Source organism: Chiloscyllium plagiosum, chromosome 11 (assembly GCF_004010195.1).
Source record: "Chiloscyllium plagiosum isolate BGI_BamShark_2017 chromosome 11, ASM401019v2, whole genome shotgun sequence".
NCBI lineage: Eukaryota > Metazoa > Chordata > Chondrichthyes > Orectolobiformes > Hemiscylliidae > Chiloscyllium > Chiloscyllium plagiosum.
In genome coordinates, this window is record NC_057720.1 from 33,353,852 (window position 1) to 33,475,676 (window position 121,825).

A 121,825-nucleotide genomic window follows, 5' to 3' on the forward strand; every position below is an offset into this window, starting at 1 on the left:
AGACTTGGGTCTGTTCTCATTGGAGAGAAGAAGGCTAAGAGGGAATTTGATAGAGACATACAAGATGATCAGAGGATTAGATAGGGTAGACAGTGATAGTCTTTTTCCTAGATGATGATGTAAGCTTGTATGAGAGGGCATAACCATAAATTGAGGGGTGATAGATTTAAGACAGATGTCAGAGGCAGGTTCTTTATGCAGAGAGTGGTAAGGGCGTGGAATGCCCTCCCTGCTAATGCCATTAACTCAGCCACATTAGGGAGATTTAAACAATCCTTGGATAAGCACATGGATTATTTTGGGATAGTGTAGGGGGACGAGCTGAGAATAGTTCACAGGTCGGCGCAACATCGAGGGCCAAAGGGCCTGTTCTGCGCTGTATTGTTCTATGTTCTATGATTTCATAAACCTCTATAAGGTCACTCCTCAGCCTCTGATGCTCCAGGGAAAACAACCCCAGCCTATTCAGCCTCTCCCTTTAGTTCAAATCCTCCAATCCTGGCAACATCCTTGTAAATCTTTTCTGAACCTTTTCAAGTTTCACAACATCCTTCTGATAATAAAGGCAAGCATACTAAATGCCTTCTACTCTATCCTGTCTAGCTGCCATCTGGAAGACACCAGATTTGAGGCCAGAAGTAAGTAGTGTAGCTCCTAGGAGGAGTTCAGGGTAGCTTTTCTTTATTAAAAAAAAATCATTAATTGGATGAGGTTGTCACTGGCTATGTCAGCAGATACTGTTGATCCCCAGGTACCCTTGAGAAAGTGGTGGTGAGCTGTCTTCCTGAACTGCTGCAGTCCACATGCTATCGGTAGATGCATAATGCCATAGGGAGGGAACATCAGGACTTTGACCCAGCAACACTGAAGAAACAACGATTTATTTCTAGCTGTCAGTTCTGCTACAGCATACATTTCTTCAATATGAATTGGCTGTGATGCAACTGAAGAACTTAAACTATTATTTGTAAAGTGTGAACTTTCCTTACCTGTATTGGCTATAGCACATTTCCGGTCCCATTGGTTTAAATGGTGCTGCTATTACATGATTTTCTTATAATGCAGGATCACACACAAACAGAACTATTGCGTTATATCAGAATAGCCTGCATGTGATAAATTCAATACATGGTTCAGTCAACCTGTTCCCTGAGCAGAAGTTTGTGAAACTTCCAAACAGAAATGTGCTGGTTATTTAAGCTGAGAAAGTTTAGGCTGTCAGATTTGTGAAAAGCTCATGTCAGCAGACTTAGAAAGGAAGCATCAAATTGACACCACAAACCATGTGAAAGAAGCTGTCAGGAGCCAGTTAAGTAGCAACTCTAAAAAGTTGAGACAGGGATATAATTTCTCTGGATTTGAGTCTCTATAATAGATAGCATCAGGAAACAAATTAGAACCTTGTTTTACTGTATGTTTTGCAATTTTTAATTGTCTTCTGTATTTGGATTGTGTTTTATTTCATTTTTTGTGGAATAAATTCCTGTTCTGTTGGTGAAGAAAACCTGCAACCTCATGAATATGTCTATGACAAACCATTATGTTGACTAACTCACAAAAAGAAGATGTTCTATCAAATCAGGTTTCTCTCTGGAGTCTGACTTGTCCACTGGTGCCATCAGCTGGGACATATTATCTAATGAACCTGTTCAGCTATGTTATTACACTGTGGTAAAACCAATGACTGCAGATGCTTGAAACCAGATTCTGGATTAGTGGTGCTGGAAGAGCACAGCAGTTCAGGCAGCATCCAAGGAGCTTCGAAATCGACGTTTCGGGCAAAAGCCCTTCATCAGGAATAAAGGCAGTGAGCCTGGAGCGTGGAGAGATAAGCTAGAAGAGGATGGGGGGTGGGAGAAAGTAGCATAGAGTACAATGGGTGAGTGGGGGAGGGAATGAAACTCCTTGGATGCTGCCTGAACCGCTGTGCTCTTCCAGCACCACTAATCCAGAATATGTTATTACACAGCTCTGCAGCAGGTTGGACTTGAACCCAGGCCTCCATGACTCAGGGGTAGGGACACTATCACTGCATCACAAGAGCCCCCCAAATATCAGCTGGCATCATAACACAAGTAATAGCCAGTAACTGTTTCCCCTAAACTTACATAAATCCATTCACCACATTGACAATGTGACGAACCAGACGCATGGGCGGCACGGTGGCACAGTGGTTAGCACTGCTGCCTCACAGCACCAGAGACCTGGGTTCAATTCCCGCCTCAGGCAACTATCTGTGTGGAGTGTGCACATTCTCCCCATGTCTGCACGGGTTTCCTCCTGTTTCCTCCACAGTCCAAAAATGTGTAGGTTAGGTGAATTGGCCATGCTAAATTGCCCGTAATATTAGGTGCAGGGGAATGGGTCTGGGTAGGTTGCTCTTTGGAGCGTTGTTGGGCTGAAGGGCCTGTTTCCACACTGTAAGTAATCTAAAAAAAACCAGTAATCAGTTTGGAGGCTCCTATGCCCTTGTTGGATTGATACTGCGAAATCTGGAATCAATACCAATGACTCCTGAGGCCTTTTGACAGTGAACCACTCACACTGCCCATGGTGGGTTCTGTCCTGCTGGTGAGACAGGATATGCCTCGGCATGGTGATGATGATATCTGGATCCTACTCATATCAAAGAATCAGATAGTACAAACAATGACAGGCTGTTGTTTAACTAGTTTGTGGCACAGCCAATTTTGGCATGGGGAGAGTCAACAGGGCTGGGTTTGACATTGTTTTGTTTCTGGAGCTTAGATTAATGCAGGGTAGTCAATCCAGTTTCACTTTTTGCCCAAAACGTAGATTCTCCAGCTCTGCAGATGCTGCCTGACCTCTGTGCTTTTCCAGCACCACACTCTCGTCTGATCTCCAGCATCTGCAGTCCTCACTTTCTCCTACATCTGGAATATTGCGTGCAGTTCTGATTGCCACACTACCAGAAGGATGTGGATGCTTTGGAGAGGGTGCAGAGCAAGTTTACCACAACGTTGCCTGGTCTGAAGGGTTTTAGTTATGAGATGAGATTGGATAAATTCAGATTGTTTTCACTGGAAAGATGGAGGCCGAGGGGCAGCCTGATAGAGGTCTACAAAATTATGAGAGGCATAGATAGGGTGGATAATCAGAGACTTAATCCCAGAGTGGAAGGGTCAACTACAAGACGGCATCGGTTCAAGGTGAGTGGGGGAATATTTAGGGGAGAGGTGCAGAGAAAACTCACCCAGAGGGTAGTGGCTGCCTGGAATGCACTTTCAGTGGAGGTGGTAGAAGCAGGCACTTTAGCAATGTTTAAAGTGTATCTTGATAGACACATGAACATGAGGCGAACAGAAGCATGGATACCACATATGGTTAATAACTCGTGGTTCTAAATAAGGAGTAGGAATCAACGCAGGCTTGGTGGGCCAAAGGCCCTGATCCTATGCTGTATTGTGTTGTATATAGCAAACAAAGTAAAGCCATTGTGTTACCACAAATTTTGTTCTTTTGTAACTGTCTATTTTATTCCTGAACCACTTTCTTAGGTTGATTTTGGTAAAGTAAATAAGAAGGATAGGGAACAAGAGGAGACTTCAGTTTAAGATATTTCACACAGAATGGAAGAGTAAGATATCTTTTCATGGAAACATTTGCAGTCTCAGTGTTGAAGGAATCTGATTAAAGTCACAATGAAATTCTAAGGGGTGAGACTTGTGGTTTTTTTTGGTTGTGTCAGGTTCCTTGTATTTCACAGAAGGTTTCTCCCTGTGAGGCCTACAAATACTCTCACATCTTGCAAAACTCACTCATCTTTTAGCATTCCTTTTGTCTGATTCTAGAATCATTCTACCACCCAGGACACCCAGAACAATTCTCCATCGCTGGGACACCCCTGAACAGAGTGGCATCCTGACATCGGAGCCATCCTTAATGGCAATTGTTCGTGAGCACTGTTAGTGTGGCCCTGTCCTGCATGGCTCCTGACATGGCAGAGAAGGGAAAACTGGCATCTCATTTTGCAGGCAGGTCCTGGTGAATGGGGTGAAACAAAGTAGGATGATCACTTGCCCTGAACCACAGAGAAGGCCATGTCTCCAGCTCATGCCAACTTAGTCCAAGGTTGGCACCTGGGTCAGTGTAGTCTCAGCTGTCTAGAGGAATACACAGCAATGTCAATGACCTTCTCCATTCCGCCAATATCAGTGGCACTATCTTCTCTCCAATACTTTACCCTCACTCGCTTTCTACTCCTGCAAACAACTTTAAAGGCCCAAACCAACTCCTGACACCACTAACACTGCATGCACCTCTCTGCTGTCTACTCACATGCTCAGGACACTTACTCATTTGTACCCCAAGCTGTGCCATCGTCTTTCATCTCCCTTAATATCTCCCTCTCTTTTTCCAGGATGAAAACAGACCCCTATAGGGCAGAAAGAGTCAAGATGGGTGATGGGTTGCCTGACAATTGCCTCCTCATCCTGAGTGGAGAAAATCTTGACTCAGACTGCCTTGAGTGATTGACTGACCGTGTTCAATCTCCTGGACTGGTATCAGAGGCTGTCGTTGACTTACTGTGCTGGGGCTCTCTGACTGAAGGTTATTTTCCTTTACTTGACTGAGGGCTAATGACCACTATGACCAGCTTTCTGACTAAATGGCAAAGGTATCCAACAGTACTGTGAACCCGGTATCTTTGGCTGAGGGGAAAGGCACAAAAAAGGGAGGACAAAGTAATGCAAGGCAGGGATGCTGTGACCATCCAGGTAGGCTCAAAGTGAGTGAGTGCTCAGAAAATAAGCAAACAGCCCAGAGGTGGAGTCTGATCCAGTGCAGAAGCTTGATGAGAGTTTCTGAGGACAAAGTTTCCTTTCTGCAGCATTATAATTGTCATTACCGGTGCACCCTGAGGTGTATCATTGAGGTGCAGAAGCATCCTGTCGGTAGACCAGTGATGTGCTATGAGGGTTCTCAGAGACTGGCACATGAGATGCCAGTATCAAGCTCAGTGTCCTTGGAACATGCTCTGAGATGCTGTTGCTTGCTCACCAATAAGAAGGCTCCTCATAGCCGGCAGTGAACTGAAATTGCCAGGTGCCCACTCTGATTTCCATGTGAAGAATTCTTAGCATTGAATGTGCTCACTGCGGGTGGTAAGACAGAAAGCTGTATATTATTGAAGTGAGATCTACACTCAATAATGTCATAAACAAGCAAGAATTCCCCTTAATATGCAACTCACTGCTACTTCATGAGAATTTTATTTTGATACCCAGAACTGCCATTTGTGACTAATACAAATTTCAAACTGTATATCCTCGAACTGTCCATAACCATTAACAACATTGACGAAATTTCTGTCCTCCGATATTTGTTGTCCAGTTGGTTGCAACTGCGTTGATTTAGTTCCATTGCTTTATAATATCCATTCATTACCAGAAAACCACCTGCAATACCTTTTCTTCCAGTTCCCACAGGACTACCTCTGGTGTACCCAAAGAACCTTCCTGAAGAAGGGCTTATGCCCGAAACGTCGATTCTCCTGTTCCCTGGATGCTGCCTGACCTGCTGCGCTTTTCCAGCAACACATTTTTAGCTCTGATCTCCAGCATCTGCAGACCTCACTTTCTCCCCAAAGAACCTTGGCTCTATCCTTTTTCTCATTTACATGGTATCCTTCGCCAATATTATCACTAAACATTTCAGGATCCATATATCTGAAGCTGACTCCCAGCTCTATTACACCTCTTATCTCAACTCAAGCCCTGCCTTGAACTTGTCCCATTTTCTCTGGCATTTAATACTGGACGAGAAAAAAGTCCCTTCACCAAATATTGGAATGTTCAAGGTCATTGGACTGGATTTTTACTGAAGGCTAATGGTGAAATTAACAGTGCTCACTGTTCTGATAGTGTAAATCAGGTAGCAATATCCAGCAGATGCAAATGAGCAGCTAATAGCAGAAATCTGGAAACTGTTGCCAGTGATAATGTGCTCCACCAAAAGTATGGAAAAATTAATAAATAAGTATGTATAAGGGCATAAACTGACTCATCAACACTCCTATTAAAATTAACCGACAGAAACATATGTCAAAGGGACCCATCAAAACTGTGAAAAGAATCTTACAGAATCGACTGTCAAGATACCAATGTATTTAGAAGTCCTGCCTTTAAATCTTCGAAAAAATCTGGAGTATCTAAAATAATTTTCTTTCATATCTGCCTGCTTGTCAACATATTCTTCAGGTTTTTTTGTTAGTCGTGATTGTATTCAAGGATAGTACAATCAGGGGAATAGAGACTGTTCTCTGTGGCTAGGATCGAGAGTCCTGAAGGCTGTGTTGCCTGCCTGGAGCCCAGGTTCAGGATCTTTCATCTGGGCTGCAGAGGAACTTAGAGTGGGAGTTGTAGGGGAAAGATCCTGTTTTCATTGTCATCATTTTTCACACAACAAACCACTGCTTCCCACCCACCCACCATCCACTAGCCTTCCACCCCTTCCCATCCACAGCCCTAGGTATGTGATCCACCAGACAATGTTGTCATGATCCAAATAGATACCAGTGATATAGACAGAAAGAGGAAAGGGGTGCTGCTGAGGGAATATGAACAGCTCGGGGCTAAATTAGAAAGCAGAACCAAAAAGGGAGTAATCTCCACAATACAACTTGAGCCATGAGCTAATTTGCATAGGGTCAACAAGACTAAAGAGAAAAATGCAGGTTCACAGAGGGAGAAATGGGTTCAAATTGACACCAGTACTGGGGAAGTAAGGAGCTGTTCCAATGGGACAGGCTCCACCTGAATCAGGCTGGGGCTAGGTGAATCTAGGACTGTGGATGGGAAGGGGTGGGAGGCTGGTGGGTGGGAAGCAGTGGTCAGTTGTGTGAAAAATTATGGCAAAGGTTAAAGGGGTGGAGGGCTACTCAGGAGAGGTTATTAGAGTTTCCAGAACAAGTAATATGACAGAGAGTATGGAAAGGGACAAGAATCTAAATTCGGACCCAGCAGATAAGGGGACAGTCAATGCAGGACTTAGGGTGTTGTATTTAAATGCACTCAGTATTTGAAACAAAGTAAGTGAGTTTGTAATGCAGACTGAAATTGGCTGGTATGATGTTGTGGGTATCACAAAGACATTCCTGCAAAAGGATCACGGCTGGGAACTAAATATCCAAAGGTACACGTCCTTACCGAAAGGACATGTAGATGGGCAGAGGGGCATTGTTACCTTGTTAGTAAGAAATAAAAATACAAATAGCAAGAAGTGATATAGAGTCAAGAGGCATAGAATCTGTGTGGATAATGTTAAGGAAACAATAAGGAACAAAAGCCTTGATGTACAGGCCTCCTAGCAGCAGTCAGGATGTGGGACAGAAAAATAAATCAGGAAATTGAAAAGGTATGTAAGAAAGGCACTATTATAATAATCATGTGGGACTTAATATGCAGGTGGACTGAAAAAAAAAAATCAGACTGGTTGCGGATCTCAAAACAAGGAATTTGTGGATGTTTACGCGATGGTTTTTATGGAGCAGTTTGGAGCAGAGCAAACTAGGGAACAGGCATTTCTGGATTGGATAGTCTGCAATAAGGCAGAATTGATTAGGGCGAAGGAACTCTTAGGGGGGAGTGACTATAATATAATAAAATTCACCCTGCAGTTTGAGAGACAGAAGTTAGAATTAGATGCAACGGTGATAGAATTGAGTAAAGGAGATTACAAAGACATGAGGGAGCACCTCATGTCTTTGTGGGCGGCACGGTGGCACAGTGGTTAGCACTGCTGCCTCGCAGCGCCAGAGACCCGGGTTCAATTCCCGACTCAGGCGACTGACTGTGTGGAGTTTGCACGTTCTCCCCGTGTCTGCGTGGGTTTCCTCCGGGTGCTCCGGTTTCCTCCCACAGTCCAAAGATGTGCAGGTTAGGTGAATTGGCCATACTAAATTGCCCGTAGTGTTAGGTAAGGGGTAAATGTAGGGGTATGGGTGGGTTTCGCTTCGGCGGGTCGGTGTGGACTTGTTGGGCCGAAGGGCCTGTTTCCACACTGTAATCTAATCTAATCTAAACCTAGCCAGAGATGATTAAAGGGGAGCCCAGCAGTGAAGATGGTGGAGCAGCAATGGCAGGACTTTCAGGGAGTAATTCAGGAGGCACAGCAGAAATTCATCTTCAAGAAGAAACATATTAAGGGAGGGACAAGGCAACCATAGCTGACAAGGGAGGTGGGGGGGAAGCTGCAGAATGACCTGGACAGGCTGAGAGTGGGCAAAGAAGTGGCAGATAGAATACAATGTGGAAATAAGTGTGAGGCATAGACTGTTTTCTAAGTGGGGAAAGGTTTTGGAAATCTGAAGCATAAGGCACTTGGGAGTCCTAGTTCAAGATTCTCTTTTGAGTTACATGCAAGCTCAGTTGATAGTCAGGAAGGAGTTCCAGAGGAGGTTTACAAGAGTGATTGCAGGGATGAAAGGTTTGTCATATGAGGAGCAGATGAGGACTCTGCATCTGTACTTGATGGAGTTTAGAGGATGATGGGGGATCTGATTGAAACTTACAGAATACTGAAAGGCCCAGATAGAGTTGTCGTGAGGAAAATGTTTCCACTCGTAAGAGAGACTAGGACCCGAGGGCGCAGCATCAAGGTGAAGGGACTGCCCTTTAGAAATGAAATGAGGAGGAATTTCTTCAGCCAGATGGTGGTGAGTCTGTTGAACTCATTGCTGTGGAGGCTAAGTCATTGAGTGCATTTAGACAGAGATAAATAGTTTCTTGATTAGTAAAAGGAGTAATTGTTACAGGGAAAAGGCAGGGGAATGGGGTTAAGAATCATATCATCCATGATTGAATGATGGAACACACTGAATGGGCCGAATGGTCTAATTCTGCTTCTCTGTCCTTTTTGCTCACGTTTTTATTTTTGTTCAATCCTATTTCCCATTTCTCTGCTGATAGTTTTCAAACGTTTTAGCCAATGCTGGTTGTGAGCTACAATAAAAGGTGATGTATTGGAATAATCTGTGCAGGGCTGAAAATGTGTTGCTGGAAAAGCGCAGCAGGTCAGGCAGCATCCAGGGAACAGGAGAATCGACGTTTCGGGCATAAGCCCTTCTTCAAGAATAATCTGTGCAGGAACTCATATTATTATCCCTTCCTTCACTGTAAGGTGGTGTAGGGCAGGGTGCAAGTTCAATTAAACAGAAATGTATTTGTCTGGATCAGCAAGGTCAGAGTACGATATAATACAATTGTGATTAAATAAAGAGATGAAGCCTCATAGAAAGGGAGATGCTGACATCTAGTGTCAAATAAAAATATTACAGTGTGGCACAGACATTTCTCTTTAATTGTTTGGAAATTCAAATTTAGCAGATGCCAATGTTAAGTACTCTGTGAAAAGCAACTGCAATTGCCAGAGGCTTCTTGAGTTACACCCTCCAGCACTGCTCCTACAGCTGCTAATTGGATGATGAATTCTAGTTATATTAATTGTTTGAGAACATACAGTTGCTTGATTTGAGAATGTTTATGGGGCATATTGTGGAACCAGTGTTTAAGTGAGACAGAATTTATGCTTTACTCCATTGGTCAGGTAACCATTTCAGATCTGTGCTAATAATACAATGTGTTATTATCTCAGCTGATATCATTACTGGCAAGATTAGAGTGGTGCTGGAAAAGCACAGCAGGTCAGGCAGCAGCGAGGAGCAGGAAAATCGAAAAGCCCTTCATCAGGAATGTTGATTTGCCTGCTCCTCAGATGCTGCCTGACCTGCTGTGCTTTTCCAGCACCACTCTAATCTTAATTCTGATCTCCAGCCTCTGCAGTCCTCACTTTCACCTGCCTGAACATGTCAAATCCCAGATTGAAACCTGGCATGATAGATCAAATTTTGTTTTTGTTTTAACAAGGCGACCTTTCACTGAAACATAAACATGCTAGGCAATAGATTTGGTTTTAAAAAAACTCAAGATTTTATTATACACAAGCACTGAAGGTAAAATAGAATAAACCAAACCATTGACTTACAGCAAAAGTTTAAAGTTTTTGAAACATAAAGTAAAATACAATCCAAAGAAAATCCCAAAAGCATTCCGTTGCGGTGCTTACACCAGTGAGAATTCCTTTCTCTATCACACATCGGGTTTGATTTAGATGCTTCAATTCCCAGTCCTCAGAAATTGAAAGCATCTTCCTTGAACTTTCATAAAACTGCACATAAACTTTCCCAGCTTCAAATAACTCCTTCATGGTTTTACATCTGACCTAGATCTTTAAAACTAAACTCCTTACACTTAAGTAATCTATTTTTAAACAATTTCACACTATCTCCCAGTAGTTAGGAACAACTGCCTTAGAGCACCCAACTTCAGACAAGGCTTCTATGTAAAGACAAACTGAAACCCTAAAGCATTCTGCAAACTCTGGGCATTTTCCCTAATCAAAAAGAAAAAATAAAATTCTTTGACTATCTACACTGAAAACCTAATTCACAGTTGCTTACTTTGCTCGTTCATAAAAACTTTTCCAAGTGTAAACAGATTCCCATTGCCCTCTGAGAACTCTATTAGTCAACCTGTCTTCAAAAAGGAAATCACCATGGTTACAGAAATACTTACGAGTTAATCATTAAACCCCTTCAGGCCAGCAGACAAAACTACATGCCATCAGCTCAAATTCAAACTCTAAAGTAAATAATATTAAGAGATAAATCAAACATCTTATATTACAACTGTAGAATTTGGAAATCTGAAATTACAAATTAAAATCAGATACAGATGAAAACATTTAGCTGGTTAGGGAGCTTCTCTGGAGAGACAGAGTCAATATTTCAGGTCAATTACTCTCCATCAGAATTGGGAAACATTAGAAACATAATAAACCTTTCAGTGAGCAAAAGGAGGAAGGGGTGGAGGTTTGGTTGGGGGAAGAGAACAAATGGGAAGCTTTGTGATAGGAAGAGCAAGAGATTAAATGACAAAGGAATTGGTAGGACAAGGCTAAAAGGATATTATGGGGTAAGGAAAGAAACAAGTCTGTAGGAGGTGTGAATGGCAAAACAATACACAAGAGCTATAAGAAAGCAAAAACAGAGGCAACACCAAAATAGGGATATGTGCCAAATGTAGGCAAATGACCTAGATTAGTTTGGGAAATCTAATTGGCATGGATGAGTTGGACTAAGGGGTACGCTTCCATGTTTTATGACTCTATATGCAAAACAAAAGGAAAAGGATTGGGCATAGAGGCCATGGTCTGCAATTGTTGAACGTAATGTTGAAGTACAAGGTTATGTTTTCAGATGGTAAACAGATAATAATGATATTCTTGCTCTGGGCCCAATTTATGACATTAGTTATTTGTGCACGAATCCTACTCAGCATTGCAGTCACACAATAGACTTGCACTTTTGTAGCAACCTTCATGACTACTGGACCATACAAGAGCTTTAATTGCAATGAAGTACAGGCATCACAAACCTCATTGAGTTTTTTGAGAAGGTGACCAAACATGTAGATGAGGCTAGGGCCGTTGACTGGGTGTACGTGGATTTCAGTAAGGTCTTTGATAAGCCACAGGGTAGGCTGATGGAGAAAATGCAGAGGCATGGAATTTAGCAGTTTGGATTAGAAACTGGTTTTCTGTAAGAAGGCAGTGAGTGGTGGTTGATGGAAAATATTCAGCCTGGAATCCGGTTACGAGTGGTGTGCCACAAGGATCTGTTTAGGGACCACTGCTGTTTGTCATTTTTTATAAATGACTTGGACGCAGGCATAGGTGGATGGGTTAGTAAATTTGCAGGTGATACTGAAGTCGATGGAGTTGTGGACAATGTGGAAGAATGTTGCAGGTTGCAGGGGGACTTGGATAAACTGCAGAATTGGGCTGAGAGGTGGCAAATGGAGTTCAATGCAGCTAAATGTGAGGTGATGCACTTTGGGAAGAATAACAGGAAGGCAGAATACTGGGTCAATGGAAAGATTCTTGGTAGTGTGGATGTGCAGAAGGATCTTGAAGTCCATGTACATAGATCCCTGAAAGTTGCCATCCAGGTTGATAGTGCTGTTAAGAAAGCATATGATGTGTTAGGTTTTATTGGTAGAGGGACTGAGTTCCAGAGCCATAATATCATACTGCAACTATACAAAGCACTAGTGCGGCCGCACTTGCAATATTGTGTACTGTTCTGGTCGCCCCATTACAGGAAGGATGTGGAAGCAATGGAAAATGTGCAGAGGAGATTTACCAGGATGCTGCCTGGTCTGGAGGGAAGGTCTTATGAGGTCTTACACACAGCTGCTACTGAGCATCGGTAATGGAGCAGGTGAATGCTTGTGGATGTACTGCCAATTGAGTGAGCTGCTTTGTCCTGGATGGTGTGAAGCCTCTTGAGTGTTGCTGGACCTGCACCCATTCAGACACGTAGGGAGTATTCCATCACTCTCATGACTTGTGCTTTGTAGATGATGGAGAGGCTTTGGGGAGTCACATGGTGAGTTACTCACCGCAGTATTCCTTGCCTATGACCTGCTCTTGTAGCAACTGTGTTTATGTAGCAAGTCCAGTTGAGCTTCTGGTCCAGGGTAACACCAAGGATGTTGATAGTGGGGGATTCAGTGATGCTAACACCATTGAATGTCAGGGGGCAGTGGTTAGATTGTCTCTTAATGGAGATGAGAGCATTGTATGGGCAGCACAATGGCTCAGTGGTTAGCACTACTGCCTCACAGCACCAGGGACATGGATTTGATTCCAGCCTCGGGCGACAATCTGTGCAGAATTTGCACGTTCTTCCCACGTCGGCATGGGTTTCTCCCCGGGTGCTCTAGTTTCCTCCTACTGTCCAGAGATGTGCAGTTTAGGTGGATTAGCTGTGGGAAAAGTAGCGGGGGGTGGGAGGATGCTCATTGGAGAGTCGGTGTGGACTTGATGGGTCAAATGACCTGTTTCTGCACTGTAGTGAGTCTATTGCCTGGAATTTGTGTAGTGTGAATGTTATTTGCTCCTTGTCAGTTCAAGCCTGGATATCGTCCAGATCCTATGGCATTTGAACATGATCTATTTCAGTATCTGAGGGGTAGTGAATGGTACTGAATATGATGTAATCATCGACGAACATCCCCACTTCTGATCTTATGATGGTGGGAAGATCACGATTAAGCAGATGGTTGGGTCTGAGACACTATCCTGAGGAACTCCTGTCGAGATATCCTGGCGCTGAGATGACGGACTTCCAACAATCACAACCATCTTCCTATGTATCAGGTATGACTCCAGCCAGCAGAGTTTGCCCCAATACCCATTGATTCCAATTTTTCTAAGACTCCTTGATGCTACATTGGTCAATGCAGTCTTAATGTCAAGGGCTGTCATGCTCATCTCACTTCTGGAATTTAGCTCTTTTGCCCATGTTCGAACTAAGGCTGGAATGAGATCAGGAGCTGAATGGCGCTGGCAGAATCCAAACTGTGCTCCACAGAACAGAGTTAAAAATCACACAACACCAGGTTGTAGTTCAACAGGTTTACTTGGAAGTATTAGCTCTCAGAACGATGCTCATTCATCAGGTAATTAGTGGGACAGGCCCCACTATGATCCTGCCCCACTAGTTACCTGATGAAGGAGCAATGCTCTAAAAGCTAGTACTTCCAAATAAACTGGTTGGACTATAACCTGGTGTTGTGTGATTTTTAACTTTGTCCATCCCAGTCCAACACCAGCACCTCTACATCATGTTCACAGAACAGTTATTGCTTGATAGCACTGATAATGACACCTTCCATCACTTTACTGATGATCAACAGTAGATTAATGGGGTGATAATTGGCGGGGTTGAATTTGCCCTGCCTTTTGTGTACAGGACATAGCTGAGCAATTTTCCACGGTGTTGGGTAGATATACTGGAAGAGTTTGACTAGGGGAGTGGCAAAATCTGGAGCACTAGTCTTCAGTACTATTGCGAGAATACTGTTAGGGCCCAAAGCCTTTTCAGTGTCAACTACCTCCAACTATTTCTTGTCATGACATGGACTGAATCGAATTGGCTAAAGACTGGTATCTGTAATGTTGGGAACTGCTGGAGGAGACTGAGATGTATAATCTGTTTGACACTGCTGGTTGAAGATTGTCATGAATGCAAGTTTGAATTTGACATTTCCATTTAATCCCAAATTTCTTTCATGCCTTTGCCTAACAAAATGATCTGTCCACTCCAGCCTTAAAAATACTAAATTGCCCCCATCTCCAATGGCAGGAAGTTCTAAAGTTAGGTGATTCTCAGAAAAAAAATCTTATTTCTGTTCTAAAGGACTTATCTCCAATATTTTAACAGTGGCCTCTATTTCTGGACTCACCCACATCCTTTCCATACCTACATTGATAGGATCATTTAGGATTGAATAAGCTTTAACCTAGACTCCTCTCATTCTTCTAAACTGCAGCGTAAACACACCTAGACAGCCCAACCTTTCCTCATGAGGCAACCCGCTCACTCAAATTGTCAACCTAATAAACCTCCTGAACCATCTCCAAAGCATTTACTTAAATAAGGAGCATAATAATGCACCTGTACTTAAGGTGTAGTCTCACATAAATTATGCAGTTACAAATCACATAACACAAGGTTACAGTCAACAGGTTTATTTGGGAGTGCAAGCTCCAGTACATGAAGGGTTGCTACCTGATGAAGGAGCAGTGCTCTGAAAGCTTGTACTTCCAAATAAAGCTGGTGGACTATAACCTGGTGTTGTGTGATTTTTAACTTTGTCCAACCCAGTCGAACTCCAGCTCTTCCACAGCATAAATGAAGCAGAACATCCTTAGTTTACGTTTAATTTCTGTCATATCAAAGGATGTCATTCCATTAGCCTTTTTAATAAAAAGTAATTAATTATCATTCATGATTTAATTCAATCATGAATCACATTAGTGTGGAAAGAGGCCATTTGGCTTATCGACCCTTTATTGGTCTTTCCTTTATTGGTCAGAGTATTGAGTACAGGAATTGGGAGGTCATATTGCAGCTGTACAGGACATTGGTTAGGCCACTTTTGGAATATTGTGTGCAATTCTGGTCTCCTTCCTATCAGAAGGATGTTGTGAAACTTGAAAAGGTTCAGTAAAGATTTACAGGGATGTTGCCCATTAGTAAGTTTGCAGATGATACCAAAATTGGAGGTGTAGTGGACAACGAAGAAGGCTACCTCAGATTATAACAAGGTCTTGATCAGATGGGCCAATGGGCTGAGAAATGGCAGATGCAGTTTAATTCAGAATAATGCAAGGTGCTGCATTTTGGGAAAGCAAATCTTCACAGGACTTATACACTTAATGGTAAGGTCCTCAGGAGTGTTACTGAACAAAGAGACCTTGGAGTGCAGATTCATAGCTTCATGAAAGTGGAGTCGCAGGTAGATAGGATAGTGAAGGCGGCATTTGGTTTGCTTTCCTGTATTGGTCAAAGTACAGGAGTTGGGAGTTCATGTTGCGGCTGCACAGGACATTGGTCAGGCCGCTGTTGGAATATTGTGTGCAATTCTGGTCTCCTTCCTATTGGAAAGATGTTTTAGATTAGATTAGATTACAGTGTGGAAACAGGCCCTTCGGCCCAACAAGTCCACACCGACCCGCCGAAGCGCAACCCACCCATACCCCTACATTGACCTCTTACCTAACACTACGGGCAATTTAGTATGGCCAATTCACCTGGCCCTGCACATCTTTGTGACTGTGGGAGGAAACCGGAGCACCCGGAGGAAACCCACGCAGACACGGGGAGAACGTGCAAACTCCACACAGTCAGTCGCCTGAGGCGGGAATTGAACCCGGGTCTCAGGCGCTGTGAGGCAGCAGTGCTAACCACTGTGCCACCGTGCCGCCCACTGAAACTCGAAAGGGTTCAGAAAAGATTTACAAGGATGTTGCCAGGGTTGGAGGATTTGAGCTATAGGGAGAGGCTGAACAGGCTGGGACTGTTTTCCCTGGAGCGTCGGAGGCTGAGGGGTGACCTTATAGAGGTTTACAAAATCCTGAGGGGCATGGATAGGATAAATAGACAAAGTCTTTTCGCTGGAGTGGGGAAGTCCAGAACTAGAGGGTATAGGTTTAGGGTAAGAGGTGAAAGATATAAAAGAGACCTACGGTGCAACTTTTTCACATAGAGGGTGGTATGTGTATGGAATGAGCTGCCAGAGGAAGTGGTGGAGGCTGGTACAATTGCAACATTTAAGAGGCATTTGGATGGGTATATGAATAGGAAGTTTTTGAATATGAATATGAATATGAATAGGTACTGGCACGTGGGACTAAATTGAGTTGAGATATCTGGTTGGCATGGATGGGTCATACCGAAGGGTCTGTTTCCATGTTGCACATCTCTATGACTCTATGAGTAAGAGTACCAAAATCTATTTTACATTTGGGGCACATTGGGATGCCCCTGACTTAAAATTCGCAAGCCACTCCAGTGGCAAATAAATTCTGTGGAGTACCTTCAATTGCATCCTATTACAAATCGAAATCTTGCTTACGTTCTCCCAAATATCCTCCCACTCCTCTGGTGAGGTCTCCACCCCCAATTCCTGAGCACAAATTCCACACTGCCGCTCAATGTCCTTCAAGACATTTCCTCCTAGTAAATGATTGAGGGTGCTGACCGAGAGAGCACGGTGGGTGGCACGGTGGCACAGTGGTTAGCACTGCTGCCTCACAGCACCAGAGACCCGGGTTCAATTGCCGACTCAGGTGACTGACTGTGTGGAGTTTGCACATTCTCCCCGTGTCTGCGTGGGTTTCCTCCGGGTGCTCCGGTTTCCTCCCACAGTCCAAAGATGTGCACATCAGGTGAATTGGCCATGCTAAATTGCCCGTAGTGTTAGGTAAAGGGGTAAATGTACGGGAATGGGTGGGTTACGCTTCGGCGGGTCAGTGTGGACTTGTTGGGCTGAAGGGCCTGTTTCCACACTGTAACTAATCTAATCAGAGCGCCTGTGACCGAAGCACTCTCCTCTCCATATCCAACTTATAGGGACTAATCATTAATGTAAGTCTTTTTCTGTGTGAAGTCCCTAATCTGAAAATAATGAAAGAGATCCTTCCTAGATAGCTCATACTCCTGGCTCAGCTGCTCAAAATACATCATAACCCCCTCATCAAATAAGTCTCCCAAACAGAGCCTAAAGCTGGAATCCATCAATCCCGATGGAAGTAAAAGAGGAAATTTTTTTGTAAATTGCCCTCACTTGGTCACATCATTCTCCATGCTTTAACCGTGTTAAGGACAATCAGATTTCTGTAATGGTCCACAGCAGTCGTCATTTTGTCCATGAACAACAAATTAATGATGGGGCATTTTGCCTGGGAGGCCTCGATGTCCAGCCAAATTGACCACTGGTCCTGGTAAGCCCAATAATCCACATTGGTTAGTAGGGAACTTAGTTGGTATTTCTTAAAGTCTGGAAATTCCACACTCCCCCATTCCCTGCGGAAGCTGCGATTTGGCAAGCTTAATAAGAGGCCGCCTTTGACACCAGATAAAAGAGCCAAGCCACCTGGTAAGCTTCCATAGATCCTGCCAGGGCAGCATCAAAGGGAATATTTGCATGGGATATAATCAACGAGGAAGAACAATCATTTTAACCAAAACTATTCTACCCAATCAGGATATTGGAAGATCCTCCCAGCGCTGAAGGTCCTGTCTTATCTTCTCTAGCAACTGTACAAAGTTAGCTTTATATAATTGATCGAAGGCTGGGGTGATAAAAAATGCCTAAATACAGGAAACCTCCGAATGACCATCCGAAAAGGAATTGGATTCCACCCTATGATCAGGTACTCTAATAAGACCACTGATAGGCATGACTTCTAATTTCATAAGATTGATTTTTTAGCCTGAGAAACAGCCAAATAAATTAATCACGTATCAAATGGGGCACAGATATTGCCAGGTAGCTAGAAAGAGAAGAACATCATATGTGTAGAGGGTGATCTTATGCCCTCTTGATCCTACCTCTGGGGCAGTTATACTGGGGTCCTTCCGGATGGCCTCTGCCAATGGCTCAATCACCAATGTAAATAGTAACAGTGAAAGGGGGCACACTTGTCGGCTGCTTCTGTCAATGCTAAAATTGTCAGACCTTATACCATTTAGTAAGAACGCTGCTTTAGGGTCACTATATAATACTGCCACCACTTGGCAAAGACTTCTCCGACGTCAAACCGTTCCAGGACATTAAAGTGGTACGGCCACTCCACCCAATCAAACGCTACATCCAGGGAGACTACCAAGCCTAGAATCGACCCATGCTGGCACACCTGAACCGTATTTAGCACTCCCCTAATATTATTAGAGGATCTACAATCCCTCATAAAATCTGTCTGGTCCTCTTTCATAATGAAGGGCAAGACCTTCTCCAGCCTAAATGGCAGCATTTTCAACATAATTTCGAAGTTCACATGTAATAACTATATGGGCCTATATGAAGTGGAATCCTCTGGGGCTTTCCTTTTCTTAAGAATGAGAGAAATATTTGTTTCTCTCAGAGAGGATGGGAGGTAGTCCTGACTGTACAAATAATTGTACATAACCAACGTTGTGCTGGCTAGTATGTCTATGAACTCCTTATAAAGCTCACTCAGAAATCCATTTGGGCCGGGCGCTTTACTGCTCAGGAGCTGCCTCACTGCCTCCTGTATCTCTTGGATTGTCAGAGAGGCATTCAGAAGAGACGCCTGCTCTGAAGTTATATCTGGGAGGTCCAAGGTCTTAATAAAGGACTCCATCTTTGCCAATCTGTCTTCACAGCCCTCCAACCGGTACAACCAAGAATAGAACTTCTTGCATACTGCATTAATCTTTTTGGGATCACAGGTGATAGTACCAGCACCTTCTCTAATGGATGTGATAGATTGGGGGGCACTCTTCTTTCTGGCCAAGTACGTCAAATACCTACCCGGTCAATACAAACAGGAGATTTAGAGTCTCCTCAGAAAGAAAAGAATATATAACCAGGAGAAAGGGACGGGTGGGGGGAGTTGCTGGGACTCTGTATAAGAAATAAAAACCTAACCGGTTTATCAACCATACTTGAATAACCACTGTTTCGCAAATGAGATCTCCCTCTTTGCTGTCTGGGTGAGCACGGTATTCAAAGCAGTCCAGAGGGCTGTAATCTACTGAAACTTAGTTACAGACGGTCTGTCAAAATATGACGTTCTGGCTGCCTTTAGCCGAGCCTCAAGCATATGCCACTTCTGCCTTCTGCCACTTCCAAGTCGCCGAGTCAGAAATAATCAAACCCCTTGCATTGGGCTTGGCAGTCTCCCAGAGCACAGACAGATTACGGGCCATACTGAATTAATGCCCCAGAAAATTTTAAATTCCCACAAAAAATACTCAGTGAACTTGCTATCCTTCAGAAGGAAAGGATCCATGCGCCAGCGCCACAGGTCTGTCCCATCACCACCGGCCTTAACCTCCACATACACTGCCACATGATTAGAAATGGCTACATTCCCAATTCTGCAGGACAGCACCGAATTCAAAAAGGCAGATGGGGCAAAAAACTTGTCAATTCTAGTATAGCATTTATGTGGGTTAGAGAAAAAGGTGAAGTCCCTACCCTCAGGATAGGGACATTTCCACACATCCACCAACGCCAGCTCTGTTCAGGTCCATCAGCTGCTGGATTGCAGGGAAATACCCACAAGACCCCTCGGCATCCAATCCACCTCGGTATCAGTCAGTTAAAGTCTCCCCCTATAAATGTATGATGCGCCCCAAGGGCCATCAACCTGGAGAGTGCATCCATTAAAAATTTGAGGGACTGTGCTGGGAGGGGCAATATACACTCAAGATCCCATATTCCTCTCCATGTATTAAAGCTTTAAGGATCAGAAACTGCCCACATTCGACCTTAATTTGGTCTAACGAAATGGTAGATTCTTCTGAATTAGTATAGCCACGCTTCTACTTTTCAAATTAAAGGATGAGAAAAGCACTTGGCCAAACCCTCCCTGCTGTAACTTTAAGTGCTCCTTATTGGTTAGATGTGTTTCTTGCAGCAAGGCTACATCGACTCTTTCCTTTCTAAGGCTTGAAAGTGTCTTTTTTCTCTTAATTGGTGAATGACTCTCCTTAACATTCCAGGTGCACCATTTAAACGAGCAATTAGCCATAGCCGTCCACAACAGCCCGTGAACCCCCACCTTGGGAGGAAGAACCCCATTTATAGCACGCCGAGTGAAAGCAGTAAATAGTTAATCTAAACTTGAAAATACAACGACAAAAACTACCAAATCAAAACTTCTATCAACTACTTCTACAATGAACCAACATAGAACACAACTAAGCGGAGACTTTCCCCCTTGCCCACAGGGAGCACTCATACTACCCACTAACCCCTCCATGGCTCCTTCCAGCCCCAAACTGAGACAAAATAGAGTATTAAAAAGTTACACACATCTTACAAGAAAATTAAAAGTGGGCATTCAACCCATCCCATCCATATTTTGACCCTAAGCAATCCTGGTTAATAAAAGTAATATTGTCGGATATCTTATGAGTACTGAATATTCAAGTCCCTCAGCCTCCTTTTTACCTCATCAATGGTCTTCCTCGTGCAGATCACGGCCGCAGAGATGTCTTGGAAAAGCATAATTAGTGATCCTTTGTATATCAGAGCTTGTGGATCCTTCCACAGCACTCTAGACGCTTCCAGCATCATTTGTTTATCTCTATAATGCTGGAGTCACACCAGGACTGGGTGGGGGCACTGGTCTGATCTGGGCCTGCGCACTGTGATCCTGTGGGCCTGCTTCACCTGCTCTAAGGCATGTACCTGCCATTCTAAGCCCTGGACTCGGCCCGCCAAGGATCGTGCTGCAGTTTCAGAAGTTGCAGTCTGCTGCTCCACCTCCACAATCGCTGCCTGAGACACTGGATTTCCTGGTCATGCTTCTGCAGGATGGCAGAGATCGGTTCCTGTCTGGGTCTCATCCATCACTGAACCGATCTTCTCTTGGAGTTTCACAATCTCCGAGACCAGGCTCTACTCCACAGCTAAGTCCGCGGGGCGTTCATGGAGGCGGATGCCGCAGGGGTATCCGTTGCTGCTGGGGGGTGTGCCTTGCTGGTTGCGGCCCTCGTGGTCATTTTCCCTTAGTCATACAAGGAGAACTGGCCATTTGGATACAGAACTAGCTTAAAGGTAGGAGACAGAGTTTGATGGTGCAGGGTTGTTTGTCAGATTGGAGGCATGTGACCAGTAGTGTGCCACAAGTATCTATGCTGGGTCCACTGATTTTTGTCAATTGCATAAATGGTTTGGATGTGAATATAGAAGGCATGTTTAGTAAGTTTGCAGATGACACCAGAGTTGATGGGATAATAGACAGCCAAGATGTTTACCTTGGAGTACACAATGGGACCTTTATCAGATGTGTCAATGGACCAAGGAGTGGCAGATGGAGTTTAATTTAATCAAATGTGAGATACTGCATTTTGGAAAAGCAAATCAGGGCAGGACTTATACACTTAATGGTAGGGTCCGGGAGAGTGTTGCTAACAAAGAGATCTTGGAGTGTAGGTTCATAGTTCCTTGAAAGTAGAGCTGCAGGCAGAGAGGACAGTAAAGACAGCAGTTGGTATGCTTGCCTTTATTGGTCTATAGTAGAGGAGTTGGGAGGTCATACTGTGGCTCTACAGGACATTGGTTAGGCCACTATTGGAATACTGCATGTAATTCTGGTTTCCCTACTATAGGAAGGATGTTGTGAAACTTGAAAAGGGTCAGAAAAGATTTACAGGGATAGTGCCAGGGTTGGAGAGTTTGAGCTATAGCGAGAGGCTGAATAGGCTGGGGCTATTTTCCCTGGAATGTCCGAGACCAAGGGGTAACCTTGTAGAGAGTTATAAAATCATGAGGGGCATGGATGGGGTGAATAGACAAAATGTTTTCACAAGGGTGGGAAGTCCAAAACTAGAGGACATAAGTTTAAGGTAGGAGGGAAAGGATTTAAAGGGGACCTAAGGGGCAACTTTTTCACACAGAAGTGGTGCATGTATGGAATGAGCTGCCAGAGGAAGTGGAGAAGGCTGGTACTATTACAACATTTAAAAGGCAGCTAGATGGGTATATGAATAGGAAGGGTTCAGAGGGATATGGGTCAAATGCTGGTGAATGAGACTAGATTTATTTAGGATATCTGGTCAGCGTGGACTTTGGTGATGCTTCATGCTCCCACCAGGACCTTGAAAAAATTTGTTCCTTTTGTTTTCAATTTCCATCCCTCTGTAACTTTCAGTCTTGCATTTCCGACACCTCCCTTCCTTTACTTGACCTTTCTGTTTCCGTTTCAAGGAATCAACTGTCCACTGCCAACCACTACAAAACCATGGACCCCGGATATTACCTTCACTTCAGCCCTCCACACCCCAAGTCCTGCAAGGATTCCATCCCACTCTCAGAGTTCCTTTGTCTGCAGCACATTTGTTCAGATGATGCCACTTTCCAAAACAGCACTACAGATATGGCTTGTTTCTTCCATAAGCATGGTTTCCAGGTTGACAAGGCCCTCAACTGGATCTGGCCTATCACCCATGCTTCCACCTTTGCCCATGACTATCACACACAACAGTGTGATCAGGTTCCCCTTCTCCTCACTTTTCATCTCACCCACCATTTCAGACGAGTAGAATGACATCATCAAACACATCTTCCCACCCCCCCGTCTGCATTTCACAGGAATCATTCCCTCCAGAAAACGTAAGTCCATTCCACTACCAACACCAACCCGCTCCCCAGCATCTTCCCACGTGGCCGCAGAAGGTGCAACACCTGCCCTTCACCTCGTCCCTGCTCACCATCCAAGGGTCAAACACACTTTCCAGATGAAGCAGTCTTTCACCTGGACCTTGAAGATAGTGAGAACTACAAATGCTGAAAAGCCAGAGCCAATAAAATGTGGAGCTGGACAAAGCACAGCAGGTCAACCAGCAGAGGAGGGGAGTTGATGTTTCAGTCAGGACACTTCATCAGGACTGGGGAAAGGGAAGGAGGTAACAAATAAATGGGGGAGGTGAATGGGGCTGGGGGAAATGTTGGTAGGACAGCAATATGTGGATGCAGGTACATAATTGCAATTGGTCAGTGGGAAGGGTGGAGAGGATAGGTGGGAAGAAAGATGGAAGATGTTGGGCCTCAACACAGAAGTCACCAATAACCCTTTTTCTCTACCCTGCCCTTTGACCTCACCTAACCTATTCATCTTCCTTCCACTTATCTGCTCCACCCTTCCCACTGACCAATCACAATCACCTTCTTCCTACATCCACCTACCATTTCCCCAGCCCAACCCCGTGCCTCCATTTATTTCTCAGCCCCTTCCCCCAACCAGTCCTGATGAAGGGAACTGCCCAAAACATCAACTCTCCTGCTCCTCTGATGCTGTTTGACTGGCTGTGCTTTTCCCAGCTTCACATTTAATTGACTTTTACCTGTACCTCCTCCAACTTTGTGTACTGCATTCACTGCACCCAATGAAGCTTACTCTACATTGGAGAAACCAAATGCAGAATCTGTGACCCTTTTGCAGAACACCTCCGGTCTGTACACAAGCAAGAATCTGACCTTCCCATAGCCAGTCATTTTAACATAGCATCCTGCTTACATGCCCACGTGTCTGTCCTCGGCATCCTGCAGTGCTCCAGTACTGGAGGAGTAACATCTCATCTTCAGACTATAATGTGGAGGAACTGGTGTTGGACTGGAGTGGACAAAGTTAAAAATCACAACGTCAGGTTATAATCCAACATGTTTATTTGGAAATATTAGCATTCAGAGCGCTGCTCCTTCATCAGATAGTTGTGGAGAATCAGGTCTTTACAACCACCTGATGAAGGAGCAGCGCTCCGAAAGCTAGTGCTTCCAAATAAACCTGTTGGATTGTAACCTGGTATTGTGTGATTTTTATCTTCAGACTCGGCACTTTACAGCCTTCTGGACTTAATATTGAGCTCAACACCTTTTATTGTGAACCAACTTCGATTCCTTCCCTTTCTTTTCGCTTTACTTGTTACATTCTCTTCATGCCCTCTCTCCCCACCCACCAGCCCAGTGGGATGGTCTGATCTTTCAAGTTAGACACACCATTGTTTTACCATTCTCATATTCTGATCATTTAATCTGAACTATCAACATCCTTTCTCCCCAGCACTCTATACCGCACAACTCCCATCTTCCAACAACAGCATAAATGCTACCCCCTCCACACTTTACTTCAGCTCTGATTAAGAGCCATCCAGTCTCAAAATGTTAGCTTGCTCTCTCTCCATGGATGCTGTCTGACCCACTGTGATCTCCATCATTTGTTGTTTTTGGGTCTGTGACTCTGACTAAATGGATCAAGCTCATCAATATTGATCGACTGGAAGGTTGATTGTATCCACTATTATGAAAATCTCTCAAACTTCCCATCCTTACTCTCTAGAGAATCAACACTCATTTTACTTACTCTTTTGGTTTTTGAATACCTTGGAAGTCAGAAATGCCATAAATAAGGTCACAAGTGAGAAATATTACAGCTAACGTACATTCCATTTTCTTGGCAACTTACACCACAATATCACTTGTGCTTTTGGATTACAGGCTTATAATCATTCCATGTAACTATTATAAACCAATTAAAAGTAGCCCACGTTTCAGATACTTATGCAGGTTCCAGCGAATTATACTGAATCAGTCTGAGGCCGAAGGTTCTTGTCTTGGCAAATAAAGCACATGTTAAGACATCAACATGCAAAATACTTCCCTTAATTTATATCAAAACAGTGGATGAAAGTTCTGTCAACAAAATCATGACAGGAACTACTGCATTTAACTGTATAAATACTTGGCCTCTTATCCACTGGGAAACACTTTGCTGCTACTTGCACAGAAAGTGAATGCAAGCTTGTGCCCTACCATGACCTCCGTAAAACTAGCATACTTTAAGTTGAATTTAAAAGCTAATAAGAAATTACAGTGTCCTAATTAACACAGGTAAATTAAATGCTACAAACGGTATTTCAAGTAGGATGTGCATGCTTAGACAGCTGGTACTCAACAAGATGAATGAATGACATTAATTTACTATATTAAGGCACATATACAAGTATCACAGGACCAAAATGGAATGAATGATCAGCTTTTATTCAGGAACTTGGAAATGTAACAGGCCATTAAACAAACAACTCCAGTTAAATGCAAAATATTAGCATGCAACATAATGTAACAAAACACAAAACTCAACTTAAACCTTTTGGAAAGATTAGCATTAGCCTCAGCAAACATTAGCCACTCTAAACAAGGGCTGCAATCAAAAGAACAGGAGAAAATAATAACTATTGGCTGGAATTCCACTTTGGTTCATACCAGGACAGGTAGTTCAAGTAACAGTGGAGGAACTCACAAAAGGCATCTGCTGTCTCTTGCAATCATCTCTAGCAGAGATTAATGTATATTGATCAAGAAAATGAAAAGTCAAGAGAAAGGAGGACAAAAGCCTTTTTCCATACAAACCTAGACTGAGGATAGCTATCAGCATTTATTATACAAGTCCTGCAGCTTTAATATTACATTTGTAACATTTTGTTAATTTTCAAGTGCAATTATCAGTACAAACTCTTTTTAAAAAAAAAATCACAAATATTTACAATCATTCAAATTTAACAAATCACAAAATACTATTACACTTTGATAAAATTGTTAAAGGCAATTGTGGTTTTGGTACTAGCCTTTCCCTAAAATTTGCTTAGGGGATTGCTATGGTAAGCAGCATTGTTGAGACTCCTGGGACATAAAAGGCTTAATTCTGTTAACACACCGCAGACTCTGAGCACACCTGAACTACCTGTATCATATAAATTGTATACACAGTATGATGACAACTTTGATTCTCAGTTTACAATTTCAGGACGTATCATGAATTAATGCAGGGCTCAGCAATGCCTTAGCCTGCCAGTTTTACCAGCAGCATTCCTTGCATGAACTAAGCCAGCATTCAAGCACCCAGTCTCTCAATAGCTTAAGATGATGCTGCTGCACAATGTCTTTTGATTTTGGGGGCCATAATGTATTGTTCTTAGACCATGAAAGGCCAAAATTCTGATATGATCATCCACAGGAGCAGCCTTCAGAACGTCATAGGGTGCTGAAATGTCTCAGTGTCAAGTTTCACATGTCCACGGGGTACTAGTGGAGTGAATTAATTGAGGTCTTCTTACTTGTATTAAGTCAGGAGCACTAGCAATTCAGATCTCAAGAGCATGCAAGGACAACAATGTTCTGCCTGGCATTTTTGAGGGAGGGAAAAAGGAAAGCAAAAAAGATCCAGTGAAAATAGCTTTGGTTACAGTGGACATATTCACAAAGAAAATCACCAGCTTCATTTTTTTTTGGAGATCACTACCGGGTTGATTTTCTCAAAAGAAAGTGCGTTCAGCACCAGCTAAAAACCATTCAGCAGGGCATTGTGCATCATTGCTATAAGTGCAAAGTTAGCTGGACAGCATCTGGCAGGACATTTCCACCATATTATTTTCTAGTCAAACACTTCATCTTTCACTATTCGGTAGAGAAGGTAATTTACATTTTCTTCTACTTTGCAGTAGAGTAAAAATTAAAAATGAAATTGCTGTAAATTGAAATAAGGAAACAGTGCAAATGGAATTTAGATCAGTCAATTTTTTTTAAGTTAGGTTAAATAGGCTTCTGTGGGACACGTTTGGTTCCCTCCAGATTGTCTGCTGATATCTGTTTGCAAATCAATAAATGGTTAATGTTTTCTTCGTAGCAGTAGTTAGTATTTCTGAAGTAGTCACCTGAGCATGCAAATGCTCAACAACCAAGACTTATAAAGAACATAGAAGATGCCCACCTCAGGTACAAACAATAAAAACACAAAAAGGTCATGCTTAAAATTAGTTCTCGATTAGTATCAATTGCAAATCAAGTAACACTAATGCTTTAGAGGTCCTTTTCTTAATAAATTTCATTATGTACTGTAATCAAATTAAAGGATAGTGTTTACTCCCCCCCTAAACAACCCACCCACAATATATATATTTTCATTTGAATTTAGAGGTTTTTTATACTTCTCACCTATATCTCATAAATATGCAAGTCGCATGTTAAGTCAGCTCTCTAACTTCTTGTTTGGTTATTAGTACTAGTCTTCAGACAAAGGAGTGTAGAAGCCCAATGAGAGAAAATAGTTGGACTACAATCTTCCCAACAATTTTCATCTCATACAGCAATGACAATTTAGTTAGGTATAAATGAAACAACATTGCGGAAGCTGGAAGTTTAAAACCAAAACAGAAATTGCTGGAGAAGTTCAGCAGGCTTGGCAGCATCTGCGGACAGAAAGCAGAATTAACATTTGGAGTTCAGTGACCTTTCTTAGCTCATTGGACTTGAAACATTAACTGCTTTCTCTCCACAGATGCTGCAAGACCACCTACTTATTTAGCGTTTGATTCCACTGTCGTCGGTTGTCCTCTAGCAACTCACCATTCTGCCATTTGACCATCAAATTTAAGTTTTAGCAGGCTTTCTGATAAGTAATGGAGAACTACAAGCATTAGAGAAAAGGTCAATTCTGCTTTCAGCTAATGTTTAAACAAGGCACTCCATTGTTCATTGTTAGAATTTGATCAAATACTTCAGTAAGTCACAGTATTCCCTTTTTTTTAAAGCAACTTCAGTGTCGCAAATTGTCACAAAAGGGGAAAGGATGTTGACACCAATGAATGAATGAGAAATACTGGTGAAGGGACCAAAGCACAAATGAAAGTAATATACTCAGGAAACTACAATAGATCAGAGTAGATAACAAAAGGAATGGCAGACCACGAGTCAAAGACTTGAGAATGTGACACAAGAGAAAGGATGAGAAAGTGGCCCACTCTTCCAACCTGCCCAAGTCCTTCTGCAGCCTTCTCATCTCCTTAACACTTCCTGTCCCTCCACTTATCTTTGTGGCATCTGCAAACTTAGCAAAATGCCCTCAGTTTCTTGGCCCAGATTGTTAGTGTATAACATGAATAGTTGTGGTCCCATCACTGATCTTTGTGGAACTCCACTAATAACTGCTGCCCTCCTGAAAAGCCCCCTTTATTTCCATTCCCCAAGTTCTGCCAGTCAGTCAATCCTCTATTCATGTCAGTACCTTGCTCCTAACACTATGGACTTTTACATTATTTGGCAGTATCCCGTGCAACACTTTGTCAAAGACCTTCTGGAAATCCAAATAGATCACATCCACTGTCGACTTGCTCATTACCTCCTCAATGAATTCTAAAAGATTTAATCAGGCATGACTTCCCCTTGATGAAGCCATACTGACTCAGCCCTATTTTATCATGCACTTCCAAGTACTCTGCAATCTTAGCCTTAATGACGGACACAAAATTCTTACCAACGACCGAGATAGGCTAATTGGCCTATGATTTCCCATCTTCTGCCTCCCTCCCTTCTTAAACAGGAGTGTTACAATAGCCATTTTCCAGTCTTTGGGATCCTCCCTGACTCCAATGAGTCCTGAAAGATCACCATTAAAGCCTTCACCATCTCCTCAGTGATCTCTTCAGAACCCTGCAGTCTGGCCCATACAGTCCGGGTAATTTAAATAACTTCAGACCTTTCAGCTTCCCCAGCACCTTCTCCACATTGATGACCACTACACTCATTTCTGCCCTCTGACTCTCAAAAGTTCTGGTATGTTTACAATGACTGATGTAAACCATATACAGTTCCTCTGCCATTTCTCTGTTATCTATTACTCCTTCTCCAGCCTCATTTTCCAGCAGTCCAATGTCCACTCCTGCCTCTCATTTACCTTTAATATATCTAAAACTCTTGCAAACTTCTTTTATATTACCAGCTAACTTATCCTCACATTTAATCTTTTCCTCCCATTATTGTTATTTATTTGTTCTCTACTTGTTTTTAAAAGGCTTCCAAATCTTCTGGCTTCCCACTAATCTTCACTACATCGTATGCTTGGTTTTGTTTTTCTGCTGTCCCTGACTTCCTGGTCACTAGCTCAGGATCATGGAGACAAACTGCAAGTACTTTTAACACCAAAACTGAAAATAACCAGCACAGGAGAGACTGGGGATTAAACCTAATCATTAATAAAACATCTACATTTATAAGTCTAGTAGAAAAATAGGGATCCAATTAGAATGATGTTTCACTAAGATTTTAGGGTTTATCTTTTAAATCAGCAATTAAGGAGTTAAAGTATGTTTACATTATTTAGTATAAAAATATCTTTTGCTCGTGCAAGAGAATGATTGAGCTTTCTGTTTACTGAGGGATCAAATACAATGCAGTCCTTTTTGAAGAAGTGCCATTTTCCAGTCAAGTCAACCACAAGTGAAACGAAGAACAAGGTTATCGCAACTCAAGAAGAATAACATATATTCTGATTGGCAACACTCACATGGTGTCAGTATATCCCTCAGCATTAAGCCTGATTAGATACAAAAAAATAACTGTACACTGAGGATGGAATGATGATCACTGTTAATGTTATCCCCTCATGTCATCCCTTCACAAATGGGAGAGGTGCAAGATAGAAAAGAATCTTATGCAATAAAAATATTCTTAAATGCCTCATAAAGCTAACAGTGCAAATAGGTCACTTGTGTCTCAGCTCAATAGAAAACAGCTCATAATCATGTAAATTAGAAAACACTACACTAGAGGTCTACTAAACAAAGGTTGGCACTTGAGTACTTGTATGAATAGGTACAAATGATCAAAATCTATGTGTTGCTTCCTTAAGATACCAGTTATTCCCCTTTTACAAAACAAATTTTCCTGTAATGTGAGCTGTTTTGAGAGGTTGGAAAAGGGAACCTCGAACAGTGGCAGCCTTTTTGGTGAAATGCCCGTACATTGAAGAAGCACATACAAAATGCAGCTTAAAACAAAAACAGTTGCAGAGTTTCTCACTATGACTTCTAATCATCTTTCAACATGCTCTAAAATGTTAAATGTCCAACCCAAACCCAGAGAAGAAAAATATTTGTGGCAGCAGCATTAATTTGATAGCTTTGTATTTTGCTTCACAAAGATGTACCAGGAGGGAAGAGAGGGCTCTGCGCAAGTCAACTGAATATGAACAAAATTGAGTTGTGAAAGGGAACAATCCACTGAAATCTAATTAAATATAGTAAAACGCGCAGTTAAAAAGGTACAGTGAAGACTTTATGAGTGACATGTGGTCACAGATGAATGGATGGTAAATGGGCATAACTGAAATTTCGCTGGAAAAATGAATTACCCAAGAGCACCTTTGCACCATGGTTCAAGAAAGTTACAAGAATCACAATCATGAATTAAGAAAATAATGCATGACGATCCCCTGGCAACAGTAGCAAAGTCCAAATTGCTCTGCAGCAGTCAAATGAAACAACTCATTTTTATCTTACAGTGCTGCCTCTCAACTGTTCCAGCTTCAATTGCAGCACTGTGAAGTAAATGAGGTGTCACTACCACTACCACCCCATGCCACCACTTCTCATCAGGACAGCCATCTGTACCAAGAGAGCAAAGCAAACTTTCATGCCCAAGCTATTACAGAACAGTGCCTGACATGGAGGAAAATCAGTAGCAAAAGGTGAAATCCACAACAGAACACAACCAGATAGATCCTATGGAACTGGAGATCTGTTTATTACAGAGTGTCAAATAAACTTGGCCAAAGCACTTGCTTTAAATTTTAAATAATTAAATGGTGACCTATTACAAGGTGATTATTATGAGCTATAAGAGGGAACTTCAAAGTAGAGACACAAATAACAATGACGGCAGCAATATTTAACACAGCAGGTTTTCTACAATGACAAAGAATGCATTTTAACCTTTCTTGTGATATGAAACAAACGCGCGCTTATCGTGAGAACTTTGACACAGATATTCCCAAGTCATTAAACAAACTAAAGACAGTCTTTTCAAAATTTATGCTTTTTTGATCTTTTTCTGTATATACGTTTTATAGTAGAAGTTGCTGAAGAGGATAATGATGGTGATGATGTAGATGAATACAAAAAGGTTAAATCCATCTGGGAAGTCACAGTCCGTGAAAAGATTATAGGAGGTGTGCACAGCGATTCCAATAAACTGAAGCTAGAATTCAAAAACAAAAGGGAATGTCAGCATATTTGTTACTTGTCTTGTAAGGCTTACTCTGTACTCCAGAGCTTTCCTGGGCCCACTCAAAGTATGAATCCATCTTTGAGATACTAAACCTACTAGATATTACCAGTTATTTCTATTTTTCCATTTATTTCAATGTTTTCTTTAAATGCTTATTGCAAGAGGGCCTACTTCACTTCATACACAAACACGCATCTCCCAACGGCAATACATTACAGCCAATGTACCCTGTCATTTTCCTATAGTGTATGGGTGATTTGTTTAAGTACACAGGTATTTTACCATTTTTGGTGCAGTTATGTATTGAGATAATGCTAAGCAGCTCATACAAGAACTTTCAATTCCATGGCTTAGAGGGAGCATTGCTGACAGGTTGTCAACTTGCACAGAATTGACAGTGCTGGAAACTGTTACTTCTATTCAGCATTCAAGCATACAGTGCACATTTTGAGATCACTGTAAGAGGACCATAGTTGTCAGTACTATCTTTGCAAAACGGAAAAGGCAATGACACATTAACACCGCAGAGAAGTCTTAACACACACAAGACTGAGTCAGGATTACCAGGTCTTTTCCAAACTGGAAAGTGGTGGACTGCCACAATGATCAGGCCCAGGGCCTCAATTATTTACTATGGATATTAGTGACTTGAGGAGACACAGAGCATAACATAATCAGAAACTGCTGGTGAAACTCAGTAAGTTGAGCAGCATCTCAGAGTGAAAACAAAGTTAACTGATCAGGACGTTGCAAGTTCTGAAGAAGGGTCACTGGTCCTGAAACGTTAACTCTGCTTTCTCTCCACAGATGCTGCCAGACCTGCTGAGTTTCTCCAGCAATGACTGTTTGTTAAACAGGCTTTTCAATTTATATTTCTTGCGTATCGTGTGGCTTGATTAAAAGTTTAATTTGTTAATTGAATAAGACCAAGAGAAGTACCAGAAATTATTTAATACATAAATTGTTAAAGTTAATTAAATAAAGAGTTATGGATGGGCAGGAGATGTGCTGCAGCTGTACGATGTGGGAGCTGGCTGATCCCATTGTGAACGGCAGTGACCACATCTGCAGCAAGTGTCAGTTGCTGAAAGAACTCCAGATCAGAATTGATGATCCGGAATCTGAGCTTCAAACACTCCGGCACATCTGGGAGGGGGAGTGTTACTTGGACATTTTGTTTCAGGAGGCAGTCACACCTGGTAGATTAAGTAATTCAAATTCAGTCGGTGATCAGGAACAACAGGGTGTGACTGTAAGTGAGGCAGGTAGGGGGATTCTGAGTTCAGGAGTGGAGAAGCCTCAGCCCTTGACCTTGTCCAACAGGTATGAGATTTTTGCTCCCTGTATGGATGAGGAAAAGAGCTGTGGACAGGATGAGCCAGCTGACCACAGCACCATAGTGCAGAAGGTCATTCAAGAAGGGGAAGCAAAAAAGACAAGCAGTTGTTATAGGGGATTGTATAATTAGTAGGACGGATAGTATCCTTTGTGAGCCAGATCAGGAGTCCTGCATGGTGTTTTGCCTGCCAGGCGCCTGGGTGCAGGACATCTCTGACCAGCTTGAAAGGATATTGGAGCAGGAGGGGGGAGGATCCAGTTGTTGTGGTCCACATTGGGACTAACAACATAGGCAAGGCTAGGAAGGAGGACCTGTTTGGAGATTATCAAGCACTAGGAAGAGAAGTGAAGTGCAGGTCCTCAAGGGCCATAATCTCTGGATTACTGCCCAAGCCATGTGCTAATTGGCATAGGCATACGAAAATTAGGGAAGTAAACACATGGCGAAGGGATTGGTGTGGGAAAGAGGGATTCCATTTCATTGGACATTGGCATCAGTTTTGAAACCGATGGTCACGGTGGTCTGTACCGATGGGACGATCTCCACCTGAACCGATCTGGATCCAGTGTTCGAGCAAAAAGGATAAATAGGCTGGTCACGGGGACTTTAAACTTATGAGTCAAGGGGGAGGGAAAGCAAAAGCAACAGGGAGTATGGAGTTAAATGGAAAGATAAACAGCAGGATAACACATGTGCAGGTGGGTTTAAGCTCGAAGCAGACTAGGAATGCAGCAAAAAGGAAGGATAACTTTATAATGATAAGAAACTTAGCATTAAGGCACTTTACCTGAATGCCCGTAGTATTCGTAACAAAGTAGATGAATTAACGGCACAAATCATCGTGAATGATTATGATGTGGTAGGCATCACAGACACTTGGTTGCAGGGGGTTCAGGACTGGCAGTTAAACATCCAAGGATTCACAACTTATCGAAAAGATAGGGAGGTGGGCAGAGGGGGCAGGGTTGCCTTGTTAGTTAAGAATGAAATTAAATCTATGGCACAGAATGCCATAGCGTCAGATGATGTGGAGTCTGTGTGGGTGGAGTTGAGGAACCACAAAGATGAAAAACCATAATAGGAGTTATGTACAGACCTCCTAACGGTGGTTAGGACCAGGGGCGCAAGATGTACTGGGAAATAGATAGGACATGTCAGAAAGGCAAGGTCACGGTGATCATGGGGGACTTCAATATTCAGGTGGACTGCGTCAATAATGTTGCCATTGGATCCAAAGAAAGGGAATTCATGAATTCCCTACAGGATGGCTTTTTGGAACAGCTTGTGATGGAGGCCACAAGGGAGCAGGCTATTCTGGACTTAGTGCTATGTAATGAGCCAGACTTTATAAAAGATCTTAAAGTAAGGGAACACTTAGGAGGCAGCGATCATAATATGGTAGAGTTCAGTCTGCAGTTCGAAAGAGGGAAGGGAAAATCGGATGGAATGGTGTTGCAGTTAAATAAAAGAAATTACAGGGGCATGAGAGAGGAACTGATGAAAATCATCTGGAAGCAGAACCTAATGGGGAAGACAGTGGAGCAACAATGGCAGGAGTTTCTGGGTGTAATTGAGGATAGAGTACAGAGGTTCAACCCAAAGAAAAGAAAGATTATCCAGGGAGGTGGGGAGGGTGAAATTAGACAGCCATGGCTGACAAAGGAAGTCAGGAAATGTATCAAAGAAAAGGAAAGAGCCTATAAAGTGGCCAAGAGCACTGGGAAATCAGAAGATTGGGAAGACTACAAAAACAGAGGATAACAAAGAGAGAAATAAGGAAGGAGAGGATCAAATATGAAGGTAGGCTAGCAAGTAATACTTGAAATGATGGTAAAAATTTCTTTCAATACATAAGAAACAAACGAGAGGCAAAAGTAGACATTGGGCTGCTCCAAATTGATGCTGAAAGGCTAGTGATGGGAGATAAGGAAATGGCTGAAGAACCTAAGTACTTTGCGTCAGTCTTCACAGTGGAAGACATGGGTAATATCCCAACAATTAAGGAGCGTTAGGGGGCAGAGTTGAGTATGGTAGCCATTACGAAAGAGACAGTGCCAGAAAAGCTAAAAGGTCTAAAAGTTGATACATCTCCTGGCCCTGATGGGCTACATCCTAGAGTTCTGAGGGAGGTGGCTGAAGAAATAGTGGAGACATTGGTTGTGATCTTTCAAAAGTCACGGAAGTCAGGGAAAGTCCGAGATGATTGGAAAATTGCTGTTGTAACCCCCTTGTTCAAGAAAGGATCAAGACAAAAGATGAAAAATTATAGGCCGATTAGCCTAACCTCGTTTGTTGGTAAAATTCTAGAATCCATCGTTAAGGATGAGATTTCAAAATTCTTGGAAGTTCAGGGTTGGATTAGAACAAGTCAGCATGGATTTAGTAAGGGGAGGTCATGCCTGACAAACCTGTTAGAATCCTTTGAAGACTTAAGTAGGTTACGCCAGGTAAACCCAGTAGATGTTATCTATCCAAACTTCCAAAAGACCTTTGATAACATGCCTCATGGGAGGCTGCTGAGTAAGGTGAGCTACTGGCATGGATTGAGGATTGGCTGTCTGGCAGATGGCAAAAAGTTGGGATAAATGGTTCTTTTTCAGAGTGGCAGCTGATGACAAGTGGTGTCCCACAGGGTTCAGCGTTGGGGCCGCAGTTGCTCACTTTATGTATTAATGATCTAGATGAAGGGACTGGGGCCATTCTGGCGAAGTTTGCTGATGATACAAAGTTAGGTGGACAGGCAGGTAGTACTGAGGAGGTGGGGAGGCTGCAGAAAGATTTAGACAGTTCAGGAAAATGGTCCAGGAAATGGCTGATGAAATTCAACGTGAGCAAATGCGAGGTCTTGCAATTTGGAAAGAAGAATACAGACATTGACTATTTTCTAAACGATGAAAACATCAATAAAACAGAAGTACAAAGGGACCTGGGAGTGCTAGTCTAGCATTCTCTAAAGGTTAACTTGCAGGTTGAGTCCGTGATTAAGAAAGCAAATGTAATGTTGCCATTTATCTTGAGGGTTAGAATATAAAAGCAGGAACGTGCTTCTGAGACTTTATAAAGCTCTAGTTAGGCTCCATTTAGAATACTGTGTCCAATTTTGGAAGGACATACTGGCACAGGACCACGTCCAGCAGAGATTCGGACGGATGATCCCTGCAATGGTAGGCCTAACATATGATGAACGGCCGAGGATCCTGGGGATTGTATTCATTAGAGTTTAGAAAGTTGAGGGAAGATCTAATGGAAACTTACTAGATAATGCATGGCTTAGAAACGGTGGACACTGGGAAGTTGTTTCTGTTAGGCAGGGAGACAAGGACCCGTGGGCACAGCCTTAGAATTAAATGAGGAGAGATTTCTTCAGCCAGAGAGTGGTGGGCCTGTGGAATTCATTACCATGGAGTGCAGTGGAAGCCGGGTCATTAAATGTCTTCAAGGCAGAGATTGATAAATTCTTGATCTCGCAAGGAATTAAGGGCTACGGGGCGAGTGCGGGTAAGTGGAGTTGAAATATCCATCAGCCATGATTAAATGGCGGAGTGGACTCGATGAGCCGAATGGCCTTACTTCCACTCCTATGTCTTATGGTTATAAGAATGAGTTGGATGAGAATATAGGAAGCACGGTCAGTAAGTTTACAGATGATACCAAAACTGGTGGTATAGTGGACAGTGAAGGTTATCTAAAGATTTAGGGCGGCACGGTGGCTCAGTGGTTAGCACTGCTGCCTCACAGCACCAGGGTCCCAGGTTCGATTCCAGCCTTGGGTGACTGTCTGTGTGGAGTTTGCACATTCTCCCCGTTACTGTGTGGGTTTCTTCCGGGTGCTCCGGTTTCCTCCCACAGTCCAAAGATGTGCAGATTAGGTGAACTGGTCATGCTAAATTGCCCATAGTATTAGGTGCATTAGTCAGAGGGAAATGGGTCTGGGTGGGTTACTCTTTGGAGGGTCGGTGTGGACTGGTTGGGCCGAAGGGCCTGTTTCCACACTGTAAGGAATGTAATCTAATGTAAGGAATCTAATCTAATTACAAAGGGATCTTGAGCAATTGAGTCAATGGGCCGAGCAGTGGCAGAAGATGTTTAAATTTGGATAAACGGGAGGTACTGTATTTTGGTAAAACAAACAAGGATAGGACTTATACAATTAATGGTAGGCCCTGGGTAATGTTGTAGAACAGAGAGAGATAGAGTGGTTCAGGTACATAATTCTTTGAAATTTGCATCACAGGTACAGTGTGTGGTAAGGAAGGTATTTAGCTTGCTTGCCTTCATTGTTCAGACCTTTGAGTACAGGAGTTTGGGCGTCATGTTGAGGTTGTAGAGGATGCTGACGAGTCCTCTTGATGAGTACTCGTGTGCTGTTCTGGTCACCCTGCTATAGGACGGAAATTACTAAACTGGAGAGGATTCAGAAATATTTATCAGGTTGTTGCTAGGAATGGAGGTTTGAGATATAAACATAGTCTGGAAAGACGGGCACTTTTTCACTGGAGCATGGGAGGTTAAGGGAGGACCTTATTGAGGTTTATAAGATCATGAGGGGCATAGATAAGGTGAATAGCAATAGTCTTTTCCCTCGGGTGGGGGAATCCAAAACTAGGGAGAATATTGCTAAGTTGAGAGGAGAAAGTTTTAAGAAAAGGACATGGGGACAAATCTTTTAACACAGTGAGTGGTTTATGTGTGAAATGAACTTCCAGAGAAACTGTTGTACGTAGGTACACTTACAATGTTTGAGAGAGATTTGAATAAGTTTGTGAATAGGAAAGGTTTGGAGGGATATGTACATGAAATCCAAAACATTAGCATGCAGATACAGCAAGTAATTAAAAAAGGCAAATAGAATTATGGCCTTTAATGCTAGAGAGTTGAAGTTAAAAACACAAGGAAGTCTTGTTACAACCTTTGCTATAAATTCTGTGCCTTACGAACTTATCCTCCACAACCACCTGGTGAAGGAGCAGCACTCCGAAAGCTAGTGTTTCCAAGTAAACCTGTTGGCTTATAACCTGGTGTTGAGAGATTTTTAACCCTGTTACAACAAGACAGGGTGTTGGTGAGGCTGTGCTTGATGCATTACGCAGAGCTTTGACCCCTGTATTGAAAAATGGATGCACTGGCTTTGGAGGCTGTTTTAAAATAGATTACTCGGTTGATTCCAGGATGAAAGAGGTTGACATATGAGGAATAGCTAGACAGGTTAGGTCTTTATTCATTACAGGGCAAAAGTGAGGACTGCAGATGCTGGGGACAGTATGGTGCTGGAAAAGCACAGCAGGTCAGGATTAACTGAGGAGCAGGAATGCCGATGTTTCAGGCAAAAGCCCTTCTTCACGAATGAGGCCTCAATCCTGATGAAGGACTTTTGCCCGAAACGTCGACTCTCATGCTCCTCAGATGCTGCCTGACCTACTGTGCTTTTCTGACACCACACTCTCAACTTTATTCATTACAGTTTAAATCTTGAGGGGCAATCTTACTGAAAGATGCAAGACTCAGGGTGGATGTTGAGAAGATGTTTCACCTACTGGGGGAATCTCAAACAAGGGGACATAATTGTAGAAGGGGATGCTCATTTAAAACTGAGATGCAAAGGAATTTTTTCTCCCAAAGGGCAGTCAATATTTGGAATTCTCTAACCCAATGAGCCTCATCGAGGCTAGATCATAGAGTATTTAATCAGGAGTTAAGTAGATCTTTGAAATACCAGGTAGTTGACAGCTCTGTGGAGATGGCATCAAAAGGAGCCAAGGCCTCGGCCAAATCAGCCACAAATCTTGTTAACAGTGGGGCAGACTTGAGGATCGAATGGCCTACTCCCGCTTCTATGTTCTTAATGCCAATTTCTTTTGCTGTAATAAAGTGCAAAAGCCTGACCCGCAGCAAATTTTCACAACTGAAATACACATTTGTAGCGTCGCTTAAGTATTGTTTAAGGATAAGATGTCTTTTCAGGTATGAAGATTCTTGTGGTGCACAACATAATATCTGAAATGTTTTAGACACTATCAGATTTTTAAAAATATTTGCAGATTGTCTTTGGCTCACTTGTAGAATGAAAGCCCCACAGAGAATCACACCATATGAATATGAAGCAAACTTACCAGCTGAAGCATAGTGAGATAACGCTTCCACCACAAGTACTTCTGCATGTGTGGTCCCATTGCAGCAATTCCATAGTATAGATACATCACAATATGAACAAAGGAATTTAACAAGCCGATGAAGAAGGCTGAAGAAAAGAAAGAACATTTGCTTGCAGCTATACAAGAGATCAAGTTTGTCAATAGCTGGACAATTCCATTCTTCATGACAAAGGTTCATGGTCATGTTATCAGCCAATCTGTTCAAACAAAGAACCAGCAGCAACCAATGGTCTTTCCTGTGCTGCAATGTTCTGTTTATTTGGAAATGAAAAGTTAGGAGATAATTTAGAAAAACAGAGAAAGAAGTTTCACATCAGCTGACATAATGAGTACAATGTGCAGGAAAATATGGAGAAGACAGAAGAAATGGCAGTAAGTGAAATGCTATTTCAAAAATCTGGTGCAGACAATGCGTGGAATGGCTTCTTTCTGTGCTGTAACAATTTTGGGCTGAATATTTTCATTCTCAGGTAAAGCATTGTGTCATTGCGTCTAGTCTGCCACAGTTCACAACTACTTGTCTCACACAAGCTTGAGCTTTTCAACTCATTAATTATACTATGGAGCTCTTTGATAGCCTTCTTACGTAACTGCATAGCAGCAGAAGCAGATCACTCACCACTACTGTGAACTTCTGCATTCATCCCACAGGCACTTTATTTAAAGCCTGACTGCACACCACTTCCAAACGGCAAACCAGGAACTGCCCCTCACACTGTTGGACTTCACCATTATCACCTACCGGGGTGAGGTGAAGAGGAGAGAAATGATTTGGAGAGGAGGGCAGACCTGGCCAAACCCAGGAAACCTAGACCCAGTTAGCATCCAGAGACAGTGCAATAACCTAAATTAAAAGAAACACCTACCAGTTCAGGAATAAGATTACTGTGTATCACAAGGCTAAGTACCACCATCTTCTCTCTGCCATCCCACGTTCCTAGAGCCATCACTCACATGAGGGCTCTACAACTGCACACTCACACCAAGGCTCATTGACTGCACCTCTCACTATTCCATGTATCACACCAAGTCAACAGCCCTCACTCACCTCATAATAACTAACCTATTCCGTCCTCTATGCTTTCTATTGACTCACCGGGGGCCATCCATCACCTCTCCTGCATTACCATTCATTACTCTTCTATCCATGTCGAACAAATTCAAACTCTCCCTTTGTCACATTGCAGGAAGAAATGTGGCTAAACCCCCTAGACTGATGTGTCCACACCACCCTGACTGACCTACCTACCTGAATTCTGTGACGAGGTGAACTTCACTGACAGGGGTGACAGTGGCCCAATTCCTGGATTTCAAGGTCACAGGTCATTACATTCTGATAGCACCAAGTACTTGACAGACAGTGGCCAACCACCCAGACTAGAATTGAGTATGCCCCTGATCTGAACTTATGATGCAGCAGTACCCCTTGACTAATGCCCTTTAACACATTACCGTCCAGTCCCCTTTGAATTTCACACATGGCTATTTACTTGAAGCACGTGCAGCGTGTTTGCCATGCAAGCTGTTGATTCTTGCTGTAGGGGGTCACTGATGTAGTCCTGTGCTTTACAGCAACATATCCACCCTCTTTCTGTGTAGCACTCCCCACTGTGATAAGCTGCCTGCCTCTCCCTCTGCACTGAAACACAAGAGACTGGCAGCCTCCAAGTAAAGACAGAGTGAATAAGTGCTTAGAAATCAAGCCCTATGGAGAGGGCAAAGGAAATTTCTCAGAAATGAGTAAGTTTAAATATATAGTTAAATGGAGAAACTGAGGCTGTTCCTCATTAGAACCTAAACAGAAGAATTCAAATTTATGAGAAGTTTTGATCATATTAGTAGGAAGAGACTGTTTCCTCTGGCCGGTCATGGGCAGAAATCATGGCATTAATTTGGACAATGCTTTCAAAGGGCCAACATGGTTAAAAAGGCACTGAACAGTATACCTCTAACATTACAGATATTTTGCTCAAGTTGTTTCTGCTCTACAACAGCACTGAGAGACCCGAATACGTTGATTATAAAACACCAGGATATTTGCCAACAATTCTGCTGATAACGCGCTCCAGTTTAAAAATGATGCAATGGAAGATGTTACTTGCAAATAATTTTAATTTTAAAGTATTCTCGTAAAATTTGATTTGAAAAGTCAATAACTGAGCACTTCATGTAAAAGGTTTTTCATAAAGCTGTATTTGTCCTGTTGGCCACAAGTTGAATACTTACACTGACCCCCTGGTACATACTTCACTCCAGCCCACCAGTTGAAAATCATTGTACCATGGTGATAAACATGAAGAAATGTGATCTGATTATACTTTTTCCTCAGAATGAAAAATATCTGTCCAAAAGAAAACAAGACAAAAAAAAGGAGTCAAAAGGGCTGCGGAAATGATGAAAAAAAGGATGGAAACTTGTAGGATCCACAATGCAGGTTCAAGGGAGATAAAATAGTTAATCCATTCTGCTTCGCCCCTTGTCACCTCTTGGCAATGAACAAAAACGTTGAATGGTCGCAGTGAGAGACGAAACAAGAGAACAGTCAATTTTTATGTTGCTTTTCTGAAAACTGACAAAAAAATTCTAGATTGGTGCAAAGAGTAAGTTGGAATCAACATTACTTCATTCACAATGATGTTAAATTCAGGACTATAACGTTCATTAGATTTGATGTACAGTATATTATTTAGGATGCTCTATAATTATCTCAGACAGACAGACTAGTCTATCACCAGGCCAATGCCATTAATAATGTTAGTCTATATAAAGCATTTTTTTTTTTTAAGTGTAATATCTCCAAGGAGATATTAGTATTGATTTTATTCAAATTCCATTTTGAAGCCATGAAAATCATATTTCACACTGGGAGATTAAATTTCTAATAGGATTACGTTCAGTCTCTTCTTGCATAGTACTCCACAGAGATGAATGTCAAAATAATTTAGCAGCATGGCAATTGAAAAACATGCTTAGAACATTCATTAAAAATGCTATGGCATAACTGATGTCATTCAATTTTTTTTTATTTCACAGCATACTTTACCAGATAGTAAACAATATTAGTAAGCAGATGCATTTATAGAGTTCTCTTAATTATCATGGTTACATATGCAAATGCATGCAATGCAACACTAATGTGCAAAAAGTAACAAGTTTGCAGCTCATTCTCCCTGTCCATAAGCCAAGTCCTGAATTTTAGATGGTGCTAATTAATTTTTTTTGGCTTTGAATTAACATTCATAGCCAGGATATGAACTCTCTTATCAAAAGCGATCCCAAATAAGCAGGCATCCAATTCACCATACTATTACTGGCAAGGAATACTAATTTCAGGTTTGATCATGTAATCGACAAGTTTCCATTCTGTTCCAACAGCAGTTGAAGTTATCTCAAAAACATGGATGAACCAGGTTTAGAAAAGAAGCTCAAACTGTATTTGCACGTCAAAGTACGACGAATAAAAATTGCAATTGTACAGCACTTCACTGCTTCCTTTAGCAACAATCTCATAGCACTGAACAAAAGTAAAAGTCATTGAATTGTAGCAACTATTCTACATGTAAATAGGGCAGCCATTTTACACAGAAAAATCTTCACAAGAAGCCATGTGTTGAGTGACTTGTTCATTTATTTTTGGCGGAATATGTAACCAGTGGAATGCTGGTCAGGACACTGAAAACCTTTGGTCACCTTTCAATAGCATAGCATCATTTAATATTCAGTTCAAAAAGCATTTGGGGCATTAACTCATCTCCAGGCAAATCATTAGCCTATTTTAGTGGTGCCAGTCCGAGAATAGAGCTTGAAAGCATTTTTCACTTTTAAGTGAGAATCAACCATACTGTATCAAGTCACGAGTTATAAGTGTACTGGTTAGTTGTCTCAGCCAAATTAATGCACGCTCAATAATAGTACCTTGCCAGAAGCAGTGAAAGCAGTGACATTGTCCTAATGAATTACACTCAATCGATTATTAGTCATTTATTCATATATGGTAAGTACCATGGCACACACAGTTTTATTGTCAGCATGGGTTAGTACTATTGTGCCAGAGGTGCATTCACTAATCACTGCAAATTGGAAAAAAGTGAAGTTCCAAAAAAAAACCTCCAACGGCACACTTGGTCAATTAGTAATTGAATTGTGAATGTTAGTTTCCAATTCAAAAACCTCTTTGAAGGGAAAATCTGAGAAAAGCAATAATATTGCCTCTTAAGAGCAAACAGAATTTTGAAAACAATGTGCAATGTAATCACTGAAAAAACTAAAAGTACAGTATTTCCCATATTAAAAGTTGATCACTTACGGTGTCCATCAATTCAATGACTTTAGAGAAGAAAAACCACCAGCAGACATTTGCCATCTGTAAACAGACAAGGGTGATGAAGAAAAAGCTGAAAAGATAAAGACTAAAATAAAAATATAAAATGGTAGACATGCAAAGTAAGCCTATTGCCATCACAAAAGAAACGTTGGTACTGTGAGCAAGCATTTTGCACTGAAATTTACTGATAAAAATTCTGCTCAAAGATTTTCAGATGTCTGTTTATTTCCAATGCTTCTTTTTACTTGAGATTTTCAGCGTTCCCTCACTTGCACCCTGATTCAATTTGACCTGCCACTGTTCTGCTAGGCCTATTTTTGAACTTCAGCTATTCGCCAAATGGGCAGATCAGCAGTAGATGGAATTTAACCCTGATGTGTGAGGTCATACACTTTGGAAGAAGTGACAAGACAAGAGAGAGTACTCAGAGAATGGCAGGACACTAAGAAGCTCAGAGGGGCAGGGAGATCTTAATGCGCTGCCTGAGTATCCCTGAAATTGCCATGACAGGTGAATAGGGTAGCTAAGAAGCACACTTTATCCAAACAAAAAGTGACACAGATATAAGAGCAGGAAGGTTACGTTAGAGCTGCGCAAAACTTTGGTAAGGCCACAGCTGGAGTATTGTGCGCAGTTCTGGTCACTGCACTATAGGAAGTGCATGACTGCACTGAAGTGGGTAAGGAGGAGATTCACCTGGGATGGAAAGGTTTAGCCATGAAGAGAGGCCAAATAGATTCTGCTCTGAAGAAAGCAACCTGGGAAAGCAGACAGGAGACACTAATGAGGTGTATAAGATTGAGGACCATGGACATAGAGGATATTAAGCAACTGTTCCTCTTAATTGAAGGATCAGCAACAAGGGGACATAATGTCAGGTGAAAAGGAGGTTTGATGGAGATTTGAGAAAAATATTTGTCTTAGAGGGAGTCGGGAACCTGGGATAAACCGTCTGGGAGGGTGGTTGAATTGGGAAACCTCACAAACTTTAAAAAAAAACATACTTAGATGAGCACTTAAAATATCATAACTTTCAAGGCTATGGGCCAAATGCTGGAAAGTGGGATTGGTATAGATTTTCAGCAGTTTTTAAATCAGTGCAGTATTAATGGGCCGAAGGGCCTCTTCTGCATTGTATAATTCTATGAGTTTGGCATCACCTGTAAATGTAGCCAAATTGCAGTCAGTCAGATTTTAAAATCCAAACCAATGCTGTAACTTAAAAATACTGGTAGTTCCAATGCCATTTTTGGGGGTGTTTCATTCAACTTGCTTGGCCCAAACCATTGCCCAAAATAACTGTAGGCACAATGGGCTATGTGGCCTGCTTCTTCATTGTAACAATCTAATGATTCTACAATGAAAGTATACTCTCTTTGGCTAGTTACTAACCTATGTCAATGATTTATGTATATTTCCATTACTTTGGAAATGTATTTTGTAAATCCAGGTACATATAACAGAGTTCCCAACAATAAACCTACATTCTCACTTTCTAAATAAGGTCAAAATGGAAACGGGTTCCCAATCTGAATCTATATATGACAGATATCTAGCTCATTGTACAGATAATTCTCAAATTTATTTCTGATATTATTTTGCAAGCTATTGAAGCAAAATTGATGTGTCTGTTATTGCCTATATCTGCTTTGTTACCTTTCTGAAAATGGAAATGTCAACCAATTTCCGATCTGCTAGAACCTCCTGAGAGACAAGTCAATTCCTGTATTGACAAACCTTACTTACTAAACTGCAATAAATACTACATATCCCTGAGCATTTATTTACTTTGATTCTGACTATTGATTTGCTTCTGTATTAAATGGTCAGATTTTACAACACATGACATTGGCAGGGCAACATTCACCCATAAATTGCGACTCGAGATAATCTTTAAAGTATTATACACAAAAAATGCAATGTATATATTTTGCTTTAATTTCCAATTATTGGAAATGTGAACCCTCAGTTGGTGCTTATATCTTGGTCCCAATGAATGACCAGATTATCTATACAGTTGTTAACAACCTCATGATCTATGGTGTACACTTAATATTGCAAAGTTGAACAAGACCATTTTAAATCAATATTTGTTTTCTGCATCTTCATATGTTGATTCACATTTTCAAATATAACACATTGCAGATTATGCATTAATTATAGAAAATTTGTGTAATTAGTGCCCAGTGTTATTAATTCCATAATTAAATAGTAGTAGAAACATCAAATTCTTAAATATATGTCACCACAACAAGGCAATGAAGTGTGACACGTAGTGATTGAGTGAGCATTCAATTAGAAAAAGTGCAAAAATCAGCTGAAATAGTACACACAGGTCATATAAAATTAAATTGTTGAACTGGCAATTGTACGTTAGGGTTCGATCATGCTGGTACTGGTACTGGAAGAAGCATTAGATTAATCTTCCTATGCCGAAACACCAGGCTACACTACTCAATTTATACTTATTCTTCAGATTCAAATGAAGAAAAGTGAGAGTTTTGCACGATTGAAACTTTTGTAGAAGATGTAACTTGAATAAAATAATTAATGCTCAGTAGCAAGGGAGAAAGATTCACATTTTTGGACCATTGGAATCTCTTCTGGGGTAGAAGTGACCTGTAAATGAAGGATGAATTGCACCTGATTTGGAAGGGAGATAGTGAGGGAAAGAGATCAGTCTGAGACTGGTATTGTTTGGAAAAGGAGCAAGTCAAATACTTAGGGGAGGTAGGAATAAAACAGAGTAGGAGGTAGCACTGATAAATTTAACTGCATTTATTTTAATGCAACAGGGCTAACAGGTAAGGCTGGTGGACTCGGTATGGTTGGGAACACGGGGCTACGATATCATAGCAATTACAAAGACATGGATCAGGGATGGACAGGATGGCAGCTGAACATTCTAGAGTATAAATCCTATTGGAAGTTTAGAAAAGGGGACAACAGAACAGGGAAAATGGTGTTTTTAACTAGGGATAACATTACGACTGTACTTAGGGAGGATATTCATGGGAATACATCCAGAGAAGATATTTGGAAAGATGATCACCTGAATAGGATTGCACTATAGTCTCTCCAATAATCACCGGGAAATTTGAGAAACAAATTTGTAAGGAGATCTCAGTTATCTGTAAGAATAATATGGTGGTCATGGTAGGGGATTTTAACTTTCCAAACATAGACTGGGACTGCCTGAATGTTAAGGGCTTGGATGGAGAGGTATGTGCCAAGTGTGGACAAGAAAAGTTTCTTATGCAGTATGTGGATATACTTACCAAAGAAGGTGCTAAACCTGACCTGCTATTGGGAAATACTTCAGGGCAGGTGACTGAGGTGTCAGTGGAGAAGCACTTTGGAACCAGTGATCATAATTCTATTAGCTTAAAATAGTGATGGAAAAGGATAGACCGGATCTAAGAGCTAAAGTTCTAAATTTGAGCAAGGCCAATTTTGATGGCATGAGGCAAGAACTTTCAAAAGTTGATTGGGGACGGATGTTCAAGGGAAAAAGGGATGGCTGGAAAATGGGACGCCTTCAAAAATGAAATAACGAGTCCAGAGACAGTACATTCCTATTAGGGTGAAGGGCAAGAATAGTAGGTGTAGAGAATGCTGGATGACTAGAGAAATTGAGGTTTTGGTTAAGAATAAGAAAGAAGCATATGTTGTCAGGTAGAGACAGGTATGGATAGGACCTGATCTTGAACTCGGTGGGAAGCTAGGGAAATGATTGCAGGCCCCCTTGCTGAGATATTTGTATCATCAATAGACACAGGTGAAGTGCTGGAAGACTGGAGGTTGGCTAATATGGTACCACTATTTAAGAAAGGTAGTAAGGACAAGCCAGGGAACTATACAGCAGTGAGCCTGAGTGGTGGGCAAGTTGTTGGAGGGAATCCAAAAGGACAAGATGTACATGTGTTTGTAAAAACAAGGACTGATTAGGGATAGTCAACATGATTTTATGCGTGGGAAATCACATCTGACTGACTTTTTTTTTAGATTAGATTAGATTACTTACAGTGTGGAAACAGGCCCTTCAGCCCAACAAGTCCACACCGACCCGCCGAAGCGCAACCCACCCATACCCCTACATTTACCCCTTTAACCTAACACTACGGGCAATTTAGCATGGCCAATTCACCTGACCCGCACATCTTTGTGACTGTGGGAGGAAACCGGAGCACCCAGAGGAAACCCACGCAGACACGGGGAGAATGTGCAAACTCCACACAGTCAGTCGCCTGAGTCGGGAATTGAACCCGGGTCTCTGGCGCTGTGAGGCAGCAGTGCTAACCACTGTGCCACCGTGCCGCCGACTTGATTGAGTTTTTCTTAAATAGTAATGAAGAGTATTGATGAGGGCAGAGCGGTGGGCTTCAGTGTGGCATTTCAACAAGATTCCTCAGGGTAGACTGGCTAGCAAGGTTAGATCAGATGGAATACAAGGAGAACTAGCCATTTGGATGCAAACTGACTCAAAGGTAGAAGACAGAAGCTAGTGGTGGAAGGTTTCTTTACAGACTGGAGGCCTGTGACGAGCGGTGTGCCACAAGGATCGGTGCTGGGTCCGCTGCTTTTCATCATTTATATAAATGATTTGGATGTGAACAAAAGAAGTACGGTTAATAAGTTTGCAGGTGACACCAAAATTGGAGGTGTAGTGGACAGGGAAGGTTACCTCAGAGTACAAGGAGATCTTGATCTGTTGGGCCAATGGGCTGAGGAGTGGCAGATGGATTTTAATTTAGATAAATGTGACGTGCTGCATTTTGGAAAGGCATATCAGGGCAGGACTTGTACACCTAATGGTGAAGTCCTGGAGAGTGTTGCTGATCAAAGGGACCGTGGAGTGCAGGTTCACAGCTCCTTGAAAGTAGAGTCACAGGTAGATAGGATAGAGAAGGCACCGTTTGGTGTGCTTTCCTTTATTCTTCAGTGCATTGAGTATGAGAGTTGGGAGGTCATGTACAGGACATTTGTTAGGTCAATTTTGGAACACCATGTGCAATTGTGGTCTCCCTCCTAATGGATTCAGAAAGGGTTCAGAAAGGATTTACAAGGATGTTGCGAAGGTTGGAGGGTTGAGCTATAGGGAGAGGCTAAATTTGCTGGGGCTATTTTCCATGGAGCATTGGAGGCTGAGGCGTGCTCTGAAAGAAGTCTGTGAAATCATGAGGGGCATGGATAGGTTAAATAGACAAGGTCTTTTCCCTGGAATGGGGCAGTCCAAAATTTGAGGGCATAGATCTAAGGCAAGACTTAAAATGGAAGTAAGGGGCAACATTTTCACGCAAAGGGTGGTTCATGTATGGAAAGAGCTGCCAGAGCAAGTTGTGGAGACTGATACAATTACAGCATCTGGATGGATATGTGAATAGGAAGGATCAAGAGGAATGAGTCAAATGCTGGCAAAAAGGGCTAGATTTATTTCGGATATTTGGCCAGCATGGACGAGTCAGAGCACAGGGTCTGTTTCCATGCTGTACATCTCTATGACATCAGTATTACACTTCTGCAAACAATCACAACATTTATACTGTTTGCACAGGGTACAGATCTAAACTTTTAGCGGGCAGCACGATGGCTCCGCGGTTAGCACTGCTGTCTCTCAGTGCCAGGGACCCGGGTTTGATTCCATCCTTAGATGAGTGTTTGTTCATTCTCCCAGTGTCGGCCTGGGTTTTTTCTGAGTGGGGGCTGAAAATGTGTTGCTGGAAAAGCGCAACAGGTCAGGCAGCATCCAAGGAGCAGGAGAATCGACGTTTTGGGCATGAGCCCTTTTTCAGGAATGAGGAAAGTGTGCCTAGCAGGCTAAGATAAAAGGTAGGGAGGAGGAACTTGGGGGAGGAGCGTTGGGAATGCGATAGGTGGAAGGAGGTTAAGGTGAGGGTGATAGGCCGGAGTGGGGGTGGGCGCGGAGAGGTCAGGAAGAAGATTGCAGGTTAGGAAGATGGCGCTGAGTTCAAGGGTTGGGACTGAGACAAGGTGGGGGGAGGGGAAATGAGGAAACTGGAGAAATCCGAGTTCATCCCTTGTGGTTGGAGGGTTCCTAGGCGGAAGATGAGGCGTTCTTCCTCCAGCCGTTTTTTTCTGGGTGCTCTAGTCCAAAATGTGCAGGTTAGATAAATTGGCCATGCTAAATTACCCCAGTGTGCAGGGATAGGGTGGGTCTGGGTGGAATGCTGCGTCAGTGTGGACTTGATGGGCTGAATGGACTGCTCCCACACTGTAGTGATTCTCGGATTTTAAGTCACTATGCATAATACAACGATTATTGGAAAAGCAAAATTGGGATGGGGATTTTCACAGTTAATGTAAAAGTCTCTGTTGATCATACAGATTGTACAAATGTTTCTATTAAAAGGAACAGTGCTGCTGGACTATTTGCTTTGTTTAACTTTTAAGTCAATTCGGTTTCATATTGGGAAATTATCTATTTTGAGTAAGTGTTAGTTCCAAGTACTCGGAAGGGAAGTGTCATGGTAACCTCAGCTGGTGCAAGAACAGAATTAAACCACTTTTACTCTCCCCTGTAAACTACCTAATCCAACCTCCAAGAAGCACTGTTATTATGCCAGTGTGAATCCATCCATTTTCCCACACAAGCCATTTTCTGAGAGATTGATTACTTGTAAACAGGGTTCAGCTGTGGCCTACAACTACATTGAGATTAAACCTTTCCCTTTTCTGGGGAACATAAAAGCAAATAAACAATCTGAACCATTGAAGGAGCCATCTGCCTTGTAATACAAACAACTTTGCAACAAGTGCAAGAACATATTAGTAAAATATTTAAGTCAAATTATTTAGCATTTCAGCATGGCACCCCTTACAAAATGGTCTAGCTTTTCAATGGTACCAAAGCAAAATCAGTAATCACTGGAGGATGTTGTTTCAATACCACCATTGAAAACTGCATAAATGGGGAAGTTAAAAATCACAACACCAGGATATAGTCCAACAAGTTATTTGGAAGCATTAACTTTTGGAACATTGCTCCTTCATCAGGTGGTTGATGATCACCTGATATAGCAGCAGCATCCGAAAGCTAGTGCTCCCAAATAAACCTGTTGGGACTATAACTTAATGTTGTGTAATTTTTAACATTGTCCACCCCTGTCCAACACCAGCACCTCCACAATCATAAGTGGGAAGGGAGTAGGCAGCAGCAAGGAAAATCCAATCACTTATCAGTTATGAGCCAACATAGAATTCAGGTATGGAGAAGTATCAAGGATATATTCTTGTCTCTAACAGTCTGTTCACAATGTTCCCTGCCAGATGACCAGATAGATCCTTGATAACATGCAACAAATAAAATAAAAGGAAAAAAGTAGCAAAACCAAAGGAAAAAAAAAATCAATTAATGTATAAACAACACCTGCCAGTGTTTCAGTTACATATATTATTTTTCATATATTAGCCTGTACTGGGAGCATCGATAGACAATTTAAATCAGGAAAGCAGGGAATAATGCCAGAGATTCTGATCCTGCTCACGCTCATTGTCTAACTAGGGTGAAGGTAAATAATAACAATTAGCACTGGAAAATTGCCCAAAAGTGGAAACTGCACTTTGTCTTTTCCCTAGAAGCTACAAGAACCAAATGCAACTTTTGTGTAGCTGTTCTACCTAATTCAATAAAGAATCAGAATGAACTTGATGTGTTTGCACACAAATCTATCAATCAGAGAACTGTTATTATTTGCAGATAAAATATTGAGTCATAAATGTTGCAAAAACTCAATCTTCAGTCACTGAAGAAACACAGTAAGATAACACCTTTATCATCCAATGTTTATACAGACATAACTTATTTTAAATAAAAAGAATGTCCAAGTGAAAGGTGATGGAGCTGATTCTATGAGAAAAATAGGAAACAACTTCAATCTCAAATGGCTTGGAGAGGGAGAGAGAATACCAGTGACAATAAAATGCTTAATGACAAGCCTCAAGCCAGTCACAAACAACCTGAAGATTAAAGTACAGAATCCCTCTTTCTGCTCAGATATCAGTGGTTGCACACTCATCTTTCAGCAAGTTCAAACCTCACATAAGGACTACAACATAACACCTCAGCGGATACTTTCATGCGTTTCAACATCCTAGTAGTGTGAGACAAGTGACTTCTCCTTGAACTTGTTTCACGATTGTTGACAATATTGGTTCATTACTGACAGATGATTTGGATTTTTGCCCTTGCTTGGCACCCTTTTCCCATGATAGTTGAAATTCAGTTCAACATGTAATGCATACATATGCCAACATAAAACCACCTGAAAATCTCAACTTGTCATAAAAAAGAGAACATTTAAATTGTCATTGTATGAATGTATTCAACTTGAGGTATAAAAACTGAAGCCAATTAACTTCAAGGATACACAAAGCTCAATGTTAAGTAGTTTTACACATGCTGTAGATTTTAAAAATATAATTTGATTCCTTGAGGGACAGATTCATGTTTTAAGATTACTTTATATTTTCTGTTTCATGTCTCTTCTCAATCATCTGTAAAGAATGGGCTTCTGTTAATGCTACTCTGAAGCTAACCACAATTAATGAATCATATCAGCACGGCTTGGGGTGAAGTGCAATAGAGTTATTCCTCTTTCCATCAACATGTAAAGAAATTCCCATTTTGAATTATACCCACAACATTATTGTTGGACTCAGAACAAATCTCAGAGATAGCACTTCCACAGCACACCTTTCTTGTTTTTGGAAAACTAAAGGACAGACAGGGATGGAGCTACAGATTGCATAGTATTATAAAAATGAATCATGTTTAAATGATTTTATTTCCATGTGAAACTATGAAGAATGCAACACCTCACCTCCTTCCTGCTTTGATAGCAGTATTTATGGATTTGTATTTGGTTGACCACTAACTTACACTTGGAGATAGTGAGGGCTGCGAATGCAGGAAAGTAAGAGTTGATAAAGTATGGAGCTGGAGAAAGCACAGCCAGTCAAGCAGCATCAGGGGAGCATGGGAGTCGATGTTTCAGGTTGGAATCTTTCATCAGTCCTGCTAAAAGTTCCGAACTGAAACATCGACTCCCCTGGTCCTCTGAAGCTGCTTTACCTGCTATGCTTTTTCCAGCTCCACGTTTTATTGCCACCATATTTGCAAACCTGTTCAGATGAATTATGTAAAGCCACCACATTCAAAACAGACCATCGGGCTGCTCCCCGTAGAGAGCGCGAGAAAGATGACAGCTGGTGGTTTAACCTGAGGGTCTGACAGAGAATCCTTTACGGTAATCTCAGCTGGTGTAGGAATTGAATCCATGCTCTTGGAGCCACTGTGCATTGCAGACCAGCCAGAGAGCCAACTGAGCTAATTGACCCCCCTGAATTGTGCATTTGAAGATAGAAACATAGAATGTAGGAGCAGAAGTTGGCCACTTGACCCATCAAGTTCACTCTGCCATTCAAAAGTGAATCATATAATCCCGACAGTGTGGAAAGAGGCCATTCAGCTCATCAAGTTCACACCAACACTGCGAAGAACATTCCAGCCAAACCCACCCCCTCTATCCTATCCCAGTAACCCTGCATTTCCCATGGCTAATCTACCTGGCCTGCACATCCCTGGATACTATGGACAATTTAGCATGGCCAATCCACCTAACCTGCACATCTTTGGACTGTGGGAGAAAACTAGCGCATCTGATGGAAACCTACACAGATATGGGGAGAATGTGCAAACTCCACACAGTCACCTGAGACTGGAATTGAATCAGTCCCTGGTGTTGAGAGGAAGCCACTAAGCCACTGTGCTGCCCACATGGTCATGATTGATCGTCCTTCACAACACCATAGCTGTCAATACTTATAGCTTACAGAAATCTGCATCTTTCTTAAATATATTCAGTGACTTCACCTCCATAGCCTTCTGTAGTAGAAAACAGTTGACCATCCCCTCAGTGAAGACGTTTCTCATCACTGTCAGAAATGGCCGAACTCCTATCCTGAAATTGTGACCTTTTGTTCTGGACTTTCCAGCCAAGAAAATGTTTTTCCTGCATCTATTCAGCACTGTCAGAATGTTATAAATGAGATAACCCTTTCTTTCTTCTAAAATCCAATGAATACAGACTAAATCAACCTCATCTCTCCTCAATTGACAAATCCACCATCCCCAAAATCAGATGAACAAACCGATGCACGTGTATCTTTTTTCGGAAAGGAGACCAAAACTGAACGATACTCCAGGTTTTCTCAGCAAAGCCCTGTCCAGCAGCGAGACCTTCTTGCTCCTGTAATCAAATCTTCCTGTAATAAAAACCACTTGCCTTCCTAACTGCTTGTTGCACTGCATGCTTGCTTTCAAAGACCAGTGTACTAGAACACCCAAGAATCTTTGTACCTCAATCCTTCCTTCCCAATCTACCACCATTTAAATAAGACTCTGTCATTCCGCTTTTCCAACCAAAGTGGACAACTTCATTATTTCCCATGTTATACTGCATCTACCATGTATTCGCCCACTCACTCAATTTGTCAAAAATCGCCCTGAAGCCTGTATGTCCTCCTCAGCACTTACGCACCAAACAAGTCATTAACATATATGACGAATAGTTGGAGCCCAGGTACTGGATCTCTGTAGTATCCCATTTCTCACATTCCTTCACTTCAAATTAGCCCATTTATTTATACTGTTTGTCTCCGTCTACTATCAATTCTCAATCCTTTCCAGTATATTGCTATGACTCCCATGCACTTTCATTTTACGCACTAACATTTTGTGTTGGGCCTGACCAAAAGCTTTTTGAAAACCTAAATGTATCACATCCTCAGGTTCTCCAAGTATTCTGCTGGTTACATCCTCAAAATACTCCAGTAGATTTGTCAAACATGATTTCCCTTCCATAAATCCATATTGTGAAAATAAGAAATGACAAAGGAGAATTAGCATTATAAGTGCATTTCATAATTACACAAATAAGTTGCCTTTCAACAAATAATCGATTATGCTCATACCTACTGTTTTGTATATTTTAGCTTGTGTCACGAAAACAGATGATGACTTGAATCAAATGTCACCTCAACTACTGCTAATTTAGTTAGCCTTTAGGGAGATGGAAGAAATTTGCATGCAAAGCCATAAGCATCTGATCCAGATAAGTTTACGAAGTGACATGTCACTGAATCTAAAAATGGGACTCTAAAAATGGGGCTCTAAAGCACATCTATACCTGTAAGGAATGGAAAATGCAAAGTGTGTCTGTGAGTTTAGGTCCTCACTTCTTAGGCCCCTTCCAAATTCCAAGTCAACAAATCAGCCACTTTGCAGAGGTCAAATTGTAACTGTTCAGGAAAATGTTCCACTTTTAATGAAATAACACATTGTCATGCTTTTAAATACAAGTAAAAAAGTGAATGAACAGACTAAAATCATTGCTCACTTCACAGAATCAAACTTAAATGTTGGACATCAGATTTACTGATACATTTCATTATATAGATCTTTAGCCCTATTTTCTATCAACATTCCTCACCCTCAGTCCAAGCTCACTGTTGCTGTAATCCACAGGCTCACAAAGATAGCTATATTTTGCACGAATTGAAGTCACCAGGAACTAGAAAGAAACATTAGGTATTAGATTTATTAAAAAACACAATATCCACACAATGAACACTTCCGCTGAAACAGAACCATATGTTGTCATAGATGAAATCAAATGGTATCACACTGAGTGATTGCCACCTTTTATCTCTGCTGCCAATAAATAGAGTCTCAGTTCACTTCAGACATTTAATAATGATGCATTGAAACGATATTCATTGATTTGCATCTGATCCAAATATCTCAACTCTTGATATGTTAAAAATCACAACACTGGGTTATAGTCCAACAGGCTTGCTTGCTAATAGATGTTTTCATTTTGCTGAGGGTCATGCTTCCTCAGAGTTCAATCACAGCCAAGTCTGTGGTACCACAATCACTCCACAAGGTAGAAGGGAAGAAAGAAATATGGAAGAGCAACGGTGATAGGGGACTCCATAGTCAAGCAATCAGACAGGCATTTGAGTCACAGTAAAGGTGACTCCAGAAAGTGGCCCCAGAAATAATAGATGTATTGATGGTCATGTTTCAAGATTCTATCAATGGCACAGTTCCTATGAATTTGAGGGTAGTTAATGTAACCCTAAGATTTAAAAAATGAAGTCATAGAGTCATAGAAGTAGACAGAAAACAAGGAGCTACAGATCATAGAACAGTACAGCACAGTACAGGGTCTTCAGCCTTCGATGTTGTGCTGACCTTTTATCCTACTTTTATCCTACACATCCTTCATTTCCCTACCCACGTGCCTATCCAAGAGTTGTTTAAATGTCCCTAATGTATTTGACTCTATTACCACTGCCAATTGTGCATTCCACACACCTACCACTCCCTGGACATCGCCCATAAACTTTCCACCAATCACCCCCTTGTGACAGCCATTTCTGCCCTGGACAAAAGTCTCTGGCTATTCATTCTATCTATGTCTCTCATCATCTTTTTTTTTACACCTCTCTCAAGTCGCCTTCTTTGCTCCAATGAGAAAAGCCCTAGCTCCCTCAATCTTCTTTCATAAGACATGCCCTCCAGTTCAGCATCCTGGTAAATCTCTTCTACACTCTCTCTCTTCCACATCTTTCTCACAACGGGGCGACCAGAATTCAACACAATATTCCAAGTGTGGTCTAACCAGGGCTTTACAGAGTGGCAGCATAACCTTGCAGTTCATAAGCTCAATCCCCAGCAATGAAAGCCAACATACCATACGCCTTAACAACCCTATCAACTTGGGTGGCAACTTTGAGGGATCTATGGACGTGGACTCGAAGATGCCTCTGTTCCTCCACACTGTCAAGAATTCTGCCTTTAACCCTATATTCTGCATTCAAATTCCTTCTAAAACAAATCACTTCACATTTTTCCAGGTTGAACTCCATCAACCGCTTCTTAGCGCAATTCTGCATCCTGTTAATGTCCTGTTGCAATCTACAACAGTCCTCCACACTATCCATAACTTCATCAACCATTTTGTCATCGGCAAACTTACTAACCCACCCCTCCATTCCTCATCCAAGTCATTTCTAAAAATCACGAAGAGCAGAAGTCCGAGAACAGATTCCTGCGGAACACCACTGATCACTGAGCTCCAGGCTGAATTCTTTCCATCTACTACCACCCTTTGTCTTCTATGAGCCAGCCAATTCTATATCCAGATCACCAAATTTCCCTGTATCCAATGCCTCCTTACTTTCTGAATGAGCCTACCATGGGGAACCTGATCAAATGCCTTGCCAAAATCCATATACACCATATCCACTGTTCTACCTTCAATGTGTTTTGTAACATCCTCAAAAAATTCAATAAGGCTTGAGAGGCATAACCTCCCCCTCAAAGCCATACTGTCTATATCTAATCAAACTATGCTTTTCCAAATAACCACAAATCCTGTCTCTCAGAATCCTTAATACCAATGTAAGACTGACTGGTCTGTAATTCCCAGGATTATCCCTATCCCCTTTCTTGAAAAAGGGAACAACATTTGCCACCCTCCAATCATCTGGTACTACTCCAGTGGACAGTGAGGATGCAAAGATCATTGTCAAAGGCACAGTAATCTCTTCCCTCGCTTCCCGTAGTAACCTTGGGTATATCCCATCCGGCTTAGGGGGCTTACCCGGACAAGCAACAAATCCAATTCCGCCTCCCCTCTAGTCGGCCTATCTATATTTTGAATCAGGAATCCGACACAATTCTGCTCCATCCAAACTAGCTGAACTAAAGAGGTTCCAATCAATATTAGAGAAGTTGAAGTCACCCATGGCAACCATTCTGTTACTTCTGCACCTTTCCAAATTCTGCCTCCCGATCTGCTTCTCCAGGTCTCTGTTACTATTGTCGGGTTGATAGAAAACTCCCATGAAGTGACTGCTCCTTTCCTGTTTCTGACTCCCACCCATACTGACTCAGTCAACTTACCCTCCTTGATGACCTCCCTTTCTGCAGCTGTGATACTCTGATTAGCAATACCATTTCCCCACCTCTTTTACCTTCCTCTATTCCTTTTGAAACATTTAAACCCCAGAACATTTAATAACCATTCCTGCCTCTGGGATACCCAAGTCTCCATAATGGCCACAACATCGTAGCTCCAAGTACTGATCCGCGCTCTAAGTTCATAATTTTTTTGCCTGACACTTCTTGCATTAAAAATAGACACACATCAACCCATCACACTGACTGCAACTTTGCCCTTTCAACTGGCTATGCCAATTATAGCTCGGTTAGTCCGATATCAGGAGTTGGGAAAATGCTAGATCCATTGTAAAAGATTTAACAGCAGAGCAGATGGAAAACAGTATTAGAATCAGACAGAGTCATCGTGGATTTATGAAAGGAAATCATGCTTGACCAATCAATTGGAATTGTGTGGTGGAAATGTTACTTGCCACTTGTCAGCCCAACCCTGGAAATTGTTCAGATCTTGCTGCATTTGGACACGGACTGCTTCAGCACCTGAGTAGTCATGAATGCTGCTGAACATTGTGCACTCATTGGTGAATATTCCCACTTCTGACATAATGATAGCGTGAAGGTCATTGATGAAGCAGCTGAAGATGGTTGGGACTAGGACACTACCCTGAGGAACTCCTGCAGAGGTGTCCTGGAGCTAAGACGACTGACCTTCAACAACCACAACCTGCGTACCACACTTGATCAGATGTGACCCCTTGATGTCAAGGGCTGTGACTCTCACCTCACCTCTGGAATCCAGCTCTTTTGGTCCATTCTTGGACCAAGACTGTAATGAGGTCAAGAGTGGAGTGGCCCTGCCAGAACCCAAACTGGGCATCACTGAGCAAGTTATTGCTGAGCAGGTGCTGCTTGATAACACTATTGAAGACACCTTCCATCACTTTACTGATGACCATGAGTAAACTGATAGGGTGGTAACTGGCTGGGTTAGATTTGAATTTGATATAGGCCTGCAGATTGGGTACACAAGCAGCATGTGTGTTAGAAAGAAGCAATATAGATTTAATGGAACAATTTCAAAAGGTATTTAGAGACAGAAACCTGGGAGTTCATGAGCATAGATCATTGATTGTGGCAGGACATATTCTCAAGAGGGAACAAAGCACATGATTTCAGAAGTAAGAGATCTTGAGTAGAAGAGCCTGACGAAGGAGCAGCACTCCAAAAGCTTGTGATTTTGAATGAACCTGTTGAACTATAACCTAGTGTCGCGAGACTTCTGACTTAGCAGTATAACAGGATTACTCTTAATTACAAGAAATTAGAAAGAAGCACACGTACCTCCCAAAAAATATAAGCGGAGATAGCAACTAGGGAAAAATTGTAAACAAGTAGTACATATTTCAGATTGAATGGTTCTCGATTGCGCATGTACTTTGGTCCATATTTGCAGATTAGAAGGTAGATTATGAAGGTCACAATAATGGGAATTGGTGAGTACACCAGGAACCAGGGGTCAGTCCTCTTGTCTGAAATATTTGAAAAGAGACAATTAAAACAAATAAGTCAGCTGTTAACCATACACAATCGTGCACACACCTTTTTCCCCACATAAAGAACACACTATCTTTAAAATAGATCTGAATTATAGGCAAACTTTTTGGCCATAGTAATCTAAGAAATGGTAATCAAAATTCCTTCTAGCTACATGTAATTGGTGCTCAGTACCTTAAACATGAAACAGGCTAGTACTCAATCCTCTGTCCCATACACCCAAAAAAAACACACTTTCCCAGCCAAATCTAGGAACTGTAGTAGCAGTCGGGGACAGCAAAAGGCACAGAATGTCTGCAGACATTTATAGGCATAATGTTCACAAGAAGAGAAAGCTTTGATCCTCTTATTGTGTATTCGTAAGAAAAGTACAAGGTGTGTTTAAACCAAATAAAAGACTGACATAAATCCAGTGAGATTATAGGGCAGGAAGGCAGGCAACCTATCACGTGTTTGCAAGAAGAATTAAAACCAATTCTATCATCATTATATAATTTCCTGTGCACCATATGTTCTTTTGTCCTTAAGAATGTCAATGATCCACACTCTCCACCTATTCCCATTGATAAAGTAATCCATGCTTCAACAAATTAAAGACTGGAATAATTACTGATGCTGAAGAAAATGGAAACAAATAGTGAAACAAACACCAGTTTTTCTCCTCCTATTTTGGCCGATAAACCATATTCTATACCTGTTTAATCCAGTAATAAATTAGGTTCTTGAGGACATACTGGAATGCTGTTTCTCTTACCTCCATTTTCCACTGCCCAGTCATAAAAGTCTCTAATCTTTTCCCAGGTAGAAGCCATAGAGTTCACAATGTTCTATAATTGAAATTCCTGGAAGATATAAACATAATACAAGTTAATGGTGGACTATTCTGCTTATTTTAGAAATCAAGCTCTTATTGATAAAACATCTATAATTGAGCCAATAAAAACTAGAACAGATTTTTGTTGCAAAAAAAAAAATCACCCCATCCTTCCGCCACTGCTTTGAAATGAGCCAGTAAAAAGAGCTGCACCAGGAAGAATTGGTACAAGCAAGTACAGTTACAACATTTGAAAGATATTTAGACAGATAGATGAATAGGAAAGGTTTAGAGGCATATATGGGCCAAAAGGCAGGAAAATGGGAAGAGTGTAGTTTGGGAAACCTGGTCAGCATGGATGAGTTGGACAGAAGGGTTTGTTTCCATGCTGTCTGACTCTAAAACTCCAAATGCCCTTGTCCTCCTTTCCCTCTCTCTTACAGCTTTCAAACCCCAGTGAATAAACTGCCTGGCCTATAGTTGGTAGTTCTACATGCCAAAATGAGGAAATCAGAGGAAAGCTTGCTCTTTACCAGATTAGAAGAATGCGCTTAGAAGTCACAATGCACTGTGCTGCAGTATATTAGCCATGCCATCCATATGAAAAATTAAAATATCACATGAAGATCCAAGTTATTGGCTATGTTCCCCCCCCCCAAATAAAACATTGAAAAAAGACATTATAGAGTCATACAGCAGGGAAGTAGACCCTTCAGTCCAACCAGTCCATGCCAAACATTATCCCAAATTAAACTAGTCCCACCTGCCTGTTCCTGACACAAAACCCTCTAAACTGTTCCTATTCATGTACCTATCCAAATGTCTTAAATGTTGTAATGTTACCCACATCCACCACTTCTTCAGGAAGTTCATTCCAACAACTCATTCTCTGAAGTATGAAGTTCATTCTGTGTAACAAATTTGCCCCTCATATCGTTTTCAAATTTCACTCCTCTCAATTTAAAAATGTGCCCCTGAGACTTTAAATCCCACATCAGAGGGAAAAGACAACTACCATTAATTCTATCTATACCCTCATTATTTTATAAACTTCTATCAGGGCACCTCTCGATCTCTTGACTCATGTCAAAGCATATTGGCTTGCACTCATCAGGCCACTAGAAATGCTAGAAGAGAAAATAACTTTAATATTGCATAAAGAAGAGTGCTGATTGGTTGCCAAGTAGACTCCAATTGGTACAGGCATTGCCACAGAGAATGTAATAGTTAGAGATGACTGACAGTTAATTGCATGGCTTTGTTTACATTTTAAAGTAGACAGATTGACTGCAATTAAATCATTTGTAAGGGCGAGGCATCAACCACCAGAGAACAATGCATTGGTGTATACTGAAAATTACATATATTAATCAAAAGGGCTTTGTCGTCTTTTCCCAGGGTTCATTTCCCAGGGTTATTAGAGCCAATCAACCTTGTTTTAAATGTTTGGTGATTAATTGCCAATCATTAACTGTTGTATTCTCCAATACAACACCTCTAGCAATCAGAGTGCATATTGCCAACCAACCAATTTCATATGCACAATATTAATCGTGCTTTCCCTTTATTTGGTATTTCTTGTACTCATCAGGTCAACTGACAAGGCACTTACAACAAGTCTGTTTGTCTTCAGTATTGTTTAAAATTGTGTACTACCAAACGACTACAGTGACAACATTGATAAAGACTGAAATAGATGACGTGCAATGTGCCATTTGCAAGACATGGTATGAAACTAGCCAGCCTTTTTTTCCCCACAAGCCTATTGCAATCCCTCTCAACTGTGGAGAGATTTAAGCATTTGCAGATAACGGTGTTTCATTTCCACTAAAAGCCAATCCACAGTAAATGAAATAATCTTGTCAGTGGAAGAAACCAAATTAAAATATTTTCTTCACTTTCTAACCCATTTCCACAGTGTATAATATTTTAATTGATATTAATGTTTACTCATGAACTGCACAGATGTATTAATTATAAATAATTCATTTGCAAATATATTTGATCAGTGAAGATCAGATAGAGTTAAAGATTTTGTCCTCCCATTTACAAACAAATGTAAATATTACAAAGCCTGTTCTCGCTTGGCATGCGAGATGTATGGGATTGTTGCCCACATTCTCCACAATGCTTTTGGGTGGCACAGTGGTTAGCACTGCTGTCTAACAGCGCCAGAGAACTGGGTTCAATTCCCGCCTCGGGCAACTGTCTGTGTGGAGTTTGCACATTCTCCCAGTGTCTGTGTGGGTTTCCTCTGGGTGCTCCAGTTTCCACTCTCAGTCTAAAGATGTGCTGGTTAGGTGAATTGGCCATGCTAAATTGCCTGTAGTGTTAGGTGAAGGGGTAAATGTAGGGGAATGGGTCTGGGTGAGTTGCTCTTCGGAGGATTGGTGTGGACTTGTTGGGCCGAAGGGCCTGTTTCCACACTAAGTAATCTAATCTAAAAAAAAATTATTTTACAGATACATCTTCCTGTGTGAAATCCAACAGTTAAACACCTTAACAGCCTACATCTAACCTATTTTTATTTTTAAAAAAGCTCTTTTTAAACACAGAAATACAACACAATATGAAACATTATGTTGTATACAATAGCTAATTCAACCACCAGTCAAATCAGTGCTGTAACACAGAAGTGCCACAACAGTTTATGTTGCTAAAGAATGCTTTTTTCAAACACAGGGTCATAATAGCAACATAGACAATGGCACTTTTATTGGATTTATTATCTAATTCCCACAGGATGGGAGTGTCCTACAATTGCAAAGTCTTTACAGCTTGGAGTTACCCTGCACATAGGACAATTGTAAATTGATATTAGTGGTCTCAACAGAAGAGTTTTTGCCAGTTAAAACTAGATTCAATCCGACAACTTGACTTCTTAACAGATTCAGTTGTAACATACTTACTTGTAAATTTTTTTAATTAAATCAATGACAAGTGTACAAGTTATTTAGGATCAACACCGTAAAAAGTTCATCAAAACCCAAATTACCTAAGACGACAAAATATACGAGAAGGAAGCTATAATGACCCCTTTTCATTCAATAAGATCACGACTGACCTTCTGCACCAATTCCAACTCTATCCCTTGATTTCCTTACTATTAAGCTCAGTTTTGAACCAGAAGTTGAGTGACAGCCAAAGTCTCTAAAAACAGCAAAATCTAAAGATTCATTGAAATCCAGGGGAAGAAAACAGAGCTAACATGTCGGGTTCCAGTGACCCTTCTTCAGAACTCAGTTACAGGACTTCAAATGTTGGCTCTCTGTTTTTTCTTCACGGCGGTTGTCAGACCTGCTGAGTTTCTCCATCAATTTCTGTCTTTGTTTGGTTTAGATCCCGAGCATCCTCAGTTTTAGGATTTATTTTAATTATTTCTAATTGATATGTTTCTTCCTCAGCATCCAAGGGCACACTCCAGTCAAGTGATCATTTGTATGCTCCACCTCTATGGATATTGGTATCATTTAGTCTTCAGCCTCACTACATCACAATACACATTTCTGATCCATTTACAATTCAGTTCTCCACTTGAAAGCTGCACTCGTCATTGTAATGGTGCTGCCAGGACACTTGTTGAATGAATGAAAGAAAGAATTTTTTTATTGTCATGTGTATTTTACAGTAAGAACACATAAGAAAAGTGAAAAGCTTTCATTTGCCACCACAGTTCAGGCCATTTTCAATAATTTAAGAACAAGGGAACCAAAAAAAAGATATAGCTTAAGAGAATCCATCGGTCGTGAGCCAACTTATCACCAATGACGCCTGTGCCACGATCCCTCCTCCACCACTTTGCCGCCATCTATACAACCAATCAAGTTGCCCATCATCAGTTGTCATCTTTTGCCATTGGGCCAATACTCCTTTGCCACCGCCTTGCAGTCACCTGCACCAGACTAACCAATGCCAGAGTCGCGTCTCTTGCCACTGGGCCCACGTCAATGTTGCTGTGAAGCCCTTCCACCACCACTTTGCTGCTGCCACAGATCCAACCAACAAAGTAGCCAATCCTCAGGCACCATTTTTTGCCACTGGGCCGCCCTTGCTGAAGTTACTTCTTCGGATTCCGATGCCAGATCCTGTGCTCATTCCAGAAAAGTAAGGAAGGTTTCACTTGAGGTCCACACTGGGCGCTCTCAGCCACCAATGCCGTCCGAACTTCGGACAAGAGGGAAGTAAAAGGTATGGAGACAGGGAAAAGAGAGAAAAGAGAAATGATCGGAGTGGAGCTCAGGAGCACTACTCTGCCGCTATCTTGTTTTGTGCATGTAGGGTTGTTACACATGGACAGACACCAGTTCATAGATTGGACGAGGACACACATCAGGGCTCCTCAGTCACTCTCCCAGCATTCATTCACTTTATACCTACCTGAATGCTCACTACTTCTCTGCTTTGCATTTTTACACTCGCCACCTCAAATCAGAACTTCAAAGCTCAAAGTATTTCCACATTGCTTGTTGTTTCGCTCAGGCACAAAGCCAAGCAGACTGTCATGGTTGTCAGAAGTCTGCAGGGGTGGACATGTTACTGAACTGCAATGTATCATATTGTAGGTATAACACTGACACGCTAAAACAGCTTAACCAAAAACATGCAATGTGCTTCAACCAAATGGCCAAGGAGGAAATGTTTTTGGTCAGTCAGGAGCTCCCAATACAGTCAGTCAAGAGCAGTGTCCAATCTCAATCCGGGGCAATGGATGCAGTTGGCCAGCTGCTTTGGTCAGTCAGGATCAGCGTTTCAAAGCTTTTTACAGAGCTTTTCACTGTGCATCGGTACACGTGACAATAAATTCAATTCAATTCAGGGAACATGGGCCAGTCAGGGCCACAACTATGTTCAGTGGCAATCATTTGGGGAGCTGCACAGAGACCGGACAGGGTTCTGGTCGTTCGTCAGTTGTGACTCTCCATCCAAATTTGTCAAAGGAGTGGGTCATGGGTCAGTCTTGGAGGTCACCTCATTGAAGGTCAAGGAGACTAATAGTGGACAGTGATGTGCAAGGCAGTCTGGGGAAGTCATTTGAATTTAATTAGCTATCTTGACACATTGTAGGAATAAATTAGATAGTAGAGAAATAATAAGTTTAGAACAACAGTCCTTCCAACCAGGTCCGTGATGACACCTAGCCTTCAGTTCACGCCAGGCTTCAACCGGCTTCACCTCTAGGTTCATGAGGTTGGAAGACTGTTCTGAATCACCTTGAGTCCAGAAGTCCAAGTGGAGGCCACGCAGGGCTGAAAGACCGCAAGGTCAGGGTGGGAGGTTGCCATGCTGGGATGTGATGATGACACTGCTCCTTTCACAAGGTTACTGTTGTCCTTGGGTTTTTTCCCCCAGAGAGGTCACAAAAAGACACAGACTCCAAAACGTCTACGTTGAAGAGTTTTAGGACCAATTTGACTATAGCTAACAGGTACTGCCTCAGGCAAAAGGCTTCCAAGTTTTAAAAACCCTTGTACAATGAAAGGGGAGTGGCCCGTTCTCTCAGCTGAGCTTTCCTCTGGTTTGATTTGGTTTTTGGCAATCTGGCAATTCACTGAAAGCAGTCAGGCAGTTTTGAAGCTGCTGAACCCCAAGAAGCAGGTCCATGCCGGTACTCTCCTATAAGACCCTGTGTTTGATTTTACTTTTTGTGCCTAGGGGTGTTTATGGGGATTGTTGCAATTATTGGGAACAGCATCATTAAGTGGGATGATCCGTTGGGTTTTTGGATAGGTTAAGTTATTCTGCATTCTGTTCTCTTTTGTTTATGTTTCATTCAGTAATTCTGTTTTGTTTAAAACTAAGTGATTTAACCAGTGGCATCTCCCCTGGAATATCCAATTTATACCTGCTTAGAACAACTAGCAAAGTTAGGGTGTGGGCTACATTCTTGAAATGTTTTGAGGGAGTCTGGTCTGGTCCATAACAGATGAAACATTGCCATGTCAGGCCAAGATGATGTCACACTGTGCCGGGAGGACATCTCACTGGGCCTTCACTGAGGCAAGGTGTCCGAGGCTGGAAAGAAAGGAGAGAGAAGAAAGAAGAAAAAAAAAAAAGAACGTACAGAGCGGATGATTTCTGGCTGAAACTTTCTATTCTGCTGCCTTCTTGGAATAATAGAGGATTGATAGCAAAATGCTGGGATGCAGAAGGGACAATAATTGTGAAGACGACGAGATTCAATAAGGATTGGAGACTATTGTGCATTGCTGGACATGTGTTACTGTGGAAGGATGGAGTCATTAGTCATGAACACCCTGGCTGGACCTAGGGTCAGGGCAGCATGATGGTTGCACGACTAAGCTATAGGGCTGAGGCAGAGGAGGCTATTTTTGAAAAAGAAATATTCTTATCATCTGTAACCACGGGTGAGGTGCCGGAGGACTGGAGGGTGACTAATGCTGTGCCTTTATTTAAGGAGGCTGAAGAAAGTAACTTGGGAACAAAAGATCTGCAAGTCTGACGTCGATGGTTGGTGAGGTGATTCTGAAAGGTAGGATTTACATGAGTTTAGAGGCAAGGAATGATTAGGGATAGTCAGCATGGTTGTTTGAGAAGGAAATAGTATCTTACAAACTTGATTGAGTTTTTTGAGGAAGTAACCAAAAAGATTGAGGAGGGTAGAGCAGTACATATTGTTTACTTGGACTTTAGTAAAACCTTTGATAAGGTTCCACGTGGTAGACTAATTAGACCATATGGGATTCAGAGTGAGCTTGCCAATTGAATACAAGATTGGCTTGACAGTAGGAAACAGAGGGTAGAGGGTTGTTTTTCAATCTGGAGGCCTGTCACCAGCGGTGTGCCACAGGGATCAGTGCTGGATCCACTTTTATTTGTCATTTATACAAATGATTTGGATGAGAATATAGGAGGCATGGTCAGTACGTTCACAGACAACACTAGAATTGGTGGCACAGTGGACAGTGAAGGTTATCTACGATTACAAAGAGATTGTGATCGATTGGGTCAATGGGCTGAGGAGTGGCAGATGGAATTTGACTTGGATAAATGAGAGATATTGCATTTTGGTAAAACAAACAAGGGCAGGACTTAGATAATTAAGGGTAGTGTTACAGAATAGAGAGATTAGGGCCAAACAAAAACAGAAATTGCTGCGAAAGCTCAGCAGGTCTGGCAGCATCTGCGAAGAGAAATGAGAGTTAATGTCTTGGGTCCAGTGACCCTTCCTCAGAACACCAGACATGAAACATTAACTCTGATTTCTCCTCACAGACGCTGCAAGGCCTGCTGAGCTTTTCCAGCAACTTTTGTTTTTGTTTCCAATTTACAGTACCTGCAGTTCTTTCAGTTTTTATTTAGAGAGATCTAGGTGTTCAGATACATAATTCTTTGAAATTTGTATCACAGGTAGACAGGGTGGTTAAGAAGGCATTTAGTACACTTTCCTACATTGCTCAGACCTTTAAGTATCGGAATTGGGACATCATACGGAGGTTGTACAGGACATTGGGGAGGTCTCTTCTGAAGTACTGTGTGCAGTTTTGATCGGCCTGTTATAGGAAGGATATTATTAAACTGAGAGGCTTCAGAAAAGATTTACCAGGATATTGCTGGGAATGAAATGTTTGAGTTATGAAAACAAGCATAGGGGTTGAGCGGTGACCTTCGAGGTTTATAAAATCATGGTGGCATAGATAAGGTTAAAACCAAAGGTCTTTTCCGTAAAGTGGGGGAGTTCAAAACAAGGGGGCATAATTTTAAGGTGAAAGGAGAAAGATTTACAAAGGACTTGAGAGGCAATTCTTTTTTAATATAGAGAGTGGTTTGTGTGCGAAATGAAGTGCCGGAGGAAGTGGAGGATGCAGGTACAGTTAACAATGGTGAAAAGTACATTTGGATAAGTACATGAATATGAAAAGGTCTGGAAGGATATTGGCCAAATGCTGAAAAGTGGGACAAGTTTAGTCTGGGAATCTGGTCAGCTTGGACTCGTTGAACTGAAGGGTCCATTTCCATGCTGTATGACTAAGAAGAAGACATAAATGAAATGACTTGGGTTGGAACATCTGGAAACTCACTACCTTTGGGGTCAACAGGAAGAAAGGAGACATGGGGTTTGGCAGATATCTGAATTACCAACTTGAGCCCATGGCCCTCTGTTCCAAACGTGAACTGAGTTGCCTTCAATCCTTGTGTGAATTGGTAATGAAACATGGCTGCAACCATACCCAGAATGAGCAGAGTAAATGAGTTTTTCTTCACCTGAACAGATGGGTTCTACTAATGAGTGATAAGACACCATTCTTGAGACAATTACATTAATCAGGCATTTGCAATGAAATCTTAGTTCAAACAGAGTGTCCAACCGCATGGTATACAAATCCTAGACCCAAGTTATCTCAACTGTGTCATTGGTTATTACTGATTGATCATAGTAATCTCTGCGAAATAAACGTAATCATATGTGACCTTTAAAGTTTGTGCGCCCCAATCACAAAGACAATAAGTTTATAAGTTGCCACTTTACACAGCATCTTATGTACAAAAGTGCCTAGATACAATTTCTTCAGTTAGAGCAACGTCACCAACACATGGTATCATCTCAAATACGGAGTATCTCGGTAAAACCCCAGTTACAGAAGAGAGAAATGAAGTGGCAACCAAAGCTGATTTCCTCTCACCTTGAACTCCAAGTATTTAACAACATGCTCTGATAAGCAATGCTGCTTTTTTTGGGGTGATGTGAGGGTTGGGGACCTGGCTTCAGTAATCCCACAAACACTAAATCTCAGACAGTCCTTGCATGATATGGATTGTTCTGCATATATCAGAATAAGGCTCCTTCTACAGATCCATGTAGAAGAATCCCAGGGCCCTCCTTGTGGGAGTCCACCAGATCTCATCAGATGGAGAATGACACTAAACCATCAGTTTTGTGTGATACTAATCCTGACTGCTCACATTACTGAGGACCTGTTTTGTTTCTAATATTCCTCACACAGGTTTATTAGAATTGGCGATCAATGGATCCAGACATAGCAAGGGCTGTCGTTATTGCTGCAAATGAGCCAAGAAATGGAGGAGAAACCGATACACCAGTAAACCCAGTACCAGAGCAAGATCCAGCAGCTGCCAAACAGCCTCCATATGAAAAAGTTGTAACTGAAAGCCCCCTCAGGATGCCAAGGTGGTACAAGAGGCCAAGAGTCTATTGTCCTTGATGCCATTTCCTCCAGATAACTGAGGGACAGTGTCACCTCAGACTGTGGACGTCGTGGAACACTGTCACAGAGTTTTGTCAACTGCTGGAGGGGGACCTGTAACCTGAAATGGTAGCCATCAAGGTGACAGCTGTGCTAAACTTTTATGCAGCTGTCTGAATCCAAGGATCCACTAGGGACCCTAAATTCAACTCAAATTTATCAAAGGTGTCACTGATGCAACTTGTGCTAGATCACAACACTTCACATTTTTTAATTCATTGACAGAATGTGGGTGTCATTGTCCAGGCAAGCATTTACTGCATAGCCCTAATCGCCCAGAGGGCGGTTTAAGAGTCAGCGCAGGCCAGACCAGGTAAGGACGGCGGTTTCTTTCCCTAAAGGACACGTGTGAACCAAATGGATGTTTCTGGCAATCGGCAATGGATTCATTATCATTAGACACTTAGTTCCAGATTTTTATTGAATTCAAATCCCACCATCTGCCGTGGCAGGATTCGAACCTGGGTCGCTGGATTAACAATCCAACGACAATCCCTTCAGGCCTTCACCTGCCCATGACTTCATTTCGTCGGTGAACAAGCCAATGCTGCATACCAGGTTCAGGGCACTACAGATTGTAAACATTCCATTCCAGAGCCAGATCATAAACCCAGCTGATTTTATCACCAGAAAAGGAGTCTCATTCTATCAATGTACTATTAACCTGTGATTAATGCTACCACATTGTATCCAGCTCTGGCCACCTAGTTATTGGAAGGATATAATTAAGGTGGAGAAGGATCAGAAGAGATTTACCGGGTTAGTGCTGAGCATGGAAGGTCTGAGTTATAAGGAAAGGCTGGGACTCGTTTCACTGGAACATAGGAGATTGGGCGACCTTATAGAGGTTTATAAACTCAAGAAGGATACAGATAGGATTAATGGTAGTTGACTTTTCCCTAAGATGGGGAATTTCAAGACCAGGGTACAAATGTTTACATTAAGAGAAGATAAATTACAAGAGGCAAAATTTTTACACAAAGGGCGGCTCGCGTGTGGAATGGGCTTCCTGAGGAAGTGGTAGATGAGAGTACAATTACAACATTTAAAAGACATTTGGATAGGTACATAAATAGGAGAGGTTTGAAGGGATATGGACCAGGAACAGGCAGGTGGGACTAGTTTAGTTCGGGATTATGTTCAGCATGGACTGGTTGGACGGAAGAATCTGCTTCCATGCTGTGTGACTCAATGACTCTAAGTCTGCATCAGGTACTGGATTAGTGGTGCTGGAAAAGTACAGCAGTTCAGGCAGCATCCAAGGAGCAGCGAAACCCTTCATCAGGAATAAAGGCAGAGAGCCTGAAGCGTGGAGAGATAAGCTAGCGGAGGGTGGGGGGTGTGGAGAAAGTAGCATAGAGTACAATAGGTGAGTGGGGAGGGGATGAAGGTGATAGGTCAGGGAGGAGAGGGTGGAGTGGATAGGTGGAAAAGGAGATAGGCAGGTAGGACAAGTCCGGACAAGTCATGGGGACAGTGCTGAGCTGGAAGTTTGGAACTAGGGTGAGGTGGGGGAAGGGGAAATGAGGAAACTGATGAAGTCCACATTGATGCCCTGGGGTTGAAGTGTTCCGAGGCGGAAGATGAGGCGTTCTTCCTCCAGGCGTCTGGTGGTGAGGGAGCGGCGGTGAAGGAGGCACAGGACCTCCATGTCCTCGGCAGAGTGGGAGGGGGAGTTGAAATGTTGGGCCATGGGGCGGTGTGGTTGATTGGTGCGGGTGTCCCGGAGATGTTCCCTAAAGCGCTCTGCTACGAGGCGCCCAGTCTCCCCAATGTAGAGGAGACTGCATCGGGAGCAACGGATACAATAAATGATATTGGTGGATGTGCAGGTAAAACTTTGATGGATGTGGAAGGCTCCTTTAGGGCCTTGGATAGAGGTGAGGGTGCAGGTTTTACAGTTCCTGCGGTGGCAGGGGAAGGTGCCAGGATGGGAGAGTGGGTTGTAGGGGAGAGTGGACCTGACCAGGTAGTCACGGAGGGAACGGTCTTTGCGAAAGGCGGAAAGGGGTGGGGAGGGAACTAAATCCTTGGTGGAGGGGTATTTTTGAAGGTGGCGGAAATGTTGGCGGATAATTTGGTTTATGCGAAGGTTGGTAGGGTAGAAGGTGAGCACCAGGGGCGTTCTGTCCTTGTTACGGTTGGAGGGCGGAGGTGCAGGATGTGGACGAGATGCGTTGGAGGGCATCAGGTACACTAGGAGCTCTCATAACGCCTATTTCACTAAAAACTTCCAACTCCTGCTTTGTTTCAAGGGCCGGATGCCTTATAAGGATGGTGAATGGGAGACAAGGACTATTCCCTGATTCAGAGCAGATAACTCAGGTACACAAACCCACTGACTGAAGCCAGGATAGATACAGTTAGCCCATTCTTCCACGAAAGCCATGATGCAGCAGATGATAGATCTCATGAAGAGGTTCTGATGCTCGGATGGTTCTGTGGAGACCTTGCAGTATAGGCTCGGCTGAGTGTGTCATGTAATTCTAGCACAACAGGATGGGCTGAGGGGAAAAAAAGAGCACCGCCTCCTTGGGTAGCATTTTAAGATGGAGGACACTAAGGGCAGATAACCTGCGTAGCTCGAGCTTTTGTAACTGCAGCTGTAAGAAGGCAGGCAAATTATAACGTAAAATGGCAATACATTTTGAGTGTGAGATTCTATCTACATTGAGATGTTACCATGCCACCCAGCTGAATTCAGAAACTTTCTTTCTTGTTCCCCCTCGGCTACGTGCAATATGAAGAGCAGTGTCTGACCTGAAGCACAAAACCCCTTAAACTGATGGCACATGCACTGAGAATCCTAAAAAGGTCCCAGCAGGAGTGAATATGTCTGCCACTGTTGAAAGCATGATAATGAAAGCAGGGCTCTATACATGTTTTGTACACAGTTAATAAACTGAGCGGCAGACAACAGCCTGAGATAACTTGCAAGTGCTCAAAGGGAGAAACCCTCCAAAACTCACCAAAATTGACATTTGGCTGATTTTTGGAAATTTCACTCCGCCACCATCCGCCCCGGGACACTCCGCCACCGTCACTCTCACTCTCCCGCGCACTCCGCCAATGTCACACTCATACCCGCACACACTTCCCCACTGTCACGCTCACTCCCCCACACAATTCACAAGCATAAATGTTTTCCACCAAGTGGAAAGTCACACTTTTTACATGAAATTACTAAACATTATTATGTGTGGTTATGAATTAATGCCATACTTCAATATCCCTTGGAATAAAAGCAAATAGTTACATCCAGACACATTTCTGTTCATTCTACAAGAAAGGAGGTAATGTCACTTTTATTTATCACATCAACAACATTTTTGGAGCCAGTTTAAGAAAATAAGTTTTCTTCATTGCTCACAAAATGGAGCGATCAAGATGGGTCAGAGTAAAATATGCAAGTGTCACAAGTGGGAGATGCTTTTGTACATTATGAAATCTCAATGTGGGAGGCACCCTCAGGAAATGGACAGCTGCAGGCTTTAGCATAGTTAAAAGGAACGGCATCTTTATTGTTCAAAGATTTCTTTTTTCATTATCTTGTATAAAGGAAAAAAATTTATCAAATACAGATCCAGATCCTGGATTCGTTTTGAGAACTGTTAACATTGGGAGATAGGGTAGAGTGACTTTTAAGAATATGGCGGGTTGTTTTATTTACAATGGTGTGGTTTGCTGCAGTGAAATTTGTCACAGCAATCAAAATTTAAACTGAGTTTTCAGTTTACTATTATGCATTCAGACTGGCCTGAAGCTTTCCCAGCAAGATGGAAGCTTTTAATAAAAGTTTTATTTTTGCAGCTTTGTGGTTATGGACTATCTATCTAAAACCTCAAGGAAGAGCTATTTAACTCAGTGTTATAACAAATAAACAAAGTGCAGTGAGGTATTTGTTTTGAGTATCCTCTTCACTTGTTGCAGCAAGGACTTATCAAATAACCAACAGAAATGAGCTGATTATTTTCAATCCTGAAAAGCTAGCTTTGACAAACTTACAGTGTGCTTTTTTTGTTTATTCACAGTTTGATGGCATCACTGGCCAGGTCAGCATCCCTGATAGTTAAGAGTCAATCACATTGCTGTGGGTCTGGATTCACATGTAGTCAGACCAGGTAAGGAAGGCGGTTTCCTTTAGGAAAGGACATTAGTGAATCAGATGGGTTTTCTAGCAACCAATACAGTTCATGGTCATCATTAGACACTTAATTCCAGAATTTGTTTTTTCAAATTGGTTTCAAATGCCACTTTTTGCCATGGTAGGAGTCAAACCTGGGTCCTTTGAACATTCCTGGGTCTCCCGGGGTGACAGTCCAGTGATAATACCACTAAGCCATTGCCTCCCCTTTTTATGTCCAAGTAACCTACCAGTTATCATTTATTCACCAGCATAAATGATTTTCACCAAGTGGAATGTCACACCTTTTATTTTAAATAAGACAGAATGAAACATCATAAAGCAATTTACTTAAATGCTCACTACTATTTTGGATAACAGCATAGAACACACAGCATACAAACAGGTCAAGCACGTCAACTGGTCCTTGGTGATGCTGTGCAATCCACATGAGCTTCCTCCCACCATTTTCCCTACCACTGCATATTTATTTTCTCCTTTGTGCTTATCCATCTTCCCCTGAAATGCAATTATAAACTTCACAACTATAGGTGTATGCCCAGCTCTCATCTGAAACTTGCGTTTTCTGTTTAATTGGAAAAGGTGCAGGGAACCACAGATTTTGTTTCTCCTAACCACAAGATGTCAAAAGAAGAAAGTTAATATGCATGAGTCTTCATGAGAGCATCCTAAAAGATTCAGTCATCTGGGTGGTTGCTAAGCAGAGATAACTTTTATTTATTAGGAGCAAACTAAAGTCTCACTCTGCCATAAGCACACATTCCAAAAGGCTAGACTAGGGAGAAGTCTGTCGAGAGGCCATCTGACCATTTTCTCCAGCTATGACAATATAAGAAATGGAAATAACATGATGGGAATAAAGAAGAACGTACAAACTACATGAAAAGCATTAATCTACTAAAACTTTTTTTAAAATAGTTACAGTGACATTCCTATCACTCAAGTAACCAATGTTAAATCTCAAACAAATTATTCTTCTAAATTTCAGTTGGGATAAAATGTCACATTTCTCCACCATCTAGTCATGCTCACTAGTTTTTAGGTTAAGGCAGACTACATACGTTTTATTTGCAGCACACACCAGTTAAACCAACCAGCCACACAATTCTATGTTTGCACATCAACTCCTGTATACAAGTGTACGGTTAAAAGATTAACTGGGAAAATCTTTCCGGACAATAATGTAATATTAAAGAGTTAGACTGCAAAACGGAACAAAACGGAGGTGGTTGGGGACGTCACTGTCTTTTAAAAAGCATGTAGAATATGATGACTATTCATTGTAACTTACAATTCATCTAGACAGTCATTTGCTATTACTCCCTTGCTATTGTCAAGTTAAACAATAATTCAATCTCATCCATCCAGAAATGCTTTCTGGCCAGAGGTATGTCACACCTGCATTGTCTTGGGGAATCACCGAGGCAGGAAATCATCTGCATGATGATTGCCCAGGATTAGGGCATTAGCATTATCTCCGAGGATGATCTCATCCTGCCATTCTCTGGGGTAGCATGTGACTGAGTGTAACTAGGGGTTGTCTTGAGTGGCATGTGACTATAGGGGAGTGGCCAGAGCATCTGTAGCATTGCCAATAGTCTTGTATAAAAGGGATATATTTTCTTTGTTCGGCGTCTCTCTTCTGACTCGAATTTGTGCGCTCGCAAAGAGTATCAGAGGGGTTACCCAGCTTGTACAAGCTTTATTAAACTTTAACTGTTTGCAGAAGTTGGTGTGTGTAAATTGCATCTCGTATGCGAAACCTCAGGAAAGGAACGTAACACGAGTACTGTTAAACTATATCCTACCATAGCAACAAAAATCAATGAATGCCATGCAATAAATGGTCTCAGTGCTAGATACTTATCAAGTATTTTATTACGACAAGGTAAAGAATGGGGAAATCAATTCCCTTTCATTAACTCTCTCTTGGTTGGTTCTAACAAATTTTTTTAAGCACATATCTATCTTACTTCAACTAAAGTATAATGAAGAAGCCAAATTTACAATATTTGAATGCGAGGAATATTATCTACTCACCTGAAAAATAATAAAAACTCAGCAATCAACACACACATAAACACAGATAATAAGTTCAAAAGAGAAAAAAGTGGCTAGTATGTCAAGAATAGGTTGCACAGTCAAGAACCTGGGGTCTTGAAAGTTTTAGATTTTAAATCCAAGGCCTTTTTTTTACTCCATCTGCAGCAATATAGTTTGCAGACATCTAGTTCTTCATATGATTGTTGTCCAGATCACTTTTTTTAAAAATGGGCACAGATTCGGATTGCAAAACAGACAGGCAAGGACAGACTTCCAGCTTCGCTATGCCATCAGACCTTTTTTTCTTAAAAAAAAAGTCTTTGTTTTGGTGCTCAAAGCAGTGTTGATATAGGCCCATTTGTATATATTCCAGAGTTCACTCTATTGTCGTTGCAAATATGACAATATTTTCCCAATATGTGAAAATATGCAGTTAAGTGAATTGGCCATGCCAAACTGTCCATAGTGTTCATGGATGGAAAGGTTAGCTGCATTAGTCTGTGATAAATGTAGGATAATAGGGTAGGGGAATAGGTCTGGTTGGGTTACTCTTCAGAGGGTCGGTGTGGACTTGTTGGGCCGAAGGGCTTGTTCCCACACTGTAGAGATTCTATAAAAACAAGAGATGTGAATTTCATAGTGCTGACACAGTTGGCTGGTTTCAGGCTTTTGCCAAAAGTGTGACCTCAACGCAGCTGGTTTGGTTTATCTTAAGTGGGTTCCCTGGACCTCTCTCAATTTTTGGCCAGGAATCAAGCAGCCATGTCAGGTCAGAATTCATTCACTTTTTTAAAAAGCATTTCCGTGCAATGGTCTTAGGTATGACAATCAGACTTTAAAACTCAATATTGCTACAATCATAGCCTAATTTTATTTGGAATCATAACTAAGATTAGTACATTTTCTGAGTTGTTTATTCGAGCTATTTTTTCAGATAAATCTTTGTTGCTCAAAAATCAGATTCCTATTTTCAGGAGCAGAGTTTATGATAAACTGAATAAAAGCTCCCATCCACAAACTAAACAAGCAAAACACAGCTCAATATAAAGCATTAATTCAGGAGGCAAGCATCCTTAAAATCAGTTGAAAAAAAAAGGTCCAAACTAGCTAGCCCAACCCCACAACTTCCAACAAGGTGCTGTACAAACAAACATTATGCATGGCTTACAAGCCAGAGAAAAGGTGGAAAGGTGGGTCTTCTGCACCAACATTACAGGATACATATCAAACAAAATGACACACAAGTACTGATAGTTATTCATAACATAAAAAGGGAGTATCCTCATTGCACGTGATCTTCAGTTTTCACTTCCAAAGGTAAACCCCTCACCTGTTAAATCTGTTAGTATGGGCTAGATGTACATGCAGTAACATCAAGACCAATTAAATATTCAATTCAGTTCAGATAGATAGATAGATAGATTGATAGAGAAAAAAGAAAGAAAGCAAGGGACGCAATTAGACTACAAGTATTCAATTTTAATTCCTTCAACAAAATAAAATGTTAAAACAGCACATGCCACTGTCAGGAAATAAAATATGTGAAAGCTATAATTCTCTGTCCTGTCATGTGCACTAATGCTTTTGGCATAATAGGTTGAATCAGGTGTTCCCTTTCATGGATTGCAAGCAGGTCACAATAACTTGTTACAGTCATTAGTTTCAAATGCAACATTATAAGCCAGAAATAAATATTCATTGCATTAAAGATAAATTTTTAGGACATGGTTACAAACCACACCGTAATTGAGGGCCAAGGCTTTCATTATAATGAAGCCAGCATGGCACAAAAGCTCACTGACAGTCTAGAAATAAAACCAAGCTTCTGGCTTTGGACATACGGGTGCTTTTAAAATTGTCATGACCCTGGATCAGTCCACCAAATTTATTTTACAATCTGGCTAGGGGCAGTAACTTTTTTTTTGAAGCAGACAAAATGTGAGATCCTAGGTACTTACTGAGAGAATAAATCCACAAGATTTCATTGTTTAAAGAAAATCGATAAACTTCACAAAGTTGGACGTACAACGTACAATACGTAACAAAGATTAACATCCAATTACAATTAATCGGTGATAAACATGAATAACAGTGTCAAATAGCCAATGGAGCATATTAGATAGCAAAGTGGTAAAGAGATTCCATGGATTTCTCAGGCTCCAGACATTAGCAACATTGTGCATCAACAAAATCTCAAACTTTTCAAAGGAGTCAAATTCTTCACTGTTGAGGACCAAGTTCAAGAGCTGTCTCTCAAAATCCATTCCATCACAGACTATCAATTGAAATGGCACTCCTGTAGATTCTGGAAAGTGCACTCTAACATTTACTCTCAGGCACAATTTCAGCTTTTCACAGACCGCTGGCTTTGTCAAGCTGTTACTGCCTATGTTTTTCCACGTTCTAATCTTGCTCAGCTGTACAAAGCGAATACTGTTTATGGGATTCCTCCACCCACACTCTCAGCTGCACTAAACTAAATCACAAGTGATTTAACTTAAATAAACTACAGGCCTCAACTGTTTACAATTTAAGTTACTTAAATGAAGGGACAGAAGATAGTTGCTAAATTTGCTGACAACACAAAAAGGTTAGGAAAGCACATTATAAAGAGAAAATAAGAAAGCTACGAAGCTATATAGATAGATTGTGTGTCCAGCAGATGTGGTAAGTGGCGTATTAATGTGAGAATATATGAATTGACCATTTTGACAGAAGAATAAAAACATTACCTAAATAGTAGGAGATTGAAGAGCTCGGATTTGTGACCACATCTGGCGTACTGTGCACAATATTGAACACCTTCCTTAAGTAAGGATACAGATGTGTTAGAGGTCACTCAGACAGGAAAACTAATATTGGAATGGGGAGGGGGGAGTTGTCATCTAAGAAGAAAGGCTCCAGGCACAGCTTGTATCTGCTGATGCTTAAAGGATTAAGGGGTGAATTGATTGCAATGTAACATCCTGAGGGGTCTTGACAAGGCAGATGTGGGGAGGACAATTCCTCATTAGTAAACCCAGAACGAGGGGGCACTGCCTTAAAATCAGGGCCATCCAACTATAAAAGAGATGAGGCAAAAAATTCTATCTCAGATGACTGAGAATCTTTGGAACTTACTTCCTGAAAAAAGGCAGTGGAAGTAGAGACCATGAATACTTTTAATGCAGGGATGGTTAGATTCTTGTTAAGGGTTAATATTAGGGCTGAATGAGAATGCAGTTTTGAGAACAGCCATGATTTTAATGAATGGTGAATCAAGCTCAAGGGGCTGAATGGCATTGTGCTGCTCCTAATTTGTATGTTTATATGTCTTAGTTTAACCCTGGATCTGAGGGCCAAATCAGGCCTGATGACCAAAAAGCTTTACGAAAACCTTAAGTTGGAAGCCATGTCTGACAGCACAGCACAAATATTTTAATCCCCCAAATACTGAACTAACAGTGCCACACAACCAAACTTTACCACACAACCCAAATTTACCTTGCTTCTAAATGAGATGGCCAACGTCAGATTTGTTAAATCAAATAGCAGTGATAGAAAGACAAGTTGAGTTTTGTTTCTCCCCCCCCCACTATTGGTAAAATAAATTTGAATATATAGCATTTAGGCCATCACGTTAGGCATTAGTGGCACCACGGTAGTGTAGCTACCTCTAAACCAAGAGACCCAGGCTCAAGTCCCACCAAGTCTAGAAATATGCAATAACATCTCTGAATTGTTGATTAATAAAATCATCTATAAACCAACATCACCTTGCCAACTGACAGAATCATCCTCATTTGCATTTCCAATGTGAGTTCATAAAGGGATGATTGTTGCAATTTTCACAAGTCAATTTACCATTCCAATTCAAATTGTCTATTTACCAGACACAACATTAAAAAAAAAGATTTTAAGGTATTACGACAGACCATAGAATTCGTAATGTGGAAACAGGCCATCCAGCCCACCAAGTCCACACCGACCCTCTGAAGAACACCCCACCGCCCCCTTACCCGATAACCCTACACCTCCCATGACCAATGCACCCAACCTCTACATCCCGAGACACAATGGGCCATTGAGCGTGGCCAGTTCACTTACCCGCACATCTTTGGACTGTGGGAGGAAATCCACACAGACATGGGGAGAATGTGTAAACTCCAGAGTCACCTGAGGCTGGAATCGAATCTGGGTCCCTGGCACTGTGAGGGAGCAGTGCTAACTACTGAGCCACCATGCTATGTATTCAAAACACGTCTCAGAATTGTGATTCATCCTGATTTAAGAAAGTGTTATGTAACCACAGAAACTAATTGGGGCGGCACAGTGGCTCAATGATTAGCACTGCTGCCTCACAGCAGCAGTGACCCGGGTTCAATTCCCACATTGGAAGACTGCCTGTGTGGAGTTCGTACATTCTCCCCATGTCTGTGTAGGTTTTCTCCAGGTGCTCCCAAATCCAAAGATGTGATGGTCAGGTGAATTGGCCATGCTAAATTGCCTGTTGTGTTAGGTGCATTAGTCAGGGGTAAATATAGGGTAGGGGAAGGGGTCTGGGTGGGTTACTCTTTGGAGGATCGGTGTGGACATGTTGGGCTGAAGGGTCTGTTTCCATACTGTAGGGAATCAAATCTAATTTATTTTTATAGCAGAAAATCACTCAAGGTTCTTCAAAACATGGAAAATTAAACGCAGTACAATCATGGAAATGTTAGGAACTCAAAAGTAGGATTGCAGGCAGAGCTGGAGGCAAGCAGTAGCAATAAGGAAGAGGGCAATTTTGATACGGATCAAAATGGATGAATGAATGATTTTATCATCATGTGGATTTTATCATCATGTGGATTTTACAGTAAGAATACAATAAAACACTGACAGACCTTTCATTTGTTGCCATGATTCAGTGCCTTTTTAAATAATTTAAGAATAAAGGGAAAAGAAAAAAAGATAGAGGTTAAAAAGAGTCCATCAGTCCTGACCCAGTTTAATCACTATGAACAACATCTGTGCTGCCATCCTCCCCTTCTCGCTGCCATCTGCAAGACTTAACATTGTAAGTTGGCGATCCTGAGGCTAACTGCTAGGCCAACATTCCTCCGCCACTGCCTGTACGAGACCAACCAACATCGCAGTCGCATCTCTCACAGCTGGGCCGACCTTGTTTGCACATTCTCCACATTCTGGGTTTTCTCTGGGTGCTCCACTTTCCTCCCTCAATCCAAAGATGTGCAGGCTAGGTAAATCTGCCATGCTAAATTGCCAATAAAGTTCGAAGATGTGCAGTTAGGTGCATTATTCAGGGGTAAACATAGGATAGTAGGGTAGGGGAATGGGTCTGGGTGGGTTACTCTTCAGAGGGTCAGTGCAGACTTGTTGGGCCAAAGGTCCTGTTTCCACACTGTAGGGATTCTATGAAACTCTGATGTAGCAGCCATCAATTCCAATGCCAGGTCCTATGCTTGCTCCAGAAAAGTAAGTAGGGGCTCACTTGAGGTCCATGCTAGACCATTACTGTCACTGATGCTATCCAAGCTCAGGACAAGAGGGGAGTGAGTGTATAAAGAGAAAAAACACAAGAGGAGAGAAAAAGAAAAGAAAATGGTAAGAAACTGGTCGGAGCTGATAAGTTCCAACTCAGGAGCCCTACTCCGATGCCATCTTGTTCTTGTGTTATTCAATTATCAAAACTTCAGACAAGGGCTTCACAGTTGACCAAATAACCGAAGAGAAGGACACAACAGGAATTAACAATTGACTATCATGTAGTTCTCTCTCTCGGAAAGATTGAGGAAGGACGTGATAGAATTAGTTAGACCTAAGAAAGGTTTACATAAATTATATCAGAAGTAAGCCCATCTGTCACATGCAGAGTTTCAGTACAAAAGGAACAAAATGTAAGATAAAATACAGAGGAAATGATGGAGGAACATTTTTTTTAAAAAAATCAAAATAGGTGATAAATGAGAGGTAGCAAAACTAAAAACCATGATGTTTTTCAATAAAGAACTGAACAGATTATTCTTAATAAATCTGATTCAGGGTTGATAAAAATACACCAAATGAAGATTATGGAAGGGTGTAAATAATAAGATTATCTACTGAAACTGTTTAAGGTGGTTGCAGCTACATGTATCACTGTCAAATATATTTTGGCATTCATCTACCTCGATACTAATTCTCGGAACCAATTCAAAAGACATCAAAATCCTATTAACACCATCTGAGCAATTACATTGATACCCTGCAGTGCAAGGATCTCAGAAGAGTCCTTAAATATTGTTAGCAATTCAGTCCTTCTGCACATAGTTACAAATTATTTATCAATAAAACAGCTATCCTAACACATCCAAATTATCCCGTATCAATCCAACCTTTGAGATAAGACCTCTTCCAATTCACCACCCTTGACTTGTAAATGGAAAGATTTTCAATTTGACCTGCATTTTCAAATTTGATCAGAAAGACATTTAATGTACACCGAATGATATTTTATGTATAGAACAGCCATCAAGACTTTTTTATTAGCTTTAAGTTGACAGGCTACGGGACAATAGCATAGTATTGACAATACTCAAAGTAATCTATCAAAATATATCCAGTCAGTTTGATATAATGCGATTGCATGAGAATGGGACAATCTCACATTTAAGAAAACCGCGCAACAGCAGCACCATTTAATGAAATGGGGCCGAAAACGCGTTATAGCCAATACAGGTAAGGAAAGTTCACATTTTACAGATAACTGTCTCGATTCTTCAATCATGTTAAATCCAATTCACATTGAAGAAACACGCATTATAGCAGAACCGACTTAATAGAATAGATGAAGCCCTATACACATAATTGCAACAAGATATCAACTCTCCGGAAGTACTTATCCAATTTTCTCTTATTCATGCCTTTACATTAATAAACTTTCAGTAAACTAAATGAGATAAAGAAATGAATAGGATTACTGTAATAGCCAATCTTCCCCATAGATAATTTGCTCAGTATTTATGTCTGTTGTTTCCATTTTGCTCCTGTCAATTGCCACACCCACATCTCCTTGTCATGTTTCAACCAACAACACCACCTTTCTATCCTCACAATCAGCACATAATGGATGACAGGCAGCAATGAAGCACTTAAGACTTTCTGTAGTTCGCCGAGAACCTGCCATACACATGAACATCGACTATAGACCGTCTTCTCATCACATCTGCCCACCTCTCCACTGAGGTAGCTCTCTTTCACCCTATTCCTTTGTCGAATCATTGTTCCACAGCACCATAGCTACATAAGCTACTGTTATTACCTATACTTAGTTATCATTTTGATCTTCCCTTTCCTCTGGCTTTATCTCCAATTACAAGTATAGCCTCACCCTTCCTGTCAATTCATTTCTTAATCTTGCAATGTACCAGACAACCACTGCCCAACAACTCCAAACTTGGACCACTTGCACTTTTGGCCCATCACTTAGTTTTTGTGTCCAGCTCTACTAAGATTTACTCCTCAGTTCTCTAATGACCTATACCTACCTCCTTGCCAAGAGGAGTCTGTTGTATTTTAGTGATTCAGTCTAGCTTAGACAAAAATAGGGGTAGGCCACTCGTCCCCTCAAGCTTCCTCCACACCTTTGATAAGATCATGACTGACCTATGGCCTCTACTTTCCTGTCTACCCACTCTGCCTTCCTTGTTAATCAAGGATTTACCCAAATCTGCCATGAAGACATTCAATGCCCAGCATCCAATATTATTGGTGGTGGTGGGGAGGGAGGATTCCACAGATTAATGAATCAAAATCTCCACAATATCTCCTCTTAAATGCAAGCTGACCTATTTGGAAATTGTGTCCTCTAGTTTTCGTCTAGAGGGAAACATCCTTTCAGCATCCAGCCTGTCAAGCTCTCTCAGGGTCTTACATGTTTCATTAAGATCACACCCTATTCTTCTAAACTCTAATGGAAACAGGCCCAACTGTCCAGGTTTTCTTCTTCAAATAATCCACTTGGCCATGCCTCCTGACTCAGGAGACCCACAGGATTATACTTTCCATGCACTGGTTTTCAAAATGTCTGTTGTTCACCATATGCATATTACTGTCAGTTACAGCAATGTTAATAGAGGAGCTGTGGTGCAGATATTATTCTTGAAAACTGAGGAAACCTGATCACAGCTTAATAAAATTGTCGAGTGGCACAATACAGTGGGCATTAGTCCAGAAAAGAGGATCATAAACATAAGGAAGCCAATAACAAAATCAAATGAAAAATTTAGGAGGACTGTCTTGACCAAGAATTGTGACAATGTGAAAGCCTCTATCACATTGATACAGAGGGGACTGACATATGCAAGAGGGAATGAAAATAAAGAATATTAGGAGAAGCGACAAAGGGATGGATAGGAGGATGCTAATTGGAGCACAAAAACCAGCACAAACCAATTAGGCAGAGTTTCTATGGCCTGTCAATCTGCTCTGTGCTGATAATTCCAAATAATTCTATTTAGCAATCAGAACCAGAAAATACCAATAGCAAAGGTATGCCAAGACTCAATTTTAACTCTTGATCTGACCATGCAATTTTATTATCATGACAACACCAATATTACTCATTGTGATCAAGTTAAAAAAAAGTTCCTCACAGATGTGCCCCATTTGGTAACATTCCCACTTGAGTCAGTCAGAAGTCACACAGCAAGGTTTGAGCATCTAATCTAAACGGACACTTCAGTGCCTTATCGCAGAAGTGATGCAAGGGGATACTGTATTTCAAAACAGACATTTTTGTTGCAAACAGATAATTTATGAAGAAAGTATATTTGAGCATAAAAGTTCCAAAACAGTTCCCTGTGAATCTTGTAGAAAATACGGTAGAATTTAAGTTTCCTCTTTAGAGCTCCAATCCAATTGCAACAAAGACATTTTCTTATCATGCAAGAAAACTTTTTAAATTCACATTAAGGCAATGAGAGAATCTTGAAATTTAACAGTCCATCATTGTACTTTAGCTGAAAGACCTTGGGCTGCAGTCTTTCCCCACTGCCCCAAGCTTTAATGTGTCTTTCAGCATGTAGACCTGGACTGTGGAATATGCCAGTCTGCAGCACACAACCGAGCACAACTCTGTGCACCGGAAGATCTCTGGAAGGGCTTATGCCCAAAATGTCAATTCCCTGCTCCTCGTATACTGCCTGACCTGCTGTGCTTTTCCAGCACTACACTCTCGACACTGGAAGATCAGCAGGTTTTGAGTAGACCAAAGAGCCTTTTTCACCAAGTTGATGGTCTTCCAGGCGCAGTTAATGTTGGTCTCAGTGTTCATCCCGGGGAGCACAAAGATCACGAAGCTGCCTGGGAAAACCTCAATAAAAACCACTGCATCTCTCTCAAGCCTTTTTTGAAATGGCACATTCCAGAACAGACTCTAAAACAAGGTCCCATTTTAGGTGAATATAACAAATTCCACTATCATTAATAGAAATTGCTGGAAATGTTCAGTAGGTTTGGCAGCATCTGTGGTGAGAAATCAGAGTTAATATTTTGGGTCCAGTGACCCTTCCTCAGAATTGATGGTAGCTAGGAAAAAATTGTTTTTTATGCAGAAGATATGGTGGCAGGGGAGGGTAAGGAATAAATAATAAATGGAGATAGAGTCCAAAGAAAGAGAACAACAGTTGGACAAAGGATTGAACAACAAACTGTCAGGAGGAATGAATAGCTACTAATGGGGACAATTAGTGGCTAACATAGCCAATCATTTTCTCAGCCTGATATGCATTTCTTTCAGTATTTAGAGTCAGATTTAGAGCACGGAAACAGATCCTTAGGTCCAACTCGTCCATCCCAACCAGATATCCTAAATTAATCTAGTTCCATTTGCCAGCATTTGACCCTTATCCCTCTCAACCCTTTCTATTCATATATGCATCCAAATGCCTTTTAAATGTTGTAATTGTACCAGCCTCCACCACTTCCTATGGCAGCTTATTCCATACACACACCACCCTCTGCATGAAAAAGTTGCCACTTAAGTTACTTTTAAATTTTTCCCCTCTCACCTTAAATCTATGCCTTGTAATTTTGGACACCACACCCTGGGGAAAGGGGTGTCTATTTACCCTATCCATGCCCCCCCATAATTTAATCAACATCTATGAGATCACTCCTCAGCCTCCAATGCTCTAGAGAAAATAGTCTCTCCCTGTAGCTCAAACCTTCCAACCCTGGCAACATCCTTATAAATTTATTTAGTCATTATCGCATTGTTGTTCTCCTGTTTTCACTGGTATTGAAAGTGCGACTGCACTTCAAGAATACTTTGTTTTTACATTGGTAGTTTGTCCAGACTCAGCAGACCTGCAGTGTTAGCTTCACCCAATGTGGACTGATACAATTGCGATTCCTCGGGAATTGATTCGTCCATATCACCCAAACAACAAATTACTATCCAATCAAAAAGTATTGGACAAACCAAACTTCGGTTAGAGAGGCAAAGGACAGCAACGGGATGTTCTTTTTTCTCTGAGCGGCACAGACTCTCTCAGTTCTAATCTTCTATTCACATTCTGAAACAATTACTATATCCAGCTAGAAAACAGCTATGCCAGGCATCAATGCTCCTCGCTCTGAAATCATCAGCTCACAACCATGCTGAAGAGCTGGGTAGACTTCCTCATTAGTTGCCATGTGTTTTTCTATCCTCTCTTTCCTTGCCTGCCTGCACTTCCAACTTCCAAGCCGTAGAAGTTTTCCTTAGCAAGATGTGTTGCTTTTCTTTTTGAAGGCGATGTGGAAGGGTCAGTATTTTCTTCGGCGCTAACTTGCCCCTTCTGAAGGGAGGCTGGTGAAAATTCACCAGAGTAGGGCTGGGCTGCGAGGGAAACGTTGCAGGGCGAACCCAGCTCCACTCAACAGGAAACTAACCAAACCCTGTACCAGGGTAGGCCTGCAACCATCTCTATAACGTTGTTCCAAAAATAACTAACTCGGACTAAAGGTTAGCCCCGACAACCTCATTAAAGTTTGTTCAACTCCGAGAACCCTGAACTTTAAGACAATCTGAGGAACATGTATTCTTTTTAAAAAAAAGAATCCCCAACTATCAACATGGTCCCAAAATGAAACGCTTGGTCGTAAAAAGGAGCATTGAGAGGAGACTTTTCTATCAGTACTTGTGAAACGTGCCGCGAGTGCATCTTTTGCAGTTATCGTTCAACAAGTGATGTAATCAATAACGGGCAATGCCACGCCTTGATAAAGAACAAAAGGAGTAACAACTTGGAGAGACTCGGGATGTGCAGGAGAGGAGGGCAACAAGCCACACTCACCTGGCTGCTGTCTGCTCCGACACCCCACTCCCGCGTGCTGATGTCCCCGTGAGACAAGCCAAAGGAGAAAGCTCCGGCTCCCAAGCGGAAAGCAGCGAAAACCTCTCAGCAAAATCGTGCGTCAACTTCCCATCTCAGCTGCGCATGTCTGAGACCTCCTCATCTCTCACTCTCTCTGTGTCAGTGCCAGGGACAGACTGATCCATCTTTCGCTCCTCACTGCTCCTGTAATACCGACCGGCTCCCAAAGAGTGGGGAAAAGAAAGTTGTTTTGCTTTACCTATAAACTATTTTAAAGAAGTTTTTTTTTTCGTTTTTGAAGAAAGTGCGAGGAAAGAGGCCATTCGGCCCATCGAGTCTGCACCTACCCTCCGAAGAACATAACCCCGCATGGATTTTCTTGATAAACCATGGCTAACCACCACCTAACTTGCCCATCCCCTGCCCTGGAACAATTGTTGGCACGGCTGATTCACCTCACCTCCGTACCTTCACGCTGTGGGGAGGAAACTGGAGCACCTGGAGGAAACCCACGTAGAGACTGGGAGAATGTAGAGTTTGCACTCACACACAAGAGTTGAGCTCAAGTCCCCGGTATTCTGAGGCAATATTGCCACGTAGTAATAAAAGGTGTCCAGCTTATAAAGCATGTAGAGTAAAACATCAAATCTCGAGAATTACGGTTTCGAGTACTGCCGCACTCCTTATCTAGACAGGCTCGTTACAGAAGAGAAACAAATTAAGTGTGCATGGCCAGGTCATCAGTTGTAATTCATCACCGCAATGCCTTTAAATTTGTGCATCTTGAAATTACCGATTGTATTGTGTTCCAACGCAGCAAATAAAAGCAAAATATTGGCGACGAAGCATGAAAATATGAAACAAACACAAAGTTCTGGAGAAACTCAGCAGTACTTGTGCAGTGGTAAAGCTGAAAGAATTAAAGTTTGCAATTCGATATAGAGTCACATAGTCACAGAGATGTACAGCATGGAAACAGACCCTTCGGTCCAACCCGTCCACGCCGACCAGATATCCCAACCCAATCTAATCCCACCTGCCAGCACCCAGTCCATATTCCTCCAAACCCTTCCTATTCATATATCCATCCAAATGCCTTTTAAATGTTGCAATTGTACCAGCCTCCATCACTTCCTCTGGCAGCTCATTCCATACATGTACTCTGTGTGAAAATGTTGCCCCTTAGATCTCTTTTATACCTTTCCCCTCTCACCCTAAACCTATGCCCTCTAGTTCTGGACTCCCCAGCCCAGGGAAAATACTTTGTCTACTTATCCTATCCATGTCACTCATAATTTTGTAAATCTCTATAATGTCACCTCTCAGCCTCCAACATTCCAGGGAAAACAGCCCCAGCCTGTTCAGACTCTCCCGATAACTCAAATCCTCCAACCCTGGTAACATCCTTGTAAATCTTTTCTGAACCCTTTCAAGGTTCACAACATCACATTCTCCCCATGTCTGCGTGGGTTTCCTCCGGGTGCTCCAGTTTCCTCCCACCATCCAAAAATGTGCACGTTCGGTGAATTGGCCATGCTAAATTGCCCGTAGTGTTAGGTGAAGGGGTGAATGTAGGGGAATGGGTCTGGGTGGGTTGCTCTTTGGAGGGTCGGTGTGGACTTGTTGGGCCAAAGGGCCTATTTCCACACTGTAAGTAATCTAATCTAATCTAATCTAATCTAATCTTTCCAATAGGAAGGAGACCAGAATTGCATGCAATATTTCAACAGTGTCCTAACCAATGTCCTGTACAGCCGCAACATGACCTCCCAACTCCTGTACTCAATACTCTGACCAATAAAAGAAAGCATACCAAATGCCTTCTTCACTATCTTATCTACTTGCGACTCTACTTTCAAGGAGCTATGAACCTGCTTCGCTGTCCACTACACCTCCAATTTTGATGTCAACTGCAAACTTACTAACTGTACCTCTTATGCTCGCATCTAAATCATTTACATAAATGTCAAAAAGTAGAGGACCCAGCACCGATCCTTGTGGCACTCCACTGGTAACAGGCCTCCAGTCTGAAAAACAAGCCTCCACCACCACCTTCTGTCTTCTACCTTTGAGCCAGTTCTGTATCCAAATGGCTAGTTCTCCCTGTATTCCGTGAGATCTAACCTTGCTAACCAGTCTCCCATGGGGAACCTTGTGATATGACTCCTACAATCATATAGAAGAGTCACTTTGGCCCTTTGAGTCTACACTGACAAAACTACAAAGTCTACACAGCCCCACTGAACAAAGAAGAGTTCTGAAGAAGTCGCATCACACTTGAAACCAATGTGTTTGTTTCTCCACAGATACTGCCAAATCTGCTGAGTTTCCCTGGCAATCTTTGTGTTTGTTCCAACTCTTCAAATTCATTTTACCCATCATCCTTTGGTTTCTCATCTAGTGACAGCTTGGTTTTAAAGTTCTAAATTGTTAAGGTGTTCCATGTTCTCACTTTCTTTTAGCTCTGTGACATTATCCAGACATGGAACTGTCCAATTCTGGCCTCTTGTATATCTTCAAAGTTACAGCATAGATAGCTATATGATGAGCAATAGCACATTGAAGCCAAATCTCTATGCCTTTAAAACGCCAGCATGTCAGAGTAACCAATTATCCAACTTATAATTCTTGTTTCAAATCTTCTCTTATACATATGAGAGTGAGTTTGATACATGGACAATGCCCAGCTTATTTGGAAGTAGAGATCTGCTGCTTTCCCATCCACCTTGACCGGTCTCCCAAATAACAAGGAGCAGGTATGGCATCAGGCAATCTGCCTGCCCTGAGGAATATTGAAACCCTTAACTGGACATGAACTGCCACTTAAGGTATTCATTATACCTCTGCTGCAACCTTTCAGTCTGCAGGGAAGACAAAAACAAGGCTAAGAGCATTGGCAGTGTGAGCTACTGTCAGGCAGGAAGGTGGAGAGATACATCTTTTTTTGGGGGGGGTGTCCCTTGTAAAAGCACTCATCAAGATGATACCCTCACTTTGACCCTCCACCCTCCTATCCTGTTCCCCATAATCCTTATTGGGGTTTCCCAGCTTTGTCCACTCAAACTCCTCATAGTTACCTGTTATCAAGGTAACTTCATGAAACTGATTGTAGTCCAGGAAGTGGGAAGTTTTTATCAGTAGCTGCTGATGCTACAGAGAATCCTCATGATTTAAAGACTCATTTAAATTTTTGCATCTTGATCTTTTCAATCTACATTAACTCCCACCCACGTTCTGTACAATGGTCAATAAAGTCAGCATTTTAGTTGGTGATTTTGGAGAAGATTTATAGCTCAGGTTGTAAGTTTGCTTGCTGAGCTGATAGATTTGTTCTCAGATGTTTCATCACCATGCTAGGTAACATCATCAGTGAGCCTCCATTGAAGCGCTGTGTTCTGTCCCACTTGCTATTTATCTGTCTTGGTCTGGTGTAGTGGGTGATATATCACTTCCAGTTCTTTTTCTGAGAGGTTAGTAAATGGGGTCCAAATCGATATGTTTGTTAATGGAGTTCCGGTTTGAATGCCAGGCCTCTAGGAATTCCCATGCATGTCTTTATTTAGCCTGTCCTAGGATGGATGTATTGTCCCAGTCTAACTGGTGTCCCTTTTCGTCTGTGTGTAAGGATTCTAGTGATAGTTGGTCACGTCTTTTGGTGGCTAGTTGGTGCTCATGTGTCCTGGTGGCTAGCTTCCTTCCCATTTGTCCAATGTAATGTTTTCTGCAGTCTTTGCAGGGTATTTTGTGTATGACATTTGTCCTGCTGGTTCTTGGTCCAGGGTCCATTAAATTCATCAGGAGCTGTTTCAGTGTGGTTGTAGGTTTGTGGGCTACCATGATACCTAGAGATGGAGTAGTCTGGTCGTCATCTCCGAGATGTCTTTAATGTATGGCAGGGTGGCTAGGGTTTCTGGGCATATAATGTCTTGTTTAGTTCTGTTGTGTACAAATCGGCAGATTGAGCTTATCAGGTACCCTTGTTCTTGAATACGTTGTACAGGTGTTTTTCCTCAGCTTCTCTTAGTTCCCAGGTGCTGCAGTGTGTTGTGGCTCATTTAAATAATGTCCTGATGCAGCTCCATTTGTGGGTGTCGGGATGATTGCTGCTGTAGTTGAGTATCTGGTCAGTGTGTGTGGCTTTCCTGTAAATGATGGTCTTTAGTTTTTCATTGGCGTGAAGAGAGAATAAAAAACACCGCTTGCCGCCTCCGGTAAGTAATTTTGAAACAAACTGTTTTACCTTAGCTGTAGTCTCCCGGGTTCGCCTTTACTCGGCCGCTGCTCCCACTCCCACTCTGTCTTGGTCTGGTGTAGTGGGTGATATATCACTTCCGGTTCTTTTTCTGAGAGGTTAGTAAATGGGGTCCAAATCGATATGTTTGTTAATGGAGTTCCGGTTTGAATGCCAGGCCTCGAGGAATTCCCGTGCATGTCTTTATTTAGCCTGTCCTAGGATGGATGTATTGTCCTAGTCTAACTGGTGTCCCTTTTCGTCTGTGTGTAAGGATTCTAGTGATGGTTGGTCACTTCTTTTGGTGGCTAGTTGGTGCTCATGTGTCCTGGTGGCTAGCTTCCTTCCCATTTGCCCAATGTAATGTTTTCTGCAGTCTTTGCAGGGTATTTTGTGTATGACATTTGTCCTGCTGGTTGTTGGTCCAGGGTCCATTAAATTCATCAGAAGCTGTTTCAGTGTGGTTGTAGGTTTGTGGGCTACCATGATACCTAGAGATGGAGTAGTCTGGTCGTCATCTCCGAGATGTCTTTAATGTATGGCAGGGTGGCTAGGGTTTCTGGGCATATAATGTCTTGTTTAGTTCTGTTGTGTACAAATCGGCAGATTGAGCTTATCAGGTACCCTTGTTCTTGAATACGTTGTACAGGTGTTTTTCCTCAGCTTCTCTTAGTTCCCAGGTGCTGCAGTGTGTTGTGGCTCATTTAAATAATGTCCTGATGCAGCTCCATTTGTGGGTGTCGGGATGATTGCTGCTGTAGTTGAGTATCTGGTCAGTGTGTGTGGCTTTCCTGTAAATGATGGTCTTTAGTTTTTCATTGGCTTTGCATTCTACCATGAATCTAGGAAGGGGAGTCACTAATATCCAGATGAAGAGTGACACCAGTTTGGCTGGGACAATGAATCCATCCTGCAAAAGGCTAAACAAAGTCACGCACGGGAATTTCTAGAGGCCTGGCATTCAAACTGGAATTCCATTAACAAACATATTGATTTGGATCCTATTTACCAACCTCTCAGAAAAAGAACCAGAAGTGATATCAACCACCATAACAGACCAAGACAGATAAATAGCGAGTGGGACAGAACACCAGCGCTTCATTGGAGGCTCACTGATGTCACCTAGCATGGTAACAAAATGTCTGAGAACAAATCTACCAGCTCATCGAGCAAACTTGCAACCTGATTTTCTTTGGTTTTAGTGCAGGATTGACTACCTTCATTTTCTGCTTTCAGTCTCTGTTGGTTTATGGCTGTACCTTGCAAGGATATCTTTGAACACCAGGAAGCCGATAATACTGAGTTAGTACTGTAGTACTATGAGTTTTCTATGAGTATTTTCCTTTGCAAAGCTCACCTCTTTGACAATAAATCAGATGTGCTTTGTATCCAGATAGAAACCCTAATTAACTATTTTTTGGATCCCCAATTCTATTGTATCTTGGAATTAAACACACAGTTTGAGCACTTCCCTGTGAGATTTGTAAACTAACAGTTCAGCACAGCTGCTCATCAACTTCAGATTCTTCAGTGATGACGACCAGACTACTCCGCCTCTCGGCATCATGGTAGCCCACAAACCTATAACCACACTGAAACAGCTCCTGATGAATTTAAAGGATCCCGAACCAACCACCAGCAGGACAAATGTCACATACAAAATACTCTGCAAGGACTGAGAAATCATTACATTGAACAAATGGGCAGGAAGCTAGCCACCAGGACACATGAGTACCAACTAGCCACCAAAAGATGTGACCAACTATCACTAGTATCCTTACACACAGACGAAAAGGGACACCAGTTAGACTGGGACAATACATCCATCCTAGGACAGGCTAAATAAAGACATGCACGGGAATTCCTAGAGGCCTGGCTTTCAAAAAAAGACGTATCCCTCCACCTTCCTGCCTGATAGTAGCTCACACTGCCAATGCTCTTAGTCTTGTTTTTGTCTTCCCTGCAAACTGAAAGGTTGCAGCCGAGGTATAGTGAATACCTTAAGTGGCAGTTCATATCCAGCTAGGCTTGTGGTTGGGCTGAATTCAAAGCAGGTCACATGGTCCCCATAACTGCTCCATTTAACTTTAGGTTAAAGAGAGAATCCAAAAAATCAAAGAAAAAATCAGAGAAAACTCTGTATTTGTTGCATCTGAGCCATGTTGATAAAGCAAAAGGTCACGAGCTTTGTGATGTAGGAATTAATGCTGGGGACATTGTCTGAATGAATTGCTGTTCCCAAAAGTAAAGCTACATAAGTTTGAGTATGTATCAGATAATAACATAAATAACAAAGATCTGGATAGTGAAAAAAAATGTAATGTGAAAACATTCTGGAATACAGAAACGGGAGTAGGCCATTCAACCTTGGAACCTACACTTCCATTCAATTAATTTATCACAGAGCTGATACCTCGACTTCATTTACCCATTTTAGCTCCTTATCAATTTTTAGGCTGACCTATTAAAAATCTCTTGCTTATACTAATGTAAAAGTCAATTTTCTAATCCAAAATGTTTGGTGAAAAAAATAAAAGCTCACTGTTTATACCCATAACATTTTGAAAATATTGAAATGTAACCTTTCCCATTGCTTTGCTATGGCTGAATTGTCAAGTCAGAGACTGTTCCCGTCAACCCACCCTTAAAAGTGTAATGAAGATGAAATAATTAGGCAAGTTAGCCTGGAGAGGTGTCCACCCCCTTCTTGCCACTTTATTAATTAACTGCTGGGAGACAAGATCCACTGCAAACATTTGACCAACAGTTAATGAACAGATAAGGGCCTCAACTTGCCAAAGGCCCAATTACCTGCCTGCCATATTCGGATGGTGGGCATCGATTTTGCTCCATTCTTGGAGAAATCTGAGGCATGAAATGAGGGTGAGGGTGAGGGTTAGGCTGAGTGGTTGACCTCTGAAAGCCAACCTCTGACCTTGCCTGCAACATCCCCTCTCCTTGCAACCTTCACACACAAGAAGCAAAAGGAAAAGACCCACTGTCTTGCCATTGGATCTCCTGAACAGTAGGCTTCAATTGATGGTCTTTAGGAAATGGAACTGATCGGCCTACGATTAGGCAGCACTTTCGGCAAGCTGGGATGCCACTTTCCAGATCTGCAGTTCACCTTGAATCTTGCTGGTCAGTTCTTAAGTTGATTGGCATGCTATCCAGTGCATTTTCTCAGTGATGAGGGCAGTGTGTTAGACCCCCTCCCACACTTGGTCTGGTAAAGGGCCAGTAGTCAGGGGTAAATATAGGGTGGGGGAATGGGTCTGGGTGGGTTACTCTTCATAAGGTCGGTGTGAACTTGTTGGGCCAAATGACCTGTTTCCACACTGTCGGGATTCTAAAAAAAATCAAAATCTCTATATCTATCCTATTGAATGCTTTTAAAGTTTTAAACTACCCAAACAAATCACACTTTAAACTTCTACCTTCAAGAGATTACAAGCAAAACTTAAAGATGCATGAATTGGAGTAGGCCATTCAGCACTTCAACCCTGCTTTGTTACTCAACAAATTATGTTTGACCTTTCGCCTTTACTTCACCTCTTGCACTATTCCCATATTCATTAATTCTCTTAAATTTGTCAATCTCTATCTTAAGTATACTCAATGACTGAGCATTCAATGCTGGTGGAAAGTTTGGAAGATTCACAAGCATTTACTTGTGTGAAGACGTTTCAGTCTGAAATGGCTGACCCTGATTCTGAGACCGCGACCCTGTGTTGTAGATTTTACAGCTGGGAAAACATTTCTCACCATCTAACCTGCCAAGTTCCTTCGAAAGTTTTGTATATTTCAATTAGATTACTTTTCATTCTCCTAAACTTTAGGGAATACAGATCTTGACTCAATCTCTCTCCATAGACACATCTTTCTTTCCAGCAATGAGCCCTGTATTGTGTATTCTTTTATCACACTAGTGCTAAAACATAAGAACGGATCTTATAGCCAATTTTAAAAGCCTTTTTGATTTAGGGACAATAGGCACTGTATCACTGCTGCCATCGTAGTGACAAATAAGATGTGCTTTATCTAAGATTGAAAGACTTCTTTCTTGAATACATCAATCAGAAATGGGGCAAATACTGATTTATTTGTCCCCTTTCTATACCAGTAAGTGATGCTATTTTCTCCAGATGCAACAAAATAACAAAATAATTGTAGATAACTAGTGATGTATCAGCAAATAAGTATTTTTTCATAATAATATCACAATTGTCATTTCTCTGGGCTGATATCCATGGTCAGTTTCCATTCCAAATAATGGGTTGTTGCTTCAGTTACTGCTGCAAAAGTGACACTTCTGTAAAGTAGTACATTAATTTATAAATCTTTCATCATTATTCAAATCCACTTCATCAATCAGCCTATGGCACAGCAGTGACTGACAAAGGGCAACTTTCATATTAGTTTGCACTTGCACAGAAATCTTAATGCGAAGTCAGATTCAGAGGGGTACTGGTGCACTCACAGTTTTGTGGTCAAAAACCCTACAAACTTCAGGGCACAAAGAATCAATTTCCAGAAGCAGTTGGAGGGGATTAAGAGACATAAATTATTTGGTGAAAGGAATTTGTCTTGTTCTCAAAATTACTTGTATGCTGCCAACAGCGAAGAACTCCTGCCCGAAACGTCGATTTTCCTGCTCCTCGGATGCTGCCTGACCTGCTGTGCTTTTCTAGCACCACTCCAATCTTGACTCTACAAGTGCACTACATTGGTTAAATAGATTATTTTGCTGCTTGAGATGAAACTGGTTACATTTTGGTGCACAATCTTTCAAAAACTAATTCCAGTGAAAAGATACATGCTAATGTTAAGACGAAATTGTGAGCTCTCAACATAAAAATGTAGAAGATGGAAGAGGATGCACAGATTGAATTAAAAGTGGGCAGTTAGTTGATGCTAAAAGGAGATTGGGCACAAATTGTTAGTGGAGATGCTGCAGAATAGAATATGAGTAGGAAACAACAAATTGAATGGACATAAAAACAGATATGTTTTGGTTTGTCTTGTTTTATTTGTCAGTTACTATTTTTAAGAAGCTATTTCATCCAAATTATTTAGAATAGCTAACAACCTGTGTAAATTTACAAAAAAAACGAAATCCTTAATTGTATTTATAATTCAGATTTTAGCATGCCACAATCAAATATTTAACTGACTACACAAAAATACATTTGGAATTTGGCAAAATGGGTGCATTTTCTGATTATATGGCCACACAATGTTTACCATTCATAAGAACAGTACACATATTGTTCACTCAATGCAAGACTTGTTCAGAATATTCATTAGGAGTGCCCTTTGCTCTCATTTTTTCAGTTATGTTGCAGTAACTATTTGAACTTAGAATTACTTTGCAGTGATCCCATAATCTGATTTGCAGTGCAACCATTGTATTTATACAGCGGCATTAATATGTACAAAGTTCTAAAGCTCTTCACAAAGACATTATTAAAAAAATTGACATTAGCCCGCACATTAGGGTAAAAGATCAAGTATTTGGATGAAGAGAAAGGTTTTACAGAGTGAAAGGAGGAAACTGAGGTAGATAGTCAGACAGGTATAGAGATAAAGTTCCTGGGTTTAGATTCAAGAATACGGTGACTCAGTGGTTAGCACTGCTGCCTCACACAACCAGGGACTGGTTCAATTCCAGCCTCGGGTGACTGTCTGTGTGGAGTTTGCATATTCTCCCTGTGTCTGCGTGGGTTACCTCCCATGGTCACAAAGATGTGCAGGTCAAGTGAATTGGCCATGTTAAATTGCCCATAGTGTTAGGTGCATTAGTCAGAGGGGGGTGGGTTGCTCTTCGGAGGGTTGGTGTGGACTTGTTGGGCCAAAGGGCCTATTTCCACACTGTAGGGAATCTAATCTAATCCTGGGCATCTGAAGACATGACTATCAATGACAGAGTATTTATAATAAAAGATGTACAAGGTGCTGGAATTTGAGAACCACAAATATCATGGTGAAGTATTGGGGAGCTAGGTGGTGCGCAGCAGTGGAGGAGATTATACAGGTAAGGAAAGATAACATCGTGGAAGCATTTGAAAACAAGGATGAGAATGTCTAAATTGAGGCAATATATAAATATGAATCAATGTAAATCAGCAAGATTCAGGATTATGGGTGAACAAGTTTTGGTGCAAGTTGAGATGTCGGCAATAGAATCTTGGACGATCTCAAGTTTGCAGATGGTAGAATGTGGAAGGACAACCCAGGCATAGTTTAGCATTGTGAATTCTGTAGATAACAAAGGAATTATTGAGAGTTTCAGCAGTAGAAGACAGAGTTAGCTGATGTTATGACGACAGGAATATTTGATATTAGTACTGTGCAAACATGGGTTGAAAGCTAATCTAGAAACATAATTATGTGTAGCCATGAAGGAAACTTATGTGGGGAGATGATAGCCTAGTGGTATGAACCCAGGTTCAAAACCCACGATGGCAGATGGTGGAATGTGAATTCAATGAAAGAAAATGGAATTAAGGGTCTATTGATGACCATAAGTCTGTTGCCAATGTTTGGGGAAAACCCATCTGGTCCACTTATGCATCTAGGGAAGGAAACTGCCATCCTTACCTAGGATGGCCTACATGTGACTCCAGACCCATAGCAATGTGGCTGACTTTTAATCCAGGGGTTGGTTCTGGGTCCTCTTTTTTTTATATATAAATGATTTGGATGAGAACATAGAAGGCATTGTGAGTACATTTGCAGACGACACCAAAATAAGTGACACAGTTGACAGTGAAGAAGGTTTTCTAAGATTACAAAAGTATCTTGATCAAATGGGTCAATGGACTGAAAAATGGCAGATGGAGTTCAATCTGGATAAATGCAAGGTATTGAAATTTGCTACCAGAAACAAGGTTAGGGCTTATACAATTACTGTGAGGGCCTTGGGTGTGTTGTAGAACAGTGGGACCATGAGTTCAGGGTGCGTAATTCATTGAAGTTTGCATCACATATAGACAGGGTGGTTAAAAAGACGTTTGGCAACTTGCCTTCATTATTCAGTCCTTTGAATAAAGGAGTTGAGAAGTCATGCTGAGGTTGTAGAGGACATTGGTGAAGTCTCTTCTGGAATACTGTGTCCAGTTCTGGTTGCCCAGGTATAGAAAGGATATTATTCAGCTGGACAGGGTTCAGAAGAGGTTTGCCAGGATGTTCTAACTAATAGGAAACAGACAGTTGGGATAAGTGGGTGTTTCCCTGTTTGGAGATCAGTGGTGAGCAGGGTGCCACAGGGGTCAGTGTTGGCCCACAACTGTTCATGATATATATAAATGATTTGGAAGAGGAGACCGAGTGTAATGTATCCAAGTTTGCTGATGATACTAAACTGAGTGGAAAGGCAAACTGTGCAGAGGATGTGGAGGGTCTGTAGAGAGATTTACATAGGTTAAGTAAATGGACAAGGATCTGGCAGATGGAGTACAATGTTGGTAAATGTGAGGTTATCCACTTTGGAAGTATAAATAGTAGGTCGGAGTATCATTCAATTGGTGAAAAATTGAAGCATGCTGTTGTGCACATGCGCTCGTACATGAATCACTAAAAGTTGATTTGCAGGTGCAACAGGTAATCAGGGAGGCAAATGGATTATTGGCCTTCATTGCTAGAAGAATTTAGTTTAAGAGCTGCAATTATATAAGGTGGTGGTAAGGCCATGCCTGGAGTGTTGTGCGCAGTTCTGGTCTCCTTACTTGAGGAAGGATGTACTGGCTTTGGAGGTGGTGAAGAGGAGGTTCATCAGGTTGATTCCGGAGATGAGGGTGTTACCCTATGAAGAGAGGTTGAGCGACCTAGGACTGTACTCACTAGAATTTAGAAGTATGAGAGGGAATCTCATAGAAACATATAAAATTATGAAAGGGATAGATAGGATAGAGGCAGGTTTCCGCTGGTGAGTGAGCCTAAGAATAGGGACATGGCCTCAAGATTAGGGGCGTACATTTAGGACAGAGATGAAGAGGAACTGCTTTTCCCAGAGAGTAGTGAATCTATGGAATTCTTTGCCCAAGGGAGCAGTAGAAGAATCTTCATTAAGTATATTCAAGACACAATTGACTGGGTTTTTGCCTGGTAGAGGAATTAAGGTTTATGGGGATAATGCAGGTAGGAGGAGCTGAGACGATGATCTTAATGAATGATCAGTCATGGTCTTAATGAATGGTGGAGCAGGCTCAATGGGCCAAATGGCCTACTCTTGCTTCTATTACTATAAAATTATGAAAGGTTTGAGTTATGAAAAAAGGCTGGATAGACTGGGACTTTTTTCACTGGAGCATAGGAAGTTGAGAGGTGACCTTAAAGAAGTTTATAAAATAATGAGGGGTAGAGATAGAGTTCATGGTCATTGTCTTTTCCCTTGGATAGGGGATTTCAAGGCTGGGGGCACATTTTTAAAGTGACATAAGAGAAATTTAAAAAAGACATGGGGGCAATTTGTTTTTACGCAGAGGGTGGTTCGCGTGAGGAATGAACTTCTTGAGGAGGTGATGGATGTGGGTACAATTACAACATTTAAAAGACATTTGGACAGATACATGAATAGCAAAGGTTTGGAGGGATATGGGCCAGGAGCAGGCAGGTGGAACTTGTTTAGTTTGGGATTATGGCATGGAATCTCTTAAAAACAATTTGGGATGGACAATAAATGCTGGCCTAGTCAGTGATGCCCTGATCCTATGAACAAATTTTTAAAAAATGTGCAGCCTAATGCTTCCTGAGCTGCTGGAACCATTGAAATTCCATTTCAAGGGATACAACTCATTACAATTCTGTAAATAGACTGCAGTGGTTCAAGAAAGCAGTACTCCTCTAATTTTTACAGGGCTACTAGGGACCAGCAATAAATGCTAGGCCAGGAAGCAATGCCACATCCCATGAGTAATGATTTTTTAAAAAATAGTATATCTAAACTTTTGATAGACATATTTCTGGGTTCGAAGGATAACTCTCCAAAGTCTGTTCACCATTTAGCATGCTCTAGTCAGATGGAATGCTCCCCACTTTCCTAAATTGGTACAACTCCAACAACATAGAAGAAGCTTGGCTCCATCCAACACAAAATAACCCTCCTTGATTGCTATTATATCCACAAGTATTCATTCCTTTTACCACTAATGCAGTGGCAGCAGCTTGTACCATCTACAAATTATGCTGCAGAAATTATATATTCTTTCCTCAGAAATGTTAGTAGCTGAACTGAATAAATTCTGTATAAATGTTTGCTTTGGTTTGATTTGATTAAATACCCTTTCTTGCTCCATGCTGACTTATGTCTCAATGAAAGTCCTAAAACTCCAGAAAGATGAAAGCAAGGTGTTGGTTAGAGTCTTTGATCATCTCATTTACAGTAACTGCCTTAACCTTCCATCCATTTTACAGTCTAAAAGTCTGGCTTCTGTTCAAAGGATTACTTGGGTTAATTGGAAGAACATGTTACAGATAGGAATGCAATCAACATATTGTCAAAATCTCTTTTAATCTTGAGGCTCACTTAATGCTTGCCAATTTTTTTTTAAGTCCTCCAATGCTGCATTCAAATTTTAATTTTAAAGGAAGGAAGGTAGAAAGCAAACTACAAAGAATACTCTCTGGTTAAAGCTAGAATTATCTGAAAATACGTCTACCAAATAAATCAATCAACTTTGTTAATTAAAATGGCATTAGTGTTGTTTCTTTGTTGAACTCTCTTTTGCTTCAAAGCTGTCCCACTAATGTCAGTTAAGAGAAGGGTTGATTACATGCTAAAGCAGCTTTGTCCATTTCTATAGATTTAGTTACTGCAGAGCTGCATGAGTGAATATTCAACCTGTGCAGTTTTATTATTTTCCTGTCCATTTTTGTAGCCTTAGTTTACCAGCAACCACTGTTATAAAATGGTAGAATAATGAATTATGATGTGCTTTCCTATCTACTAATGTTAAGGAAGACCATCAAATGGAGACAAGTACTTTTACAGAAGGATGAATGATTAATCAATGCCAAAGTTCAGGTTACTACTTCGAGATGGTACCAGGATAGTTCTGATAGTATGTTACCTATTCATCTTCTCAACTGAATTAATAATAGCGGTTCTTGCACCAAAGGACCACAAAGTAACTTAAAAGGCAGAAGACAAATTTTTTAAAAATTCCGAGGAAATTACTTTCTAATTGTGATGTTTTATTGCTTCATCATACCATGAGTACTGGACAATTTTTAAATTCATTCAGAAAACATGGGCTTTGCTGGCTGGGCCTGCAATTATTGCTCACCCCCATTGCCCTTAAGAAGGTGTGGGTAAGCTGTCTTCTTGAACCTCAGCAGTCCATTTACTGTCAGGAGAGAATTCCAGTGACCCAGTGATATTGCAGGAATGGCAATATATAGGAGAGGGACTTGCAGGAGGTGGTGTTCCCAAATATTGGCTGCCGTTGACCTTCTGGGTGGTAATTGTCATGTGTTTGGAAGATCTAACTAGCATTGTTAAATTTCTGCAATACATCTTGTAGAAGGTGCTCACTGCTGCTTCTGTGTTGGTAGAGAAGGGAGTGAATGCTGTGGATATCTTGGCAATCAACAGCTGTTTTGAGGTAGATGGTGTCAAGCTTCTTCAATGTTGTTGGAGCTACACTTATCCAGACAAGTGGGGAGCATTCCATTGCACTTCTAACTTGAGCCTTGTAAATGGTGAATGGACTTTGGGAAATCAGGGGTGAGATACTCACTGTAAGATTTCTAGGCTCTGACCTGCTCTTGTAGCTATGGCTAGTCCAGTTAAGTTTTTGGTCAGTGGTAACTCCCAGGATTGTGATAACGGGAGATTGAGTGATGACGATGATGCCATCTGTATGGCCTATCATTTCTCCGCCAGTCTTCAAATACCCATCTATCATAATCCCATTTTTCATTCCTTGCCCTACAGCCTTGTATGCTATGGCATTTCAAGTGTTCAGCTAAATAGTTCTTTAATGTCTTGAGAGTTCCCACCTCTACCACTCTCTTCGGTGGTGAGTTCCAGATATACAAATTCTCTGGTGAAAAATTACTTTTTTTTCAAATCCCCTTTAAATAGGCTGATCCTTTCCTTAAAACTATGTCCCCTGGTCTTTGACCCCTGAACAAAAGGGAATAATTTCTCCCTGTCTACACCATCTATGCCACTGAGAACTTTGCACACCTCAATCAGGTCCCCTCAACCTTCTCTGCTCTAAGGAAAATAACATCAACCTGTCTAATCTCTTTTCGTAACTGGATTGATCCAGGCCAGAAAACATCAATTCTCCTGCTCCTCGGATGCTGCCTGACATGCTGTGCTTTCCAGCGCCACACTGTTTGATTCGGGCCAGGCAACATCCTGGTGAGTCTTTTCTGCACCTTTTTAGTGCAATCACATCCTTAACTTTTTAGTGCAATCACATCCTTAACTTCCTGAAGAAGGGCCTGTGCCCGAAACGTCGAATCTCCTGTTCCCTGGATGCTGCCTGACCTGCTGTGCTGTTCCAGCAATAAAGTTTCAACTTTGATCTCCAGCATCTGCAGACCTCACTTTCTCCTCCTAGTGCAATCACATCCTTAACTGTGTGGCATGAATGTTATTTGATATTTCTTAGCCTGAACCTGGATATCTGTGGGACATCTTTTGATGAAGAGTCATCAAACTTGAAACATTAACTCTGCTTTCTTCCCACAAATGCTGCCAGACATGTTTTTCCAGCAATCTCTGTTTTTGATTCATATCTCCAGCATCCACAGTTGTCTGTTTTATCATAAACCTGAGTATTGTCCAGGTCCAACTGCATTTTCAGTCTCTGAAGAGTCATGAATTGTACTGGACATTGTGCATCATCAGTGAACATTCCCACTTTGACCTTCCGATCGATGGAAATTCATTGATGATACAGTTGAAGGTGGATGGACTTATGATCATACTCTAAAGAACTTCTTCAGAGATGTCCTTGAGCTGAGATGACTGGGTTCCATCACCTCAACCATCTTCCATTGTGCAAGGTATGACTGTAAACAATGGACAATTAACCCCAGACCCCATTTACTCCAGTTTTGCCAGGATTCTTTGATTAGGAGAAAGTGATGACTGCAGATACTGGAGAGTCAGAGTTGAAAAGCGTGGTGCTGGAAAAAGCACAGCTGGTCAGGCAGCATCCGAGGAGCAAGAGAGTCAATGTTGCCTGATGAAGGGCTTATGTCCAAAATGTCGATTCTCCTGCTCCTCGGATGCTGCTTGACCAGCTGTGCCTTTTCCAGCACTACACTTTTCGACCCAGGAGTCTTTGATGCCAAATTGGTCTAATGCTGCCTTGAAATTAAGGGCAATTACTTCTTCTCCCCATTGGAGGCCATCTTTTTTGATAATATTTGGACCAAGGCAGTAACGAGGTCAGGAACTGGATGGTTTTGGCAGCAAACTGAACCCAAAATGAACATCAGTGAGCAGGTCATTTCTGAGCAAGTGTTGCTTGATAGCACTGTTGATGGCATCTTTCATCACAATATGATTGAGAAAAGACTGATGGGGTGTAATTGGCTGGGTTGGATTTGTTCTGCTTTTTATGTACAAGACATACCTGGACAATTTTCTAGGAACATACCAGTTTTGTAGATGTATTGAGACAGATTGGCGAGGGCATGACAAGTTCTGGAGCATGCATCTTCTGTACTATTGCCTGAATATTGTCAGGACCCATAATGTATTAAATTTGCCAAACCCTGGCATCTATGAAGCTGGGGACCACCAGAGATGGCCAAGATGGATCATCCACTTGGCAAATTATTGCAAATGCTTGAGCTTTATCTCTTGCACAATACGTTAGGTTCTTCCATTGTTGAAGATGGTATTTGTGAAGCCTTCTCCTCCAGTGAATTGCTTAATTTTTCACCACCATTCCTGGTTAGATGTGGCAGGACTGCAGGTATTAGATCTGATATGTTGATTGTGGAATCGCTAGGCACCATCTATCACTTGCTGTTTTTGTTCAAGTAGTTCTGTAGTGTAGCTTCACCAGGATGACACTTAATTTTTAGATATGCTTTGTACTGCTTCTGGCATGCCCTCTTGCTTTCTTCATTAATCCCCTGATTTGATATTAAGAGTGGGCCTTTCCAGGCAACTCTGCCTCTGGTGATGGCCCACAGTGCCTCATAGATGCCCAATCTTGAGTTGCTAGATCTGTTCAAAATCTATCCCACTTAGCACAGTGGTAGCACCACACAACAGGATGGATGGTATCCTCAATGACAAGATGGAACTTAGCCTTCAATATTTGTTTATCTTATCTGATTCTATTGCAAACAGGAGAAAGTGAGGACCTCAGATGCTGGAGATCAGAGTTGAGAGTGTAGTGCTGGAAAAGCACAGCAGATCAGGCAGCATCTGAGGAGCAAGCCTGATGAAGGGCTTATGTCCGAACCATCGATTCTCCTGCTCTTCGGATGCTGCCTGACCTGCTGTGCTTTTCCAGCAATACACTCTATTGCAGAACAGGCCAGCATTGCCTGCAGCATCTCTGGAATGATTTCCAGTAAAATGTTTTAAATAATGACTTTACCACTCCTATATTTGAAGACTGGATTATCTTTTCCACATTTTAATCATGAATACCTTCCCTGACAGATTTCTGTTGAAAGTGCAATGCCTGTCCAATTTACCATTTGCAAATGCTGACAGATTTTCTAGGGTTCATTTAAATAATTCAGTCAGCGTCTAATTGAGAGTCAAAAGGTGTGGCGCTATAAAAGCACAGCAGATTAGGCATCATCCGGGGAGCAGGGGAGTTGATGTTTTGGGCATAAGCCCATCATTCCTGATGAAGGGCTTATGCCCGAAACGTGGACTCTCCTGCTCCTTGGATGCTGTCTGACCTGCTGTGCTTTTCCAGTGCCATTCTTTTCTACTCTGATCTCCAGCATCTGCAGTCCTCACTTTAACAGAGTCTGATTGAGAGTTCACCAACCAGGGTGATGGTAAAATAAATATTTTTGGCTGGAAGACACAAACACAAATGACAGCTTAAAGGTTGATACATCAGGAACATTCAAATTCATAACTTAAGCTCACACAGGTTTTCAGAGACGATGGTTAAAGCGCAATGGCCGAAAGAGGTCCTGTTTGGGACAGAAAGGAGTAGGACATTTGAAAGAAATATTCAGACATGTTGGAAGGAGGTGGTCATTTTTATCTGCCACCTTTATGGCCCAATATCTGGTAACTCATTACTTGGGACTATGACGGACACGGGTTCAGCTGAAGCATTCGGACTGTTTTCTGAAAGAAAAGAATGTGCAGGGATATGGGAGAAGACTAGAAAATGGCACTAAGTGAATTGCTCATTCAGTGAGTTAGTGCACATGTAGGGCTGACTAACCTCCTTCTGTGCTGAAGTAATTCTCTGATAAAAACATATTATTCTTATTCACCTTGAAAAGACAAGAGTGATCAGACTTACTTGCTAAATTGCAATTTCCAGGATGCGGACAAGAAAGACTTCTTCGCATTATTAGAAACAACACTACAAGACAACCAACTGCACAGAAGAAAGGTAGTCGTATTGACATTAAGCAGAAAAAAGGAAAGAAACACACTCAATACACAAGAAAGGAATGCACTAGAAAGACTAAAAAAAGATAAAAACATTGTTACTCTACCTGCAGACAAAGAATGCTTGACAGTCATCTTAAACCAAAAAGACAACATTGAAAAAGTGAACGCACTACTTGCAGATACCAACACTTACCAACAAGTGGCAATAGACCCAACCCCACAACTAGAGAACCGAATCACAGCCCTACTCAAAAATCTCAGAAATCTGGAGAAATAAATAAGATTGACTTCCAAAAATGAAACCAAACACCATGCTTCTACGGATTACCCAAAATTCACAAATCAGGAACCCCCCCCCCTCAGACCCATAGTCTCGCTACCTGGAACACCATCTTACAGTTTGCCAAGGAGCCACAAGAAAGACTAAAACACTTAGTAGAAGACTGACGCCACTCTATCCACTCCACCCAAAAATTCCTGATACCCATCAAAGACAGGAAGATAGAAGAGGATGAAATAATGGTCTCTTTTGATGTAACAGCCCTGTCTACATCTATCCACATCAACCTGGCCAAGGAAACACTGACTACTCTATTAGAAGACCCAAATGACACATACACCACGCACCACCAACTTCATCAGCAAAGACAGTATCATCAAACTAGTGGACCTACGCCTTATCACCCACTTCACCTTCAACAACAAATCTACGGACAAACCAACAGAACACCCATGGGATCTCCGATATAAGGGTTCTTAGCAGAGGCAGTAATGCAGAGACTCAAACAAACAGCTCTGCCAACCATCCAACCCAAACTTTGGGTACGCTATGTGCATGACGCCTTTATCATCACTAAATGAAACAAATTAGAGGAAACCTTCAAGATCACCAATAACACCCTTAATGGCATAAAATTCACTAAAGAGGAGGAAAACAACAACAAATTGCCATTCCTAGATGTCACAGTAGAGTGAACAGCCAATGGGGAACTTCAAACCAGTGTCTACAGGAAAACAACACATGCAGACCAAATATTGAACTACAAAAGCAATTATCCCAACATCCACAAATGAAGCTGCATCAGAATACTATTCCAACGAGCCACCACATACTGCAGCACAGAGGAACTATGCAGAGCAGAGGAAAATCACCTATACAGTGTATTAAAAAAGAATGGGTACCCAATGAACACAGTCCACAGATTTCTCAGCAACAACCCCAAACAAGCAGACAAAATGCATCCAGAAACCCTAGCCACTCTTCCCTACATGAAAGACAAGTCAGAAATGACTGCCAGACTACTGAGACTCCTTGGCGTCATCGTAGCCTACAAACCCACCAAAACAGTAGGTAATGAACTTGAAAGACCCTGTATAGACAACGAGCAAAACTAATGTCATGTACAAAATAGGCAGAAAACTAGCCACCAGAATACATGAACATCAACTAGCCACAAAAATGACATGACCCTCTCTCACTAATATCCTCACATACAGATGAGGAAGGACACCACTTCGACTGGGACAACACATCCATCCTAGGATAAGCCAAATGGAGACACGCACGAGAATTCCTAGAAGTATGGCATTCTAACTGGAACTCTATCAACAAACACATTGACTTGTACCCAATTTACCACCCCCTGAGAAAAAGAACAGGAAATGACATCATCATAGGAAATGATATAACCACAGGAAATGACATCACAAACCCAAAGAAACCCAAACATATAAACAGAAAGCAGGGATCATTAGCAATGCTTCATCTGGAGGCTCACTGAAGATGTTACCTAACATAGTGACGAAACGTCTGAAAATGAACCTTCCAGCTCAGTGAGCAAACCTATATCCAGAACACTTACTAAGAACATGCTACACTAATCATGTTTGTCACTCACAGTCTTCTTTGTTTTAGTCATAAACAACAGTAATTGTGATGCAATATATCTCCTCAACCGCTTTGACCTTATTGACATGATTTACCACACTATTCTCTTCCAACATCTCTCCTTCGCCTAAAATGGTAGAACTACCCTCTTTTGTTTTAATCTCGTAATGGAAAAGCTCTGTTTTAATGTAGTTTTGATTAACATTCTTCTTATCCAAGGTGAAAAATCACACGTATGACATCATCATTTCTTCACTCATTGTAAGCTCACATTTAATTTGGCTGGATATATATAGCCAATACAGCAAACATTGTTGGGAATACAGGATAACAGGTTCCTGTCACATTAAGATAAAAGATTGACAAAACAAAGACATAATTCAGCCTGTTAAGCCTTCCTATACATTTCACACTGAGAAGACAGGTGAATAGATAGTTTGCATAGTTCTCTGTATAAGTCTTGTCACTGGTGAATTTCATAAGAACTCATAGATATAAGCTGTGTTAAAAATTTTAAAATTGTTTTATGTTCAATTAATATTCAGCATAATGGTTCAAATAGCTTCAATGCATGTTCTCAATGATCACCAACTTTATAATGTTCTGAATGTCATTTCCTTAAGAAATTCCTTTGAAAGGCAGGAGAAATTGTTAATTTACTTGACCAGCAGAGGGCATGCTTTTTATTCAGACAGGGAAGTTAAATGTAAATTTCTCCTGTTTAATCAACAAAGTTTCCATGCAACAATATAATTGATATTGATCATGGTTCAGATGTTTATTACACTTCTTCACGAATACACTACCTTCCAAACCAATAACCTCTACTAGGAGAAAGTGAGGACTGCAGATGCTGGAGATCAGAGTCGAGAGTGTGGTGCTGGAAAAGCACAGCAGGTCAGGCAGCATCCGAAGAGCAGGAAAATCGACGTTTTGGGCATAAGTCCTTCATCAGAATTCCTGATGAAGGGCTTATGCCCAAAATGTCGATTCTCCTGCTCCTTGGATGCTGCCTGACCTTTTGTAATTTTCCAGCACCGCATTCTCAACATTAACCTCTCCTACCTGGAAAGATAAGGGCAGCAGATGCATGGGAATGCCACAAGTCTGAGTTCCCCTCCAAGTCACACTCCATCTGAATTTGGAACTATTTTGCCATTCCTTCATTGTTGCAGGGTCAAAATCCTGGAACACCTTCCCTAAGAGCCCATTAAGTGAACGTACATCTCATAGGCAGCAGCGGTTTCTGTAGGCATCTCATCATCATGTCCTCAAGGACAAATAGGGATAGGCCAACCACTGATACTCACACTAACAATACCAAATATGAAAAATAACAGTGTATTACATAAATATTAATGGAAGTCAATGTTTAGGGGAAAATATTATGTATTGTAAAATATATGCTTTTGATATTAATATAAAGGGAACAGTTGATTATAATTAATGTGCTTCAACTCGGTGAAAGTGACTCTCATCTCTTAAAATCATTCCATTAAACAGGATGGTTGATGAAAGTTGATTTGTTGCAGTCTAAAGGAGAAAGTGAGGACTGCAGATGCTGGAGATCAGAGCTGAAAATGTGTTGCTGGAAAAGCGCAGCAGGTCAGGCAGCATCCAAGGAACAGGAGAATCGACGTTTCGGGCATAAGCCCTTCGTCAGGCTTATGCCCGAAACGTCGATTCTCCTGTTCCTTGGATGCTGCCTGACCTGCTGCGCTTTTCCAGCAACACATTTTCAGCTCGTTGCAGTCTAAAAACAAGCAGCTTATTGGTCTCTTTACTGGTTAGTTCCATGAAATGACACATTTAATTTTAACTGGTTTTGCCCTTGAGTACAGTTTGGAAATTATTAATTTGAATTTACACAAGAAGGGACAAAGAAAGGAATGGTTCACCTTAACAATGTAACTGTTCATTTGGTCCCTAATTAAGATATACAATCAGATAAATGTGTTTGTTGCAAGCATTGATACTCACTCCTTAACTAGTTTTGGAATTTTTCACATCCATTTCATTATTTATGTCATATATTTTTAGCAAGAATCCAAATGATTTATTTTCCAATTCTTGCCTTATTTTGTTCTACTTAGCTTTGTGACCATCCAAAAATTACTACACCATTTTTGATTTTGTTAGATATTTTTCTTTTATTACTTTCCTCTATTATCGACATGGCTGGGAAATTGGTTGAGTGGCAAGTGACACAAAGTAGTGATGATGTGTTGGTACTCAGATTGGCAGGATGTGACCATTGGAGTCCCACAAGAATCTGTGTTAGGGCCTCATTTATTCACATTATTTATTAATGACTTGAATAATGGCATTGAAAGTATATATCCTAATTTGTTTATAACACAAAGTTAAATGGCATTGTAGGTCATGATGACGATGGCATAAAATTACAACGGGGTATTAATAGACTGAGTGAATGTGCATAATGTGGCAGATGAAGTTCAAAGTAAACAAGTGTAGGTTATCCATTTTGGATGAAAAAGAACAGGTATACAGATCTTTAAAATGACATGAACAAGTCTAGAAAGTTATCACGAAAACTAGTGAAATTCTGGTCTTTATATCTCGACAACTGGAATACAACAATGCAGAAGTTATGCTGCAGTTATACAAACCCTGGTTGGACCCAACTTGGAAAATTGTAAGCAGATGTGGACATCACACCTTAGGAAGAATATATTGGTCTTGGAGGGAGTACAACATAAGTTTACAAGAATAACAAAACCTGGATTTCTAGGGTTATGTTATGAGGAGAGATTATATAAATTAGGCCTGTTTTCGTTAACTGTTACAAGGTGATACGATCAAAGTCTTCAAAAGATTAAACAGGAAAAGACAAGTAGAACAAAGAGAAACCACTTCCACTCTTTGGGGATTCAAGAGCTAGGGGGCATAGTATGAGAATTTGGATCAGACTGTTCAAGAGAGATGTTAGGAAGCACTTCTACAAACAAAGAATGGTAAATGTTTGAAACTCTCTTCCACAAACAGCAGTGGATGCTGAATCAGTTGTTAATTATAGATAAATCTTTGTGAGCAAATGCATGAAAAGATTTGGGTCAAGGGCAGGAATATGGAGTTAGGCCATAGATCAGCCATGATTTCATTGAATGTTGGATCACACATCAGGGGCTGAATAGCCTACTCCTGTTCCTAAGTTCCTATTATGACCACGTTTATGCAGGATGAGGGTTTTAGGCACATTTCTTTGAGATTGAGAATTACCTTTAAGTATTTGAAGCCTGACTCTCTCAAGATTAAGTATTACGAATAATATTTACAAGTACAGATGATCTGCATGAGATATGCCTGCTTTGGAGCAGTGAAGTATATACTCTGTGAATTGTCGGAATGCCTTCATCTTTATGATATTGGAAAGTTAGCTCCACATGTGTAGGAAATAAAAGCATAAAATGTTTGGAAATACCCAGCAGGTCAGGCAACAATGGTGCAGAGAGAAACATCATCAATATTTCAGATCATTTACTTTTTCGGACATGAGAAGTTCTTTAGACTAATCAGTTACGTTCTCTTTCTTTAATATATAACTTGCAATCTATAAACTCAGTGACAGAGACAGCAGTCTTGAAACAGGTAAGATTTCATTCATGGATTATACAAGCTTCCAGTGCATATTGAGTCTGATACATTTTAAGACTAAAGATTAGCAGCCAGAATTGTATTAATCCATTCCTTAGAACTTTTTAAAATGTTAAACATTTACTTTAATGTATTCAAGCAAGCAAAGTATAATAGATGACAACAGCTTGCATTTATATAATGTCTTTAACATAACAAAACATCCATGGGCATTTCATGAGGGATTATCAAAAAAAAATTTGACTCAGAATCATTATGGTGCAGAAGAAGAAAATTCAACCCATTGTGTTGAAATACTATTCGCTCTTCCTTCTCTGTAACCTTGGGTGTGGCTCCTCTTTAATAATAGTCAATTAAGGAATATAAATATTGACAGATAATTAATAAACATTCAGTGCCCTCTCGGATATCGTCATTGATCCTGCCTTCACCACAATTCCAGGCAATGCATTCTAGACCTGAACCACTCGTTGCATCAAAACGTTATTTCTCACATTTACTTCTTTTGCAAATTATGTTACATTTGTTCCCTCTCATTCTTGATACATTTAAGATCAGGACCAATTTCTCCCTGTCTACTTTGGTCAGACCTGTCATGATTTCAAAAACATCAATAAAATCTCCTCTTAGCTCTATTCCCATTCAACAAAAACCATTCCAACCTCTCCAACATATCTCAAGAGATGAAGTTTCTCATCTTTGGATTCATTCTTGTAAATCTCTTCCACAATCTCTCCAATGTTTTCACATCCTTCCAAAAATGTGGCACCCAGAACTATATACAATACACCTGCTGGGGTCTAACTACAGCTCAGTGTTAGCTTAACCTCAGTGCTCTTGAATGCGAAAGCTAAAGATGGCCAAAAGTTTTATTGAGGAGTTAAGACTTAAGGATCATTTTAAGGGAGGAATGAAAGGGAAAAAAGGAAATTTATGGAGGGAATACCAAGTTTTTGGGCTTTGGGAGCTGAAAGGATGGATTCCATTTGTCAAGCAAGATAAAACAGACATGGACAAAGATAGAATTGGAGGAATGCAGAAATCTTGGATGAGTGTGGGGTTGGAGCATATTCCAGAGATGGGACAGTCAAGGATGGGAATTTTAGAATTGAGGCTTTGGCATATTTAGAGTTTATGTAGGTCAGAAGTCACAAGGATGTTGGATGATTGGGACTGTGTGAACTAAGAGACAAGCAACGGAGGTTTGGATGATCTCTAGTTTGAAGGGATGGTGAACAGTAGATTATTAGAACACTTGAGCCCAGAGATGACAAACATATTGCTGTGTGTTTAGCAACAAATATGCAGTAATCTTAATAAATTGAAAGTAGCTGGCCTTGATTATGGAGAGGACTGCAAGTTCTTTATTGAAAGGTTTCCTGACTGTGTTTATAGATGAACCACCAATGCTATTTATATATGTAAGTCTTTGAAAGCTATATTCAATTACATTCTAAAATATGCTTTTCTGAGATTTTGTATGTTCCTATGCACTACCATATTGTCCATTATGAATAAACAAGTTCTTTCTCTTTGTGGGTCTGGGAGCAGAGGGCACAATCACAGAATAAGGGATGACACAAGACAGAGATGACAAGAAATTGATTCTCTCAAGAGGATTTTTAAAAAACTCATTCATGAGATGAGGGCATCGCTGGCTGGCCAGTATTGTTTGCCCATCCCTAATTGCCCAGAGAGCAGTTAAAGTCAATCTGGAATCATATGCAGGCCAAATCAGGTAAATATGGCATTTTCCTTCCTCTCTATGACTCTAAAGGGCATTACTGAACCAGATGGGTTTTCCCAACAATTGAGAATGGATTCATGGTCATCGTTAGACTCTCAATTCCAGATTTTTAGTAGGGAAAAAGTGTTGAGGAAACTGATGGAACTGAAGGCTAATAAATCATTTGGCCCTAACAAAGGGATCCGATGATATGGGGGGAAATTGCAGGAACAGTGGCACGGTGGCACAGTGGTTAGCACTGCTGCCTCACAGCGCCAGAGACCCGGGTTCAATTCCCGCCTCAGGCGACTGACTGTGTGGAGTTTGCATGTTCTCCCCGTGTCTGTGTGGGTTTCCTCCGGGTGCTCCGGTTTCCTCCCACAGTCCAAAGATGTGCAGATCAGGTGAATTGGCCATGCAAAATTGCCCGTAGTGTTAAGTAAGGGGTAAATGTAGGGGTATGGGTGGGTTGCGCTTCAGCGGGTCGGTGTGGACTTGTTGGGCCGAAGGGCCTGTTTCCACACTGTAAGTAATCTAATTCAAAATCTAATTCAAATCTAATAACTCGCTCTAATAAGAATAACCATAAATACGTCACTTCAGTGGTCACAGTTTTAAACTCGAGTCAAGCCATCTTTAATGATTGAATAGGTTTAGCTTTCAAACAGAAATTCACTTTAGTATTCTGTGACTTTTTTTAAAATTCCAAGTTACTGTAAGTTAATGAACACTTAAAAGCTTTACACAACCCCTAATATTTGAAAGACTTGAGAGAATTCTAGCTGTCTCATATTCCCATATTTTAAAGGGATATTATGTAAGATAGGAGAAGGAAATCTTGTTTGAATTTCTTTGATAATTCAGTCAAAACTAATATTTCATCTCAGCTCCACACTTCAGAGATCTTCCTGCTTATTATTCTCTAGGCACATGTGATACTCCTGAGAATCTTCTACTTCAACTGGTTGTGTAAATTTTTGATGGCTATTGAATGTTCGTGCAGTAAATGAGATTCAAGAAATTGTACTGAAATACAAAGATATCCAAGGCATTCTTGCTGTTTCAAACAAGTTCATTTCCTTTAATAAGATTTGTTTTAGGACAGAAGAGTTGAAATAGCTTGTAAAGATTGACTGACCTGCAGTAAAGATCTTCGATGTACAAATCAAAATGACAGTTACCCCTAAACTCCTTTTGGTGAAACCACTTCAGGTATTTCAGTGCTACTGCTTTTGTATAACAGGGAAAGTTTATCATGGATAAACCTCTTGAGCTGCTGAATGGAAATATTGGATGTTTTCTTACTTAATGATAGATATTAGTAGGCAGATTACTGTGATGTATTGATGAGAACGTACATATAGTCTTCACATTAATTCTATTTCAAGATGATGGTCAAATTTCTGAAATTGATCATGTGGTCTGATACGTATGAAACATTGACATCATAGAAAAGTTCCAAAGTATGAACATTTCACCTTCCAAAAAATAGTGCATGCTTACTCTGAAAAGATTGGATATTCTCCACTTTTCTAACACATTTCCAAAGTTTTTATTTCTAAAGTATTATAGCTAAGAATCATAGAATTCCTACAGTGTGGAAACAAGCCATTCAGTCCAAGTCCACACCGACCCTCCAAAGAGTAATCCACCCAGACCCTACCCTATCACTCTACATTTACTCCAAACTAATGCACCTAACCTAAACATCCCTGAACACTGTGGGCAATTTAGCATGGCCAAGTCACCTAATCTGCACATCTTGGAACTCTGCTTTGACTTTTCTGTGTCATGAAAACATCCTAACAATTTTTCCTTTTGTCATGTTACTTGGAGTACTGAACTTTCTGCTGTCTTAATTTTAACTCTGTGCGGAATCTGTGCTTTGGGCATCTAAAATGAGTAGCACTCAGTAAGAATTGCCAAAGACCAGTCAATTTTAACAATGCAGGGACAATGTCTCCATAGTGCAGACATTAAAGGAGAAATGTTTGAAGCTCACTAGCAACCATGAGGTATTTGCAACTTTGCCAAAGCCTTTATGAGTTTATGTGACTTATTTGCAACTTTAATGGAAGCTCAGAAAGTTACCACCCACTTAGCCCTAGCTTAGAGACCCTTGTGCACAAGATGGACACAACCTGCTGAACTATATCAAAAAGGTTTTCAAAGTGTTACCATCTACTGTAGAGGGAATATCGTTTTACTGTGTTGTTTCCAGTGGGCAGTGATCCATAACTCCCATTGTTCTAATTTATTTTGTAGGAAAGTCAACATTACGGGTCAGGATCATTCATCAAGACTGACCAGTCTGACCACTTATTATTACAGAGTCTGCTATTACACACCACCCATTGTGATCCATTAGCAGGTCCATTAACAGCTATTCACCCTCCAACCCTAATCGTTGTCGGGTCCTTTGTCTGGCTAACTGCTCTTCTCTCTCTTTGGGCTCTGTCTCCAACTATTGTTTACTCCCTATCCTTATGGATAGTGACAAAGGATGTAATAGGTTAGAGAGAGACATAGATAGGATGCAGAGCTGGGCTGAGAGGTGGAAAATGGAGTTTAATGTGGACAAGTGTGAGGTGATACACATTGGACGGAGTAATCGGAATGCGGGCTAATGGTAAGATTCTTGGGAGTGCAGATGAGCAGAGAGATCTCGGTGTCCATGTACACAGATTCCTGAAAGTTGCCACCCAGAATGACAGGATTTTTAAGAAGGCATACAGTGTTTGGCCTTTATTAATAGAGGGATTGAGTTCTGGAACCAGGAGGTTATGCTGCAGGTGTACAAAGCTCTGGTAAGGCCACACTTGGAGTATTGTGTACAGTTCTGGTCACTGCATTAAAAGAAGGATGTGGAAGCTTTGGAAAGGGTGCAGAGGAGATTACTAGGATGTTGCCAGGTATGGAAGGAATGTCTTACGAGGAAAGGCTGAGGGCCTTGAGGCTGTTCTCGTTAGAGGGAAGAAGGTTGAGAGGTGACTTAATAGAGACATAAAAAATAATCAGAGGGTTAGATATAGTGGACGGGGAGAGCCTTTTTCCAAGTATGGGAACGGCAAACACGAGGGGACATAACTTTAAAGTGAGGGGAGATAGGTATAAGACAGATGTCAGAATAGTTCCTTTACTCAGAGAGTAGTAAGGGTATGGAATGCTTTGCCTGCAAAGGTAGTAGATTCGCCAATTTTAAGTGCATTTAAGTCGTCATTGGACAGGCAAATGGACGTACATGGAATAGTGTGGGTGGGATGGGCTTCAGACTAGTATGACAGGGCAGCGCTACATCGATGGCCGAAGGGCCTGTACTGCGCTGTAATGTTCTATGTTCTATCCTCTCCTCACCACCCTATCTTCTGTACATAAACCAACATTTTCCAAGCTCCATCAGTGCTGAGGAAAGGTCGCTCGATTAACTCTGATTTCTCTCCATAGATGCTGCCAGACTTGCTGAGCCTGATATTGGTTTAACATAGTCAAATGTTAAACAAGACAGAGATACTTGTAAACTTCTATAAGGGAGCATGAAAAGGCAGGTTTGCAGATAGTGAGGCTGATAGAATCATAGGGTCCCTTCAATGTGGAAGCAGGCCATTCAGCCCATCAAGTGGACAACATTCTGAACAGAATCCCACCCAGACACAAGCCCCAGTATATCTCTGTAGCTCCACATTTCCCATGGCTCATCCACATAGCCTGTGCATCCCTGGACAATATGGACAAAAATTGCACATCTTTGGACTGCACATGAAAACCCATGCAGACATGGGAGAACAGTCAAACAACCACACAAACACCACACAGACAGTCACCTGAGGCTGCAATCAAACCCAGCCTTCTGGTGCTGTGAGATCGATATTGTGAGTAATCTCACTGATCAAACAGTGAACCCACTGGCTGCGCCAAAAATTCGATCAGAAGCCCAATTCAGTCTGAGGGTTCTGATTCAGTGCAATGTTCATGGCAGGAAGGATTAGGGAAAACCCAAAGGCGTTCTGCACTTAGTGAAGAATAAGTGAATGATCAGAGAGAGGATATTGCTGATCAGAGATAGTGGAAGGATCTTGAGCCTGGTGTCTGAAGAGGTAGGGGCAGCCTAAATTAGTTTTTTGCGTCAGTATTCACATGCGAGATGGACCTTGTTGACAGTGAGAACACCGTGGAACAGGTTGATAGGCTTGAACAGCTGGCTATCAAGGAAGTGGATATGCAGGGTTCAGGGCTGGACTAGATATATCCAAGGTAACTACAATGAGATTGCTGCACCTCTGGTGATAGTCTTTGCATCCTCACTCTGAGGGGGAGTAGTACCGGCTGACTGGAGGAAGGCGAATGTTGTTCCTCTATTCAAGAAAGGGAATAGGAAAATCCCTGAGAATTATAGACCAGTCAGTCTTACATCTGTGTTAAGCAAGGTACTGGAAAGGATTCTGAAAGACAGGATTTATGACTATTTGGAAAAACATTGTTTGATTAAAGATAGTCAGCATGGCTTTCTGAGGGGCTGACCATGCCTCACAAACCTTATTGAGTTCTTTGAGGACGTGATGAGACAAATTGATGAAGGTCAAGTAGGGGTTGTGGTGTATATGGATTTCGGTAAGGCATTTGATAAGGTTCCTCACAGTAGGCTCATTCAGAAAGTTAGGAGGTATGGAATACAGGCAAGTTGGCTGTCTGGATACAGAATTGGCTGGCCGAAAGAAGACAGTGAGTGGTAGCGGATGGAAAGTATTCCACCTGGAGGTCGGTGACCAGTGGTGTCACACAGGGATCTGTTCATGGGCCTCTGCTGTTTGTAGTTTTTATAAATGACTAGAATGAAGAAGTGTAAGTGTAGGTTAGTAAGTTTGCCGATAGCACAAATGTCAGTAGTGTTGTAGATAGTCTCAAGGTCTGTTGCAGACTACAACATGCATTGGCAGGGTGCAGAGCTGGGCTGAGAAGTGGCAGATGGAGTTCAACCTGGATAAATGCGAAGTGATTCATTTTGGAAGGTTGAATTTGAAGGTCGAATTTGAATAGGGTTAAAGACAGGATTCTTGGGAGTGTGAATGAACAGTTGGATCTTGGGATCCATGTATATGGATCCCTCAAAGTTGCCACCCAAGTTGATAGGGTTGTTAAGAAGGCTTATAGTGTTTTGACTTTCATTAACAGGGGGATTGTGTTTAAGAGCCGAGGGTTTTGCTGCCGCTCCGTAAAATCACACTGGGAATATTGTGTCCAGTTCTGATCGCCTCATTTTCGGAAGGATAGAGATGCTTTCGAGAGGGTGTCGAGATGATTGACAGGATGCTGCCTGAATTGGAAGGTTGGTTTGATGAAGAGAGGTTGAGTGAGCTCGGGTTTTTCACACTGAAAAGAGTAAGGAAGAGAGGTGACTTGATTGAGATGTACAATGTAATGAGAGGCATAGAAAGAGTAGATAGCCAGCTACTTTTCCCCAGGGCAGAAATGGCTGTCATGAGGGGCCATAATTTTAAGGTGATTGGAAGGTGTGGGGGAGATGTCAGAGATAGGTTCTTTATGTAGAGAGTGGTGGATGCGTGGAATGCATTGCCAACGGTAAAGTCAGAGACATGAGGGACATTGAAGCGACTGCTGGACAAGCACATGGACAGCAGTAAATTGAGGGGTGTGTGGGTTAGGTTGATCTTAGATTAAGATAAATGCTCAGCACAACATCGTGGGCTGAAAGGCCTGTACTGTTCTATATGCATCTTAATGTAAACTAGTGTTGCGCATGGCTGTTTGGTGTAGTGTGTGGAATGATTTACATGGTGGCAAACCCACACAACTTAGAATATTGTAGACAAGTACTGCACCCTCTCTGAAACTTAATTATATATTTTGTCACCTTTTGAATTCATTGCCATAAGGTTTTTTGTGATCCGTGTGAAATAAGACTTGCTTGAAGGAGAAGGATCTTCTTTAATTCTGAGGCCATATAGTTGACAGTTTAGAGAGTTATCCGACAATCAATCCCCAAGATTATGATAACAAGATTTTATTCTATTATGCAGAATGAGAAAGTAAATCTAAAAATTCTCCAATTGTCTCTGTCTTATTACCTTTGATTTGAAAACAGGCACCATATTAAACTTTTGATGGGCTTTTGCCCGAAATGTCGATTTTCCTGCTCCTCGGATGCTGCCTGACCTGCTGTGCTTTTCCAGCACCACTCTAATCTTGACTCTGATCTCCAGCATCTGCAGTCCTCACTTTCAACATATTAAGCTGTGTTTAAAGTAATAATTATTAATCCAGCATCTCAAATGAGAGTTGATTCTTCATAAGTCCTCTCATTGTGCCTCTGAATATTTTGGAATCAATACTATCACTTGCTCGGTATTCATTTCTTGAGCCTTTTTAGCTACTCGAGGACGATATTTCAATACAAAATGAAATCAATGAATTTTGACTTGGTCTTTTTTTAATGAGACGCTATGAATACTTAAAGCAACTTTATGGTCTGGATTTTGCAGTCAGCAACAAAATACCAGAATTTGGGAGAAACTGCCTGCAGGTATCTAACAATCTCTGTGGCATGGTTTATGTCCTTTCCTGTTGTCAATTTAAATCCAGTACCAAATCAAAGGGTTCTCTTGATGTGCAGCAGCGCTGATATCAGTAAACAGATTGGTAACCAACCGTTTTGAAATATTCACACACAGCAAGCCAGGAAGTTTAAAACACTTAATATTCTTTAATTAAAATTTCCAAAGATAGAAACACATAATTATTAAGATCAAATTTAATATGAAGTCATTAAGTACCTTCATTAATTTAAAATTGTGGAATTTTTGTATCCTAATTTTAAAAAATGGTTTTCCACTTACATAAATTCAGCTTTTCAGATTCTGAATTGATAATACTCATCATGGCTGAAAATGTGTTGCTGGAAAAGCGTAGCAGGTCAGGCAGCATTCAAGGAGCAGGAGAATCGACGTTTCGGGCATGAGCCCTTCATCAGGAAATCATGCCCGAAACATCGATTCTCCTGCTCCTTGGATGCTGCCTGACCTGCTGCACTTTTCCAGCAACACATTTTCAGCTCTGATCTCCAGCATCTGCAGTCCTCACTTTCTCTTCGAAGATTAATACTCATCATGGGGTTAGTACAATGTTAAAATGAAGCTGCACCTCATTCAATAGAATGTAATTTTTCAAAGGTTTTTACAGTGATACTAACATTGAGATTTAACCAGAATTAATGCCTTTGTCAATTTACTTGATATTCATTAATTTCAGTCTGGGATGCCTTCACAGTATAATTGCAAAAGTAGTGAAAAATCAGTGAAAGCAACTTTTGGATTTCTGGATAATTCTGTGCATAGAGTTTCATAAGTCACTGTTGGTTTCAAGAGATAATGATGCCCAACATTGAGTTTCATCATCACTATCACTGCAAAATATGTATCATTATCATATGTTGATCCTAAAAGTCAAATCTTTCATGATTCAAACTGGTTCTTTAGCTGCCTTCTTACTTTTGTAGTGTGCCTTTCTTAATATAGCTAAACTGACTTAAGTTAACACCCATTATTAATTGGTTTATGGTGCTTAAAACTTACATGATTAACTTTTTTGACTTTTAAAATTAGCTAAGCAGCTGTTCTAGTGAACAGAGTTCAATTTCAAGTATCTTTAACTTGCATTAGAGAATCCCATTTCAGGTGACAAATGAACAAAAAACAATTTAATTAATTCCACATACACCCTTGTTAATTTCACAAGTATACAGACATCTCTTTGCCAGGAGGTCCAGGTTCAAATCCTATTTGCTCCAGAAGTGTGGAATAGCATGTCTGGACAGGTTGATTAAAACTATCTACAGATATCTCTGAAACCTGGAGGTATACAAGAAAACAGGCTTCAATAATACAGCCTGAAAATTTCTTGTATAATAGCAGTACAGTTTGGATTTTAACCAATATAGAGGATTCTTCACATAATGAAAATTCTTCCTTCTGTTGATACCACTTGTCCTTGTATATAACACAGTGTGTTAGAACTCTCATTGATATTTCGTTATTTACATTTTATCCTTTTATGAATTTTGATTTGAGTGTGATCTGAGAACTGAGAGCTAAAGGCTACTTTTGGACACGGAGTTAAAAGGACAAAAGACTAAACTGGGTTTTGTTTTTTTGAGAGGCCAGATGTGAAAATTAAATGAGCTGCCAGAGGAAGTGGTGGAGGCTGGTACAATTGCAACATTTAAGAGGCATTTGGATGGGTATATGAATAGGAAGGGTTTGGAGGGATATGGGCGGGTGCTGGCAAGTGGGACTAGATTGGGTTGGGATATCTGGTCGGCATGGATGGGTTGGACTGAAGGGTCTGTTTCCATGCTGTACATCTCTACGACTCTATAAGTTGACACCTATTCAAAAGGTTCTGTAGACATTTCATCACCGAAGTAGAGTATTAGGTTTCCAGTAAATTTCAAAATGAACTTATGCTGAGGCAGATGTTGAATGGTTACTGGATTCAGATGATCAGTCTGTCAGGGAGTGGTCAGAATTTCAATTGGATTTTGGGCTGTGTTTCTGTGAAAAAAGAAATCTGGCTGTTGATGCTACAGCATGAAGATTTGAAAGCTCTCTGCCTAATCTCTCAAATGTAATTCTTGGAGGTTCACAGAAAACTAAGTTGTAAGCAATCCTGCCTTTATCTGAGTAAACTGTAAATGTGACCGTGATTGACATCTTCAGAAAATCAACTAAGAAACCATCATCTTTGCCTGTGGTATGATACATCATGAAAACTACTTAAGTAATCTAAGCAAGGATCACTTGACCTGAAACATTAACTCTGATTTCTCTCCATAGATGCTGCCAGACCTGCTGAGCTTTTCCAGCAATTTGTGCTTTTAAGTAATCTGGCCTATTTTGTTACTTTTTTTCCATTTATCCCTTAACTATGTTTTTTGTATGAATGGAGCTGTAAACAAAAGTATTTGGGTTTAAAGCACAGATCAATTACATTACTTTTTGTTTAACTTTGCCCGACTAAAGTGAATGTGTTGTTAATAAATAGCTAAGCCTTTTAAGTTACAAACTGATGTTAAGAATTAATTATTTGCAAAGTCAGGACTGGTTATTCAAAATGTTTGTTAGAACCTTTTGGGATCAATTTTGAAGGACTTTGAAGGTTGTAATTTCACTGCATTGAAAGTGCAGGGGCAGAAAGGCTGATTTGATCAGCTGTCTGTCTCCATGTCGTAACAATTACATTTTTCTAAATAAGAAAAAGAGGTTGTTTGGTCTTTACGGAATTAAGTCTTTTGATTGAATGACTATGTCCTGGATATTTCATTTTTGTTTTTTCAAAACTAGGAGGGTGTTTAAAGCTGAAAGTGAGGAGTCATGTAGTTCATTGTATACAGTCAGAACCACAAGAGGGAGCAATTGCAGTCACTTTTTAAATTCTCAGGGTTTGAGAAAAATTGCACAGCACAAGGTATTAGAGTCATAGAGATGTACAGCATGGAAACAGACCCTTCGGTCCAACCTGTCCATGCCAATCAGATATCCCAACCCAATCTAGTCCCACCTGCCAGCACCCGGCCCATATCCCTCCAAACCCTTCCTATTCATATACCCATCCAAATACCTCTTAAACGTTGCAATTGTACCAGCCTCCACCACATCCTCTGGCAGCTCATTCCATACACGTACCACCCTCTGCATGAA

At 41.3% G+C, this 121,825-nt stretch overlaps 1 protein-coding gene and 1 long non-coding RNA gene across 4 annotated transcripts in view; both read right to left on the reverse strand.

The window, feature by feature from the left end:
- Positions 1-30,674: 30,674 nt before the first annotated feature.
- Positions 30,675-86,627, reverse strand: elovl8b (ELOVL fatty acid elongase 8b). 3 transcript variants are annotated; one of them, XM_043699060.1, is made up of 8 exons: positions 86,547-86,627; positions 59,295-59,382; positions 58,328-58,515; positions 54,507-54,587; positions 42,979-43,035; positions 40,899-41,013; positions 38,631-38,758; positions 30,675-31,151 (listed from the first exon to the last, which is right to left on the reverse strand). In XM_043699060.1, exons 2-8 carry the CDS (start codon positions 59,350-59,352, stop codon positions 30,984-30,986), a joined length of 795 nt encoding a protein of 264 aa, XP_043554995.1. In that variant the 5' UTR covers positions 59,353-59,382; positions 86,547-86,627; the 3' UTR covers positions 30,675-30,983. The 3 variants fall into 3 exon arrangements, with proteins under 3 accessions (XP_043554995.1, XP_043554996.1, XP_043554994.1); XM_043699061.1 differs by having other exon boundaries at positions 86,555-86,623; XM_043699059.1 differs by lacking the exon at positions 86,547-86,627 and adding an exon at positions 86,066-86,381.
- Positions 86,628-119,168: 32,541 nt separating this feature from the next.
- The window catches only part of LOC122554285, a 14,962-nt gene continuing 12,305 nt past the window's right edge, over positions 119,169-121,825 (reverse strand). The window contains exon 4 of the long non-coding RNA XR_006312959.1: positions 119,169-119,977. This is a non-coding gene — a long non-coding RNA (uncharacterized LOC122554285). The remainder of the gene's footprint in view (positions 119,978-121,825) is intronic.

Bases quoted from the DNA above. Each gene is read 5' to 3' on its own strand.
- elovl8b (XM_043699060.1), bottom strand. From the start codon at position 59,352: ATGGCTTCTACCTGGGAAAAGATTAGAGACTTTTATGACTGGGCAGTG. The intron at 54,588-58,327 runs GTACGTGTGCTT...GTTTCTTTCTAG, and splicing joins CCGCTTATATTTTTTGGGAG to TTCCTGGTGACTTCAATTCG. The intron at 41,014-42,978 runs GTAAGTGATCAA...TCTTTTGGACAG, and splicing joins TCATTGAATTGATGGACACC to ATATTTTTCATTCTGAGGAA.